At 41.6% G+C, this 144,179-nt stretch overlaps 6 protein-coding genes and 3 long non-coding RNA genes across 12 annotated transcripts in view; 4 read left to right on the top strand and 5 right to left on the bottom strand.

The window, feature by feature from the left end:
• Positions 1-4,137, bottom strand: part of LOC113017299 (alpha-2,8-sialyltransferase 8E-like) — a 15,257-nt gene extending 11,120 nt beyond the window's left edge. The window contains exons 1-4 of the mRNA XM_026160468.1: positions 4,110-4,137; positions 3,556-4,024; positions 2,629-2,700; positions 2,172-2,246 (exon numbers count right to left, since the gene is read on the bottom strand). Coding sequence (XP_026016253.1) covers positions 2,172-2,246; positions 2,629-2,700; positions 3,556-4,024; positions 4,110-4,137 — 644 coding nt within the window. The remainder of the gene's footprint in view (positions 1-2,171; positions 2,247-2,628; positions 2,701-3,555; positions 4,025-4,109) is intronic.
• A 22,047-nt stretch (positions 4,138-26,184) lies between these two features.
• Positions 26,185-46,634, top strand: LOC113017298 (uncharacterized). Its single transcript, XM_026160467.1, has 2 exons — positions 26,185-26,390; positions 44,929-46,634. Exon 2 carries the CDS (start codon positions 44,931-44,933, stop codon positions 46,632-46,634), a length of 1,704 nt encoding a protein of 567 aa, XP_026016252.1. The 5' UTR covers positions 26,185-26,390; positions 44,929-44,930.
• Positions 46,635-54,245: 7,611 nt separating this feature from the next.
• On the bottom strand, positions 54,246-60,375 carry LOC113017216 (hepatitis A virus cellular receptor 2 homolog). Of its 2 annotated transcripts, XM_026160372.1 has the most exons (6): positions 60,294-60,375; positions 59,335-59,627; positions 58,764-58,820; positions 57,905-57,985; positions 55,219-55,578; positions 54,246-55,000 (listed from the first exon to the last, which is right to left on the bottom strand). In XM_026160372.1, exons 4-6 carry the CDS (start codon positions 57,972-57,974, stop codon positions 54,813-54,815), a joined length of 618 nt encoding a protein of 205 aa, XP_026016157.1. In that variant the 5' UTR covers positions 57,975-57,985; positions 58,764-58,820; positions 59,335-59,627; positions 60,294-60,375; the 3' UTR covers positions 54,246-54,812. The 2 variants fall into 2 exon arrangements, with proteins under 2 accessions (XP_026016157.1, XP_026016156.1); XM_026160371.1 differs by lacking the exons at positions 58,764-58,820; positions 59,335-59,627; positions 60,294-60,375 and having other exon boundaries at positions 57,905-58,057.
• Positions 60,376-67,054: 6,679 nt separating this feature from the next.
• Positions 67,055-68,210, bottom strand: LOC113017206 (uncharacterized). Its single transcript, XR_003271419.1, has 3 exons — positions 68,151-68,210; positions 67,324-67,665; positions 67,055-67,085 (listed from the first exon to the last, which is right to left on the bottom strand). It is a non-coding gene; the product is annotated as an uncharacterized LOC113017206 (long non-coding RNA).
• On the top strand, positions 67,737-71,815 carry LOC113017205 (uncharacterized). Its single transcript, XR_003271418.1, has 3 exons — positions 67,737-68,344; positions 70,276-70,368; positions 70,782-71,815. It is a non-coding gene; the product is annotated as an uncharacterized LOC113017205 (long non-coding RNA).
• Positions 71,816-81,468: 9,653 nt separating this feature from the next.
• Positions 81,469-86,617, top strand: LOC113017204 (uncharacterized). The gene is made up of 3 exons (XR_003271417.1): positions 81,469-81,498; positions 85,743-85,818; positions 86,531-86,617. It is a non-coding gene; the product is annotated as an uncharacterized LOC113017204 (long non-coding RNA).
• Positions 86,618-94,810: 8,193 nt separating this feature from the next.
• On the bottom strand, positions 94,811-99,293 carry LOC113017296 (cell surface A33 antigen-like). Its single transcript, XM_026160466.1, has 2 exons — positions 98,112-99,293; positions 94,811-95,154 (listed from the first exon to the last, which is right to left on the bottom strand). Exons 1-2 carry the CDS (start codon positions 98,179-98,181, stop codon positions 94,811-94,813), a joined length of 414 nt encoding a protein of 137 aa, XP_026016251.1. The 5' UTR covers positions 98,182-99,293.
• Positions 99,294-103,849: 4,556 nt separating this feature from the next.
• LOC113017250 (uncharacterized) lies at positions 103,850-111,697 on the top strand. 3 transcript variants are annotated; one of them, XR_003271431.1, is made up of 3 exons: positions 103,850-103,973; positions 107,530-107,619; positions 111,434-111,697. XR_003271431.1 is itself a non-coding variant. In XM_026160406.1 (3 exons), the coding sequence occupies exons 1-2, from the start codon at positions 104,582-104,584 to the stop codon at positions 107,614-107,616; spliced, it is 630 nt and encodes a 209-aa protein (XP_026016191.1). In that variant the 5' UTR covers positions 104,467-104,581; the 3' UTR covers positions 107,617-107,619; positions 111,434-111,697. The 3 variants fall into 3 exon arrangements, 1 of the variants encoding a protein (XP_026016191.1); XM_026160406.1 differs by lacking the exon at positions 103,850-103,973 and adding an exon at positions 104,467-105,124; XR_003271430.1 differs by lacking the exon at positions 103,850-103,973 and adding an exon at positions 106,050-106,128.
• A 1,528-nt stretch (positions 111,698-113,225) lies between these two features.
• On the bottom strand, positions 113,226-132,424 carry LOC113017200 (junctional adhesion molecule-like). The gene is made up of 4 exons (XM_026160358.1): positions 132,319-132,424; positions 130,295-130,633; positions 113,940-114,269; positions 113,226-113,701 (listed from the first exon to the last, which is right to left on the bottom strand). The coding sequence occupies exons 1-4, from the start codon at positions 132,389-132,391 to the stop codon at positions 113,547-113,549; spliced, it is 897 nt and encodes a 298-aa protein (XP_026016143.1). The 5' UTR covers positions 132,392-132,424; the 3' UTR covers positions 113,226-113,546.
• Between the last annotated feature and the right edge of the window lie 11,755 nt (positions 132,425-144,179).

The following is a 144,179-nucleotide window of genomic DNA, read 5'->3' as shown; positions in this document are numbered from 1 at the left end:
TCTTAACTAAAACTAGTTTAAGCATATTGACGGGAAAATTTGTTTAGGCAAGGCAAGGCAAGGCAAGGCAAATTTATTTGTATAGCACAATTCAACAACAAGGTGATTCAAAGTGCTTTACAGAGACATTAGAAACAAAAACAAATAAAAAGCATGATTTAAAATTGATTAAAACAAGCAAACAAACTAACTAAACACACACATTTCACACCTGTTCGCGCGATCTGAACCCTTATCGTAAGGGGAGCTACCAGTCCTTCTGTGGACGAGCTACTTTCTATTTTAAATTCCCTGAATTTAAAATACTCTCTAGACCCAGTCTAGACCCAGCTGGGGAGCTACCCAGAGCTCTAAACCCACTTAACAAACAAACAAACAAACAAAAAAGTATATAAAATCAGAGCAGTAGATAAAATCAGTAGTTAATGTAAGTTTTGAAATTTAAGCTTAACAAACAAACAAAACAGTATATAAAATCAAAACAGATAAAATCAGAAATAGATAAGATCAGTAGTTAGTGTAAGTTTTGAAATTTAAGCTTAAAAGTGTGGATTTGGTGCTTTATTCAAATGCAGCTGAGAATAGGTGAGTCTTCAACCTGGATTTAAATAAACTGAGTGTTTCAGCTGATCTGAGGCTTTCTGGGAGTTTGTTCCAGATATAAGGAGCATAAAAGCTGAATGCAGCTTCTCCGTGTCTGGTTCTGACTCTGGGAACTGATAAAAGACCGGATCCAGATGACCTGAGGGATCTGGAAGGTTCATACTGGGTCAGGAGGTCATTGATGTATTTTGGTTCTAAACCATTCAGAGCTTTATAGGCCAGCATCAGAACTTTAAAGTCTATCCTCTGACGGACAGGCAGCCAGTGTAAAGACCTCAGAGCTGGACTGATGTGGTCCACTTTTTTGGTCTTAGTGAGGACTCGAGCAGCAGAGTTCTGAATGAGCTGTAGTTGTCTGACTGATTTTTTAGGTAGACCTGTAAAGATGCTGTTACAGTAATCAAGCCTACTAAAAATGAATGCATGGACTAGTTTTTCCAGGTCCTGTTGAGACATCAGATCTTTTATCCTTGAAATATTCTTGAGGTGATAGTAAGCTGACTTTGTTATTGTCTTAATGTGTTTTTCTAAGTTTAGGTCTGCATCCATCACTACACCCAAATTTCTCGCCTGGTTTGTGGTTTTTAGATGTATAGATTGAAGTTCTCTGGTGACCTGTAATCGTTTTTCTTTGGCGCCAAAGACTATTACTTCAGTTTTGTCTTTGTTTAGCTGGAGAAAATTGTGGCACAACCAGTCATTAATTTCCTCAATGCATTTACCAAGAGCCTGTACAGGGCCTCGGTCTCCTGGTGACATTGTGATATATATTTGTGTGTCATCTGCATAGCTATGATAGTTTATTTTGTTGTTCTTTATAATCTGTGCCAGTGGGAACATGTAAATGTTAAACAGAAGGGGTCCCAAGATGGAACCTTGGGGAACTCCACATGTGATACTTGTCTGCTCAGATGTGAAGTTACCTATTGATACAAAGTATTTCCTGTTTTCTAAGTATGTTTTGAACCAGTTTAGTACAGTTCCTGAAAGACCTGCCCAGTTCTCCAGTCGTTTGAGTAATATGTTGTGGTCAACTGTATCAAATGCTGCACTGAGATCCAGTAAAACTAGGACTGACATTTTTCCACTGTCTGTGTTCAGACATATGTCATTAAACACTTTTGTCAGAGCGGTTTCAGTGCTGTGGTTCTGTCTAAAACCTGACTGGAAGGCATCGTAGCAGTTATTCTGTTTTAAGAAGTAATTGAGCTGTTGAGAAACTGCTTTTTCAATGATCTTACTTAAAAATGGGAGATTTGAGATCGGCCTGTAGTTTTTCATTTGTGTCTTGTCAAGATTGTCCTTTTTCAGTATAGGTTTGATTAGCCGGTTCGTTTAGCAAATGGCTCTTAGCCTTGACTGAAGAGCTTGTTTAAAGACCTTTAGGAGTAATCCTGCCTCATCTGCATTTGAGGATAAATAGCAGCTGTTTCCTGTAGTCTGCCATCTTCCATGCTCGTACTCACATACTGGCTTCAGGCATTTTTTATTTATTTATTATTAACCAGAAATTCACATAAAAATAAAACTCAACCATCAATCAATAATATCAGGATGTTAGGTCTTACCTGAATCTGTGGTAATTCTCCTCATGCTTTTTCCACGTTGGATTGTAGAGCTTTTTCACTTCATCAATGACTTCCCTGTAATGCACAAGCATTCCAGTACATTTAGTAACCTTCCTGCACTGGGTGTCTGTGAAGGTTCTCAGTCATCCAGGTCATCATAGTCTAAGGAGCTTGAAAAGAAAAGCGTCTGGACTTTTAAAATTTTCTTTAAGACGTTTCACCTCTCACCCGAGAAGCTTCTTCAGTTCAAAGAGCAAATGGTGGATGTGGTGGCAGTGTCCCCCAAGGGGGGTCATGTTGACCATGTTGACGTCTTCAAGAAAAATAAAGAAGTTCTGACACTTTTCTTTCCAAGCTCCTTAGACCTACTCCTTCCTGCAGGGGGCTTACATGACTTAATCTTGACATAAAAATTGTAATTTCTTAATGAACAAGTCATGGCAATGTTTGCTCTTACTTGCAGCCTTTACAAAGTTCAGAGGGCTTTGGGGCACTTCTTTGAGGATTTGGTCGGTGAAGCTCGGCAAAACTGTGAGAGACAAATAAGAGATAAAATTATGACTCTTTCTTGAACCCTTCTTTGGTCTTGTTTTTTTTTTTCTGTTGTTCTTGTTTTGTTTACATCTCACGGGAGGTAATTTGTGATTTTAACTCATTTATTAAATTTGATCCCTGTTCTTAAGTATGTTAAATATTTAAGATATTATTAGAGGGGTCTATGAGTTGTTGGAAATTTAAAGATTACAAGTAATGCCGTAATTCACTTGAGAGATGTTTGTATCAGATATTGTATCTATACACAATGAGGTTTTTGTTTGTTTGTTTGTTTGTTTTGTTTTTTAATAGTCTTAAATGTCAACTCAAATATACCAACTGTGTTATTGGCAGCTGCTGTGCTATAAAGCACAGACAGTTTGGTGCAGGCTAAACAGAATAGAATAGAATAGAATAGAATAGAATAGAATAATCCTTTAATTGTCCCCACAAGGGGAAATTTGGTTAGTCTGCAGTATTGTATTGAAGTTTACAGCATTGCTGTTGTTGTTGAACAGTTGCAGAAGAGCTTTAGTGTTTACAGTCATAGTTCAGTCACATCAGTGGTGCCAGAGATCAGTTTCAATTTAAGATGATGAGGGTGTTTAAAAATCAGTGAGTCAGTGTAAAAGTCAGAGCTCAAATGTGACATGATATTTGGTTACAAGCTAGAGTGTGATATTAACCATCGCTAGATACCAATAGAATTCCCTAAATGCTGTCACTGCAAACAAAAGGAATTGAAGTTTTAAGTATATAGTTTTTAATGATCTTCCTAGCAGGTAGCCTTCAGGGTCTTCTGAAGTCTGGCTCCCGGGAATGACATTGTGAGCGCCCCCCTCATCCGCACGTTCCTGACGATGGAATCCTTGAGGACCAGCGTGGAGAGAGGAGGTGCCACCGGGGGCTGCTGGCCATCTGAGACGCCCGCGCCGCGGCACCGGGGGCGTTCAGATGGAGATGCGCCAGCCGGAACACGTGAGTGACCCCCAGGTAGCCGCGCTGTGGGTCCTCTTCTCCGAGGAGCCGGGGTAAAGCACAGCTCTCCGCGGTGAGTTTGCACCCGCCGCGGCTCAGGGGGCATAGTGATGGAGATGGCGCAGACCTCAGCAACACAGTGGGATGGCGAGGGCTAGTGGCCAGAGGAGGAAAGTCCATAGGATCCAGGACATTGAATTTATTCTCCAGTACTACCGCGCCGGAGGGGTGAGGGTGTGAGAGACGGATCCTCCTGGCCCCTGCAGCCACCGTGCGTCTCAACCACGGTCCATGGCGCTGGTTGGAGTGGAGCTGACCAGAGTCTTGGGTCTGGCCCCTAGCTGAAACCAGGAGTTCTGGTTTCAAACGTGGATATCCTTTGTTCCAGCTCGATTACTTTTTGGCTCAGGTTGATGCAGCTTTCACAACTGGATGTTGAGGTAAGTGGTGCCATTCCGAAATCTCGTACCGGCGACAGCGTCAAAAACAAAAACAAACAGCGTCAAAAACAAAAACAGAAACTGCTACTTTAGCTTACGTTAGCTAGTTGCGGCAGTTGCTAGCATGCAACTATCCTTCACAACACTTTGCAGGTCCTTTACTGTTGGTGGGATCCCTGATGGAAGAAACAACTTCTCCATTTGGTCATCAGTGATTACATGGAGCTCCATCTCGTTCAACCTAGAATAAAATGTAAATCGGCAGAGTTAAGTTAGATTAAGTAGGGCCAACTTAGTCATTTTCTGCTGCTTCAATTTCAAAACTAGTAGTTTAATTCAATACAATCATCCATCAAAACCTATTCAAAATGCATAGTCTACATACTGATCAGCTGAATTTAAGTTGAGGGATCTTCCAACAACTAAAAAGAACACAACATTAATAACAATCTCCAAAGTAAAAAATTTACACACACAAATTGTTAAAGACAAATTTGAATTAATACTAAAAATTTTAAAGGTGAGGTTCACATATAAAAGAATGAAACTCTTTATTAGAAAAAAAGGGGATAAACCCTATTTTCTGTGCTGATTTGGTGACAGATCATGACATGAAATAACACTATTTGTGTATTTATGTACTGTATATATCTTCCCATATTTGAAAAGATGTCCTTTTAATCTACACAAGGTCATCTCTGTATCCAAACACCATTGGGTGTTAAACATAGAAATTATGAAAGACTTATGTCAGATTAAACACGTATTACTATATTACTTCCTGAATGTACCTTTGTCTTGAAGATCGTTCTACAGAAACATTAACATCGTGACTGAGCATGGGGCTCATTGATACACCGAACAAGTTTAACTGGAAACTCGCATCATCCCTCTATGTGAGCTTTGCCTGCGCTAAATTCACAGGGCTTTGACAGCATATGTTTAAGAAGGAGTGTAAAGTCAAACCGTGAGTCTGACTTACAGCAAGACTGTCTGATCAATCAATCAATCAATCAATCTTTATTTATAAAGCACTTTTCATACAGAAAAAATGTAGCACAAAGTGCTTTACATAGTTAAAAGCAGCCCACCCCACCCTCCAACTCACTCCCCACACTCTCAATACACATATATCCCCCCACCCCCACACACACACACATACACACACGCGCACACTTAAAGAGTAAAAATTGGGCTGGGCTCGCATGAGCCAAGTGAGGAAACATTATAACAGAGAGCCGTCTGCACCGGGAGCCGGTCACAGACCGCAGCCTCCGGGCTGGGCACACAGCAAAGGAGCCCCCCAACCAGGCTGAGAGGACCCCAGAGACCCAGCAGCCACGGTCAATAACAGCCCCGGTGCAGAGAGCCCCCTCCGAGGAAACACTGGAGATATGACGCAATACGATGTATACAGGGTAAAATGATAAAATAAATAAGAACAGGATACAATATAAATATAAATATAAATAGAGTAAGAAGATTAAAAAATGAATAAGAATAAAATCAAGAAATATTAGGTAAATCCTAAATTAATAATAGAATAACAGGATAGAATAAATAAGCATAAAATAAATAAACGCTAAGTAAAAGCTAAATTAAAAAGGTGGGTCTTGAGCCTGTTCTTAAAAACATGTACGTTCTCTGCGGCCCTGAGCTCCTCCGGCAGGCTGTTCCACAGACGAGGACCATACCACTGAAAAGCTGCCTCTCCGTGAGTATGTGTCCTGACTTTAGGGACAATCAAAAGGCCAGTACCAGAGGACCTCAGGGTCCGCGAGGGTTCGTATGGTAAAAGCAGATCTGAGAGATAAGAAGGCCCAAGACCATTAAGACATTTAAAAACCAATAAAAGAACTTTAAAATCGATCCTGAAACACACAGGGAGCCAGTGCAGCGATTCTAAAACCGGTGTAATGTGGGCCCGCCCTCTGGTCTTCGTCAGCACACGAGCTGCCGAGTTTTGCAAGAGTTGTAAAGTTGAAATATTCTTCTTAGGAAGACCAGAGAGCTAGGAAGACCAGAGAGCAGGGCATTACAGTAATCAATGCGACTGGTAATAAAAGCATGCATCAGCATCTCCGTGTTGGCCCGAGAGAGAATAGGGCGGACTCTGGCTATATTTTTTAGATGATAAAATCCAATTTTGGTTACATGTTTAACATGTGGGATAAAACCAAGCTCAGAGTCAAAAATAACGCCCAGGTTTTTCACTTGTAGCGAAGGACATAGTGAAAATGCCTCTAATTTAGACAAGAGTTTCTCTCTCTGAGCCTCAGGACCGACAATTAAAACTTCAGTTTTGTCCTGGTTAAGCTGTAAAAAGTTTTCTGCCATCCAAGATCTTATATCCAAGATACAGTTAAAAAGGGCATCCATTGGTCTGGTGTCATCAGGAGACACGGAGATGTACAGCTGCGTGTCATCAGCGTAACTGTGGAAGTTCACTCCATGCCTCCTGATGACACCGCCGAGAGGCAACATATACAAATTAAAAAGTACAGGGCCTAGAACCGACCCTTGAGGCACACCACATGTCATTTCATGGATCTTAGAGGAGCATGTATCCAGAGGTGTGGACTCGAGTCACATGACTTGGACTCGAGTCAGACTCGAGTCATTAATTTTATGACTTTAGACTTGACTTGAAAAAATGTTCTAAGACTTGTGACTTGACTTGGACTTTTACACCAATGACTTGGGACTTGAATTGGACTTGAACCGGTTTACTTGAAAAGACTTGATATTTTACCCCAAATATAAAATTTAACATGCATATTATATAGAGATTGAAAATGTGACGTCATTCACGGGTAGAACCGCAAAGGATTCTGGGAACTCGTGGCAAGCGGTACTAGCGCACGCAGGCTTTCAATTGAAATCAGTCACACAGCGATAAAAAGAAACACAAAAATGTCAAGAAGCCGTTGTATTATTAACTGCAATAGCCGGTCGCATGACAGCCACGGGAAGCCGACGGGTAAAGAGATCGGTTGTTATCGGATTACGTCGTTGAAGAGAAATTGTTCGAGCCATGTTTCCGAAGTAACAAAGACCCGACGGGTGGCCTGGATTGCAGCCATTCAAAGACCAAATATAACGTCCCAGAACCCTCCAGCTCACAGGTTAGTCTGCTCCAAGCATTTACACGAAGGTCAGTGTTTTTTAGTAGTTAATACGTCATTTTTCATAACATAATTGGTGATATAGGTTACAAGCAAGTCTGGCGCTGAACAGAAATGGTCGCGCTATGCTCCTTTCTTTATTGTGCATAAATAGTGAATTGTCCTGACACAATATTGCGTTTCGCTTCTGTTATTATGGTACATTGACAAAAACATATACTTTTATTCACAGGATAAAACAGGTTTGTATCACTAATTGCCCAGTACGATTACAGCATACAGTCTTATTGTCACTGCTACATTTCTGTGATGCTACCAGAAATTATTTCCACTACTAATTAATTACCGTTGAGCTCAAAGGTCCTATTAATAAACGGTTAAGGAATGTGTATTTATGACGACGATTTGTGAGACTGGTAAACTTATGATACGTACGATGCTCTTTCGTTCTACACGGTGCATTTCAAGGTCCTGTACCCATCCGTCAGTAAACTGTACCTGGGCTTGTTGCAGTGACCTGAAGTTACTAAACTTCACGAGTGTATGCACTCACTCCAAGAGCCGTATGATTATAAATATGCATATAAATATGCTACGATGAGATAGCTGACTTCATCTAACTAGCAAATGTTGTCCAGGCTACGTTGGTGATGCAGTTTTTTTTAATATGTATGATATTTTTGTCATGCGATTTTAAAGCTGGTCCTACAACCGCATCCAAGAATAACATGCAGCTTATCTCAGAACTATCGGTGAAAACTATTCTTGGAGCTAGGTTTAATTGAGCTGCATTTTAAAGAGGTGCAATTTCACAATTTGTGTATATTTTCTACGTTCACTATTTTGTCATGTGTTGAGAAAAACACAGATTAAAAAATTACATGGTCTAATATTTACATTTAGCATAACTGCAACATTATTTTTTCGTTGTTTTTTTTTTTTTTTAAAGACTCGAAAGGACTTGAAATTCAAAGTTTCAGACTTGTGACTTGACTCGGACTTTTACACCAGTGACTTGAGACTCGACTCTGACTTGCCTGACATTACTTGAGAATTGACTTGAGACTTGAGGATAAAGACTTGAGACTTACTTGAGACTTGCAAAACAATGACTTGGTCCCACCTCTGCATGTATCCATACTCACCATAAAAGATCTGTCAGAGAGATAGGAAGTGAACCAGTTGTGTACAGCACCAGAGAGGCCCACCATGTGTTTTAGTCTGTTTAAAAGAATAGCGTGGTCTACTGTATCAAAGGCTGCGCTTAGATCCAGTAGCACCAGGACTGAGAGCTTTTGGGAGTCCCAGTTACATCTAAGATCATTTAAAACCTTTAGGAGAGCCGTCTCTGTGCTGTGGTTCACCCTAAATCCAGACTGGAATATCTCCAGGATCTGTCTATCATTGAGAAAATCAGTAATCTGAGTAAAAACAAGTTTTTCTAAGACTTTACTTAAAAATGGTAAGTTGGATACAGGTCTGTAGTTATTAAAATCATTACAATCCAAATTGCTCTTCTTCAGAAGGGGCCTCACCACCGCCGTTTTAAAGGCAGCAGGGAAGGCACCCAACTGAAGAGAGCAATTCATCATGTATAAAAGCTCAGCCTCAAAAAATCCATAAAGTGTTTTAAAGAGTGAAGAAGGGATTGGATCTAAAAGACATGTGGTGGGTCTCACTGTGGAGAAAACTTTCTGAAGGTTCTCAGCATTAACCAGGACAAAGCTGTCCAGTGTCTCCTCAGGTACAATCGAGCCCTCAGATGTATTTAAAATCATATCACGATTAGATAAAATATCAGATCTGATGGCGCTGATCTTTCCCCTGAAGTTTTCTGCAAACTGCTCACAGAGCGAGTCTGTGGGGGTTCTTTTGGAGCTTTTAAAATCAGGGTTAAATAAATGATCTATGGTGGAAAAGAGGACCTTGGGATTATTTTTGTTAATACTGATTATTTTGGCGAAGTATGAATTTTTTGACTTCCTTAATGTATTATTGTACATTTTAAGTTGCTCGGAAAATATTTGATGGTTGATATTATTTTTATTTTTCCTCCATCTCCTTTCTGCTGCCCTGCAATTTCTTTTGAGTTTTTTGACTTCTTCGTTTCTCCAGGGTGATGCATGTTTTACGTTAATCTTTTTGGTGGTGAGTGGAGCAACGGAGTCAAGGCTTTTCTTCAGTTTGCTGTTAAAATAACTAAAAATCAAATCGCAGGGTGCAGGTAAAATCACAGGGGGGCATTCGTCTAAAACCCTGGTAAAATTTGCAGCCACTTCAGAGGTTAGATAGCGCCTCCTCACAGTTCGCACCGAGGTCTTCCGCTGAATAAAACCGGTGATGTTAAAAAACACACAGTAGTGGTCAGAGACAGCCAAGTCAACAACAGAGGACACGCTGGTGGACAGCCCATGGGTGATGACCAGGTCCAGAGTGTGTCCTCTGTTGTGAGTCGGCTGCGTGACGTGCTGGGTAAAATCCAAACAGTGAAGAATGTTTAAGAATTCTTTTGCTGCAGGGTCAGAAGGATTATCTATGTGCAGGTTAAAATCACCGGTTAAAATTATCATATTATAGTTTGAATGTATGTTTGTTAAAATTCTGAGAATTCCTTGATAAAAGCAGCGCTGTCTTTAGGTGGTCTATAAATTGTGACAGATAAAACTGGAGGGCTGCTGAAAACAATAGCATGGAATTCAAAAGTGGTAAAATGATCAAATAAAATTTGTTTGGAGGTGAGTGTGTTGTTGGCTAAAGATGCAGTCCCACTACCTCTCTTACCACTTCTAATAGAAAAAGAGAAACTAAAATTTGGTGGGGAGGCCTCAGTGAGAACAACTGGTGCATCCGAACCCAGCCATGTTTCAGTTAAAAATAAACAGTCAAGTTTATTATCTAAAATTATATCATTAATAATAAAAGACTTGTTCGACAGAGAGCATACATTTAAAAGTGCCATACTGATTGAGACTGGTGGATTTTTGACAATAGAGTTGGATGGATGGATGTTGATATTTTTGAAGAGGCCGGAGGTTATTAATGTTTTTGGAGTTACTGGATTTATGATAATTCTGTTGCTCTCTGTTTGTGATTATGACGGGTATTGTGTTGACTGTGGGAGAGAGAGGTCCTAGTCCAGAGTTTTGTGTATTACTGTTAAAAGTGGAACAAATATAGGAGCTGGGACCAAGGGAACATCAGTCAGTGGCAGACAGTGGCGATGTGCGGGAGTGCTGTACGCCAAATGCCAAATTGGCGGACAGCAAACGGCGTCCCCAGGCGTTGAGGTGGAGCCCGTCTGCCCCAAAAAGATGCCTCCTCTCCCAGAAGGCATCAAAGTTGTTAATAAAACCCATGCCGTGGGAGATACAGGCAGAGGAAAGCCAGGTGTTAAGGCTGAGCAGCCGGCTGAAACGGCCTATCCCTCTGCCACAGGTGGGGGTGGGCCCAGAGATAAAAGCACTCACCTGCAACTGACCAAGGAGGCTGAAGAGTTCGAGGAAGTCCAACTTCAGCAGCTCAGATTGCTGTTTGGGGATGTCATTGGTGTCGATGTGGATGATGAGCCGGTTAACCTGTGGGTAGGATGCCAGAATGTTGGGAATTCTGTCCACTATGTCAACAACAGTGGCTCCCGGGAACGACAGCGTGAGCGCCCCCCTCATCCGCACGTTCCTGACGATGGAATCCCCGAGGACCAGCGTGGAGAGAGGAGGTGCCACCGAGGGCTGTTGGCCATCTGAGACGCCCGCGCCGCGACACCGGGGGTGTTCAGATGGAGATGCGCCAGCCGGACTGCGTGAGTGACTCCCAGGTAGCCGCGCCGTGGGTCCTCTTCTCCGAGGAGCCGGGGTAAAGCACAGCTCTCCGCGGTGAGTTTGCACCACAGCGTCGGGTTGCCCGCCGCGGCTCCGGGGGCGTAGTGGTGGAGATGGCGCAGACCTCAGCGACACAGTGGGATGGCGAGGGCTAGTGGTCAGAGGAGGAAAGTCCACAGGATCCAGGACATTGAATTTAATCTCCAATACTACCGCACCGGAGGGGTGAGGGTGCGAGAGACGGATCCTCCTGCCCCCTCTGCAGCCACCACGCGTCTCAACCATGGTCCATGGCGCTGGTTGGAGTGGAGTGGAGCTGACCAGAGCCTTGGGTCTGGCCCCTAGCTGAAACCAGGAGTTCTCGTCCTTGGCAGAAGCACCAGCGACGCAAGTTGAGAGCCTGTGTTGACTGTTGGCGGGATCTTGGGACACAGCAGCTGGATGGTGCACTGTGTCGGCTAGCTCAGCGCTAGTAGCGGTGGTTTGAGCTTTGCCAAGGAGGATCGTGTCAAGTTCGCATTCAGCCCCCTGGATTTGGTATAGCGTGGATATCCTTTGTTCCAGCTCGATCACTTTTTGGCTCAGGTTGATGCAGCTTTCACAGCTGGATGTTGAGGTAAGTGGTGCCATTCCGGAATCTCGTACCGGCGACAGCATCAAAAACAAAAACAGACACTGCCACTTTAGCTTACGTTAGCTAAAAAGTCAGTCGTGACACAGCAAGAAAAGAGTTTTCAGATCAATATCCAGCAAATGCAAAACCAAGCTTTCGTCAGCCTTGATAACTTTTAGCCGAGCAAAATATCACAGATCCGCACGGAGGTTACGGTGGAAGTCTACCTCCTCTTCATGTCACTTCATGTGACATGTGAAATGGCTTCCCAATTATCAGTGTGGGTCATCCTTCACCACTGCAGGTCAGCTTAAAAGACACAAACGAGTCCACACAGGAGAGAAACCATACAAGTGCAAGATGCATTGATAAAGACTATAAATAATTTTTGGTGCTTCCCGCTGCACCAAAAAGCAGTTCATTTGCATTTATTTATTCCATTAAACACTTCTGTGAAAATCAACTAGGTGTTTGTTAAAATAAAAATTAGAAAATTTTGAATCAGTTAGTTGTTTTCTCATAAATTTACTAAATAACCATACACAAAGAACTTTGATATTTTGGTAAGTGCAGTTCCAAAAGGTTCATTCTCCTCATCTGGACGTAGCGTTGTCAGTGGGAGAAACGTTTCGTCACTCATCCAACTGACGTCTTCAGTCTGCCATCTGCCATTTCCATTAACTTAACTATTGATTTTACAAAACTCAGTATTTTCTGTGTCAAAATCTCAAAGTATTGCATGAAATCATTAAAAAAGGGATTTTAAATAGAGAAATGTTGGACTTGTAAAAAGTATAATAATACTTATGTACTCAGTACTTGGTTTGGCCCCCTTTTGCATGAATTACTGCCTCAGTGCGCTGTGGCATGGATGCTATCAGCCTGTGGCACTGCTAAGGTGTTATGGAAAACCAGGATACTTCAATAGTGGCCTTCAGCTTTTGCGCATTGTTTGGTCTCATGTCTCTCATCTTTCTCTTGGCATAAATTCTCTATGGGCCTCAGGTCAAGCGACTTTGCTGGCCAATCAAGCACAATAATCCCATGGTCGTTGAACCAGGATTTTGGCACTTTTGTCAGTGTTGACAGGTGCCAAGTCGTGCTGGAAAATAAAGTCAGTATTTCTATAAAGCTTGTCTGCGGAAGGATGCACGAAGTGCTCTAAGTGTGTTGACTCTGGACTTAATAGAGCACAGTAGACCAACACCAGCAGATGACTCAACACAGACTGTGTAAACTTCACACTGGACTTCAAGCATATTGGATTGTGTGCCTCTCCATTCTTCCTGCAGACTCTGCACTTTGCACTTTGGTTTCCAAATGACATGCAAAATCTGCTCTTACTGGCTTACAGCTTTTCATAAGTTGTAAGCCATAGTCATCAAAATTATAACAAATAAAGGCTTTAAATATCTGGCTTTGCAAATAACGAGTCTATATCATATATTAGTTTCACCTTTTGATATTCTATTTTTTTGAGCATCACCTGTAAGGACAATTCTTCAAAATTGTTCAAAGCATCTTTTTTGTGTCGTGAAAAATGATCATGTGTGCCGTATCTGGTTCCACCTGATTAGTACTCTAAGGTTACATTCACACTGCAGGTGAAATCCGCATCAAATCCAACTCTTCTGGCCCAATGCGACCTATCATGTCATGACAGTGTGAACGGCACAAATCCGACATTTTCAAATCCGATCTGGGTTACTTTCGTATGTGGTCCTGAATATCCAATGTTTCAGAAAGCGACTGCTGTTTGAACGGTCATGTCGCATTAAATCTGTCTTTTACGTCACCGACACAAGACAGACGCCAATTATCAGCGCCGGAGAAGACATCGCAAACACTTCCTGTCCATCCAGTGTTAGTGAAACTGTTTGGAAGACAACATGAACATTTTAGTTTTTACAATGGCTGGCTGTTTATAAAGAGAAACACTTGGTTAGCATTTTTGCGCCAGTAATTCCCACTGCTGCTTTTACTGAAGTGAACTGGTTGCACTAAAGTGTATTAGGTTAGGAATAGGTACTTTTGTGGGGGTGCCTACTGTTAGCTGTTTGACAACTACTCTTTCAAGGATTTTTGATATGAAAGGAAGGTTGGAGATTGGCCTATAATTAGCTAAGACTGCTGGGTCTAGAGATGGCTTTTTGAGTAAAGGTTTAACTACAGCCAGCTTGAAGGCCTGTGGTACATAGCCGATCATTAGAGATAGGTTGATCATATTTAAGATCGAAGAATTAATTAATTCAAAGCCCTTTTCTCTGTTCACCATCTGGAGCAGCAGACCCGTTGGAGGAGTTGGCCGTCTGGTCAGGATCTGGGATTCTGGGCCTTCCTGCTACTGCAGGTCTGCTTGTCGTCACCCAAGAGCAAAGGGAAACATCTCCTGGGTCTGAGGGTTGATTGCCCTAAAATATGAAATATTTGTCTGTTTATATTTTTGGATTTTGTCAGTCTCCGTGAGTCCAGTTTATTACCTGCTGCTTTTTCCTAAATGTTTTTTAAAAACATTAAAAAGTTCAGCTGTCAAAACAAACTTTTCTTTTTAAATCTTTTTAATCTCACACACTATGAAGAGGCTTTTTTTTCTAATGAGAGCTACTACTGCAGCATTGTTTCAGTTTGACGTCATTGCAGCAGTGTTTGTTCAACACCATCAACTGTCAGCTTACAACAGAAATATCAAGAAGTACAAGCTTTTGTTCTTCCACCTGAGCCGCAGGCATAAAGCGAGTATGAACCTAACAGAATCCCTACAAAAACATGTATAGTTTGTGTTGAGAAACACACACATATAATGACAAAGGAACTAAAAAATCCATGTCCAAAAATGGGAAAATAGATCAAACCACTGATCAATAGCCACGAGTACCATTCACAGAGAGTTGGGGAATGGCTGCAATCACAGCATTGTAAGATGGCCAGGACTCTTATGTGGATGATCATATCTGCATTGGTGTTCATCCTGCTTTGCCACTTGAGGGCGTACATGTGATTTTGGGGAATGATTTGGCTGGAAATGGAGTCTGGGCTGATAGTTCTCTGCCTGTTAAATTAAGTTCTGAATGAGTCTCATGGGTTATATCAACAGGTCAACAGGTTTTTTTCTGAATTTGCAGCTTGTGCTGTTACAAGGGCTTCAGCTAAAAGGGATGCAGGGCCTGTAACTCAAGCAGAAGAGTGTCAGGTTGAACCAGATTTTCTTGTTCTTAACATTTATCAGATTCCCAGCAAGAGTTAATTCCAGCACAGCGTGCTGATGCTTCACTGACTGAGCTGTTTGTCAAAGTGCAAGAGAAAAATAATTGAGCAGTAAGTTCAGTACATGTTGGAAAACAACATTGCAGTGTCGTTGTTCTAAAACTTATTCTGCTCTTTAACTATTTAATAAACCCAAAGAGTTGACTGACAGCAGCAGTCGTGAGAATGGAAATTTTTACAGACACACAGAGGCATTCATTACCTCTGCGTGGGTGTGACAGGTGATGACAATTTAGTGGAATGCAGTTAGTACCAGGAGGTGCTTCAGGTGTTTTACATTTCAACATATCCTAAAGGTCACAAGTCTGATGCAGGACTAACACACATTCACACCTACAACCAGTTAATAATCACAGATTAACCTAACATGTCTGTTTTTGGACTTTGGTGCTACGGTCCACAGAGACACAGGGAGAACACACTGAAAGACCCACTAGATTCAAAGGTTGGCAGCAGTTCCACTTTATTTAAAACATCTTAAATTCTATTCATCTTTTATTAGTGACAATATTAGAAAACCCCACACTGTGTACAAGCATTGAACACTTATTATTATACATACGTATATATACGTTCAGGGAAACGGGGTGGTCATGGCGGCACGTGGAGTTTCAATCACTCGCCAAAAACAGTAATCTGCTGTCACTCAAAAACACAATGTTCAATCTCTCTCAAAGGTCGCAGGCGTTTCTTCTGTGTTGAGATTTCAAGAAAAGCAGTAATGACTAATTATTCAGACATTTTAAACAAGTAAGGAAAGAGTCACATTAAAAGTTCAGGCAGCATCAGTCATTCATTCATTCTTTTATTTCCATATTAATGTTTTCAAATCAAGCTGCATTGCTGACTGTCATCGTCAGATGCAGATTTTATTTGTTAGTATATTTGTAGATATTCACCTGACAGAGATACTGCTCTTTTCTATAAAACTAAACTTAGCTCTTGGAGTTGTTTTCAACAATAATATTAATAATTACTTATTAATAAATAAGCTGTCAGTGAAATCAACACACAGTCCTGAAGCAATAAGGAAATAGAAAGTTGGAGCTCAAGGAACATTTGAATGATTTAGAAAACTTCACTGCTCCACCGACACATTTCGGCTTGTGGCCTTCATCAGGATCATCATCACCATCATTAGATCTTATGCTTGGCTCCGTGGAAGGAGCTGCGATGTGGTGCCAGAAATTTCTGATCCGTTTCTGAAAGACACAAAACAGAGCCAACATGAGAGCAGAAACTTTGCTTCCACATTTCAAATTCAAAGCCCGAATTATTCAGGAGCTGAAGAGCAGGTTTCCTTCTGTCTAAAATGTTGTTGTTGTCATGTTATTTATCATAACGTACTTTGTTTTACAGCAGATAATTGACCGCTCTTAAAGAGGAAAACTCAAATAAAATATCACATGAGATGTCGACTTTTTTTTGCCTGTACCATTTGGTTCTTTAGCCGTCAGAATTGTTGTCTGAAGACCAACAAGGATACCCAATGGATTTACTTTTCCAAATGGATCATCGTGGCATTGCCGTATTGGTCCATTTGATTGACCTTTGTTTTTATTATATATTTTATTTTATTTTCAGATGTTACAGACGGGACAGACATGAGTGAGGGATAGGAAAGGGAGAAAGAAAGAGGAAGGAAAAGAAAAACAGAAGGGGAGAGGGACAGTGAGAAAGGGGGGGGGGGGGGGGGGGGGGAATCTCCTGGATCACCTGTTGAGAGAGAAAGTGTCACGGTCTGGCTGGCAGACCGTGGGGATGTGAGAAATGAGGACCCAAAATGCAGGACTTGGCGCTGAAGGCAGTGCGTTTATTTACAGTGGTGACAATCCAAACAACAATAAATTCCCCGTGCGATCCCAACTCCCGTTCCGTGTCTTCTCCTTTATCCCGTGCTCCGTGCTCTGTCTCTGTTCCCTGTGTACTGTCCGTGTGCTGCCTCCTGGTCGCCACAATTCCTCCTGAGGAAACACACATACCAAAAGGCAGCCGTGAGTACAAAACCTAACGGCAGACTTGCACTAACCTTGCACAATAAACTAAGACTGACGGGAAGTCACTCAACGATCCAGCGTCGAGGAGCTCTCAGCCACACTGTTTTGAAGCTCCTCTGACGAGGCTTGATCGGCGCCAGGTGTGTGTGGATTCCTGGGTGGGACCGGTCAGCTGGCAGGGCCACACCCACCAGGCCTAAAAGTGCCTGCCACGACCGCACCCTCACACACCCATAAACACCTGACAGTACACCAACACGGAAAACAGGACAGCAGACACAACCATAATAACAATAACCACAATAATAATGATAATAACTACAATAGTAGTCCAGACTGCTCACGGACCCCGAATCCCTGGAACTGGGTCCGTGACAGAAAGAATAGAAAACAAGCAAAAAAGACCAAAGCAACATACCATCGCATTAATCTAGCTAAGTGTAGACAGCAGTAAATACTAAATATTCAATGTTGTTGTGCAGGACAAACAGCGCACAATGTGCTTTGAAGTAGCAGCCAAGAAAGGTGTAATTTAAGTCTACGAGCAGTGAACACCCGTGTGCATACCTGTGTGGATCAGCGCGCTTGTATTCAAATGGTTTCCACATGTAATGGTCTGCAGCAGGATGTAGCGAGCCATAGCCCCGTCCCCCAGGGCATGAAGCAGGCATGGAGGAGATCAAGGCCCCAGACATCCAGAGGCCCCAGAGTGCGAGATCCCAAGGAGGACCACCGGAGGGGCATCCGTGCCACCCTCATGGGAAGGGCTGAGGATCCCCAGACGAGGGGTCACCCAGTAGCCACCGAGCAGTAGCTAGAGGGGGCTGCACCGGCGTGCCCGCCGGCTCTGCCGGCAGCCAGCTGTGCCAGAGTGAACCGAGCCGCAGGCCCAGAGGCCGGAGGCCTGAGGGCCCCCCGCACCCTGGAGGAGGCCTGACCGAGCAACAGGCGCCAGGCCCCGCCAAGTAGCCACCGGGAGTGAGCCGGTACATACCTGAGTGCCCAGCCCCGGACACCAAGAACCACCAATGCACCGACCCCTGAGGGCATCAGTCTGTGGAGCAGGGAAATTATTTTACTGCTATTGTTAAATAATCATCATCATTACCATTGCATTAATAATAGAATTTGCAGCATTGATATTGTATTCAGAGGTTTAAACAGTGTGTGTCTTTTAGAAAGACTAAGTGCAGCAGGCTGACAGGAAGTTGCAGAGAGTTTGCAGAGTTTGCAGAAGCGAAAGCAGAGTCTAAGTATTCTGAGAAGCAGGCTAGACGAGGTTATTTGAAAGTCTAGGTTATTTAAATTGTCTGTTATACTTTTATATTCTTTAACTAAGCTCTTAGTAGAGGCTCTTGATTAAAACATTTATTTAGTAGATGACATATACATAGTCTCAGTTAGGATGAGCCTCTGTTCTGGTGAAAGGTCAGAAGTGCAACAGGTGGATTGAGAAAGAGCATTTAAGGACAAGACAGTAAGTGAGAGGTGACATAGAGGCTGAGTGAGGTCGTGACATACACCCACACACACACACACATTAGTTAGACTCATTTATAGGTGAGAAGTTGGTCATGTTTGTCTCTGGAAAGAGGAACAGCGTCTGGCAGGATGTGGGGCTCGTGTTCCAGACGAGACGAAGACAACGTTCTTTTAAACTGTGTTAAAAGCCATTGTGGTTGATTTGACGTATGTATATATTCTGTCGGTGACGTACGAAGGGGCGTCAGTAAATCAAACCCTGATGCTATAAAAATCTGTGTATGCTTTGATTAAGTCGAAGATCGATTGCTGTCTGCGTACAGAGTCGTTCTTCCCACATGTGTGTATTCATTAAAATCATTGTTTGACCAAGATCTTCTGGACCATGGTGGTTTGTACTCTCCTTCCTCAATTTTTGAACCTTAACAAGTCACTGGCAGGGAGTGTGGTGAGGGGAGATAGGCCTTGGAGGGCCTGAGGTGGAGTCTAAGACCCGACCTGACATATAGACACAGACAAACAGGCACACACAGACACAAACATCCATTCCCACCCTCATGCACACATATACAAACACTCAGCACTCACCCAACGTAAGGATTGACATAAATGGACATGTGAACACAATCACACTCCCCAAACATACTATATACCCCGGGTCCAGGTACCCTCACCCCCAGAGGGGGAAACAGAACCCAGACCCAAGAGATGTTACCCTTCCCCCCGGGGTGGAGGCAAGCAGACCGTCCCAGGCTCCGCAGCAGCAGGGAAGCCAATCGGACAGCCAACATCTCCTCCCAGCCCCCCCGCCCCAATGGCTAGCAGAGAACGGGGGTGTGTGAAGACCCCATACCTCCCTCCTCCCGCTCATGTGTAGTGTTGCTGCGTGTTGTTCTAAAGTGCATTTAAAACAAGGGAGAGCATGGTGCTGCTGCCAGAGAGCAGCAGGTGTTAGCACGGCCCCTCCCGAGAACCCTCAATGTCTACATGGATTTAAAATTGAGAGGTGGGCACCGGCGCCAGAGGTAGGTTTGAGTACACAGACCGTCCACTGGACGCCATTAACGTGCCCACCCTCAAGGCCCTATATACAGGGAGTGCAGAATTATTAGGCAAATGAGTATTTTGTCCACATCATCCTCTTCATGCATGTTGTCTTACTCCAAGCTGTATAGGCTCGAAAGCCTACTACCAATTAAGCATATTAGGTGATGTGCATCTCTGTAATGAGAAGGGGTGTGGTCTAATGACATCAACACCCTATATCAGGTGTGCATAATTATTAGGCAACGTCCTTTCCTTTGGCAAAATGGGTCAAAAGGACTTGACAGGCTCAGAAAAGTCAAAAATAGTGAGATATCTTGCAGAGGGATGCAGCAGTCTCAAAATTGCAAAGCTGCTGAAGCATGATCATCGAACAATCAAGCGTTTCATTCAAAATAGTCAACAGGGTCGCAAGAAGCGTGTGGAAAAACCAAGGCGCAAAATAACTGCCCATGAACTGAGAAAAGTCAAGCGTGCAGCTGCCAAGATGCCACTTGCCACCAGTTTGGCCATATTTCAGAGCTGCAACATCACTGGAGTGCCCAAAAGCACAAGGTGTGCAATACTCAGAGACATGGCCAAGGTAAGAAAGGCTGAAAGACGACCACCACTTTTAACCACTTAGAATATCCAGTAATGTCCCTGCCTACAATTAAACACATTCACTTACCGAAAATTGGGAGCATCTGCTGTGGCAAATCGGTTCAAGCCTTTTACCACAAACTTAGTCACTGCTCGGTGACATTCGTCTATCCTGGCCTGAAAGGAGACGCTACCGGTAGACTGCAGCGAGAACTGCCAGCATCTGAGCCAGACTCTGTCTGTCTCTCTCATCATGGTCACCTAAATGCACAGTAATGGCAGGTTTTGTAATAAGGCAGATCGCGCTAACATAATATGCACTGTTAGTTGATTATTTACCTGCCGCATTAACGGGAGAGGACGTGCAAACGTTACCGCTGCTGCTGGGTTGAGATTCACGAGTCCGGAGCGGAATTAAAAACACGACATTCATTTAAGGTCATCGCGTGTTTTGTGAGCAAATGCTTTTGCAAATTCGTAGTCTTTCCTCCCATAAAGTTGCCCTGTTGTCATCCGTTCTCGTAAAGTATAACCAAACTTTTGAGCGTTTCAGCCACTTAGGCACCGTGTTTCCTGCCAGGTAAATGATGCTCCGCAACGTGGTGACGTCATTCAGGGCGACTGGAATCAATAAGGAAATTGTTTGCAAAAATGGCAAACAATTCCAAGGAATTGAAACAGTGGGAACCGGTTCTCAACAAGAACCGGTTTTTGATACCCATCCCTATGAGCTGCAGGATTCAAACACAACTTATAAATACAAGTTCATACTTTTATTCTACAATCAGAGAGAAAGAAACAGAGGAAGAGTGCAGGACAGACAGACAGGTGACAGTCTCAGGTGTATACACTGCTACAAAACAGCACAAGAGAAGAAGGATTTAGTGTTTGTGTTATTACGAGTGCTAAACAAGAAGAGTTCCCAGATGGTGCAGTGGACACATGTGTAACTCCTGTGATTGAAGCATCTTTCTTTCAGCTTAACGAGTGAACCATCAGCTCGTTCAAACACACGTTAAAGTCTGGAATATTAAGTCACTTTTGTATGTGCAAATGTTTTGTCACAGCGAGCGGGGCAGATCGTGTGGAGAGTGCATGGAGGACCCAGGTGCGGACACAGATGAGCAGACAAAAATTTACTTTAGACAAAAGGCGAGGCTTTATTTGAGGCTGGAGTAAATTAACTAAACTAAACGAGAGCTGAACAGGGACAACAACTAAACAGGAACCTAAACTCGGAAGAAACTAAGAACAGTGAGACTATAAACAAGACTGTGCCAGAACATGAAGGAACTATGAAATATAAGAATAAGCAACATGACTCATGACCCGCACAGAGACTTGGAACCTGACATGACATAGGGCGTGGAACACAGACGACGTGACACTGACAAAGAGAAACACAGGGCTTAAATACGCTGAGGGATAACGAGGGAAATGAGACACAGAAGAAGGGCACAGCTGGGAGTAATCTGCCATGGCAAGACCTAGGGGAAGCGAAACTCAATACGTTGACATTGGACACAGACTTTCAAAGTAAGACAGGAAACATAACAGACACGGACTGGACTAGGGAATACAGCAGACCAGAGAACACAGAGACTGAAAACCAAAAGACTAGAAAAGATAAACTATGACAAAATCAAAATTCAATAATGATGCAAAACTCAAAACACTGGGTCACCGACCCAGGACTGTGACATGTTCCTTTAATTCATTTCCTTCGAGATTTAATAAAGTATTCTGATTCTGATTGATTCTGATGTTTAATAATGAAGAACATAAAAACTGGCACATCTCTATCACCTTTCCCCTTACGTCTTCTTTCTCAGCCTCCTTGACTCCATCTGAGATTCCACCTCCTGGAATATCTTTCCAACTCAGATATTCTCTGTTGGCAGTTGTCCACCCGGCCTTCCTCTTTAGTTACTTTTTTTTCCCAAGTCGCAAACTTCCCCCTTCATGTCTTTCATTTCCGCGCACACAAAATCAATCGTTTTTTTTGAGACCCTCAATCTTGAGCGTATTCTCTCTCACCATGTTCGAGTTCTCTCTCACCATGCTCTCTATGTTATCAGACCTGGTGTTTATTAGTGCCGATAAACTGGAAATTACATCAACTGCGTCAGAGCTGCTATGTTCGTACATCATCTTCTTCGGAGCTGGTGATTTAAGAGGGGTAACAGGAAGACGTGGGAACTCAACCATTTCTTCTTCGGCTAACCCGAGTGCCACCGTAGTAGCTGCGTAGTTATGGACGCTATCCATTAGCACGTTGCTGGGTGTAGCACTCTCCTCGTTAGCATTCTCAGGCGCTATCTTAGACTTGGAACTTTCCAGTCCCCTTTTCGTGGTGGGTCTGGATCATTTTGCCAAAAAACGGCAGAGGGGCAGCCGAAGAGTAAACTTTCAAAAGTAAGTACTGAATACGATGTCACTTATTTATGTGCAAATGTTCAATAACGAAGAACATTACTGTTGGCCACATATCGGCAAAGTTATGTGACATTAGTGATGTTTGTACTTTTATCATTAGCTTGGTTTTAAAGCCTTTACTGTAAAATGTACGCCGTTCAATAGTCCACCTTAATCTTACAGAGAATGTGATGATTTTATGGATAATTAAAGTAATATTAACCTTGGTCTTTCATTCTTTTAGACAGCAGTGACGTCAGCTAGTGGTGGGCGGATCGATCCAAGTATCAATAGTATCGATACCAAGTCGACATCGGTATCAGATCAATACTAGCCTGGTGAGACAGATTCTTTACTTTGAGTTTTGCTTGTTTACAACGCTGTGCTTTCGGCAAAGACGAAACAGCCAGGTCTCTGGACTCGCCGCTCCTGTGTCCTCGCCGCTCCTGTGTCCTCGCCGCTCCTGTGTCCTCCTCTTTCTTCCTCTTATGTTTCGGTGTTGCGCTGTCACGTCACATGACTTAGACACTTTGGGGGTTGTTAAGTTCTTTACATATTAATTATATTTATATATTTTTACCAGTTGTTTTTGTTAGGGTTAGAATTTTAATTGTAATTTTTGTATTATAGTTTATCAACAGTGTTTGTTTTAATTTGTTTACTGGTTTGCGTGCACTTAGGACTTTTTTCAAAAAAAAAAAAAGATCGCCACCACGGCAGACCCGATGGCATTTTCGTGCTTTGCGGCTTAATTTATTCTTACAATAATCGCACGGTTGCTGTAACAGTACATTCAACAGCTGCAGCTCTCCCGCTGGCAGCCGCACACATCACCACCACCAAACCTGCAGCTCCATCGCAGAACACACCACACACCACATACCTCCATCGCGTATAGTGTGATGATGTCTGTGCTCCTTATGTGCTATGGAGTTTTTTGTCCTTTCTCCTCATGATGACTCACTTGTTGAGCCTGACTTGTCTCCCCAGTGTAAGTTTGCATATTGTATGTATGGTCATCTAGGTCTGTCATCTCGGGTGCAGGCAACTGCAATGGACAAAAAAAGCTTATCCTTATCCTTATGTAAAACAGTAAAACTCTCGCTGACACGCTTATGTCATACTCACAGGCTCACAGCAGTTGTTGTAGATCAGATATGATTGTCTGCTCAAACATGAAGACAAAGCTGCAGCTGTCGAGTGTAGATTTTATTAAAATACACCAGCAGGATGTTCTGTTATCACAACTGGCCTTTGTTCCATCTTCACTCAGCAGACGTGTCCTTTTGCTCTTTACTCAGTTTGACCTCCATGTTTAATTCAGCCAGTCACAAACTGATTCAGGACCATCAATAGGTCAAGGGTCATTTTGAGACAGGAATCGGCTCTGAAATCAGTGACACATCCAGCTGTGGGGGTGAAAAAGACTCTGATGTAGAAGTTAGGCACAGGTTGGTTTTTTCAGGACTGATCGCTCGGGGCGGGGAGGGTTTATCTCATAGATGGCACTTTAGGAAGAAACCATGTCATTCCAGGAGTATAGGATAATATCATTGAATGTTAACGGTCTTCAAAACCCCATTAAGAGGAAAAAGATAGCAACGAAAATGAGAAGGGAAAGGCATGATATAGTATTTTAGCAGGAGACCCATTTAAACAATACGGAATATGAGCAGTTAAAACGCTTGGGGTTCAAACACTTATACTATTCATCATGTAGACAGAAGTGTGCAAGGGGGGTTACAATACTGATTTCCAAGAAAATAAATGTATTTTAATTTTATCTATAGGGGATAGAAAAGGACGAATAATTTATGGTAGTGGGTCAAATTGATCATAAACCAGTGACTCTGTTAAATATTTACAGGCTGCCAGGCAATGATCAGGAATTTATTAAGAAATGATTTAATCTGATCGCGGAACACACCAAGGGAACCCTTATCTGTGGTGGGGATTGGAATATACAACTACAGCCCCACTTAGATTCCAACAACAAAACTAAAAGGACGACTCGAGAGACCAAAACAGTTAAAAAGCTTCTTGTAGAAGGAAATATTATAGATGTTTGGAGGGAGTTACATCCCAAGGAAAGGGGCTATACGTTTTTCTCATACCCCCATAAAGTACACTCCAGGTTAGATTACTTTTTTATCGAGGCTAAAATCAACATATCAGAGGACAGTTGGTTAAATATATGTGGGACACAGATGGAAACCACTAGTTTGGGTTATTGGAGGGAATTCACATGGAAAAATTTTATTAGGTTTTTTATAACCCCCAAAAAAAAATACAAACAAAAAGGTCAACTGACAGATTTATACTGCTGGAGAAACTGTGGGGAAAACATGGCAGATCATTTTCATATATTTTGGAAATGCCCAATAATCCAACCATATTGGAGTGAAATGGTTCGAATCAATTTACTTGGTGATTTACTTGGTGACTGGTCTCAAATTTAATTTGGATTTCTGACCTGTGTATCTGGGCGATATCCCATCAACAGTCTCCTTAAGGGACAAATATCTGATAAACATCCTGTTGAGAGCGGGCAAAAAAGCGCTTATCAGGAGGTGGCTGGAGAAAGAGACCCCAACAAAGAAAGATTGGATAGGAATAATGGAGGAAATTGATAGAATGGAAAAACTTACATCTTTTTTGAACCTCAAAATGGACCAATTTTATAAAAACTGGAAGAAGTGGGAGAGGTTTGTTGAAGGTGGTAATGTGGGATGAGGGGTGGTGGGTTATATAACCAGAGCTTAGCTAAGTATTTTCACGCAACCACTGGTAGAAGGAAAGCCGCTAAGGCCGTGACCACTGTTTTCAGAAGACAGCTCATAAAATAGACTGGAAATACCCTTCCGAAATATCACCAGGGGTGGACTGTAAGAGCTGCATGGACAGTAGCAAAAACCTGATGACATGGGACCTGAAAAGAGGTGGAGGGGAGCTCCCCCAGACTGGGCAGATCTGAGGGTTTCACTGTGCCAACATGTTATTGCCAGTGTGTATTATGTTTGTTTTTTTGTGTTGTTGTTGTTTTTTGTTTTATATGTGGATGATTGTCATAATTATAAAACTTTAAAATAAAACATTTTAAAAAAAGAGGGTGAAAAAGACTCAAAGTGCTGTGAGCACAGAGCTCTGTGCATATCGCAGTGTGTAACATATTCTTTTTACATTCCCGTCTTTATTGTAATCTGATTATTCTCACTGTATAAATACTCTACTCTGTAGTGTTACAAGTTGCAGTAGTATTACATTACAGGCCAGAATGATTATTTGTAGTCATTCTGCAGAACTTTAGTCCAATTTCTCCCAGGATTCAAATTTCTGAAAGTGACACCCCCAGAAGCTTCATTAGAGCCACAGCAGCCGTTAGTGTAGGAGACTCTGTCACATTTACCTACTTAAACATGCACACACACACACACACACACACACACACACACACACACACACACACACACACACACACACACACACACACACACACACACACAGAGATTATTCCCTCAGCTGAAAGCACACAGCATGGCTGATGGTTTGTGCATTCGGAGTTTTAGGAACCTTTTTTAGTCCACACTAAAACCAGTTCAGAGTCACCAATGCACCTGCACATCTTTAGAGTTGGAGGAGGACAAGAGAATCCACACAAAGACAACATGCAAAGGTATCAGCCCTCCCTCACCTGGACTCCAAAGGTGAAACTCTCTGATGTTCCTGCAAAGTAAATATGGATGAATATCGCAGCAGAGGTGTGGCTTTCCAGGGTCTTATAAAAATGTCTGCTTCTCTCTGACACACACGAGCATCCAGACCGCCGCCTCGGACTCCATCATCACGTCCAGAAAACAACGATCCAATCTGACAGCTCCTCTCTCTGAACCCAGCATCAGGATCTTCACCTGTCCAAACCTCATTCAGGTCTGCATTTTCTGTTCAAAACAATTTCCAAATTTACTTTACAAAATTGAAATGTGCCTTTTTGAGTAGAAAAGGTCAGCGTAAGCATAAAGGACTGAGAATAGTGGATGCTAAAGATTACTCTAATGAGGTCGCTGTAGCTCAGGAAATGTAGCAGTTCATCCACTAATCAGAAATGTTGCGTTTTCAGATGCTAGTTTTAAAAATTAAAACTTCTCAGTCTTTTCCTTTTTTTACATAACACTATTTTAAAAGTTTGTTGACTGCATCCTATCTCTTAAAAATAGACAATGAACAAATTATATTAGCTGACAATGACGATGAATAGCTTTATTCAACCAGCTGTGATAAATTAATACATATTTCTAAACATGGACAGACAGCAAAAACAGTTAATTTTATGTCTGATCCTTATTCATTTTATTTATTTCTAAGTTCATTTTATTTTATTTTTTGAGGGGAAATAGATGATTTTATGCCTAATTCAGAACGCTTATAATGGCATACCCAGATGTTTATTTGTTTATTTATAAGGAACCCCATTAGCTTCCACAAGAGTGGTTGCTAGTATTCCTGGGGCTGTGGCAGGCAGGCAGGAGGTGGATCCAAATGCAGAACTCGAACACAAAAGATTAACTTAAGGCAGCAGCTTTATTGCTGTGAAAATTTTTACAAAACATAAGCTCACAAAAACAAACCTAGAAAAATGGAAACTAGAAACAAAAACACTGAGAAATGAAAACTCAAACACCAGGAAACTAGAAATGAGGTGCTAACACTTGAAACTAAAAACGCAGCAAGACTTATACACATGAGAAGGTACGATGAGGAAAACACTGGGCTTAAATATACAAGGAGTAATGAGGGAATAGGAAACACGAGTGAAACACAGCTGGGATCAATTAGACCAGACCTTCCCAAAGTGTGGGGCCCGCCCCCGGGGGGAGGGGGTGCAGAGCCATTGCAGGGGGAGAGACAAAACGCTTTGACGTTGCTATCACGGGGCGCCCACAGAAACGCAAAGCAGGAGATGAAGCATCGCTGAATGTGTTTCCAAACCAACTTCATTCTAAGCCAAAAACTAGAAAATATGGTGAAGCAAATCTGCCCTTTGGCTTCACCTGCACAAGTGCTGAGGTAGGTCTCCCTGCAGAACTGGTTTTCCCTTCATCAGGAGCAGCGCTGGGCTCTTCAAATCACGGACAAATAATATCCCACATTGTTGATTTTTAGTTCACAAACACTTGTAATGACTAACTACTCCTGACATTTTGGAGATGTTTGCTCTTTATACAGTAAAGTTACAGGAGATACAAATAATATCAGGCTGATCCTGCCACGATTTGTTCCCTTTGTTCAAATCACCGACAAACAGCATCCCACAGCTGTTCATGTTTTTAAACCCATTTTGCACAGAGAGACATTTTTTTGAAAAATGTATTGAAAGCAATGTTGAATATTATTACTGTTGGGTCTGTGTTTCCACAAGCCCTGCTAATTCTAGAGACTTATTCATCATGAAGAAAACAAGACAGTCGATCGATCAAACACTTGCGCAAGGGAGGCCTCGTCTCTGTGTGTGTGTGTGTGTGTGTGTGTGTGTGTGTGTGTGTGTGTGTGTGTGTGTGTGTGTGTGTGTGTGTGTCAGACCACCTGCTGTCGTAACACAGGAAGCTTACATCAAAAGAAGCAGATCTTTCAGATAGAATAGAATAGAAAACTTTATTTGTCAATTTCTTCAAATGTACTTGCCATACAAAGGAATTGAAATTACGTTTCACACTGTCCCATGCGTAGACATTGACAAACAATAAAGTGCAGATGCACAACAAAAATAGACAAGACCTAAACATAAATAAATAAATAAAATAAAGTGTTCGCAGCAGTAATGGTAATATAATAATATAAATAGTGCTAAAAGAAATACTAAAAATATATAGCAGCAGGTGTGTGCAATTGCAATGCAGAGGTAGTTGTTTCCATTCAGGAATGTTTTCCAGTTCTTGGTTCAGAGAGTGTTTCTTGTTGGAGAGTGTGCGTGGATGGGGGGTGGGGGTGGGGGGTAGAGTCCAATCTGTCTTCCTATACTTCTGCCAATCTGGTGATTCTGCTGGCTGGGAGTCGGGAGGGAAGAGAGTTCAGCAGTCTGACAGCCTGGTGGATGAAGCTGTTGGTGAGCCTGGTAGTGCGGGAGCGGAGACTTCTGTATCTCTTTCCAGAGGGCAGGAGGCTGAACAGCCAGTGCGCGGGGTGGGTTGCATCGTTGACAATTGTGATGGCTTTGCGGGTGAGGCGAGTGGTGTAAATGTCTTGCAGGGAGGGGAGTGGTACACCAACTATCCTCTCAGCTGTTCTCACAATGCGTTGTAGAGCTTTCCTGTTATAGTCAGTGCAGCTACCGCCCCACACAGTGATGCAGCTGGAGAGGATACTTTCAATAGTTCCTCTGTAGAATGTAGTCAGGATGGGTGGTGGAGCACTTGCCCGCTTGAGTTTGCGCAGGAAGTAGAGGCGCTGTTGTGCTTTCTTGGCCAGTGATGCAGTGTTGGTGGTCCAGGAGAGGTCCTCACTGATGTGCACCCCCAGGAACTTGGTGCTGCTCACCCTCTCCACCGCAGCGCCGTCGATGGTCAGTGGGGGGTGACAGGTGTGGCCTCTCTGGAAGTTGACAATAATCTCCTTGGCCTTACTATTATTTAGCAGGAGGTTGTTGTCTCTGCACCACGTGGTCAGGAGCTCAACCTCTTTCCTGTAGTGGGTCTCATCGCTCTTGGTGATGAGCCCCACCAGTGTTGTGTCGTCCGCAAACTTCACAAAGTGGTTGGAGCTGTAGGTTGGTGTGCAGTCATGTGTCAGCAGGGTGAAGAGCAGAGGACTGAGCACACAGCCTTGTGGAGCCCCCGTGCTCAGGGTGATGCTGTTTGAGACCTTGTTGCCCACACGCACCGCTTGAGGCCTCTGGCTGAGGAAATCCAGCAGCCAGTTGCAGAGGCCCAGTCTGTCCAGTTTACAGATGAGTTGTTGTGGTATTATGGTGTTGAATGCTGAGCTAAAGTCTATGAACAGCATTCTCACATATGAGTCTTTCTTGTCCAGATGAGTTAGGGCTGGGTGGAGGGCAGAGCAGATTGCATCCTCTGTGGATCGTTTCGCTCTGTATGCGAACTGGTATGGGTCCAGGGTGGGAGGTAAGGTGGATTTGATGTGTGACATGACTAGTCGTTCAAAGCACTTCATTATAATGGGTGTCAGTGCCACGGGGCAGTAGTCATTGAAACAGGCTGGGGATGGTTTCTTTGGCACAGGTATGATGGTGGCAGTCTTGAAGCATGATGGGACAGTGGCTTGCCTCAGGGAGGTGTTAGAGATGTCTGTGAAGACATTCTTCAGCTCCTCTGCGCAGTCTTTCAGCACTCTACCAGGGATGTTATCTGGACCCGCTGCTTTCCGGGCGTTGATGGTGATGAGTGTCCTCTTCATGCTGGCAGCAGACAGGCACAGAGGCTGGTCGTGTGGAGGTGGTGGTGTTTTCTGTGGGCGTGTGTTGTTCTGTGCTTCAAATCGTGCAAAGAAGCTGTTCAGGTTGTTGAGCAGAGTGGTGTCGCTCTCACAGCTACGCGCTGCAGGCTTGTAGTCTGTAATAGCCATGATGCCTTGCCATAGGCTCTGTGCGTCCTTGCTGTCATTGAAGTGGGAGGTTATCTTGTGTGTGTAGTCCTGTTTCGCTTTCCTGATGCCACGGGACAGGTTGGCTCTCGCTGTTCTCAGGCCTATTTCATCCCCAGCTCTGAAGGCCTTGTCTCTGGCCTTCAGCAGCAGGTGGACATCTCCTGTTAGCCATGGCTTCCGGTTGGCTCGAGTTGTGATACTTTTCACTTGTGTTACATCATCAATGCATTTGGTGATGTATGAGCTCACTGTGTCTGTGTACTCCTCGATGTCTATGATGTTATTGTAGGTGGCTGCTTCCTTGAATATCTCCCAATCAGTTGACCCAAAGCAGTCTTGAAGAGCAGAGGTGGCCTCCTGTGGCCACACTCTTACCTCTTTCATAACAGGTTTGATGACCTTCACTCTCTGTCTGTATGCTGGCATTAGCATAACAGTGAGGTGATCAGAGGTGCCGATATGGGGGAGGGGGATGGCTTTGTATGCTCCATTTTCCTGTGTGTAGACCAAGTCCAATATGTTGTCTCCCCTTGTTGGAAAATGTACATGCTGATGAAACTTTGGGAGAACAGTTTTAAGATCAGCATGATTAAAGTCCCCTGCGAGGATGATGAAACCGTCTGGGTGTGCTGTTTGTTGCTCACTGATGGCCTGATACAGTTCGTTCAGCGCCGCATTTCTATCGCTGTTGTTGCTAGATGGAGGTATATAAGTAGCGACCAACAAGATCGAACTTACCTCCCTGGGCAAATAGAAGTGGTTGGAGAGGTGGTCAGGATCAAAGGAATGGCTTTGATCCTACTGCTTGAACTAAGACTGTATCAATAGAAAACCACCATGGTTTTCACGCCTCATGTGTCCAGGGTCAAAGCAGCTGTGGCATAGCTTGAACAGCCTACAATGCACATGGGTTGTGTGTTCATGTGAGCCACACACTCTGCACGAAACACGATGAGCACTGCGGTGCCCATGGGAATGACCTGTGGGTTGTGGGCACCTAGGACCAGTGTCTAGTGATGCAGTACACATGGACAGAACCTTGTCAAACAGTGCTACCATCTGTTGAACACCTGGCTCAGCTGGAGGAGGGCCGGAAACTGGCAAAGATGGGGGCATGACATGTAGAGTCAAAGGAGGACAAGCAGAGGGCTGCTGCACACTTACCATGCCATCAGAAGAGAGAGGCTGACATGTGGCTGCAGAGGGAACAGAGGGCATAGGGTACGAGGCTGGCTCATCTGTTACTGGGACTGCTTGATCACCGCTGGAGTGGGGCTGGCTGTTAACAGCAACAGGGCTCTGATGTGGGATGGACAGACTTGCTGTATTATGAGACAAAACACTAGACTGTCTCATTTTCCTCACACAGTTGTCCAGACGGCTCTGAACCTCAGCTGCAGTCCACTCCTCAGGAGCCTTCAGTTGAAAAGACAACGCAAGACTGTGGTCAGGACAGTGATTAATGAACATCGAAACAACCTCACTACTGAGGTCCTCTACCAGCTTGCCGCGCCTGCAGAGACACTCATCAGCAGCATCAATAGACTTGTTCAACCGGATCCAGTAATCCATGGCGTTCTCACCTGGACGTGGCACAGTACTGTAGAAGTCTTTCATGGGCAGGCTGGAATATGTCAAGTCGCTGAAGTTACACCTCAGTATGTCAAACACAGCAGTAATAGGATCATTCCGATTCAACTCAGGGCGGCAACGAAGTGACACCTTGACCACATCTCTGGCTTTGCCAGTCAGTCTAGACATTAATATGGCAAGCATTTCTTCATCTGTGTCACAGCTGATTCTGTGCAGATAACATCTCATCATGTCCTCCCATTCACCGATGGGAAATAGATCTGTGTTGTCACCCTTGAAGTATGGTGGAGCTTTGGTGTCTGACTGAACAACAACCTTCAGCTGGGACTGGTCATTGCAGCTCGAGGGCACATTCTGGGGAGACTGTGGCTGGGTGGGGGCTGGCTGGTGCATAGAGTTAAGAGAGGACGTGATATTTTCCCCAATTTGCTTTGCTAAGTCAGTAATCAAGCTGCTCAAGATGTCACTAGTGACAGCCTGGGTGTGTGTTTGGCGTTCGCAAGCAGCTGGTGTGGAGTTAGCTGCTGGCATTTATGGTGAGTGCATCACTGACTGGTCTCCAGTGTGGGCACCAATACCAGGGACTAATGGCCTACCCCTCCCAAAACACTTTGGAGCAATCTGATGACCTCCTCCCCAAACCAAAGGTCATATTACTCCCCGCAGAGAACAGATCAGGCATAGCGCTTTCTGCAGTTTTCTCACCTAACATGTTGGCCCAAGTGAGATATCACTGTTTAACCCTTTAAGACCTACCATAGAACCAAGTCCGCCAGAGCTTATATTATATTTTTACATGGTGTGGTGCCATTTTTGGGAGCATTTCAAGTTGCTATACATCAATGCAACAATTATAGCCCAGATTTAAATAATATGTCTGCATTAAGTGCATAGTAATTACATAAATTGCAAAAAAGTGCAATAAACTGCAAGAAACTTTAAGATTTAATTTAAGAGGCTTATCCCTCAAAACTGTAAATACAAAAAAGTTGCACAAAATAGTTTCCTACCACAGGAAATTTATTTTGAGTGTCTTCATGGTTTTATTTTTGAAATACACCAATTTTTATACAATGCAGGAAAAACGAAAATAAATATTATACTGCAAATTTGCAAAAAAGCAGCATCTGCATCAAAATAAACTATTTCCAGCAGTGCAATATGAGTCCTAAGCATCCCAGAAACTACACAGAAAGTCATAAAGTCAAACATAACTCTTAAAAACACCAGTATAAGCCCTGAGGCCCTGATGGTAAAAAAGACTACATTTCCGCGAAAATGACGTCACTTCCGGTTTCCGTCAGGTAATGGCGGACATGCAAAAGTTCGCGCTGATGTCTATTCCAAAGTAGGAAGTGTTATGAACAGCTGATCGGATCGGCAAAACGTGTTTCTGGAATATTGTTTTTGTTCCTGCAAGTGCTTTTTATGCAGTTTTTGCAAAGCTTTATGTGGAAGGAAACCATGACCTAGGACAAGCTGATGGCATAAGATGTAAGTACAACTCCTCCGGTTTCATATGCATAAAAAAATTATTGCGCTAGCTTATGTGGTTGCAGAGCTACCGGGATTTAAAAATAGTTACGTAAAACAGAGCGTGCCCGCTCCGACCGGCTCTAAAGGGTTAACAGCAAAAAAACGAGCCTAACCCCCACACACAATTATGCAAAACTTCACAAAACAATGAAATGTGGGGGGGAAAAACATCAAAGAATCAAAAAACCATAGAAAATAAAACAAAAAGTTTGTTTTCTCCTCTCAATTAAAACAGGCTGTAAAAGCCAATATCAATAGAAAAAAAATAAATTACAATCCGTGCCTGTATAATTTGAGGCAACAATATGAAACAGTGACAGAAATGATCACCTACGTATTTGCCCTTTAAGTTCACACGTGACAGAGATGCCTGCAAGCCAAATTGCGGGGCATCGACCACAAAAGCGATATAAAAACCTGTGAGTCAAAGCGCAGGGCACAGGACTCTGGCACACAGCTGCAGAGAGGAGGCGGGAAAACAGCGGTAGCAGAAGGAGGAGTAGATCGCGGATTGGCGATGTGACGGGTCACGGCACCAAGTGTGACCGGTGTGATTCTGCGTTGTGTCTGATAAAAAAAGTAAAAGAAAGAAAGACCTCCAAGTAAATAATTTGCCCACTCCAGCTCCTCCCCCCTGTTTTAAGGTGTTGGAAAGAAATGACACCCACCTCTTCCACAGGGGAATTGTAGAAAAGGGAAGAGGCAAAAGGGGTACACTGTATTTATAGGATTGCACCAAAGAAGAAGAAGAAGAAAAGAATGAGGAGGGGCTCTAACTGATAATGAACATAACTACAGGCTTGGAGGTCCTAAAAGTCAGGTATAAAAGGAGCAGTTTGGGGATTTAGAACATATTTTGTGTAATTATAACAATGAGATTTATGACCCTGTTACACACACACCATTGACGTTGCGTGACAAACTCTGTATTCCTCGTTCACACGTAAACGCAAAAAAAGGGTTTTAAAAAATCGTGTGGACGAAACAGCTGCATTTTCAAAAATACCCGTAGAGTTAGTAGTTTATTTTATTACTACCTGTCATTTATTGCAGATTACTTGTATTTGCTTAATCCATCCATCCATTCGCTTCCGCTTCTCCTTTTCAGGGTCGCAGGGGGTGCTGGAGCCTATCCCAGCTGTCATAGGGCGAGAGGCAGGGTACACCCTGGACAGGTCGCCAGTCTGTCGCAGGGCTAACACACAGGGACAGACAACCACTCACACTCACATATTCACACCTAGTGGCAATTTGGATTATCCAATTAACCTATCCCCACAAGTTGCATGTCTTTGGACGGTGGGAGGAAGCCAGAGTACCCGGAGAGAACCCACGCAAACACGGGGAGGACATGCAAACTCCACACAGAAAGACCCCAGCCTGATGGTGGAATTGAACTCAGGACCTTCTTGCTGTGCGGCAGCAGTGCTAACCACCATGCCACCGTGCTGCCCTTGTAATTGCTTAATTATTTACTAAATGTTTGAGGTGTGAAATAACCGCAATGGAGCAAAATATGGGTTTGTGTGGTTGGAGGATGTGTTAGTGCGTGCACGCGCGGGGGTGGGGGGCGCGAACATTTGTCATGTAAAACAAAAGGGGGCCCAGTGTCATGGTCCCTGTGCCTCACCTGCTGACCCTGTATTAGGCTACATATTTTTTCTCTTTCTCTCTCTCTCTCTCACCTGCCGGGGCGGTGCTCATTATGGGCTCCCGCCCCTGGCCCACGCACCTGCTGCCTATCGGGATGATCACAAGGCCGATTTAAGACAGCAGCACTGTGTCACTCGTCGCTGGATCGTTGAGCTATCAGCGTCAGTCGCTCAGTAGTTTCTGAATCAGAATCCGTGAGTTCTTTCCGTCTGTTTGCCTCTAGCTAAAGTTTCTGTGTACAGATCTGTCCCGGACCTTTCCCTGCCTGCCCATCATCCCGTGGGCGAGTGAGTGGCTTTGTGTTCCCCCAGTGTGGGGAGTGAAGAGAGAGAGCCTTTGGAGGGCGTCTGATTCCCGTCTTTCCCCTCACATACCCCGGAGCCCTGGACCCCCCTCCCCTCCCTCCAGCACATTGTAAATAGCATCACCTGGTGTCGTTGTGTAAATAAATTGTAAACCCTGCAAAGAGTCCCGGTCTGTGCCTGAGTCCGTTAACTAAAACCTGACACCCAGCAAAAGTTTGGGAACCACTGAATTAGACATAACGAGACAAGGGGGACGCAAAACTAGACACACTGACAGAGGACACAGGACTGTCAAAGTAAAACAGGAAATAACATGAACATCGAACCAGGGACACAAGACACAACACGAGGAACACAAGGGAGGCACAAAACCTAAATGCTGAAAAATCACAGAGGTGCTAAAGAATAAATAATGATTATGAAATACAAAAGACAAAACCATGAAAAGCCCAGAAAATCCCAGAACACTGAATAAACAAAACTTAAACACCAAGTCACTCGACTCCAGACCCGTTTGCTTTTTATTAAAGGTTACCTGTTACTGCAGCACCTCACAATACAAACAGTTGTCTGTGGTCAGCACTTTAAACCTATTGAACTGTTGTCTGGAGGCTCTGAAAATCTATAAACTATTTTTTTTGCTCTCATGTTCATGGCTACAGCCGATTTGAAGGCACCAGTTAGCATAACAAGCTTGTCTTTTACAACCGTAGAACACAAACTCAGAAAGGCTCCAGCTGACAAAGACGTCTGATCTCAGCCCAAATACTGCTTTTCTTGTTTCTTTCTACAGTAACACATTCCTGTCAAACACTGCCACCTAATGGTGAAAATTTAAATACAAATTTAGCTAATTCTGAATATAGAAAGCTCCCTTAAAAAGCAGTACATAACAAGTTTAACAGCAATGTAGACAAAGTAGATTCCAGACTATAGCAGACTTTGATCAGACTTTAATGTTAGTACTTTAATCTTGAGTGCATGGAGGGTCATTTCAATTAAGAGCATGACTGTTTTATGTTAAGATAACAAAAGCTCTAATAAATGACTACATTGGGGGCGCTAGCGAGCGCGATGGAGTGAATACGCTTACTTCAGAGCCTCTGCACATTTCAGCTTAATTTGCATCAAAAATAGGCACTTAAGTTACCAATCTGCTTTCAAAGACAATCTTAAATTTTTAAACAAAGTTCCTACGGATTTAAATCCAAGAAAGTCGCTTTTATGGCGGCAAATCTGCGAAAATACAAATACGAGGCTTCGTCGACAGCTAAGACCAGTGCAGCCGTGGGCAAAAGTTGTGACAACACCGCTAGCCAAACACCGAATTCGGCACCCATAGCTAAAATGGATGTGGCAGACCTCAAGACGGATATTCTTACCTCCTTGCGACAAGATATCGCCGCCGTCATCCAGCAGGAAGTCAGGTCTGCTCTGGCTGTCAGCTTTGATTAGTTGAAAAGGGATATCCAAGACGTGAAGGCAGAAATCAATAGCAACACTACCGCTATTCGAGCCGAGCTGGACCAGGTGAGAGCTAACGTAAAATCTGTAGAAGCGGGTCTGTCGAATTGGTCTGACGAAATGGTGGCCGTACAAGACACGATGGATTCCCTCACAAAAGAAGTGGAAGCCCTTAAACACAAATGTGAAGACTAGGGATGGGTACCGGTCATGGCACCGGTTCTGACATAAACGGTAGTAACCAGACCGAAAAGCAGCGCACATTTCGGTGCTTTATTTCGGTGCTTTTTTTTCCTGAGCTGTGATACACTTTAGATTCTAGCCAATCATTTTACGTTTCCGAGGATAGTAGGCGGGGCCAGGTACGTACGTTCTGTTAGAGCAGAGCTACAGATTAAAAATGTCCAAGGCGAAGCGGTCAAAAGTCTGGCTGTACTTCATAGCAAAAGATGCAAACTCAGCAGCCTGCAACAAGTGCTTTAAGCTGATACTGTGATACTGTCAAAGGAAGTAACACCTCAAATCCGATGAAACACCTGGCGACGCATAGCGTTTTTTTTAAAAGCCCAGAAATGCGCCGTATTTGATAGCTTGCTGCGAGACCTCACACCGAGCACATCTACTGCCGGTGGGTTGCCTGTTATGCAACATCCCCCAAAAACACGAAGAGGAGAGTCCTGGCCCCTAGCCCTGCCAGTGTAGCAGAAATGATGACGGATGATGGTGGCAGCAGCCGTTCTTCTCTGCGTGAGTAGCTAATTTACGTTGAGTAGGCTAACCACGTTATTACATTAATGCATGTAAGGTGAGCTAGCAAACATCATCATAGCTACATGCGGCTGTCTTCTTGTTTGATGGCATATACTCCCTTCACCCTGGCTAAAAAGGCTAAAATGACCAAAGAAAAAGTGGAAAACAGTTAAACATGAGAGGTTTTTGGACAAAGTTGTGTTTTTTCCATTGTTTAAGCACTGCTTCCAGCCAAGAGTGATACCATATATGCCCCATAGCTGCAGAAAAGGCTAACATTGTTATCTTTTTACAAAAAACAGCTGAACATGAGAGGTTTTTGGACCAATTTTGTGTTCTCCATTCTTTAAGCACCGGTTTGAGCACCGTTTGAGCACCGGCACCGTTTCAAAAGTACCGATTTGGCACCGGTATCGGATAAAACCTAAACGATACCCATCCCTAGTGAAGACCTCGAGGGACGTATGAGAAGGGGAAACATCCGGATTATCGGTGTGACTGAAACTCAGGGCTCCAGCTCACCGGCGGCGGTCTCTGCGCTCCTCAAAGAGGTGTTTCAGCTTGACAGAGAAGTCCGCGTGGAAAGATCTCATCGTAGCCTGACTCAACGGAGACCCAGGGACATTCCACGCCCTATCATTGCTAAATTAAACAGCGAAGGAGATGCGGCGGACATCCTCAGGAGAGCGCGCAGAGGAAAACTACACTTCAAAGGAAACCCAATTGCCATATTCCCCGACTACACGGCCAGCGTGGCGAAAGCCAGGGCGGCTTTCACTGACATGAGGAAGATACTCCACGATAGACCGGGAGTCCACTTTGGCATCCTCTACCCTGCCAGATTCCGTGTCTCTTACAACAACGTTGAAAAGGAGTTTGTGGATGCTGCCAAAGCCATGGATTATGTCAAGGAAAATATACTCTCTCCAGCAGATGGTGATCTATAACTGTCTTATCTTCTGTCCCAAGGTGGAAGGTAACTCAGAGTTCTCTATGTCAGTAAGCTACATCACTGTGCCTGGTCGTAACTACGTTGTGCAGGGCCTGAGTTCCAATAGTGTTTTAGCAGACAGCACTGAGATTTATTAGTGGTTCTGAGACTGCTCGCCCAGCAATTTTCCCCGAACTTCAGTTCATCATTCCATATGAAGACATCTAAACTTGAGTTAGCTGCACTCGGGGTCCCTTTGACTTTCTGTCCTGCTGTTGTTACCCCTGTTCAGGTCCCTTGTTCTCCCGGGGATCTTTTGTGGGTAAAAAACTTGTACAATGTAGTTTATATATTAGTTTCTGGTTTGTTGGTTTGATGGTTCTTTCTGTATTGTCCTATGCTAAGCAAAACTTTGGGTCATCATGGAGTGCAAAATTATTTGTGCCTCTCAGATATCTTTCAAACGTAACCCTAAACAGTCAAGATAGATTTACTTAAAGTCATAAGCTATAATGTCAATGGCCTCCACAGCCCTATCAAAAGGAAAAAAATTCTAGGCCAGTTAAAAAGTTTCAATTGTCATATAGCTTTTTTGCAGGAGACGCATTTATCTGACATTGAGCATGACAAGCTAAAAAGGTCGTGGGCACAACAAGTGTTTTATTCATCTCACAAGTCTGGCAGGAAAAGAGGTGTGGCTATCCTAGTACATAGACAGATAAACTTCACCCCACTCACTACATATAGAGACCCACATGGAAGGTACATTGTGGTCAACGGCTCTATTGATGGAGTACTGGTTTCCCTCATCAATATCTATGCCCCTAATGAGGATGAGCCAAATTTCATACATACAATTTCTAATCTAGTACTTCAAAAGTGTTCTGGTGTGTTATTGCTAGGAGGGGATTTTAATTGTGTCTTGTCACCTTATTTGGATAAACAACCAAGTTCTAAAAGCCATGCATCGCAAATGAGCAAAGCTCTAAAACATGTAACAACTGAACTGGGACTAATTGATGTCTGGAGAAATAGGTTTCCTAGAGTCAGAGATTATACTTTTTACTCGCATAGACATGCATCCTACTCCAGGATAGATTTCTTTTTTACTTCTAAAACAGAAGAGTATAGAATTGACAATATTGAAATCTTACCAATTACAATATCTGACCATGCACCGTTATCACTTTCATGGGACCTAGGATTGACACCAAGACTAAAACTTTGGCGATTAAATGCCTCACTCCTAAATGATAGCCAGTTTTGTGAGTTCATACATACTGAACTAAATACTTACTTGGAGTTGAACACAACTCCGGAGATATCGCCTTTAACTCTCTGGGATTGCGCCAAGGCATACATTAGAGGTCGCATAATATCATTTGCAAGTGCCAGGAAAAAAAGAAAAGAGGCTAGGCGGCGTGAATTGGAGGCCAAAATAAAATACCTAGAGCAACAACACAAAAAAGCACAGACAGACAATTTGCTTTCCAATCTTAAAATGTTACGTAGTGAGCTTGATAGTTTATTAAACGAGAAAATTGAGGGCAATTTAAGATTCATTAAACAAAAGTACTATGAACAGGGTAGCAGGGCTAGTAGATTGCTGGCAATAAGACTCAGGAAACAGCAAACTTGTAACATGGTCCAAAAGTTGAAGTCAGATCAAACCCTAATTACCAAACCAAATCAAATTGCAAGTTGCTTTTCGAGTCATTATATAAAAATTCAGATACATGTAAAGATGACAATACACTATCTGATTTCTTAGAAAAGATCAATTTAAAAACACTGCCAGAATCTGTAGCAAAGGAGTTAGACGAACCAATTCAGGAACAAGAAATTTTACAGGTGATTTCAAACCTTAAAACTAAAAAAGGTCCTGGCCGTGATGGTTTTATTAACGAATTCTATAAAAAACTTAAGGACAAAGTCGCACCCTTATTACTGAAGGCTTACCACCGCGCTCTGGAGTCTGGGACTATGGCGCCATCCTGGAATGATGCTACAATTGTCGTAATCCATAAAGAGGGCAAGGACCCCACAAATTGTCAATCATACAGGCCAATCTCATTACTTAATACTGATTTGCGCATTCTCACCACAATTTTAGCCAAAAGAGTTAGTAAAATTATTACACAGGTTATAAATCCAGATCAAACGGGGTTCATTGCAGGAAGGCACTATGGGATTGTTGAACTTAATGTCCTTGTACAAGACCAAACAAGAAGAAACAATGATTCTGTCGCTTGATGCTCAAAAAGCATTCGACAGGGTTTCCTGGCAGTACTTGGGCCATACACTTGAAAGATTCAAATTTGGGCCAAACTTAATTAAGTGGATACAGATTCTTTATTCCAACCCAATGGCGGCTGTACAGGTAAATGGATCTATATCAGCCAGATTTCCACTGGAACGTGGGTGTAGACAAGGATGCCCACTGTCGCCCCTGCTGTTCGATATAAGTATTGAGCCTCTGGCACAGTTGATTAGAGATGAACATGAAATTCAGGGCCTTTCAATTAATGGAGAACAGCATAAATTGTCCATCTATGCAGACGATGTACTTTTATACATTTCAAATCCTGCAGTCAGTGTACCTCATTTAAAAGAAATTATTAGTACATACGGTCACCTCTCTGGTTACAAAGTTAATATTGACAAAACATTGGCAATGGATATAGGAGGAAACATTTCACAAACATTCAAGGAGCGATGTGGCTTTAAATGGCCAAACGAAGGGATCAAGTATTTAAGAATTCAGATTCCTCACTCATTATCAGACTTGTTTAAAGTAAATTATGAAGTTATAGTTGCAAAAATAAAAAAAGATTTAGAGAGATGGACAGTCCTGCCTCTGTCTTTCTTAGGTCGGATCGAGAGTATACGTATGAATGTATTGCCAAGACTTCTATACCTTTTCCAAATGCTGCCTATTGACATTCCCAACTCTACATTTGATCATTTAGATAAACTTTTTTCCAAATTTATATGGCAAGGTAAACGCCCAAGGATCAAGTTCCAAACATTAAAACTGTCAAAATTGCAGGGGGGATTGGCTGTTCCAAATCTGAAATATTATTTCTGGGCAGCTCAGATGAGACCCCTGACTGTATGGGTGCGGGATTTATCTGAAACTCAGTGGCTAAACATTGAGAAGACAATGTGCGAAAGATCATTGGAATCCCTGCTTTTTTCTAACATTTCAATTAAAAATTTGCGTATGGGGGGATGGACAAGGGTCACACTGAAGATTTGGCGTAGAATCAAGCAATCATTTGGTCTTCCAAAAGAAATTTCAATTTTATCAATCAGAATCAGAATCAGAAAGGGTTTTATTGCCAAATGTTGAGCGGGTTTACAACATTAGGAAATTGCTGCGGTGCTTCAGTGCAAACATACTGTTATAAATACTGTTATAAATTAAGCTTAAATGGACATGAAAATAAAAATAAAAATAAGAGTTAAAAGTGCTAAGTAGAAAGATATATACATGAGTGCAGGTGGTGATCAGTGCCAAACATGGAATGATGCAGTGACACAGCGTAGGGTCATGTGTTAGTGGTGGGAACAGTCATACGGTTATTGTTCATGTGTCCAACAGCAGAGGGGAAGAAAATGTTCTTATGGCGAGAGGTTCTGGTGCGAATGGACCGGAGCCTCCTGCCTGAGGGGAGCAGGTCAAACAGACTGTGTCCAGGGTGAAAAGGGTCAGCTGAGATCCGAGCTGCACGCCGCAATGTCCTGGAGGTGTACAGGTCCTGCAAAGATGGGAGTCTGCAGCCAATCACCTTCTCAGCAGAGCGCACAACACGCTGCAGTCTCTGTTTGTCCCTGATAGTGGCTCCAGCGTACCACACGGTGATGGAGGAGGTGAGGATGGACTCGATGATTGCAGTGTAGAACTGCATCATCGTCCGTGTTGGCAGGTTGAATTTCTTCAGCTGCCTCAGGAAGTACATCCTCTGCTGGGCTTTCTTGATGACGGAGGTGATGGTGGGCTCCCACTTCAGGTCCTGGGTGATGGTGGTACCCAGGAAGCGGAATGAGTCCACAGAGGTGATGGGGGTGTCAGTCAGGATGATGGGGGGGAGTGGAGCTGTGTGCTTCCTGAAGTCCACAATAATCTCCACTGTCTTCTGGGCATTTAGCACCAGGTTGTTGTGGCTGCACCAGGACACCAGACGTTCAACCTCCCTCCTGTAGGCAGACTCATCCCCGTCCGAGATGAGTCCAATAACGGTGGTGTCATCTGCAAACTTGATTAGCTTGACAGACTGGTGGATGGAGGTGCAGCAGTTGGTGTACAGGGAGAAGAGCAGAGGAGAAAGAACACAGCCCTGAGGGGAGCCGGTGCTGATGGTCCGGGAGTCCGAGACATTCTTTCCCAGCCTCACATGCTGTTTCCTGTCCGTCAGGAAGTCAGTGATCCACCGGCAGATGGGATCAGGCACATTCATCTAGGAAAGCTTGCCTTGGAGATGGTCTGGAAGGATGGTGTTGAAGGCAGAGCTGAAGTCCACAAACAGGATCCTGGCGTAGGTTCCTGGGGAGTCCAGATGCTGCAGGATGAAGTGTAGGGCCATGTTGATGCCGTCATCTACAGACCTGTTGGCTCTGTATGCAAACTGCAGGGGGTCCAGGAGGGGGGCCGTGAGGGTCTTGAGATGGGAGAGAACTAGGCGCTCAAATGACTTCATGACCACAGATGTCAGAGCCACGGGTCTGTAGTCATTTAGTCCAGTGATCCTAGGTTTCTTGGGGACAGGGATTATGGTGGAGGACTTGAAGCAGGCAGGCACATGACATGCCTGCAGTGAGGAGTTGAAAATGCCAGAAAACACTGGGGCCAGCTCGTTTGCACAGTGTCTGAGGGTGGCAGGAGACACACCGTCTGGGCCGGGAGCTTTTTGAGCATTCAGACTCTTAAACTGCTTCCTCACACCTGCTTCATGAATATGAAGAGTTGTGGTGGGAGGAGGTGGTGTGAAATCCTCTTTTGTGTGGGGTGAGGAGGGGGGTGTTGTAGGTGAAGTGTTTGAAGGTGGTGATGGCTCTGTGGAGGGGGGAGAGGTGGGGGAATGAGTGTCCAGAGTGTCTCTATTGTTGGGGCCGTTGGAGGTGTGAAGGCTGCCTGATGGCTCGTCAAAACGGCAGTAAAAGTCGTTAAGGGTGTTGGCTAAGAGCAAGTCATCAGTGGAGTGGGGGGTTTTAGGCTTGTAGTTGGTGATATTCCTAAAACCTTTCCACACAGAGGCCGAGTCATTCTCTGAGATCTGCTGCTGCATCTTCTCAGAGTGCTGATGTTTAGCAACGTCCACTTCTTTAGTGAACCTGTACTTGGCCTCTCTGTAGCAGTCCGTCTCCGCTTCCGAACGCCTTTCTCTTCAAGCTTCTCCTCCTTGCAGGGTTTTTCTCCTATTGTGGAAGACCCTGGCTTCAGAGCATGGTCAAATAGCGGGCTTTAGAAACTGTGTCATGTTGTGAGGAATGGGCACCTGAGCTCATTTGAACAGTTGAGAGGTCAGTTTTGGCTTCCTTCTTCTGACTTTTTTAGATTTCTGCAGCTAAGAAGCTTTTTGACAAAACATAAAGAATGGAGGCAAGTTTTGGAGCCCTCACCCATTGAGGGAATATTTCTAAAAATATTTCAAAGTAATTCCTCCCCAAAATTAATCAGTAATTTTTATAACGCATTTATGAGTTTCAATACAAATGCAACTTTGGATATTAAGGCAAGGCGGGAAGCTGAGACTGGCACTCAAATCTCAGACGACACCTGGGAAGAGGTGTTCGGCGAAGCCCATCTTGTGACTAATTCTGGGCTGTGGAGAGAATTTAAATGGAAGGTGGTCATGCGATATTTTAGAACCCCAGAGATAATGGCCAAAATGAAGCCTACAAATCCTGACACCTGCTGGAGAAATTGTGGTACTTATTTAGGAACCCATTCACATATATTCTGGTCATGCCCAAAACTCTGCTCATTCTGGAATGACATATTTAAAGTTCTCAGTACAGTTTTCCAACAACCATTAACAAAAGACCAACAGCTAGCCATTTTAGGAGTATTACCTAATGGTTTTGCGGGAAATGATAAAAAGTATCTCTTAAAAATCTTGCTTACAGCAGCACTAAAGTGTATTACTATTAAATGGCTGAATCTTGACCCACCTTCATATAATATGTGGCTTGATAAAGTAAGAGAAATTTACCAGATGGAGGAAATAACATACGCTCTGCGGATCCAAAGAGAGTTGTTTACTGAGCGTTGGCGACCCGTACATGCTTTACTGTTTCAATAATTTAGCATAGGTCTGTTTAGTTTTGTTCATTTATGGCTAGATTTGTCACATGTTATTTAATATTACATAAAGTTTTTGTTTTTCTTTTCTTTTTGTTTTTGCTGTTGTCTGTCTGTTTGTTTGCTTGGGTTTTGTTTTGCTTTCCAGTTTTGTTTTGTGCTTCTTAATTGCAGTTCTTATTTTACATTTCTGCATTGCGGTTCCTGTAACTGTCCTACTTGTGAACATTGACAAGTACAAGTTGCAATGTTGTAAATTATAATAAAAATTGAGTTTAAAAAAAAAAAGACTACATTTAAAAAGTATGATGTTTTGGTCTTGTGTATTTTCAGACATGGCATCTGTTGGTCCGCTGCTCCTGCTGATGATGTCAGCCTTTTTCATCATCTCCAGTGTGACCACGTCTCGGTCTGCTGACCAAAGCAAACACAAGAAACCCCTTCTGGAGAAACTAAAACAAGGCAATGAAAAACTTAAAAGTGCACTAAAAAATAAGGAGAACCTCAAAAATATTGGTGAACTTTGTCTAACATTAACCACAGGCATTGGGGATGCGTTAAAAGACACTAGTCATGATATTCTTAAATCTGCTGCGTCTGTGGCTAGTGTTGTGCCAGTGGTAGGTGCTGTATTTTCCTTACTAATGACAATAGCGATACTGATAGATGAACATGTTAATGACAAATCATTACTGAAAGATATCAAGGAAGAATTTGAAAAAATCGATCTTAAGCTTGAGAAGCATCATCGGGAACTAAAGTGGAACATCTGGGCAGCTGCAACTTATTCTAAGCCAGAGATGAAAATTAGGACTGCCTGGACTGAATACAAAACACTGCTGGGCAGTCTCGCTGGGGCTAAAGATCAGGATGAAAGGAAAAGACATGAAAAAAGCTTTATAGAAGCCTACTCAAAATATGAGAAAGCTCCTCGGGAAATGGGAGAGTTGCTGAAAAAAACAGGAAAGAGCTTCGTTAATAACCTCGGGGATGAACTGGCTGAATATGTTAAATGTCACGAGAAGGAAATCATAGAATATACTTATCTCATTCTTACACTTATCTTCAAGGGCAACATGATGAATCAATTCTACTACAGACTGAAGAACATACAGTCTGAAGCGAGAAATGATGAGATGAAGAAGAATGTATATGAAGCATTGGCAGCAATGTTTGAAATCCAAAAACAATGCATTGATAGCAGTATGACTTATGTTAAACAGGACGTGAAACCACTTATTGATAAATCTAAAAAGCGTGATGATTTGGCACAGGAAGTCTGGGATTTTCTGCAGAAGACATATGACAGGTATGATTGGATGGTTGTTGGATTTATAACCAAAAAATCCAGACATAAAACAATTAAAACCCTGAACAAACACGTGCTGACAGGATTCCAGAATGTGTCAACAGAGCGCATTACTGTGGCCGTATCCAGACAGGTGAAAGGGACTCAAAGCAAAGTACAGGAGGTCAGCACAGCCATTGAGAAGTGTATTAAAAAGAAAGTTTTGTGTTACAAGGTGGAAGAGACACTCCGCAGATGTGGGGAAAAGGTGGCAGGAATTCCAATGTCTCAGACTTACACAGCAGTCCACGCCTATACTAGAAAAGCTCACCAAAGCATCAAGGCAAAGGAAGCTAACCCTAAAGCTAAAATTGAAGACCCAGCTGATGATGAAGATGAAGTCAATGCTGCTCCTGAAAACCCTTCAGATCAGACTCCTTACATTTACACAGGGGAGTGTGAGAAATCTCCAGGGGTCAAGCATGGAAAGTTTGTTGTTCTGATCAAAAGTGACGAAGAAATGATGGGAAAAGATCCGTGTGCCAAGCAGGACTGTGGGCAAAGAAAAGGCAGAGGAAAATGTGTGAAAATGAAAGACATGTTCCTTGGAATTTGCCAGTGTAATTATCCATACTATGGGCTTCACTGTGAGAATGACATAAATGATTATGCCATAGAATTAGAGAAAGAAGCAGGGACACAGAAAAATAAACCAACAGTGACAGGCAAGAGGAGGCGAAACAAGAACTGAAACAGCAGAACAGACTTCATGAAGTGACATGAGCTTCTTCTCTAAAATGACATTGAAACATTCGGTAAATCATCTTTTTCCTCAGACTCAAAGTATCTAAGAAACCAAAACCACATTTCTGAATGCGACTAACACTTTAATCCACTGCTCCATTCTCAGTTACTCAATCTGTTTGGATCACATGTTTGTGGCTGATGTGCTCACCGTCACTAAGACTAAAGCTGATTTCATGTAAACACAGGCGGTTAGAAAAACACCAGAGTGGGCTCTGATTGGTTTGAACCTCCTCTGAACATTGTTCCCTTCAAACAACCAAAGTCAGTGTCCGAGATCATGTTCACTTCATGAGATTTTCTGCTGTTCATGTTTCTTTGAGCAGCAGCTGATGATGTGTGAACCTCTGAACAACAGTGAAGCATTTCTCAGAGTCCAAATCTGTGTGTTAAACTCACATGAATGAAATTAAGATAAAGTTTGTGTTTATCTGCCAAACTGAAAGACATCATACAGCAATCTGAGAACCAATGAAATGTGTCTGCCCTGAATAAAGCTTCTGTTTCACTGTCATACTTGTGTCTGTGATTTGAATACTCACCTTATATCCTGTCAGTGTGTCGTATCACTCATTCTAATGCACACTTTTAATGTAGTCCCTCCTGACTGGGGGAGTGGAAATTTCTAAGGAAATCCAGATTTTTATTTTGAGTGAAGTGACCCTTAAAAGTTCAGTTCACCTAATTCAGCTGTAGGTTACAGCTTAAAACACTTCAAAAACACCAACCTTCTGTTGACGCAGTGCTTTGTGAGCAAAGTTGCAGCCAACTCATTTTAATACAATACAATACAATACAATTTTATTTATATAGCACATTTAAAAACCCGAAGGCACACCAAAGTGCTTCACAGTAATATGGAGAGTCAACATAAGTCAAAAACAGGGTACAAATCGGGCACAAGCACAGACAGGATAGAGGCACTAAAAGACCAGGAGAGTTAGATAAATACAAAATATGCTACGAGGACAAAAACAGCAGTAAAATTGATAAAAATAATACATTTAATAAAATCTAATAAAAGATTTAAAAGTTTAGAAATTAAAAGATTTAAAAGGGTATTAACTGGTTGGGAAAGCCAAGTCAAATAGATATGCTTTTAATCTTGATTTAAAGGACTGGATAGAGTCCGAGGCTCGAATAGAAGCAGGGAGGCTATTCCAAAGGTGGGGTGCAGCTGAAGCAAAGGCACGATCGCCTCTGGTCTTCAGTCTAAACTTAGGTTGGGCCAGGAGTAACTGACCTGATGATCTTAATGCACGACAAGGAGTGTACAAATTGAGGAGGTCAGTGAGGTAGCTGGGCGCAATGTTATTCAGGATTTTAAAAGTGAGTAGCAAGATTTTAAACTCAATGCGATATTTGATTGGTAACCAGTGTAGATCAACAAGAGCCGGAGTAATAGGGTCAAATTTTCTAGTGCCAGTAAGAAGGCGAGCCGCAGCATTCTGAACGAGTTGCAGCCTTCGAAGAGAGAAGGCTTGGAGATCACAGTAGAGAGAATTACAATAATCTAACCTGGAGGTCACAAAAGCATGGATACGTTTTTCCAGGTCCCTGTGTGGTATATAATGCTTAGCTTTAGAAATCTGGCGCAGTTGAAAAAAACTAGATTTAACTACAGATGATACTTGTTTATCGAGCTTAAAGGAGCTATCCAAATAGACACCCAGGTTACGCATAGAATCGGAGAGAGAGTTAGCTAGGGGCCCCAGCAGGGCAACAAGCTGGTCTCGAGGAATATGGCTGTCGAACACCATAACTTCAGTTTCGTTTAAATTTAAAACGAGAAAATTTTCTGACAGCCAATCTTTAACCTCTCTCAGACAATCGTACAGGGAGTTCAGTGATGCTGCCAAGTCATCAGTCAGTTGACAATAGATTTGAATGTCATCAGCGTAAAAGTGATAAGAAATATTGTATTTTTCAAATATGGAGCCCAAGGGTAGCATATACAAAGAGAATAATAGAGGGCCCAATACAGACCCCTGGGGCACACCACAACAGAGAGGGGCAACAGAGGAAGAGTATCCTCCTATCACAACAGAGAAGGATCTATCTGTGAGGTAAGAGTTAAACCAGTTAAGGGCAGAACCCTTGATGCCTACAACATGCTCTAGTCTCCTCAAGAGTATATTATGATCAACCATGTCAAAGGCTGAAGACAGATCTAATAAAACTAAAACGGCAGGGCGACCAGAGTCAGCAAATACAAGAAGATCATTATAGACTCTTAGCAGGGCCGTTTCAGTGCTATGGTGTGGCTTAAAGCCAGACTGGTATTTGTCAGTGATATTATTTGCAATTAAGCAAGCCTGTATTTGGAGAAAGACGGCTTTCTCAAAAAAATTTGATAAAAACGGAAGCTTCGAGATTGGCCATTTTAACAATGGAGGCGGAGTAACACAGCAACAGTGCAGGTCTAACTGTCCAGCTAGACGCTGACGGAGGCTGGGTGGGCTCTTTCCGTGACTCCACATTCACAACATTAGGTGTTCGTGTGCCCTGACCGCCCAGGAGGGTAGTGACAATACACTATCAGACTTTTAGATGGACGTGTTTTCTGTCCACTACACTGTAAGTCAGTGCTTTCAAAAAGTTCCCTTTTCATTGGAATATACGTACAGATTTTCAACATCCTAATATCCTAACTATTAAAAAGAGTAAAACACTGACACCATTAAAAACTAAACTAAAACAAGAAAATCCAGTCTGGAAAGTGATGAAAAATACAGTAAAAGGTCAAATCTAAACAAAATAATTCAAAAATATTAAACTAAAATAACAGTTTAACTGGTTTTATGTCTACAGCAGATTTACTGATCTTTGAATATAATTCAACACTTGACCCCTGTTTCAATCCAGGCGCTCAATGTTGACATTGTGGAGGACTATAAATACCTCGAGTATACATTGACAATAAACTGGACTGGGCTAAAAACACCACAGCACTTTACAGGAAGGGCCAGAGTCGCCTCTATCTTTTGAGGCTACTCTGCCGGACAATGCTCAGGATTTTCTACAAGTCTGTTGTGGCCAGTGCGATCCTCTACGCTGTTGCATCCTGGGGGAGAAGATTGAGGGTTGCTGATGCCAAAAGACTCAATAAACTGATCCGCAAGGACAATAATGTTGTGGGGATGGAGATGGACTCTCTTAAGGTGGTGTCAGAGAGGAGGATGTTGTCCAAGATAAAGAGGTTTAGTGTCTAGACCGGCTGGGGCGAGTGGAGGAACGGTGGTGTGAGAGAGCAGCTTCTGTTTTCCATCCTGGATCTCAGGATTAGTTTTTATTGTCCTTGTGCAGCTGCAGTGCAGTGCAGTGGTTTTGTTTCTGTATTCTGAGGACTGATTCCATCTAGTGGACATCTGAAGACACTACACAGGTTAGTTTGTATGAAGTTCATGGGTCATGTGACTCTTCTCCCACAGAACATGATGCTATGAGTGCCACCAACCTCAGAGAGGTAATCAGACAGTGACTAAAAATCTATGAAAGCATCAAAATCTGACAGTAATTATGGGCTCAAATTGTGGTCATAAATAATTTGTACTTGTAAATCAGTTTTGTATGTGTAAAAAGAATTTGTGTGTGCGTAAAAAAAGATTCATGTAAAACTGCACTCAAGTTTCAGGTAGTGTACAAGTACGAATTTTGACCCTATTTTTCTTCCTTTCATCTGATTGGTCAATGTCATGTCAATCACAAATTTAACAATCCAGTCAGAGAACAGATGGGTTTGGCTATTGGAGGGGTGTAAAAACGTTTTTAGTCTAACAACACCAGGCTCCTTCTTCCTGCAAGGACTATGTTCAGGTGTGAGCACTACAGAAGTAATCAGTGACTAATTACTGATTACTTCCCCCAAAAAATAATCCAGTTACTTTATTGATTACTGATTTTCAAAAGTAATTAATTACAGAAACATGTACAAATATGTACAGTACAGCTTTAAATAGAAATAAGTTTCTCATCCAGCAGTCATAAAATCATTGAACAATCCACACTGTGTCTATATCACAGCCAAACGTGGGCCAAGAAAAATGTATGTATGGACTGGATGGGTTGTTACTGACATCTGATGAAAAGTCAGAAGAACTTTTATAAATATATTTACTTAGAAAATTTGTAACACGTTTAATGCTTATTTTACCGGCTGTACATAACCAACACATTTTACCTCACAGCAGTGACTGTGCTATCAGAACACTTCCTCGCAATGGTTATGATTAGTATTAAAATTATTAATAAAATATATTCTTTACACTGAGGAGATGATTGTTATTCTCTCACTGATAAATTCAAAAACTGGCAAAAAAGAAGCAAGAAATATGTAGGAGTCAACAGTGCTGATCAGGCTGAATGTAAAACATTTGCTCTGCATGACTGAGGTGCTGGTTTCCAGGTTTTGTTATCACCACTGGTTGGTGGCACTGGTGCCTCACAGCAACAAGGTCCTGGGTTTGAATTCACCATAAATTTTTACACAAAACAACATGTTTGTCATGTATATTCGTTACAGGGCAAGTTTAAAAATTGTGTTTTGTGACTTTTTTGCAATGCACTTGGTGTGTAAATGCCTCAAGTCTTAGTATATCACTTAAAACTTTATTTACATAGTACTTCTCATACAGTAAAGAAGACACTCAAAATGATGTACACATTAGAAGCAAAAAACAATACACATACATCACCTTCACTACGCCCTCTCATCACCCCTCCATCCCCACTCCCACACCCAGAGATCAGCACTCACTTAGCATACAGAAACACAGGAGATGAAAAAGAAATGATAAATAACATAACAAGGCTACTAAGGACAGATTAAATATAATAAAAATGGAATAAATAAATGGTGCAAAAAAAGAAATAAATGAATAGTAAATTACAATAAATAGACACACAAAACCATAAAATGGAAAAAGAAACGTAAAAGATTTTTTAACATTCTAACATTTTAAACTTTATCCTGGCTTCTATGGTCAACCAGCTGTTGAAGAATTGGGATGATATGCAGACCAGGACCACCCGAAACAGGAACAGTTTCTTTCCCCTCGCCATCTCCCTTCTTAACAGTTGACCTGTCACACTGCTCCCACTGCCAGACTGCAACTGCACCTTATGTACATTTTGTAGTATTCATTCCACCTCATTCATTTCTGTATTTTATGTATATAAGTTTAGATTCGTTATTTATAGTTGGTTTACATAGCTTTGTGTATGTGTGTGTAATGTGTATATATAGACACTTGTGTGTGTGAGATTTACATTGCTGTGCTTGAGAGCCACCATCTACCGGAACCAAATTCCCTGTATGTGTCTGCACATATACTTGGCCAATAAACACGATTCTGATTCTGATTCTGATTCTGATATGGTCTCTAGTACGAGCAGTGTTGGGACTAACGAGTTATTAAGTAACGCGTTACAGTAACTACGTTATTATTGTGGTAACGAGCACAGTAACTAGTTATTATGCCAAAATCAGGAACGCGTTAGTCGTTACTGGGATTTAGATAGGGTCGTTACTCGTTACTTCGTGTGGTGGCATCGCGGAGCTTCCACAGATTCAGTAACATTAGCAAGTGGTGGAGGCCAGCAGGTGGATGAAGGAAAAGGGACGCAGAAGGAAAAGAGACCCGAGGCAGCCACCGGTCCACGTGTGAACTGAACTTCAGGTAAGAAGTTATGACCTGCAGTCTATCTGGGTCAGATATGAACCAAGTTTAGGTGGAGTTTATTTTCGTTATTCTGACTTTTTCCGTACTGCGTGCTAGCTAGCATGACGGAGTTTCTATACAGCTGGGTGGGTGCTATGAAGTTAATGATGTTGAACTTTATTTTGTTCATAAGTTATTAGAGTTGCCAACCGTCCCGTCTGGTATTCAGAGAAAATATTACGCGTTTCTTATTGAGGTGAAAAGGAACAGTGTGTCCCGTAATTCAGCTACAATGAAAAAGACACAAAGCTGGAGTTATTCTGTGTCTTTGCTGCACAGCTGCCTCTTCTTCTCTCATTCTCCCCCCTCCCTCTCCTGTTTCTACTTCAATCATGAAAACTGATCGATGATCAGCTGATCGGCTTTTCTCTCTTGTTTGTTTATCGCCCACTTTGCGCCAGAAAGAGGAAACCAGCGGATGTCGCGCTAAACAACAGCAGCACGTTTAAGCTTGATCAGCTGTTGTTAGAATTTATTTAATATTAATTTCTAGTATCAGCTGATGTTTGCTGGAGCCACAGCTGTAAAAAAAGCTGCTGGTCATGATGTCGGTTTGGTTATCAGGTGAGAGGGAAACATGAAGATGAAACCAGGAGATGTCCTTACTGAATGTTAGAGGAAAAATGATTCTATGTAACTTTACCTTCTTTTAAATGTACAAGCTGTGTTTAAGATAAGTAGTTTAGAAGTGTCTTTCAGATTTTCCCAGCAAGGACATATTGTTTCAGATTGTTTTATCTTTCTCCCAGCTCTCTGCTGACTAGACTAGAACCATATATGGAGTTGTTTTACTTTATCTGTTTATTATTTTCTTATCCTGTTCTCACTGTCTCTGTGCTCTGTGCCTATAAAAAATGCCAAGCCACTGTGCAGGGTGTGAGTTGTTCTCAGCAGCTCACCCGTGCGCACGTTAAAGCATAAAAAGAAACCTTGTCTCATTGTGTCTTTATTTCTCCTGGGTTTTTTACAGAGTTTTCCCCCAACACTGAATCATCAGAGCTGTGATGGAGAAACAGGTTTACCTTTTAGGTGACATGAATGAGTTGAAGTTATGAACTGTTTCTGAGAGACAAATAACACCAGGATCCTTTTTTAGGTAGCTGACAGCTGGTAACTGTGCAGGGGCGGATCTAGCAAAGTGTTGCCAGGGGGGCAGGTAGGGCATTAACAGGGAAAGGGGGGCACAAAGAAATACTTTTCTTTCTTATTCTCATTTAAAATATCTAGCTTTTAAAAAATAATTATCTGAATCTTACAACAAACGATTGATAGATTGATACATATATACCATCAAAACAGTGTACATCACTGTCACAACAGCGTTTGTTTTCATTCAAAGGCTTTATGATTTTTCCTATAATGGCGGGCCAGTCTCTAGTCAAAATGTCCGGGCCAATTTTCTGTCCCAGTCCAGCCCTGTATGCAGCTCATCTGCAGTCTGGTGTTACCTACATCTTCCTATTCAGAAGGCAGAATTTCCGAGTTCTGAGTACAATCGAAAGCACCACGACTGCAGTTTTTGTGTTGGATGTAAAAGGCGCACATGACGCTGTGACGTAGGCTAGAATCATGGCAGCAGTCAATGACGGTCCAGGCGTGGGATTTCTCTCGTGGAAATATGCACATTATCTTTTCCTTTCTATTGGTAGGTGGCACAGTGCACTTGTGGCAAGTAAACAAGCTAGAAGACTGGCAAAGTTATGGAAGCAACACATTAACAAGAGAATTCTGAGTAAAACCAAAGTTACTTTCCCTAGTAACTAGTTACTTTGAAAGTAACGAGTAACTTGAAGTAACTGAGTTACTTTTGAGAGAAGTAACTAGTAATGTAACTAAGTTACTATTTTAAAGTAACTTACCCAACACTGAGTACGAGTACCCTAAACTTATCAGACGGTGTGGAGCTGTTACCATGCTGATATAATGAAATGTAACTCAAACATGTTCTGATATTAAACTAAACAAATGAATTCACTTTCAGTCAAACAAGTCAGTCAGAGTCCTGCTTGCTGCTCTTCCTCAGCCCCGTCCCTGAATCAAAATACAAACTAAAGTCTGTCCACTTGTTGTTTAACTTTCCTATTTTTCAGATTTCAGATTGAAAATAAGAAAAAAAAGTGAAAGAAATGGGAAGGACAGCTGCTGTGTTTGTGTGTGCAGAGTTTCTACCAGAGCCAAATGTCATCTACTCCTCACTGAAGTCGTCCACCAGTCCAACCACTGGGATCCAGCTGCTGCTCTCTAACTGGTCCACACAGCAGCTCAGACCTGACACATTCACTGTAAACACACTGGTTTATATTCTGTTTGTTCTCCTCATGAAGGAACCTCATCTATCTATCTATCTATCTTTTTTATATTGTTTTTAATGTGTTCGCTCTCTCTCCTCTCATGGTGCTTTCAGATCATCTCCTTCTTTGCTTTACTTCTTCATCATGAAGAGGAAGAGCATTCTTCGACTGTTTAAAGATCACAACAGCAACCACAACAATGATCACAGCAAGTAGCAAACCAAAAACTACCGCTCCACCATGATGATTCCTACCAACTCCATCCTCCTTCCCTCCATCCTCTGTGTCTCCTCCTGTCTGACCTGCAGGTGAGAAACAGGTGTGAGGTGTCAGCTGTCAGGTAGGTGATGAGTGAAGAACAGAACAGAATCCATTTGCTCTTCAAACTGCTGTCAGACATTATCTACTGCACTCTGATCACATCACTCAGACCAGCTGCTTTCTACAAAGTCTCATCAACAACATCTTTAGAAACAAACATCAACAACCAGGAAGCAGCTTCACCTCTTTCACCACTCACCTGGAGAAACATTTAAGCTGATGGTGGTGATGGGCTCAGTCTTCAGATGAGCTCTCTTCCTGCGGTTTGCTCCTCTCATGAAGACACGACACTCATATGTTCCACTATCAGCAGTCGTCACATTGTTCAGAATCAGAGACACGTCTCCATCCTTCATCTGTCTGTCCTGCAGATCCACCCGGTTCTTAAAAGATGGATGCTGCTCTTCATGAACAAACTGATCATCTCGGTACAAAAGGACATGTTGTTCTTCCTTCAGGTCAGCTCTGCTCCACTCTACAACAACAATGATGTTGTTGTTTGGAGCTCGACATGTCAGAGTGACATTCTGTCGAGACTCAGCTGTGATTGTTTTCTGGTCTGAAAGAGGAAACAACACAGCAGAGAGGTTAAAGGTCAAAGTTTAAACTGTTGACTGGTACAGCAGCCAATCAAAAAGATGATCAGAGACCACTGTGCTCTGGTTGATGATGGTTGAACCTCAAACCTGAGCCACAGTTCCCTCACTGCTCTTTTCAAGCAGCAGACTCACTCTGTGTTTACTAATTAGAGCCAAAAATAAATCACTTTAATCACATTTATAAGAGTGTAGGCAGAGAGTTGCTTACCATAACTACAGGGAGTGCAGAATTATTAGGCAAATGAGTATTTTGTCCACATCATCCTCTTCATGCATGTTGTCTTACTCCAAGCTGTATAGGCTCAAAAGCCTACTACCAATTAAGCATATTAGGTGATGTGCATCTCTGTAATGAGAAGGGGTGTGGTCTAATGACATCAACACCCTATATCAGGTGTGCATAATTATTAGGCAACGTCCTTTCCTTTGGCAAAATGGGTCAAAAGAAGGACTTGACAGGCTCAGAAAAGTCAAAAATAGTGAGATATCTTGCAGAGGGATGCAGCAGTCTCAAAATTGCAAAGCTTCTGAAGCGTGATCATCGAACAATCAAGCGTTTCATTCAAAATAGTCAACAGGGTCACAAGAAGCGTGTGGAAAAACCAAGGCGCAAAATAACTGCCCATGAACTGAGAAAAGTCAAGCGTGCAGCTGCCAAGATGCCACTTGCCACCAGTTTGGCCATATTTCAGAGCTGCAACATCACTGGAGTGCCCAAAAGCACAAGGTGTGCAATACTCAGAGACATGGCCAAGGTAAGAAAGGCTGAAAGACGACCACCACTGAACAAGACACACAAGCTGAAACGTCAAGACTGGGCCAAGAAATATCTCAAGACTGGTTTTTCTAAGGTTTTATGGACTGATGACATGAGAGTGAGTCTTGATGGGCCAGATGGATGGGCCCGTGGCTGGATTGGTAAAGGCAGAGAGCTCCAGTGCGACTCAGACGCCAGCAAGGTGGAGGTGGAGTACTGGTTTGGGCTGGTATCATCAAAGATGAGCTTGTGGGGCCTTTTCGGGTTGAGGATGGAGTCAAGCTCAACTCCCAGTCCTACTGCCAGTTTCTGGAAGACACCTTCTTCAAGCAGTGGTACAGGAAGAAGTCTGCATCCTTCAAGAAAACATGATTTTCATGCAGGACAATGCTCCATCACACGCGTCCAAGTACTCCACAGCGTGGCTGGCAAGAAAGGGTATAAAAGAAGAAAAACTAATGACATGGCCTCCTTGTTCACCTGATCTGAACCCCATTGAGAACCTGTGGTCCATCATCAAATGTGAGATTTACAAGGAGGGAAAACAGTACACCTCTCTGAACAGTGTCTGGGAGGCTGTGGTTGCTGCTGCACGCAATGTTGATGGTGAACAGATCAAAACACTGACAGAATCCATGGATGGCAGGCTTTTGAGTGTATACAACTTGCCTAATAATTCTGCACTCCCTGTATACAAACTGATTAATTACATGTAAGACACGCCCTTAATGCTAATATGTGTCCACTATTTTCACCTGAGAGGAATTTTATCCACATTAGAGCTGCAAACTTCTGGGAATAACAAATTTATATCTATATATCTATATCAACAACTAGTGTTCACAGTCTGCTGGAGTCTGCTGGAGCTGGGAGTGTGTGGAAAATGATAAATGCACTTACAGTCATTATAAAATGCTGTCATAAACAATACCAACTTAAACAGCACACATTAATGCTGTGTTGGCAGCACTTGTCCCTCGTTCAGGTTACACACAGAAGAAATCAGGATCAGCGAAGATCAAAGATCAGAGCTCTGATGAAAGCTTTCACCACACTGAGCATCATCTTCGTCATCTTTACCAGGAGATGAGCTCACAGCTACAGGACGGCAAACACTGATCACTTTAAATGGTTAAACTCGTTATCTGATTACTATGAAGGTGGACAGCCTCTGAATTATTATACAAACCTGTCTCTTATTTCTATCATCATCAAGATTATTGGCACTATTTTTGTTACCTTTTGGTCAGTCTTTACAATTTTCACATAATATGTGTGTGAGTAACTATGGGAAAAGTCTGCTGTGTCATCATCCCATGAAACATCACTGCTCAGCAACAACTATTCAGTACTTCCCTCTGTCCCTCCTATCAGCAGACCAAATGTGCTGCTGATACATGTGAACGTGGTGTGAATGAGCTTTATAATTATTTTGAATGTAATAATTTAAATTGTATATATATATATAAAGTGACAATGAAAGCAATTCAGTTCCCAGCAGTAGACACAGTGATACCTGCTGGTCTCACCTGTATATGCAGCCGGTGAAAAGCAGACGAGCAGAATCCAGCAGAATATCACAGATTTGCAAGTATCCATCTCAGGTTGTCCTGCAGATCCCAAATTCATGAGTGTTACATAGTTTAAAAGAGAAGCTGAGTCAACTGAAAATACACAAGATGTTTGTTTTACCAAAGCTTCTGATATGATCCACAAACATAAACTAAGATTTACAAATGTGTACGTCCAACAGTGAATAGTGATTATTTACCCTCCAAAATGTTTATGTTCAGCAAATGTGTGAAGGAATTACCTGATATGACAGGATATCACATGTTAGATGAGAGCACAAAGTGCTAACAGTAGCAGAAATGTGGGCATCTCTGTGTCTCAGGTGATTTCATCACACATTTAAGGTTCTGCACATCAGTTAAAAATAGAGTCACATATTTTTAGACATCTGTTCTCACAGGAAGCAAGAAAATTATCAGACTTGTGAAACTGAAAGTAAATTGTGTGTAAATTACGTAGACATTAGTAAAATGGTTTTTGCTTGTGGTCAAATTGATTTGAATTTTGAAACACTGCATAGATTGAAACATATATTTATGAGTCAGAAGTTACACATCTGAGGTAAAGTCTGTAGTGAGTTCAGCACACCCAGAGTATCTTACCCCAACACTGTTGTTCAGAATAAGCAGTCACACAAAGCTCAGTTTGTTAAGTTTAACCAGGGTTTACTGAGTAAGTAAAGTTAAAATATATGTTGTGTATTTTATACAAAATCAGCAGCGTGAGAGAAAAAGCTAAACTACAGTATTGTTGATCTCCAATCTGATTAAGTTACCGTGGTGATTTACCCCAGCAGTACAGACACCCTGAAGTTACCTGGATCAGATGAAATCCTGGTTGGTAGCACAGCCTCAGGACTCACTGCTCCTCCTGCTGGATGGTGATCAGGTGGAGATTGTAAAAAGACGTATTATAACATGTCAATTAGTGCTGTAATCAGACTGCCTTTGCAAAGTGAGAACTATGGATCAGATTCTTACAATGGAATAATTTAATGCATGTTGTTCTTTTGTTTGTTTCTTTAAATGGGAAATAATCTGGTTAGCACATAGTTGTTAGCACACAGACACAAATGGCTTCTTAACACACACACACACACACACTACTATCACCATTTATGTCGTCATTCAGATTGAAAGTGTGCACACGTGTAATGAAAACAAAATCCATTAAATCATTATTGTCATCTCCAGTCTTTTCCTTGTGCAGTAATACAAGGAACGATTTGCTGTCAGCTCATTTTAATCTGATGTGTTTGAAAGTTTAGTGATGACATCCTGTCTGATGGCACTTTGTTTACAGGCAGCGTTTTAATCACTATTTTAAAGACACTGTGTATGAATGTAACAGCTCAGTGCTGTCTGACAGCATTCGCATTGTTAGTTACCTTAAACAGGCTGAATCCACCGCTGCACTGTGAGGATAAAGACTCTGTGTCGCTCTACTGTCACTTCTTATTCTTCATATGTCACAGCTGGAGATTTTACAAGTGTGAATAACACGCCACGTGCAGGAACAACAGCCTGTACTCTGCAGCGCAACAAGACACTAGAGCGTAAGTAACTCTGGTGACGCGCTCTCTCTCTAACCAATCAGAGAGCTGCATAGCTCACATTCCTCCGTCCGTTGTTTCTACTGGAACGTCCAATGACTCAGCAGAACCAATAAAAGGAAAGTAAACTGCAAAGACAAAAGAAGTAAGTAAATTTTAATTGCAAACATAAAATATGATCCCTAATTTGATTTTGAATCACTTTACTTATTTTTAAAACTACATAAAACATTTCGAAAATCCTGAAAAAAATCTGAATTTTACTTTTTTGAATGGAGTTTTTATTGAGTTATTGTTTTCACCCCCCCCCCCCCCCCCCTCCCACGCCACAGGAAACAGCAGGCCACCGGACATGTACAGACATGCCTGAGCCTCCGTTGTATTGGTAATAATCAGGTACCAATATAAGTTGGTATTGATGTTTATAACGTCTGAGGTTTAGGTGAGGATACATTCAATTCAATCATATGTTTTATATATCGACAATTTCTAGTACCAGCTGACCCCAGATCAAACACATAAGAATAATGCAAAACATGTAAAAATATGAGGCTTTTCATTTGAAAGCAGTGCTCCACATTTAAACTTTTTTCGATGTGAGTTGTTTCAAACTGTAGACACAGATCTGTCTGTTTAAATGCTGAATAAGAAGAAACTGTGTGGCAAACCTGGCTAAAGAAGGATCCACTATCAAATATGCAATCATTTTTCACATAGTTTTCAGCTGCCAATCAGAGGCAACAAATCACTCAAACATGTTTAAATATCAAACTAAACAGAGAAAATTCACTCACTCAAACAATCATCAGGGTGGAGTCCACAGTTGTGCTGCAGCTGCAGTGCTCACACCTCAACATAGTCCTTGTTCTCAGCCAGGCTCCTTCTTCCTGCCTTCCTCAGCTCCTCTTCCTGGCTCTGCTCTGCTCTTCCTGAATGAAAGTGAGAGGACAGACTGCAGGTTTCTCATCTTTGCTCAGAAATCCAGGAAACACAGCAAACGGGCTTTAACTGTGAGATTTACACAATCCATACAGTTCTTTAAACTCTGGCGACCTTTACAGTGAACGATGGTTTGTTTTTGTTTGTTTGTTTTTTCACCACAGTCCTCTCAAATTTAAACTTTAAGCTTAATTCCTTGAGTCAGTAAAGTCGGTCAGTAAAAGTCAGTAAAAATCCATAAATAAAAAAGGGTTAAACAAAATTCAGCGACTAAATAAAGTTGAAGAAAATCTTATTACAAATCTGTAATAAATTAAATTAAATTAAAATTAAATTAAATCTGTGAGTACTGTAAAAATAAACTTCTATAATTAATGTGATTTATTTTTGTGTTGTTGATACTTGTGAGGTTATGTCAGTGACAGGACTGCACTGTCTGCACCGATGTCCTCTGTGTGTGTTTCAGACAGGGGAGACGTCACTTATGGATGACATCATCATCTAACACAAGATAACAGTCAAAGACCACAGAGGTACAGCTGTTGATCTTTTAGTACAAAGATGAAAAATCTGTTAATCAGAATTGAACTTTTCCTTTACTATGAACAGGAAGTGAGAAAGGAAAAGAAGTTAAAACAAACAAACTCAAGTTCAAAGTGAGAGAGTAGGAAAAAAAAGTGCGCACACATCCTCATTCTAGTAAAATGTGAGCTTATCCACAGCCGGGTCAGTGGGGCAGCAGCCTAAAAACAGACCAGACCTCCCTCTCCCAGGCCGCCTCCTCCAGCCTTTCCAAGGGAACAGGAGTTTCCAGCCAGCTGAGACATATAATCTCTTCAGTGTTTCCTGGTTCTGCTCCAGGGACTCCTCTTCTTTCTTCATCAGGGTTCAGAGTGAGTGCAGCAGTATTTAGATTTCACTCCGAGCCAAGTTGTGGTTAAAACGTATCAGAAACAACGCTGCTCGTCTCTGCAGATGCTGTGTGATCTGATACTTGTCATGTACTGCTCATGCAGCAGCAGAAAATGTGTCCAAAGTTCAACATTTATGTGACCCAAAACAGAAAGTTGTGTTATAACTGTGATGCGTTCACTGACATGTCCTTATTCTTTCACTTTGCTGTATATAAAGAGAACAGAGAGGCTCTGCTCAGCCCAGCAGTCGTCCACCAGTCCAACAACTGGAATCCAGCTGCTGCTCTCTAACTGGTTCTCACATTTATATTTAAATTCTATATATTTATATTATGTTTGTTCTCCTCACAAAGGAGATGAACATGAAATGAAATCTCATACAACCACTGAGGGCCAGAAAGTTCAAATGGAGAGATATTCTTCTTTCTTTAATAAAGAAGCAGAAGAAGAAGATGGTGCCATAAAAAATTAATTTATCTTTCATACTTAATAGAAAATTCTTCACCAGGCCTTTCAGAATAAAAACGTGAACAATGGTAAATGATGGTGTGTTTTTGTTTTTCACAACAATCCTCTCAAATTCAAAGTCTAAGCTTAATTCCTTGAGTCAGGCAGAAGCCATGTTTGTACAGTCTTTGGCTTTTCTGCTAGTGTAGAGAAATTAAACTAGTGTTTGACAGAAAGATTCAGGAAATCATTGTTGAAAATCCATGAATAAAAAAGGGTTAAACAAAATTCAGCTACTAGATAAAGTTGAAGAAAATCTTATTACAAATCTGTAATAAATTATTTGTAGACATTTTGGTGTTTGCAGCAACATGTTTGCTCTGTGACTGTTCTCTTGAGTACTATAAAAATAAACTTCTATAATTAAGTTGATTCTGTTCATCTGGACAATACATCCTGGACGTGGTGTTTTCAGTGGGAGAAACGTTTTGTCACTCATCCAAGTGACTTCTTCAGTCTCAGCTGACTGCAGGTTTCCCCAAATCTTATAAACAGTACATTTGCATAATGACTGAAACTAGAATCACTGAAGGAACAATGGGCAGGGAGGTCTTTTTCTTCATCATAATTGTGCAAATTCTCATGACCATTGATTAGTCATTGTGCGTGTGTGTCAAATCACTACCGATTGGCATGCAGACATGAGGAAGTGGATCCAGTGAAGTTGAGAACCTTTTTATATCCCTGACATTCTGCTCTGAAAAGGAAGAAGATGACTCACATAAACCAGAATCTGTTGAAAATTTAACTTTTTAGAGAATTCAATCAGAAACAGGATCATATGGATAAGTTCAGCGTTACAACACAGATCACAGAGGAGTTTTGCAGAAGCATGATCCTGTTGCTTCTGCAGAAGGGAGAACCGGGTGCTGGTGGTGTAGTGGGGGATATTTTAATGGCACACTTTGGACCCCATACTGAGGATTGTTTAAACACCACAGCCTGCTTGAAGTATTCTAACTGACTGTGTGCATCACTTTATAACCACAGTGTCGTCTGGAGGCTGATTCCTGCAGGATAAAGCGCCATGTAACTAATGTAACTTCTTGAACGTGACAACAAGTTCACTGAAATACTCCAATGACCTCCACAGTCACCAGATCTCAGTCCAACAGGTGGTTTTAACAAGAGATTCACATCATTGAAAATTCTGCAGCAGCTGTGTGATGCAGTCATTTTAATATGGACCAGAATCTGTGAGGAATGTTTCCAGTAGCTTGTTGAATCAGTGCCATGAAGAATGAAAACGGCTCAGAAGCCAAAAAGGGGCCCAACATGGGACTAGCCAGGTATACCTAATAAAGTGGCCGCCGAATATATGCACTGTGTGAAAATGGGAAGATCAGTCACTTCATGATAGCAACCAGCAGATGGCAGCAGTGGAGCATTAGTTTTCCCAATGCATGACAGTTTTCATGTGACCTTTGACCTTTAATGTTACAGTAGAACAAACAGACTGTAAGTTTCCTTCTGAGACCCGAGCTTCTGGTAAGGATGTACTTTACATATCTGGAAGCTGGAAGTATGTCTCAGGTCCTAAAATGCATCTGGAGGACAGCTGATAGAGGATGCAGAGGTTAAACAGCTGTGGCCACAGCTGGAATATAGAAACCGCAGAGGACTCCTTTAACAGCTCGCCCTCTTTATTCAGTTTATTTCAGTTCTTTAAGATGATCAAACCTTCTGCCCTTCATTGTTTCTGTGTGTGATATCTTAAGAAGATGTGATGTCTGTCACATTATCACCATTTTGAAAAGCAGTGCCAACACCTGGAAAGCAGACAGATGTGTAACTACAGATCTTCCTTATTGAACTTTTGCATAAGGTTGATTTGATTTTCAATCTGCAGGAGAATTTGAAACCTTATTTTTTGCATAAAGTCAGCAAACTTTTTAAATGTTTTTATTATAAGATGATGCACAATGATTTTATGTTCCATGACCTTTGACATAAAAGTTATCTAGATGGTTTCTGAGTGCTTCTATGTGTTTGTCGTGCACATTTACTGTAAACATTCATGCTTTGTAGGAGGGTTTATATAAAATTGAAAGCATGTGACAGCGTGCTTTATGAGCATAGTTTGGACACAGGAGGACATTTTTGACCTCAAGAGTTGCAGACTTGGTTTAGTCTGATGTTTTATTATAAGAGGACATCATGGAGCATGTGAGGAATGATTAGAGAAGTGAAATCATGGACTGGTGTGACACTAAAACAAGCATCTCACAAATTTGAACCAGGACACCCTGATGAGAAGTGGCTACTGGACAAGAAGACATTGGTGTGCAAGAGATGAAAACAGGGTGTTGTTAGAACGCTACTACACAAGTAACCCCAGCAGAAGGAGGTACATGGACAGGATGAGGGACCTATGGAGTCTTCGATACCCAACATCCACATGGATGGTGAAACAACCAGTAGCTCAGTGTTCCAACATTCGAAAGAAGGAACTGCTCGCACAGCTAGAGATTGATGAGGTACAACACAAATGCTATGGCAAGGGGGAGCCAGGACGCCAGGTCAGGGGGGACATATCATCACCCCCACCCGAGATTGGGTACAAAGCCCCAAGTGCAGTAGAAGAAGGATCGTTGAGTGCAAGAGGAACTGAGCTTGAAACCTGGATCCAGTGTAGCTGGTTACCAAATCTACATGAAGTACCCTCAGAAGATCTACTAGATGATGTGAATGCAGCACGGACGTTACCTACCACCACCAATAAACACAGCTGAGGTTTTTACAGTAAAAAATAACTTTTCCCCAGTAGGTTTTTATGTTTTGTTTTGTTTTTTTAGATCAGTTGTGTTAATAAAGAATGTTAATAAAAAATAGTTTGCTAAAAAAATAATGATAACAAAGAAGGTAAAGCACAGTTTGAAAGCTGTAAAAGTAAAGTTAAAGAGAAATGTCAGACCAGTGGGAACCATGTACAGTCTATAACAACAGAAGCAGATCAGGTTAGTATTGTGTAACAGAGTGTGAAACTTAAGTTAGACTAGTGTTTGTAAATGAACCGCCTAATGTTGTGTAGCTTTCTGCATTGTATGTTTATTTATCATATAAGCTAAACAGTTCACCTTTTTTATTTAAGTGAAATGTTTAATTATGAGTGTTAAAGAAAACAATAAAGTTTTTTTTTATATAAAGTAGGCAGCAAGTATATTTCATGTATTTTAACCATGTATATGATACATATGCAGATGTTACATTCTGTAATATGTGTAAAGAAATGACTTTGATTTTGCTACCCTGAGAAGATTTCTCTAGATCAGCTGTTGCCTCGACTCCTCCCTCTGCTGGTGACAGCTGAGTTATGAACAGAAAAATCTTGTCTTCACAACTTAATTGCACCAAACTGTTTGTGTGTGAGTACATCTAAAAACTAACATCTGCTTTGCCACATGACAGCAGAGGTTTGGTGACAGGAGACCTGCGTCCTCTCTGTGAGCAGCCAACAGCACTCAGCTGTCATATGAAATTAATAAGATTTTGATATCAAACTCACCTGCACAGGTAAACCCCACGGAGGACAAAGACTCAAAAGTCCAAGGTTCCCTAGAGTGAAAAAGAAAGCAGCACAGGTCATACAGATGTCAGAGTGCGCTTTGAGAGATGTTGCTTTGGCACAGATCCAGTTTCTGCCATAGGTGGTGCAGGTTGTTGCTGTCCTGTCAGAGCAAGAAGGTTCTAGGTTCAAATCCTGCTGGGCTTCTTTTTTTCTGTGTGGAGTTTGCACTCAGCTACTCTGGAGTGGAAGATTCTAGGTTGGTCGTGTATGTGAGGGAGATGAAGTGCCCAGAATAAGCTGCTTTATGAATGTGTGGTTAATTAAAAGCACTTTGAGGGGTTTGTAGCACAGCATGAATGTAAGTACATGACCTGCCTATTGATGTGTGTAGTTTGTGCTCACAGGTACAATGTAACAAAATCTACATCCCACCTTATACTAATAGCACCACACTGATACATTGTAGACACAGTATAAAACATGGATGCCTGCATTCTCTCTGAAGGCCACCAGATGGCGATAGTTGGGGGAAAAAAACTCACTTTAAAAGCAGAAGCAAAGATGATTTCACACAAACTCACTTTTGACTGATTCCAGCTCAGATTATTCAGTTTCATTTCAGATTTACTCATGAAGCAACAGGAAGCAACATTCAGGTTAAGAAAATTTATTTACAGAACAAAAACAGACTGTACAGGTGAGAAAGGGCCTTGATGCATGTTCAATCACCCAGGTAAGTAAATCTCCAAAAGTTGACTCTGTTCACCTGGACGTAGTGTTTTCAGTGGGAGAAACGTTTCGTCACTCATCCAAGTGACTGCAGGTTTCCCCAACCTTATAAACAGGACATTTACAAGCTACGTCCAGATGAACAGAACCAACGTTTTGGAATACAGGTTAGAAAATATTTTTTATAAAAGAGAATTCATGTATACAAAAACCAACTCATTTTTTCATCAATAATAACGTAAAACAATAAAATCTGTACCAGCAATAATTTTAAAAGTGTATAAATAAACAGAAATAAATAAAAGCTCCGTGTAATTTAATATATACAAATATATATTATAGATGTCTCGTCTATTTAAACTACAGAAACAGTCTGAGGCTTCAGCTCAGCAGGAGCAGAGGTCACGAGCTAACAGCTACACATACAGTAGAAACAGGACACGTCTGAAATTCAAGAAAACTAAAGAAAAAGAAGGAAAAGTACGACATTAGTTCAATCTTCTTTTGGAATGAATCCATCTTTAAAACTGTTCAACACAACGTGATGAAATCGTTCACAAAGATGCTGAACAACAAATCCAGGATGTCCTCGTCTGTCTCTGCTCTGAGAAGCTGGAACAGCAGCAGGAGACTCAGGTCAGCTGGAAGCCCTCTGAGAGAGTTCAAGGAGGCGAATCCTGAATCCTGACTCTGTTTCTCTGTTGGACTGTTTGTCGATGTTTGCACCAAACAAAAATAACATTTAAAAACTTGTGAAAATCTTATTTTCACATTTCAAACAGGCTGCTGTTCAGCTGGAGGCTGGTATGAACCCTGACTCTGTGGTTTAAGTTTCCTGTAGATTAAAACACCACCAACAACAACAACAGCAGCAACAATAACGCCAACAGGAAGACCAACTTTCAGTCCAAAAGATTCATCCTCCTTCCCTCCTGCTTCCTTCTCTTCTGCCTCCTTCCCTCCATCCTCTGTGTCTCCTCCTGTCTGACCTGCAGGTGAGAAACAGGTGTGAGGTGTCAGCTGTCAGGTAGGTGATGAGTGAAGAACAGAACAGAATCCATTTCCTCTTCAAACTGCTGTCAGACATTATCTACTGCACTCTGATCACATCACTCAGACCAGCTGCTTTCTACAAAGTCTCATCAACAACATCTTTAGAAACAAACATCAACAACCAGGAAGCAGCTTCACCTCTGATCACACACACACTCAGCTCTACTCACTCACCTGGAGGATCAACAACACTCAGGTTTATGGTGGTGATGAGGCTCATAGGTTCCCCTGATTTCTGGGCAACATGACACTTGTATGTTCCAGCATCTGCAGTTGTGACATCCTTCAGAATCAGAGACACGTCTCCATCCTTCTTATGTCTTCCCTGCAGATCCACCCGGTTCTTAAAAGATGAATCCTGATAATCTGGAATAATGTGCCCATCCTGGTACAAAAAGACATATCCCTCCTTCTGGTCAACTCTGCTCCACTTTACAGCTAAGATGTTGTTGTCGTTTGAAGCTCGACATGTCAGAATGGTCTTCTGTTTGGACACAGCTATGATGTTTTCCTGGACTGAAAGAGGAAACGACACAGATTAGAGAGGTTAAAGGTTTTAAATGATGAATCAAAATTGTACATTTTTGAAGCCATCAGTGAAACACGATGGAGGCTCTGTTAGTTTTTGGAGTTGCGTGTCAGTCAGTGTTGTTGATCTTGTCTGAATGGATGAAATTATGAACACAGAGAAGATCAGATTTTGATCCACCATGAAAGAATCTGATCGGTAACATCATCATTTTTCAGGCAATGATCCTGATCTTAATAGAAAAACACACGAGGGGAGGCCGGTCCGTGACTGATACCCACACGGCTTCAGCATTAATGATCATTTCCATGTAAATGTGAAGCGATTCAGACAGTTTCCTCCTGCTCACTGGGACAGGAAGTACAACCCTTTTTTAAGACTAGCAGCAAAACCTCGGGCTCGTTTGTGACAGCGTTGCGTTTACTCGCTCCTTCTTCTGACGGATTTTCTAGTTTATAAAGTTTCGTTTTACCTCAGCCCTTAAAGAGATGGTAGAAACAACTTCCGAGCGAAAACTCTGCATTGTTAGAAGGTTTAACGAGGATATCCAGACGACTTAGAAGAAGTAGGACCGGGAGAGGACCAGGCCTCTGCTCTGCTTTAGAAGCTTCCGGAAACCCCCGCCCCCTTCTCTGACGTCAACCCCCCCGTGCGGGACTCTTCAGAGTAAGTACAACACTGAGCGAACATCAGCACAGATGTGGAGTTTGTTTCACACATTTGTGTCCTGCTCACAGTGACAGCGGGCTGCTGTTAGTCCAGTAGGAAATGAGTCCGCTGCATTTAACACATTCAGTCAGTGAAGCAGCGAGCAGCCACCAGTCCAGCGCCCCGGGAGCAGTGTGTACGGACGGTACCTTACTCAGGGATACCTCACGGTCGGTGAAGCCCCGACCTTCCGATCATAACACAAGCACCGCACTGATCCATCTCTGCCACCACAGTGTGTTGTCAGTGTTACAGTTACAGTGGATCGCAGTGTGTTATGAGTGTGTAGTTACAGTGTAAAAAACAAAAAAATCAGTTGAACTCACTTGAAGAGACAGCCGAGAGAAGGCAGGTGAAAATCACAGAGCAGCAGGCTGATGTCAGGTCCATTACTTGTACTTCTGTGGGTGCGCAGATCAGAGTGTTTTTAAAGTTCGCGGGAAAAGTTTCTGAAAATTTGACTGGAAAATTGTTGCCAAAGCCGGAACTGATCTACAGTCAGCGACCTGCTGTTAAAATCCTTAAAACCCTTCATATAAATGAACTTTGGCGGGGACCGCCCAGCCCTTCAGCCTATCAGTTGCTAATACGTAATTTTCGGAATGTGCCAGATATCATCGCGGGAATTTAAAAGAGATTTGTTTAAATAGGTCTATATCTCTCATGAACGATATCCACTTATTTTGAGCAAGAAAGAATATTTCTGTCACTAGAATAGAACTGCAATCAGTTATATTTGATATATATATATATATATATATATATATATATATATATATATATATATATATATATATATATATATATATATATATATATATATATATATATATATATATATATATATATATATATATATATATATATATATATATATATATATATATATATATGGGTAAAAGTGTCATTAATATTAAAATGTCCTTTTAAAATGAGATGTGGCCAAGAAGTTTGAAGAAATAGAACATCATAGTTGTATGAGGATATTTAAGTCACCACAAAGGACTGAATTAATTACATTGTGGTACAATTACACAGTGTCATCAAGATACTTCAACAGCAGCTCATTTCTTTATTTTATTTATAACTCATTCATAAGTCCTGTTCACTACAGTCTGTTTAACAATATAACTATTAGAGAAAAACACAGAAACATCAGAAATTAATTTTTGGTCCAACACACACATTTCTGGATTTCTGATGAACCCTTTCAGTCTAAATGTTCATTCTAATATAGATTCTCAGTTTGAATCAGTGAAGTAGAACATGAGCAGAGGAAAACAAAGATGTTTTATATGTACAGTCAGGGTTAAAGTGGATTCAGCAGGTGAGGAACATTCAAAGTGTTTGTAGTGGCTCAGCACAGGAAAATAATCAGAGTCGTTTCTAACGTGAGCTTCAGGTTTTCAGTGTCCAGGCTGTGATCAGCTGACCTGCTGCTCTTTGTGGATGTACACAACTGAATTCAACCAGATGTGAGCAGATGTTTCACGAGCTATCCTGCCATAGTGTCTTCACAACATGTTGCTTATAGTGTGTTTATACCAGACAGCAAACAGGTGGAGTAAAAGTAGAATTCAGTGAATGAATCCAAGCATCATGTAAATGAATCTCAGCTACAACATTGACCCTGAGCTCCACAGGACTGATGTGTGAAGCTCATTTCTCACCACAGTGCTGATTGTAGTGTGTGTGTAACGTTAGAAAGAGTCTTGGTTTTGGACCTTGTAGTAAAATGTGAGCTGCTGAAAACTGCTGCCAGTTTCTAAGAAAGATGTTTGTGATGCTACGACTCTTCTTTATATCACACGTGTGGCAGCACTGCTAACAGCTGTTCTACCTGCAAAAACCTGCACTGGTTTATTTATCTTTGTGTGTCTCATGTGCAGAGAGCGATCAGCTGCAGTCTGCTCAGCAGTGAGAAAAGAAGACGTCAGTGATGGACGAATCATCGTCAAAGAGAAGAAAAACAAAGACGAGAGGTTCAGCTGCTCTTCTTTTACTACAAACATCATAAATCCCTGAACATAACCCCCCCTGTGCATAGGTGGGTTTAGACAGGGGCCAGTAGAGAACGATGTAGAGAGAGAGGATGGAGATGATGAGGAGCTGAGGAGCAGGATGACAGAGAGACAGAGGAGTTAGTTGGAGAGGATGTAGAGAGGGACAGTCCTGAGAGTGAGGAGGAAGACGAGCTGTGAGGGAGAGGGACAACCAGCGGTTTGTGATGTTGAACAGACCTGTGTGTCTGAGAGTGTCGTGTCATTACAATTCATACAGTCATTGTAACTGACAGTAATGAACAATAATGACAGAATAAAGTAATAAGTTAACACTGATCAGTTATTGTCCTCAGTTACAGCCTCATGTTTGCTCTGCATTCATCTCTTATCAGACGTACAAAGATGATCCACCAGTGCTGCCCAGTTTGAGGACATTTCCAGTCACATTAATGGGGGACAGGAGACGCAGCTTCCATCAAAGCTGGTATGAAAGTCATCGTTGGATTCTCTGTAATTATGGACTCTGCCTGTTTCAGGCCACCAAATATGTCAGACGTGGATTTTAAACATTGTGCACATGCACAGTATGTGAAACCTTTACTTTGAAATTCATTTGGATATTTATTTTTGATTTTATGTTAGTGCCTAAAATATTTTCAATTAATATATAAAACAATGAAATATTGCTCTCCTTGTTTTGTTCGGTAACCCTGGGTGTGGGAGGTGGAATACTATACAGCAATACTGAGACTGAAGTAAAGGTATGAGGAAGAGCAGTATGTGAAACCTTTACTTTGAAATTCTTTTGGATCTTTATATAAATGAGTGAAAATAAATTCACTTAATATATTAAACATTTAAATATTAGCCTGCGGTTAGTTTGGTCTGGATCTGCCACTGCCCCGTGATAATCGTGGAATACTGAGACTGAAGTAAAAGTATAAGGAAGAAGGGAAAAACATTAACATTTCTCTTTTTATATAAACTGTGTGAGGATGGAGGGATTTTCCTCATCCTCACTCTCCAGGAAGTGTCAGCAGACAGTCAGATTCATGATTTCATGTGTTTAATCTTGTGGTTAAAACGTGTCAAACACAAAGCTTCACGTCTCTGTGGATGTTGTGATCTGAAACTTTGTCATTTACTACAAATGCATCAGCAGAAAATTGCAGTTACTTCATCCACAATAAAGACATCACACAGGTTAACTTCAGCCACAAACTAAAAGCAGGAGGAACAATTTCACTTTCACAACTGTCTTTATGTAAAATGTGTTTCAGATCTCCTAAACAGACTGTGAACATTACAAAACTGACAGTAAATGCATCACAGAGGCATCTGTTTACATTAAAGTGCCCCCTGGTTGTGGTCATTTGAATAAAGTCTGAATTTTAATGAGAAGCTGATTAAAAAACAGAGAAACTGAGTCTGAGTCGGAGCACCATGTTTTCACTGACACTGAATACAACAAAATATATGACCACAGATTTGTGTTTACAGTTTTTAAAATGTAATTATAGTAATATACACTGACTGGCCAGTTTATTAAGTACAGCTTCCTCGTACTGATTTTCGGCCTCCAGAACTGTTTTAATGCTTCACAGCAGAGATTCAACAAGGTGCTGCAAACATTCCTCTGAGACTTTGGTTCATCTTGATGTGAGAGCATCACACAGCTGCTGCAGATTTATCAGCTGCACAGACATGATGTGAATCTCTCGTTCCAACACATTTGTTTGAGATGTGGAGACTGGAGGCGACCTGAGTACAGTGAACTCATCGTCATGGTCAAGAAACCAGCTGGAGATGATTTGAGTTTTGTGACATGGAGTGCAATCAGAGGATGGTTACAGATGAACGCAGTCAGCAGCAACACGCTGTGGTGTTTAATCGATGCTCTGATACGAGGCAGGATGGATCCATGTGACCGTCACAGCACAAATCAGAACTCATCAGACCTGGAAATGTTTCTCCAGTCTGCTGTTGTCAGACTTTGGTGAGCCTGTGTGAATCACAGCCTCAGTTTCCTGTTCTCAGCAGAACCAGACTTGTCCTGATGGGAACACAGAACCAGTTCTAGTTTGGTCACCAGCACTGCATCCATGGAAAAAGGGAACTGGTCCCAAATCTACATGATGTTAACTCAGGAGAATTAACATCCTGTAGATCTGGGAGCCGTTTAGAGCAAAACATGCATTAAAGTATGTTTTTGTCACATTAGTTGAAAGAAAACATCCAAATCAGTTTTATGTGATGTGTGAAACATCTGGATGAGGTTTCAGTGTTTACGTGTTTGCACATCAGTGCACTTGGTAAATCCTTTGTTCTTTCTCTCTGTAGTCATAAAGGACCAGGTTAACAAATTAAAACATAAACGTGTTTTACAGCATTTATAAAAGCTGTTGTGTTTATAAACTCTGTCACAATTTATGGGATTCATTATGTATTCTTAATATTTATTGGTAAAAAAAAAATATTCGTAGTAACATTGTGAAAAACTGCAACAAAAAAACAAGACATGGATTATTTTGATCCCGAGCTCAGATTTATTAAGGAAGCACCAGGAAACAACAACAATCATATCAACAGACACTTTATTTACAGTAAAAACATTAGAACCACAATCTCCTAAAAACTGCATGAACTGTATGTAAGAAGCTCCTGAGTTCAATTCCACCATTCAATTCAATTCAATTTTATTTATATAGCGCCAAATCACAACATAAGTCGCCTCAAGGCGCTTCATAGATACAGAGAAAAACCCAACAATCATATGACCCCTTATGAGCAAGCACTTTGGCAACAGTTGGAAGGAATACCAGAGGGTCATAGAGGGTTTGGAGGCCAAGAAGGTGTTGTCCATGATGGATGTTAGCTTAGACAACATCCTCTCCTCCCCAACCTGCTTGATGGACTTCAGTGGAAGCTACTCCACCCGGGCCCATGGCTTTCCTGGTTTTCATCTTCATCAGCTGACTTCGCCCCTGGTAAGTTGTGATGGAGAGGCTGCAGTGTAGGCTGTGGGTAGGTGTCTCCTGATGAATGGCACAGGGGGAGGAGGCAGTAGAGTCGTTGAAAGAAAAAGGATCAGTTGAGGTGCTGGAGGCTGGTATGAACCCTGCTTCTGTTGTTTATGTTTCTGTAGATTCAAACACCATCTCCACAAACAACAACAATACCTCCTTCAACACCACTGCTGACACCATCAACACCACCAAATCGAAAAAATCCTCCAACGGCATCATCACCAACTTCACCAACACGCACGGGACAAACGCCATCGCCAAAAACTGCCACAACAACTCCAGATCCACCTGGTTCTCAAAAGATGGATGCTGCTCTTGTGGAAAAAAGTGTCCATTCCAGTACTTAGGGGCACATTTATGTAGGTCAGCTCTGGGCCACTCTTCAATTATTATGATGTTGTTGTTTGGAGCTCGAAATGGCTGGGTGACGTTCTTCTGTCCTGACTGAGCCGTGATGGTTTCCTGGTCTAAAAGATGAAACAACAGAGAAGAGAGGAAGCGGTCACTTCTACAGCAGCCAATCAGGGTGAGGAACAGAGACAACTGCTCTCTCCTTTATGCTGGTTGAATCACATAAACATGACCATAGACCTGTTAAAATCTGCTAAGGAACCACAGAATTCAGACGAACAACAAAGCAATAAAGCAACAAAACAACTTGTGTTTAGCTCCCAGTGTCAGAAATAGAACAAAAACACAATCTGAAAAGATTTAATTAAAAAAGGGAAAATAATTTTTTGCAAACGGCTTTGAACAGCTGCTTATTTGTTGTTTTGGTTCTTATGCTCAGAAACATGTGATGTTTGTCAGGTTATTAAGTTGTGACCACATGATTAAATAATGATAATAAGTTTATGTCTGTGTAGGTTTTCAGACATCCTACCTTAGAATATAAAGCGCCTCGTGGCGACTGTTGTTGTGATTTGGCGCTATATAAATAAAACTGAATTGAATTGAAAATGTGTTGACCAGGCCAACATTCGTTAGTTTTTGCTCCTGATTTCACCATCAGCTCTTCATCTACTACACTGCTCCCTCTGAGAAATCAGAGTCAGATAGATGCAGGTGACGGGGCTGACTAAATGATGCAATGATCCCAGTTCATACATCAGGCCCACGACCCCGTGCCAACACCGCGGTAAAGTGAGCCGTCATTTGTGAGCCGCGGTCAAGCCAGCCGCCTCTTATCCGCCGCATAAATTTCCTTGCGCTTTTACACCAGTCTTTACGGTAGCGCCTTTTCGGAATGTGTTGAAAGTTGGGCCTCAACTACTCAGGATGACTTTTAATGAATTTTTGAAAATTGACATAATTGTAGTGTATTGGCTGTATTGAATTGCATATAAATGTCCTTTAATTTCTGAGGAATTTTACAGTAAATCTGGCTGAAACTTGGCACACAGGTACAGTAGGTGTCCCAGAGGAGGGATGTGTTGAAAGTTGGACCTCAACTACTCCGGATGATTTTTAATGAATTTTTGAAATTTCCATAATTGTATTGACTGTATTGGGCTGTAATTTGTGCGCGCGCGCGTGTGACTATTCGCCCGCGTGCGTCTAGGCTTTCAATCGGCATATAAAGCGAAAAGGCGCTACCGTGCAGCCTGGTGTAAAAGCGCAAGGAAATTTATGCGGCGGATAAGAAGTGGCTGGGTTGACCGCGGCTCACAAATGACGGCTCACTTTACCGCGGTCGTGCCAACCGGGGAGCGCTGTAGTACGTACCATACTGTACACTGCTCCCTATCGATCGTCGGCTCGCTCTGCAGGCACACAGGGAACGCGCTTCCGCTGCAATCTTTGTGACCTCGCTACACGGTTGCTCTCCGTGAGAAGAGAAGCTGTTTGTGTTATCAACGTTTGTGTTATCGTTCGTGGACGGTGGGAAACAGCTTTGCTAGGAGCTTTAAACAAGGATGCCCTTTACTCGAAAACGACGTGGGCTTAACTTTGGGTATTGGAGCCTATTTTTAATCGTGACGTCGAAAAAACGAAGCTTATCAGCAGCTTTCACCGTCTTCATGTTTGCTGACGTGTGGGATCAGGCACAAAGGAGCTGCTAGTATGTTTTTAGAGCCTCTGCATGTCGGGGTAAGTAGAACGCAGACACGCAGAGTCACAAGAAGGTCGTGTTTCACGTCTGGTTGTAGCGCTGAAACATGGCTGCTGCTCTGGTTGAGCGTTGTGCCATTTATCACCGACGGAGCGTTCCCCAGCGTCGGGAGCGCGCACTGGTCAGGATCCAGGTTACTCCGCTTTCTTTACAACCAGCTAGTCAAGTAGTGATGTTTTAATTTGGTGACAAAGTTACAGTTGGATGTCGTTACATTACCATAAAGTGGAACCTCCTAGAAAAAGAAGTTATAGTTTTAGGAAGTCTTACATCCTTGTTGTTGGTTCAGAGGTTGTTTCAGCAAATTGCTGCGGAAATGTTAAAGTTTGAGTGCATTCTCAAGTGAGGGATTACTTCTTATTGGAACAGGAGGAACGAAGCCCAAATATCAACAGGACCTATTTTCTTTTATCCCTGACCAGGGGCGGATCTAGAGAAATTTTCTTAGGGTGGCAAAGAAATCAAATGTGCGGCAAAATCAAAGCCTTTTTTTTTCGAACACAAAGGGGTGGGTTACATATGGTTAAAATGATTCAATATACATGCTATTCATATAAATATAGTCTACAACTTAATTATTTTCTGCAGTCCATGTATACAGTTTAGATATACACGTGAAATTTTGGGTTTATGTACCGTGTAGTCCGTATAATGAATAAATCTGTAGCCCAATAAATATAAAATCCAGAAAGCTTAACAACATGGGGCGATTTTTCCTTCCTGACTGCTTTGGAGAACAAGCTCGATGACCTAAGAGCAAGAGTCACCTTCCAACGTGACATGAGGGACAGCGACATTGTGCGCTTCACGGAGACATGGCTGACCCCATCGTGCCGGACCAGGCCGTAACTCCGTCGGATTCATTCTTTGTGCTCCGCGCGGACAGAACGGCAGAGTCAAACAAAACCAAAGGTGGAGGAGTGTGGTAAACAGAAAGTGGTGTGATGCCAGGTGCATTTCTACTCTTTGCAGCGGCTGCTCGCCACATCTGGAATTCCTGAGCATTAAGTGCTGCTCTTTCTATCTGCCCCGTGAGTTCACCTCGGTCATCGCCACGGTGGTCTACATCCCACCCCAAGCGGACACAGGTATGGCTTTGTCCGAACTACATGATGTGCTGAGTTCGCTTCAAAACAAGGACCCGGGCGCAGCCCTCATTGTAGCAGGAGACTTTAATAAAGAGAACCTCGGACAAGTCATGCTGAATTTCTACCAGCATGTCTGGTGTCCGACGAGGGGGGATCGGATTTTGGATCACTGCTACACGCAGTACAAGCAGGGCTACAAAGCTGTCTCACACCCGGCTTTCGGGAAGACTGACCACAACGCCATCTTCCTCATTCCCCAGTATAAACAAAACATACGGAGGGAAGAAGTAACCACGAGGGAGGTGAAACGTTGGTCTGCCCAATCAGAAGCTACGCTACAGGACGCACTCAACGATGTAGACTGAGCATGCGCAGTCGACATCAACGAGTTTACGGAAGAAGCAGTATGTTTTGTCAATATGCTAGCGGAGGAGATCATCCCCACTGCGAGAAGCTTGCTGCATACATGCTACTGCACATTCACCAAATGTGTATATATATATTTATTTATAATGTTCTCCCTCTCTCCCCCTCTCCCCCCTTTTGCACAAGTCAAGGAGCGTGTCAGGTTTACATTTCACTGTGTTATACTTGTATAATTATGCATCTGACGAATGTTGAACCTTGAATTTACACAAAATGTCAGAAATCTGCATTGTCATGAACAAAGATTTAAACCTAATTTTTCATGATTTCTTGTGTTCACCCTCTGAGGTCCAACATATAACTGGCCATTTTAACTGCTTTTGATTTAACATGTGTATTTCACCTTTAAATTGTTTCTTTTTCCCCGTGTCTTGCTTGGTGTCATTCTTCTCAGCTCAACCTCATGTGTCTGAATTTAGCTTTTTTTTTTTTTTTTTTAAATTGGCATACTGTATTAACACAACTCATCTGAAATCACGCAAAAAACATAAAATTCGAGTACTATCTTTTTAAATGCAAATATATATTGTACATTTTGTAAACATTTTCAAATATTTATCTAAAAATGCAGCCAATACACCTGCTGTTTTTTATTTTTTTATTTTCTACAACCATTTAAAAATACTACTATAACTAAAATGAGAGAACAATCAGGTGTTGCAATAAGTTTTAACACTGTCTGAAATAGAGACTGAGCGTGGCTGCAGCTTGTTGTTATGTCAGCTTAAATCAGTCATGTGATTTGGAGGTGCAGCGTGTCCGTGGACCCCAGAGGGTTAATAACGATAAATGTCTTATATCAGGATATGAAATTGTGATCATATCGTACAGCCCTAGTGTAGTCAATAGTTTTGTTGTGTGTGTCAGAACAATGAGGCGACTGCTGAGTGTTACAGGTGTTACAGGAGTGATACATCCCCTGTTGTCAAGCCTGCAGGTATCAGGTTTGTGATGTTCTCCTTTATTTCCTAGTGGACAGAAATAATTTTTTGGAGTGACACAAATAATTTGTGTGGCATCAAATTTGATGTAGAACAGCTGATTGTTCTGTAAATAGTTTGAAGTGTTTATTTAAAACGCATTGGCTGCATTTTTAGGTAAACAGCTGCAAAAAACTTCGTTGCTTGCAAAACTCAGTAACTTTTTTGAAGAAGTAACTATATTATTAATTGCCCAACAATTTCCTAATGTTGTAAACCTGCTCAACATTTGGCAATAAACACCTTTCTGATTCTGATTCTCCAACATCGGTCATTATTTACTGTATTTTGCAGACAGAGTTACAGGACTCTCCCCCAGACCACAGACTCATACTACAAGTCAGAGCTTTATAAAAAAAATAAATAAATAAAGTTGTGTTTTCAAAATTGGAGTTCAAGTTATTTTTACTTTCAATAGTGTTAACATACTACACAGCTCATGAACGAGATTTTTTTTTAAAATTAATTCTAAAGCAGTTAATTAAAAGTAGTCTAACATAAATGTAAATGTTGTAATGTGATTATTTTAATAAACCATGTAACTTGGATGGATTCGATGCCGGCGTGACCACAGTGCACACGTCTGCTGTTGCTCACAGCGGTCCAAGGGATCGCTCAGGGAGTTTGTGTGTTCGCTCAGACACATGAAACATTAGAGGGAACATTGGGTAACACTAAGCTATAGATTCAGTTTTAGAACTTATATTCACTGATAACTGTAGCTAGGCTCAAAGTGCTATCTTACTTTAGTAAACAACATTGTCATGTGCAAAACTAGGGTGGCACTCGGGGTGGCAGGAGATTACTTTAGGGTGGCACATGCCACCTTCTAGATCTGCCCCCGACCTTGCCAGGGATTCTGGATGGGGACGACTCAGATAAACTTCACTACAGTGATGTTCTCAGCAGGTACTTGATGCAAGAGAAAAAATGGCTGTTACCTTACCAGGCTCTGACGTTTAAATCAACCACACACAATATGAGCAAACAGTGCTCCAGTTGTGCGTCTCCTCGAGTTTTAGTACTTCTTTAGTGGCTTTGTTGTTCTCCTGACATAACGCGGTCAAGTGAACCGTGATTTGTGCAGCCAGGGGTGAAGCCAGCCGACCCGCCGCGAACATTAAGCCTCGCGGCAGTAGCGCTTCTCCTCCTTTGCTGCTGATGGCTAGCATAGCGCGACACGGTGTCGAAAAGTATCTTTCGAGTTATTTTTTATCCGTAAATTTCTCCCGTTGTAGGGCACTGCCCGTGTTAATAGTATTATATTAGTACCGACTTCAGGTTTCCCGGACTAAAATCCCCTGTTATAAATGTGAAAGTAATCCGGGACCAGTCCGCTTTTGCCGGCTACTCTGGTTTGCACCGCCATGTTAACGTTATGTGTCGCTTCGCTATCGCTAGCCGTACTTTGAGCGAAGTGGATGTTTTCTGTTATGTGAGGTTTCAGCTGAAAAACGATGTCCGGCGAGTCTCGGTGGCTCTAACGGCAAATTAATTCAGCAGCAATCTAAGAGTAACATCTCACCTGTTGATGCAAACGCGCTATAACGGAGGAAAAGAATCCCCAAGAGCGACGTAAGAACTCCGGTACCCATCTTGTCCGGTGTCCCCGCTGTGACGACGTTCGCTCGGAACGGCGCCAAATACGGTTGTGCCCCGAACTGGTTTCCGGTATTTGCATAAAAATGATTGGCCAACACTGCTGTAAATGACTTGTTGGTGATAATATGTGAAATGTGTCAAATAACGTAGTATTTAAGATACTTTGCTAAACAGCTTATTTCTATATTTTATATATAACTCGTCATAAATCACGTTCATTAAACTCTACTTACCAATATAAGTAAAGACATTACACATAGAAATAAATAGAAACATTAGAAATTACTTCTTTAGAAGTTTAGAAAAAACTGATCATTCATAAATTCATAAATGCATTGATCGGCTCTACTTTGTATAAAAATGTATGTTTGGTATTATTATTATTATTATTACTTATAACTGTTCATTTGTTTGTTTGTTTTAGTTTTTTAAGTTTTTTTTTTAACATTGCATGCTAGTCAACAGTCAGATCCTTAAATGTGTTTATATATGTTGATAAAACAGAATTCATATTCCAGTCAGTTATTTTATACCTAATATTTTGTCTTCATTGTGTTTCCAGTCACATCATAATTGAGTTGTTGAAGACTTTCAGAAAGGACAGAATGAGACTGACAGGTGAAAATCGATGATGACAGCTTAAGGATTCACTGTCGTTAACATAAGTGCACTGACACTTAATAATAAAAACAAAACTGTAAAATTAGAGTCCAGATGAGAGTTACAGCTGACATAAGTAGCATTATAACTTTTATTTATTATTTTTTATACTTTACATGTTGTGTATATTTAAAGTACCTAAATATATTTTTAAGAGGGCCACATGGTGACACCCAGGCTTTGCATCCACCACCTGGTCTCTGTGGGGGGTTTGCATGTTCTCCTTGTGTTTGTGTGGGTTCTCTTCAGGTACTCCAGCTTCCTCCCACAGTCCACAGACATGCAGTCAGTGGGGTTAAGTTCACTGGTGATTCTCAATCGCCCAGAGGTGTGAATGTGAGTGTGAATGGTCATCAGTACCTGGTACCAGGTATTTTTTTAGTACCTGCTAGGCCGGGTTTCCAAGCGATCTGAGCAGGTAGTAAACTGTGATGTCACCGATTGGCTGGTCGGTGGCATCGCTCGATGAGTCGTAACAGCGTCATGTGTCCCTGAGACACACTGAAGTGGATGAGAGTGGATGGGTTCATTTTAGTTTAAACATCTAATGTGAATGTGAAGAGAAAGCAGCACTTCTTCTTCATGTATGCAAAGCAGAAACCGCAGCCTGTTATTTAAAGAAGTAAACAACATGTTTAAGCTTTTCATATATATGTTCATCTGTATATGTTGGCTTTGTACAAATATCACTTCTCTGTTCCTGACATCAGCATTATACATCCAGGGATGGAACTTTTTTCACTAGTAGGATAAGAAATTGTTGGAGGACTGCTTCATTTTCTTCTTTTTTCTCCAACTCTTAATATTTACAATGTTTTATTCTTTGAGAAAATGATTCATAAACACAAAGTTTTTCTTGTTAGAAAGTCTAACAGGGGTACGCAGGTGATGCTGAAGAGGTTCATCAAATGGACACTGGTGTAACATTTATGATGTCGATCAGACGTCCATCTTGGAAATATTCTTTAAAAAAACTATCTGTGTGTTTTGTAGCAACTTTAAGTAACAGGGTGTTCATACCACGTGTTAGAAGAGAGTAACTGTTACAGTGTGTTAATAGTTGTATATATTTCTAATGTATCTGACCTCGACTCTCTTTGTACCAACAGGAAGGAGGAAGAGGGCGACTTTACTTGGTGTCAGAGACAGAAATGAGAAAAAGCTGAAATGAGTGAGAAGGACGATGAAGGAAACATCTGTGCTGTGTCTGCTCTGTAAGTAGAATCTCTGTGTTTGTTTGAATTCTTGTACTTTGACTGATCTGGTCCTGCACTACAGAGAAAGTTTATTATACCCAGGGTATATTTCTGTTATTCAGATTAGTTGACGCTAACATTGGTAATCAGGATATTCTGTCATATGAAGCTGATATGAGTTGATAAAACTCACTCAGTTAACCCGGGGTTTCCCTCCCTGCACCTCCACATGTGCTGTTTTCACACAGTTATGGATAAATGTATCAACATCAAAGAGACTGTCTGCTGCTGATGAAGTGTGTGTGTGTGTGTGTGTGTGTGTGTGTGTGTGTGTGTGTGTGTGTGTGTGTAATATACAGTAATGTAGTACTAGCAAACCTAGTACTGTACCAGTACTCTGTTGCTTTAGTCGAGTTTTATTGTCAACCAAACAATACACACTCAGGTAACAGTGGGACAAAACATCGTCCTTCAAAGGTGAAAAACACTGTAAAATGACATGAAAATATAACAAATTCAAATATACATGTTTACAACTATACAGAAGATAAACTGAGAATAAGTTCAACAGTATTGTGCTTGAATAGAGAGAGTAAGGATGAGGGCTGTTCGATATAACCAGATATATCGTTTCAGTTTACGCTATCGTTTGTTTCGTGGTGTCGCAAAATAAACTGTTTACGTCAATATTTTTTCATGGTTTTGACGGTCGCTGTAGTGGCTATGTTAATTAAAGTTCTCTCTTTCTCTTATATTCAATATAACCACACTACGGACGCACAAGCGCCTGTTTTTATGCGTTGTCATGAACAACAACGACGGTAAAACCATCGTGTGTCCGCTTGTTTATGTTCCACATAAACCTTTCACAATAAAGCTCAAGATCCTGTTGAGACTTCTCAAAATAAACTGAATCATATGAAAGAGTATGCAGTGTTTATGGATGAGAAGCAAAACAGCTACAACTTATGTCTAAAAATGTATCGTTTCATCGGTTAAAACACTCGACTCCAGCTACACGACATGCAGCTGGAAACACTTCAAGCAAGTCGAGCTGCCCGAGATTCACAGAATTTACAGAAAATGTTACATTTTTGTGATTTATATCGTTATCGGACGATAGATGTTTTATATCGGGATATGATTTTGGTCATATCGCACAGCCCTAGTAAGGATAGAAAAGGATGATAATACATAAATACAATAGTACACAGAATAAATGCACTGCTCCAAAAACAAAGGGAAAACTTACACAACACAATGTAACTCCAAGTCAATCACACTTCTGTGAAATCAAACTGTCCACTTAGGAAGCAACACTGATTGACAATCAATGCCACACACTGTTGGATTAGACAACAGGTGGGAATTATTAGCAAGACATCCCAATAAAGGAGTGTTTCTGCAGGTGGTGACCACAGACCTTCTCTGTGCTGATGCTTTCTGGCTCATGTTTTGGTCACTTTTCAATGCTGGCTGTGATTTCACTCTAGTGATAGATTGAGACGAAGTCTACAATCCACACAAGTGGCTCAGGTAGTGCAGCTCATCCAGGATCACATCAATGTGAGCTGTGGCAGGAAGGTTTGCTGTGTGTCAGTGTAGTGTCCAGAGCATGGAGGCGCTACCAGGAGACAGGCCGGAACATCAGAAGGCCGTAGGAGGGCAACAACCCAGCAGCAGGACTGTTACCTCCACCTTTGTGGAAGGAGGAACAGGAAGAGCACTGCTAGAGCAAAATGACCTCCAGCAGGCCACAAATGTACACGTGTCTGCTCAAATGGTCAGAAACAGACTCCATGAGGGTGGCATGAGGGCCCGACGTCCACAGGTGGAGGTTGTGTTTACAGCCCAGCACCGTGCAGGACGTTTGGCATTTGCCAGAGAACACCGAGATGGCAACTTTGCCACTGGCAATGAAAGCAGAATCACACTGAGCACATGTGACAGACGTGACAGAGTCTGGACACAGTGTGGAGAACCTTCTGCTGCCTCCAACATCCTCCAGCATGATGGTTTGGCAGTGGGTCAGTTATGGTATGGGGTGGCATTTCTTTTGGGGGGGCTGCACAGCTCTCCATGTGTTCATCAGAGGTAGCCTGACTGCCATTAGGTACTGAGATGAAATCCTCAGACCCCCCTGTGAGATCATATGTTGGTGCGGGCAGCTCTGGTTTCCTCCTAATGCAAGACAATGCTGAACCTCATGTGGCTGCAGTGTGTCAGCATTTCCTGCAGGACGAAGGCATTGATGCTGTGGACTGGTCCAGCTGTTCCCCAGACCTGATTCAACCCAGCACATCTGGGACGTCATGTCTCGCTCCGTCCACCAACTGCACCACAGACTGTCCAGGAGTTGGCAGATGCTTCAGTCCAGGTCTGAGAGGAGGTCCCTCAGGAGACCATCCACCACCTCATCAGGAGCATGTCCAGGTGTTGTAGGTCATACAGACACGTGGAGGCCACACACACTGCCGAGCTTCACTTTGACTTGTTGTAAGGACATTACTGTAGAGTGTTTTTCCTCGTTGAGTGTGACTCCAAATCCAGACCTCCATGGGTTGCTACATTGGATTTCCACTCATCATTTTGTGTGATTTTGTTGTCACTACATTCAACTATCTAAAGTATTTAATGAGAATATTTCATTCATTCAGATCTGGGATTCTTATTTTTGTGTTCCCTTTATTTTGAGCAGTGTGCAACACAGAGTCAACAGTGCAAGTGTTGGAAATGTCAGTCGTCTCAGGAAGGAGTGTGTACTATATTACTCTTTAGGACATTAGTCCTTCGCTACACCAACGAGTCCTCAGCAGCTGTTTATTTATTGATGGTACGACTTATTTTATTACAACACTGGTAGAATAAACAGTTTTTACTGTATAAAGTTACAAGTTTAAGAGTCAGTAACTCACTTTAAATATTGTTTGTATTTGATTGAGCCTCGTCTTCATATTTGCTGCAGCCATGATTGTGACCCTTCTGTTATAATCCTGACTTCAATAATATGAAAATTATTTAAACATTATATTTAGAACAATGTAAATGTGTGAAATGAAGAATACATTGAAATGATATAAATAATGTAACGTCAAAGATGAATTATTGCTATAGAAGATTTAATACTTAACTGGTTGCTTCATGAAGGCTGAATATGAAATATTTGCTCTGTAGGACATAACATAGCATCTATAACAGTTTCTAACAAACAAACATATTCTAATAATAAACTAAACAAAGGAATTCACTTTCACTCGTTCATCAGTAAAGTCAGAGGTTGAGCTGGAGCTCGTGTCCCGTCACACCAGATGTGAGAGTAGTGCGTTTGTTCGGTGCAGCATAACAAACTGGCTAATTAAAGTCTATATTTACACTTTTTATTGGAAGACTTTATTTAATTCTATATGAGTAACAATAACAAAGTGAGCTGCACTGAAAACAGGTGAGCGTGTCAGTGTTCACAGTAATATTCACAGGAAATCTTAACACTTGTTAGACTTTTTAAGCCATGAGGAGGTTTTGCTAAACTCAGAATCTCCTCTAAGCTGCACTCTGACAACAGTCCAGCTCCATCAATGATCCCATTGTAGTTCTTATTTCTTACATGATGTTTATAGTGAGTGGGCTTCTTTGCATGCTGCTCAGTGTCTTTGTCCCTTTGATGGGGTGTTGTTGTCACCCTGCTGGGTCCATAGGAGCCTCTACCAGGAGGCTGAGGGGCAGCGTTGGAGGTCATCAGTGTTTTTAGCCTGAAGTTAGCAGAAAGGCTAAACTTGACTCTGTTGCATTATAGAGACAGAAGTTTAAATAGTGTTTAACAGGACAATCGAGGCTAAAATGGTTTAAAAGATGAACTCATTAAAAAACACTAACAAATCTTCATGATTCAAATACTGAGAAGCTTCAACAACAAATATGTGTTCAAGTCAGCATGATGTTTGCTCCTGTAACTGATTGTTTTTCCATCTTGTTCTCTGAATATTTACCAAAGGCTCCATAACTAATGTCATTCATTTTGTTTCTTATCATTGAAACTGTTGTAGAAAATCCACTTTGTTAAGAAAACAGAGAAGCGACGTCTTTATATGAGACTTCAGAAAAATGTTGTACAAGACAAACTGAACAACATCAGAGCGACATCACGACTTCCTGTAACTTTTCTCTGTCCAGCTAAACATGAGTACCTTCCATTTTCTCCTGCAGAGGATTCTGGGTAAAGTCAATCGTGCACTGACGTCCTGTGTGTGTGTTTTATTGTGCAGATGCAGCTGCAGTCGGCTCAGCAGTGAGAACTGAAGACGTCAGTCAAAGAGAAGGAAAAACAGTCAGAGCTGAGAGGTACAGCTGCTCTTCTTTTAGTACAAACACCATAAATCTGTTGCTCACAATCAAACTTTATTGTATGTTTAAGTTTGTGTCACTTTTCAAACCATCGTTACGAGTGCTTCCCAGAGACGATGAGTGAAAGAGCAAAGAGTAAATTATGAATCAAACTACGGCCACACAGACTCAAGCGTCATGTGGTGAATAACTTCCAACAGCTGGATGAATAAGATGAGTTAAAGTTTATATATTAGTCTTTAACAAGGATTTAAAAGACGACACTGATGAGGCGAGCCAGATTTCTTCAGGCAGGTCGTCCCAGGATCGAGGAGTCCTCACAGCAAACATTCAGTCGTCTTTAAGTGTGAGCTGGGAACAGTGAACAGGTTTGTGGCTGCAGCATCTCAGGATGTACACACTGACTGGGACACAAGCACCAGTTCCACTAAATATTCTGGTGCCAGTAACCTGTTAAGATGGAGCAATTTGATGTTATTTAATCAGTTTATTTTTCATCCTGCAGTTAAAATGTATCAAAACAAGATTGTGTGTCTGCAGATGCTGTGTGATCTGACACACCTGCACAAAATGTGTCAAAGTTCAATAAGTTACATTATTGTAACTGTGATGCGTTCACTGACGTGTCCTGATGCTTTGCTGTATATAAAGAGAACAGAGAGGCTCTGCTTTGTGCTTATATTCTCCTCCTGTGTGTTTGTGTGTGCAGAGTTTCTACCAGAGCCAAATGTCATCTACTCCTCACTGAAGTCGTCCACCAGTCCAACCACTGGGATCCAGCTGCTGCTCTCTAACTGGTCCATACAGCAGCTCCCTGAGACATCCTGGAGACTCGGACAATCGTTGTCAGAAAGGAAATCACTCAAATAAGTCAATAACTAATCAGAGACGTCTGATTATCAGACAGTTACAAGGTTGATGGTAACACATTTTATATCCTTGGACTAAACTCAGTCTGCATCTACAGGATGGCTCTTATTTCATTATTACTGACTTTTTATCACCATTTTAACCTCTGCTTTATAACTAAAGTGCTCAGCAGCAAGTTTTCATAAAGTCAGACTAAAGTGAAAGGAGTCAAATACAATCTCTTTGTGTTTATTTAAAGTTCACAGAGGAATGAATCACTGTTTATGTGATGTTTGATGTCACAGCTGTCTGTGTCACTGTGAGAGACAATGAACATAAAAATAAACATTATTTAAAATCTGAATATTAACACACATTTATGGATGGTTTGTCACACAGATTAATATCTTATAAATTTATATTTTTCACTATTTTTCACAGGTACAAGTGTGTTTTGTAATATGATGGAGATCCTTTACTCCATTAATAAACAGCCTTCATCTGCAATGTGTCGGATTTTACTTTCTGAGTGAAATTGTTTTCAACACACAGTCACACGTTTATGTTAGAGCACCCTCCACTGCGCATGTCCATTAGTGATTCTCTTCACTGACCCACAGATTTGAAATCAGGATGTCGCTCACATATAAAACAACATGTGTCTCTGAGCAGCTTTTACCAACCACCAAATTCATGAGACTGTAATACATTTACTGATGCTTGTTGCAGCTCTGTCAGCAGTCAGGGCTGCAGGTGGGTTGTTTTCACCAGAAGTGACCACTGCTACCAGAAATATCACGGTGTGATGGGTAACAGGTGTGACGTCAACTCAAAGCAGATGATAGTTTAGGTGATATTCATTTTAAAGGCATTATTTTTTTCAGGTTTTACTCTGAGGAAGTGAGTTTGTCATTTGATGCAACCAAGATGAAGTGGTCTGTGCTGCCATCTACTGACATTAAAGTGCAACAACAGGCTGCCCACCTCTGAGTCTGCAGCTCTCAAGGTTTAATGTTTCCACTTCACACAGGATCAGGAGTGCTCAGCTCTTTACAAGAAAATCTCTGTCACACACTGAACACCACAAAAATATACAAACAAGTTCACAAGTTTTATTTCATTACAATCATATACACTCACTGGCCACATTATTAGGTACACCTTCCTAGTACTGAATTTGGTCTTTTTTTTTTTTTTTTACTTTCAGAGTTGCTTTAATTCTTCACAGCAGATTCAACAAAGTGCTGCAAACATTCCTCTGATGTTTTGGTTCATGTTGACGTGACATTATCACACAGCTGCTGCAGATTTGTGAGCTCCATGATGCAACTTCATCTCAAAGGTGGTTAGTTTGTACTGAACTTCAGCACCAATGAACCCACAGAAAAAGTAATTGTACAGTCATCATCCTCTCAGAGTGCAGACAGCCGTGACTCTCAGTTACTGACTCACACCTCAGTGCTCTGTGGATGAGGTCAGCGCTCAGCCTACAAATATGCACAGTACACACTTTAAATACAGAAGTCCTGTTTCTCATCCATCAGTCATAACATCATCGTACACACTGATGTCTATATCACAGCCAATGTGGGCCACAAAAACAAAAGAAGATGAAATTCTGAGGCCACATCTGGAGCACTTGCAAAGAGATACAGAAAGACGTGGAGCCGGTACAATTATTTCCAAGAAAACAGCGAGAAATGCAGTCAAAGAGCCAAGAATGGACCAAAGTCACACCTGAGACAAGTTTCTCCGTGCAGGAGGAACGTTAAAACAATCATCACCAACAAAGGCTCAAAGGATGTTCAAAGGATTAAAAACATTTTCAGTAAACATGCTCAATACTTTTGACATTTCTTATCATTACAGATAATTTATGGACATCTATGGTTTGATTGCTTTGCATGTGTGGATTGGATGTTGTTACCAACACCTGGTGAAAATTTCAATCACAGTAATCAGCAGAGATTTCCCACTGAAGCATAAACTGCACTGACATCAGTGACAAAGATTTCTTTAAAAAACTAGAAAAACAAGCATTTCAGTAATCAGTCCTTCAGGAGATGAAAACTGGAGTCGAGGTCTCTGTATTGGCTTGAGAGAGAAACTGTTGCACTGTTGCAAATGTGCAAATGTTGCAAATTAAATGTGAAAATTTAGTTTTAGAATATTTTTGACAAAAGTTTTAAATGTGAATTTCAAATGTGAGTTCTGGATCAAATAAGACCTGAAGGTTTTTAACCTGCTCACACAGGTTTAGTGGAAGAGTCTGAAGTTTGTTATGAAGTTTCTCTCTGAGCTTCAGAGCTGCTGATTAAACCTCAGTTTTGTCCTGAGTGAGTTGGAGGAAGTTTGCTGCCATCCAGGAATTAATATGTAAGATGCCGAGAGATCTGACTGGCTCTGTGTCATCAGGAGACACAACAACATAAAGTTGTGTATCATCAGTGTACTAATGTGTACTGATTCTGTGCCTCCTGATGACATCACAAAGTTACAGCCTGTAAATGTTAAAAGCGCTGGTCCCAGATTTAACCTCTGTGGAACGCCACAGTTCAGTTTGTAGCTCCTGGATGAAGATTCATCAACACGTACAAAGAATCCTCCATCTGTGCAATTTAATCCAGTTAGAAACTCTCAGAGTCTCTATCAATGTCTCTAAGCGTCTGCAGTGATCCACAGGATCAAAGTCAGCACTGACATCAAGAGGAACCAACATAGATTCAAGAGTTTCTCTGACAGTTTGCGTTACATAAATCTCCAACCAAAACAGGTTCTGATATAAAGCTATAATGGTCCACACAGCAGCTCCGACCTGAACACATTCAGTGTGAAACACACTGGTTTATATTCTGTTTGTTCTCCTTGTGATGTTACCCTCATACAACTATCTATACGTATAAATATGTCATTTTTATAGTTAAACGTTTTTAACTAGTTTAATGTATTATCTCTCTCTCTCCTGTCATCCTATTTTCTTTCAGATCATCTCCTTCATTGCTTCTTCATCAGGAAGGATCATTCTTCCTTTTTTTAGAGATCACAACAGGGAAAACAACAAGGATCACAACAAGTAACAAACCAAAATCTACCAGTCCAGCATGATATCTTCTACCAATTTCATCCTCCTTCCCTCCATCCTCTGTGTGTCCTCCTGGCTGATCTGCAGGTGAGAAACAGGTGTGAGGTGTCAGCTGTCAGGTAGGTGATGAGTGAAGAACAGAACAGAATCCATTTCCTCTTCAAACTGCTGTCAGACATTATCTACTGCACTCTGATCACATCACTCAGACCAGCTGCTTTCTACAAAGTCTCATCAACAACATCTTTAGAAACAAACAACAACAACCAGGAAGCAGCTTCACCTCTGATCACACACACACTCAACTCTACTCACTCACCTGGAGGATCAACAACACTCAGTGTGATGATGCTGATGGGGTCAGTCTTCAGATGAGCTCTCTTCCTGCGGTTTGTTCTTCTCTGGACGACACGACACTCGTATGTTCAAGCGTCTACAGCTGTGACATTTGTCACAATCAAAGACACGTCTCTATCCTTCATCCATCTGTCCTGCAGATCCACCCGGTTCTTAAAAGATGGATGCTGCTCATCAGGATCAAACTGCCCATCCCGGTAAGTAAGGACATATTCATCTTCCAGGTCAGCTCTGCTCCACTCTACAACTAGGATGGGGATGTCCTTGTCTGGAGCTTGACATGGCAGAGTGACATTGTGTCCCGAGTCAGCTGAGATGACTTTCTGGTCTGAAAGAGGAAACACCACACAGCAGAGAGGTTAAATGGGTCAAAGTTCAAGTGTTCACTTTTACAGCAGATAATCAGAGTATCAGAGAGAGACCACTGGTGTCTGGTTTATAGTCGTTAAATCCTTTAAAACTGACCATCAGACCTGCTGCTGAGCACAATCTCTTATACTAAGTGCAGAAAATACAGATGAATGACACTGAGCTCCAAAATAGATCCCTAAACTCTGCAGTAACACTAAAGTGAAAAATACATATTTCAGGACAAAAGAAGTATTTGTGTGTGTGTGTGTGTGTGTGTGTGTGTGTGTGTGTGTGTGTGTGTGTGTGTGTGTGTGTGTGTGTGTGTGTGTGTGTGTGTGTATTTTTTAGTATGCACTCTGGGTATGAGAATGTTTGAAAACAACACAGAGAGGAAAGTGTTTCAAACAGTTTCCTGTCTGTAAAGACTTTCGTGAAAGTGTGTCTTAGAAATATGAAAAACAACCAATTACCTTTGTTTTCCGCGGTTGCGTGTGAGAAGAGATAAGCGCACAGCAGGAAAATCCACACTGGAACCACTGTTTTAGTCATTGTGTGAAGGGATTAAAATCCTCCCGAGGAGTCTTTGTAATGCTGATGCAACGCGGTAGGCGTGAGAGCGACTCTGTGCTCTGGTGTTATTAAAGTTCATACACAAAACTGATCGTCAGATGACGTATGTTGATCTGATTGGTTAAGACCCGTCCGTGAGGTGTAGTGTGTTTGTGTCTGATGACCCTGGGTTGTAGGCGATTTAATTCAGTTCACGTAATTTTCGGCTGGACGTCGAGAAGCATCGGTAAACACCGGCAGTGCACGCGCGGAAACAGCGGAAGTGGGGGGGGGGGGGGGGGACCGATGAGTTGTTGGCTAGGCTAAAGAAAACAACCACTCCACCCACACACACACACACCATATTCCTGACCAACATTAGATCGCAAGTAAACTGAAAGGACTGGAGCTGCTGATCGCTGATTTGACAACTTTATCCAGCTGCAGTGTGAGGTTTATTAGAAACCTGCTAATCCTAGAAACCACCGTGCAGCTAGCAGACAAAGCTAGCTACCGAAAGGACAGCAGAGTGTGAGGACGTTGTTCGTGTTTCTGTCTAACATCGACACAGTGAGTGTACCAGCTGCCGGTGTTGTGCCAAAAAGTGATTGCCGTCCAGCTGCTTAAAGCTGCAGCGTTGCCAGCTACTTCCGTGCAACTGATATAACGTGGGAAAAAACCAAACAAACACATTTATGCCTTTGTTACTAGGCAAAGGTATGCATTTATGGAGCTTTAACGTTTCTTGTAACCGAACTATGACGCTTATCAGAAGGTTGCTTTCAGTGTGTAGCGCAGTCACGAATGACTACACGCATCACGATGGAATAATTAATGCCCACAGGTTTAGTATGTCTACTCGCGTTGTTCATATTTGTTATAAGACTGTCGAGTAGTAGTTAAAACAATAAAGACCTATTGTGCCAGTATCACCATGACTCTTTCTTGTTTGTTCAGAATAACGGCTGAGAACATGGCATTTTAGCGCTACCAAATAGTGATTGTGGCCTATAACTTGTCACTGAAACAATATTTCGGCTTCAAACTTGTTGGATATCATCCAGAAGGGTTACATGTGACACATAGGAGCCCAAACAGTCCTTTATAACTGCTGAATAACTTTTGAAAGAACATTAATACCGATAATATGTAATTTTCAAGCTGCCAAAAAGTGATTGTGGCCTCTAACTTGTGACTGAAAAAATATTTCTGCTTCAGAGTTGTTGGATATCATCCACAGGTGTTACATGTGACATATTATATCCCAAACACTCACCAAGAACTGCTGAATAACTTTTAAAGGATCATTCTTTCACTTTGCTGTATCTAAAGAGAACAGAGAGGCTCTGCTTTGTGCTTATATTCTCCTCCTGTGTGTTTGTGTGTGCAGAGTTTCTACCAGAGCCAAATGTCATCGACTCCTCACTGAAGTCGTCCACCAGTCCAACCACTGGGATCCAGCTGCTGCTCTCTAACTGGTCCACACAGCAGCTCAGACCTGACACATTTACTGTAAACACACTGGTTTATATTCTGTTTGTTCTCCTCATGAAGGAAACCTCACACAATCTCTGAGGGCAGAAAGTTCAAATGGAGAGTTATTATTGTTTTCTTTTATAAAGAAGCTGAAAAATTTTTACTTTCTTAATTTAGTTTTTAATTTTTTTTATATTAAAAAAAGAATTTTTCTTCACCCGGCCTTTCAGAATAAAAGCATGACCAAGACAAATTATACATAAACAATAATAAATGTTATGTAACTAAAATGTAGATGTAATCCAAGTTTCATGTCTTCAGTAACTTTGCTCTTATTTATGTTATTTCTAAGTGTGCTGTCGTCTCCACAGCAGTGATCTGGTTTCTCTGCAGGTTCAATAAACTTTGGTCTCACTTGATCTTCTCGTGTGCTTCTGTGGGTTTCACAAAGATGTCTGATGGAAAACGTGAGTTGTTGTGGTGAACCCAAACCCACTTCAGTCCTCTTCAGAGCAGATAACAAAGTTCATGTGAGCCACAGACTTAAAGCAGCAGGAACACTTTCACACATGAGTCTTAGTTACTGTGCAGTTTGGTGTCTGATGATCTGTCAGGAGCAATAAAGAGAACATCTGTGACATCTGTCTTCATCCAGTCTGAGAGAATCTGCAGACAGACGACTGTTTTCAGAAAGTTCATCAGTGAAGTAAATGACTTCAGGCTGGTAGAGCTGAGAGTCAAAACTAAAGTGCTCACAGCACGTTTTCATGCAGTAAGAGTGATGAGAGTGAAATGAAAGCATGATGCAGATTTATAAAGTGATTCAGAGCAGACGACCACATGAAGAAAAATGTATTTTATTGTGTTCATTTACAGTTTAGAAAGGAATGAATCACTGATGATGAATGTGATGTTTGCCTGTAAGCTTTTACTTTGGGAGATACAATGAACATGATTTAATATCTGAACATTAACACATAAAGTCATATCTACAGATGAATTTTTAAATATATTTTTAAATAGAAAATTTTTCCATGTAAAAGTAAATAACAGCACCAATAAACTCTTACTGTACAATGTGTTCGAGTGTCTAAGCATACGGGTGAAGTAATTTCCATAAGAAAACTGACAGTAAATGGGTTACAGACAGGTCTGTGTATGTTAAAGTGCTCCCTGGTGGAAGGTTATGGTTATTTGATTGAAGCTGATTTAAAAGAAAATTTGAGTCTATTCACAAAGCACCAGGAAACAACAACAACAACAACCACCTGAAGGCACTTTTACAGTAAAACATTTTGATCATAAAGTCCCTGAAATCTGCACGAACTGATTGGACAAGTCAGAAAGTTTTTATTAAGGCAGAAAGAAAAATAAACAACTAGTGTGCAATAACAAAGTTAAGAAGTGTGTGCAGTGCTTAAAGCTGAATATAGTAAATATTAAAAGCTTCTGTGATATAAACATGAGTGTTTTATCTGTTCAAAGTGAAGCAGCAGGTAGTTTGATATTAAAAGTAAAGTTAAAGAGACGTTAGCTCAGCAGGAGGTCGAGAGCAGGAAGTAGCAGCTACAGCTCACAGTACAAACAGAACATGTTTGATGTTAGTAACCTTACATTTGTTTTGTAAGCAGTTTAGACTTTTATAATACTAAACTTACTGAACTATTTTTCTATTACCCATAAAAACCAACTCTATAATGGACGTTTAAACATAAAACCTGAAAAGGTTTCCTGGACTAAAATTAAAAGAACATTTAAAACCCATAAAAATCTTTTTTGCCACTTCTTGATGGCATGTGTGACATTTCAGTTTGCTCCTGTTTCACTTACATGATTGAAAAACCACAACTGGCTTTACCCTGAGTGCTCAGTGTCACCTCTGTAACAGCAGGAGTCTCAGATCAGCTGGAAAACACTGAGACATTTCCAACAGGCTGACATTCAACTGGAGGCTCGTATGTACCCTGGTTACGTTGTTTAAGTTTTCTGTAGATCAAAAAACAAACACCAACAACAGCAGCGACAACAATAGCCCCAACAGGAAGACCAACTTTCATTCCAGCAGATCCATCCTCTGTGTCTCCTCCTGTGTGACCTGCAGGTGAGAAACAGGTGTGAGGTGTCAGCTGTCAGGTAGGTGATGAGTGAAGAACAGAACAGAATCCATTTCCTCTTCAAACTGCTGTCAGACATTATCTACTGCACTCTGATCACATCACTCAGACCAGCTGCTTTCTACAAAGTCTCATCAACAACATCTTTAGAAACAAACATCAACAACCAGGAAGCAGCTTCACCTCTGATCACACACACACTCAACTCTACTCACTCACCTGGAGGAACAACACTCAGGGTGATGCTGCTGATGAGGGCATATGAGGCTGTTCCTGCCTCAATGATGCGACACTCATATGTTCCATTATCAGCAGCCGTCACATTGTACAGAATCACAGACACATTTCCATCCTTCATATCTTTGTCCTGCAGAGCCACACGGTTCTTAAAGGATGGGTCCTGAACATCTCCGTTGGGCTTCTTGTTTTTCAACACAAAGACAAACGTATCTCTCGGGCCTGTTCTGCTCCACTCTACAATGTCACCGTTGTTGTTTGGAGCTCGACATGGCAGAGTGACATCCTGTCCAGATTTAGCTGTGATGGTTTCCTGGTCTGAAGAGGAAACAACACAGAGCAGAGAGGTTAAAGGTCAAACTGTTTACTTCTACAGCAGCCAATCAGAGAGAGACCATGAGTCCGTGGTTTATGCTGGTTGAATCAAGTGACCCTGACCATTAGACCTGTTAGAACAAGTGTACAGATGAATAAAAATAATCTATAAACTGGATTTGCACCCTGAGCATGCCGTCCTTGGCAGCGGCATGTGGCACTGCAAGATTTGTTATCAATCCTATACCAAGTAAATAAAGGGTCTGTATCACCAATACTTTTTAACAATTAAGGAGGATGCATCATCAAATTGCTAAATCTGAATTAATCAGTTAAAACCCAGGACAGAAATAATACAACGATTTAGTCTGTAGCACATCTACTTGTAGTTTAAACACAGTAATCACACAGTAACCACACAGTCAGCATAAAAGGATAATTATAATCAATCAAATCTGAATCATATTATATTCAGAATATTTGTTTTAATTCTATTAAAGGTTTTCATTTAAATGACATGTTTCAGGGAGCTAAAATAATTACATCAAGGTCTTTGCATAATTTTACTCTTTCAGTTGTCTAAAGTAAGAATTTATTTGAAAATTTAAGTAATGTAACTAAAATATTACTATTACCACAGTTATAGACATTGTCAGATATTCTCCGCACACTGGTGAGCGGCCTTTATTCAGCATACTGGCTCGTTTGTGTAGCGACGCTGAAGAAAAGGAGGAGGAGCTGTGTACTCTTGTGAAACGCCTACTGCTTCGTGACGTTCCCTCCGTTTAGTCCGCTCTAGGGGACGAAGAACGTTTGGTTTCATCTCGGTCGTTAACGGATAATGTAGAAAAAAAGATTTGGGACTTGTACAGCCTCGGCGTGTTGGGGTAAGTAAAACACAGACATATAAATTGAGGAGATTGTTTCAGGCCTGGTTACAGAGCAGATGAAGTCCCATATATATGGCCGTGTTAGGCTCTCGCTGTGGTATTTCCCGTCGTTACTGCTCGCCCTTGTGCGAACAAAATGGTGTCACGTCATGTAAGGCTGTTCTACAGTGATAATCTTCGGTCAGGAGAGAGGAGCGGCCTGCAGAGAGCTTATGCTGCAAGAAATGCAGTTCGTTCGTTTTATATTCAGTGTGATCATTTGGGTTGTTATGATTGGAGTCTTATGGACATAAAATTGGGATTTCCAGAGAGATCTGGCTAAGAAATATAACATCACAGTTCTGTAAGAGTATTTTAAGTGGCCAAAAGAACTGCAGTCATTGTAATATGGGTACAATTACGCGGTTATAAACACTTCAAAAACAGGCCATTTTTATATATAACCCTTCCATGAATCCTGATCGTTACAGTCTATTTACCAAAACATACCAATAAAAGCAATGATATTACACACAAGAGAAACATCGGAAAGGTGACACAACACCTGAAACAACACCATAAACCTTCGACATTACCCGACTTGGACTTCGTGAATAATGTAAACTACTAACGGAGGGTTACAACGTGAGTTAGGAGGTAATTTCCTTAAGGGTGGGTTTTGATAATCAATTTTCCGATTAAAGTCGATTCTAGCTTGAATACGGCGATATCGATTCATTAAAACCATGAATCCATTTTTAAATATAAACGTATTTGGCTCGAAAGGTCAGAATCTCAGGTTACTCTTTGTTGCTTACTGCAGCAGCAACCAATCAACCCTGCCACATCATATTTTGTACAGGCACAAACATTTATTAAATCCGGCTTCAAAGTGTTAAATCAATCACATTTTGTAGTGTAGGGCTCAATGGTGTAAACGTAAGCCTTAGCCATCAGTAGTCATTCATGTCCACTTTGTGTGACAGAACTGTAAAGGTGCAGGTTCTCGGTTAAAAGGGACAATGGCGCCACCTACTGTCTCAAATGTCACCCTGCACTGAATGGCAAAGGATTGTAGACGATAATAATAACAAGCGTAGTGGAGGTACGTCGAGGTAAATCGTCGTGGACTAAAATATGTTGATAAACTTTAATATCAATAAGTGGTGTTATGAGCACAGCACTTGATGTAGGACAAAAATGACTGCGTATTCAGCCAGGCTCTAAAGCAGTCCTGTAGTTGTGGGTGTGCTTCCACAGGACAAGTTTTAATAGTTCTAATAGTTTCAAGTGTGGTTTCGCCCATAGTCCGAGACTACACGTGTTGACATAATTTTAAAAGTACAGACTTCAGGTTTTCCTGATTAAAATCTCATTTTTATGATATGAAACCAGGGTGAGACCGCAGTTAACTGATGATAGTCTGATTGTACAGATTTCTCCTCTTTGTTATTTAGTCTTGATGTCTACTATTTATATTCCGGCACAGTTGGTGTGCAGCACCCACAATTTCGTTGTATATGTACAGTGACAAAAAGTTATTCTTTTAAGAGCTATGCTAACGTTATCATCCAGACAGCAGTAACAATCACCACTGTTAGCTAGTGGTGCTAGCTAACGCCGGCTAGCTAGCTGTTAGTTAGCTTGGCATTTGGCCGGCCACTGCTCTTCGTTTTGGAGAGCAGATGCCGCCCACTCTATGCTATTATTTGACCGGTCATTCTGCACATAGATACAAATACCCATTCCTCTACTTTGACGTATCGCTTGATTGTCAAATGGGCTAACCGGTGTCGATTCAGCGTCCATCTTTGACATGAGGAGCTAGTAGGCCTTCTCAGGAACTTTAGTAGATCGGGTGGTCAGTATATGTCTACTACAGACACAATGACGGGTGTGGAAAGCGATGTTGTAGCCAAACATTGTCTTGATCTCAACTCCCCACCCCCAGTCTTGTGCAAACGCTTCTTCGATCTCGTCGCCAAGCTAAGTTAAACTAACTCCCAGGCGTTAATGCTAATAATGCTAGTGTCTTGTATTTACACCGCTGCTGCAGTTTTCAAAATACATTTGATGAAAGTCAAATCCCACCTGCAGATACCAACACGATCAAGCCGGTAAAGAGCACCGCATCGATCCTGCAGGAGTTCCCAGGACCCATCTCGTATCTTGTTCTGCTGATCCTGAGATTAGAGTATTTTGAACGGTCTTTTTAATGCGATGGGACTGTGTGCGATTATGGGAGGTGCTTAAAAAGGGACTTGAATGTGGCAATGGACTTGACAAAACTGCCCTTTTTGATAATTTGGTAATAGTAATAATAAAAATTGTTCTGCAGTAGTTTGTGTATTACACTGTAGTGAAATCGTTGTATATTTATTTCTAAGTCAGATATTCAAAGACTAGTTTTGAGTGCAAGCCTCACCTGCCTTACTTGTATTTGTTTTTAACACTGCATGCTAATCAGTCATATCCTAATATGTATGACTATATATTTATCTAAAAGAATGGATATTTCAAAAGTTAAGTGTTTTTTACCTATCTGATTTTTTTACACTGTGGTAATTTCATGTAATTTCATGATAAGGCTGGCTATGTTATATGATTGAAGTCTGATGGACATAAAAAAATATGGCTTTCCAGAGAGATCTAGCTAAGAAATATAACATCACAGTTCTGTAAGCATATTTTAAGTGATCAAAAGGACTGTAACAATTGTGCTGTTATAAAGACACTTCAAAAACAAGTCATGTCTTTATATATAACCCCTTCACAAATCCTGTTCATTACAGTTTATTTACCAAAACATACCACTATAAGCCAATATATTAGACATAAGAAAAACAGAGAAACATTGGAAATCACTTTGTGGCACAACACCTGAAACAACACTATAAACCTTTGACATAACCTGACTTGCACTTCCTGGATAATGTGAACTACTAATGGTTACAACGTGAGTTAGGAAATAATTTCCCACAGAAGTCTAAATCAAGCTAGCTTAAATGCTACATTTTTGCTGAATATGCTGCACACTTAATAATAGTTAAACAAACAAACAAAAACAACAGCTCTGCTGTCCACTCTGTGACAGAGGCAAAAATTTCTCTGCCTTGTGCATGAATACATCTTCTGCTACATTAGAAGACATCAACATAAGTTGTCTAGGCAGGTTACTGTGTATGATGTGCCAGGCGTGTACCTTATTATAGTAAACTCTTAAGTTATAATTGATATTTATATTTTATTTACATTCATGTTTTAACACATTTCTGTTTATTCACATATAAAAACATGTGTTTTGTGAGTTTTTTGTCTTTTATCTAGTAGCTTGTTAATTCACTCATTGTCCTTTCCCCACTGTTTTCCTTTGCCCCTTTAGCGCCTACTCGGGTCAGCTTGCCATGGTTTTCAGGGGTTTCCATTAGGTCATAGTACTTGGTACCCAGTTTTTTTTAGTACCTATTCTTAGGGATGGGTATTGATAAGATTTTAACGATTCCGATTCCATTTTCGATTCTGTTTAACGATTCGATTCTTTATCGATTCTCTTTTTTTTTTTAAAAAAGGAGAACACTAAGGTCGATTAGCTCAGAGCTTTGTTTTATATCTTCTCTTTGAACAAGATAGAAATTTAGGAGTAACATGGCCTTACAAACCCAACAGTGAGATCTTGAGAGATCCAGCCTACGGCTCTTCAATGGGGTGTCACAGGGTCCCCAGGAAAAAAAAATTGTAAATGTAAAATAATAAAATAAATATTCTTGTGAGACATATCACATATTGACGGGGTCGGGTTATGTTAAAAAGTATAAATTGTTATACTTTGTTCATTGGTTCAAAGGTACCCCACACTTCTTTTTTTGTTTGCTTGTTTGTTCTGGTGTATTTTTCATTTGAACTGTTACTCTGCCAGAGTAATCATATTTACAAGATGGCATTGAACGCCCCATTGGTGTATCAGGAAAACTATTTTGTACTATGTTCCTTGAAGGGGATTGAAGTCGTTCTTTTTTCCACCACAGCGAAGGGCTAGGAGTAGGAGAGGAGCTGCTGTATGTTTTTGTTATCGAATCGATCTGATTGTGAAATAAAGCATATGCAGTGAGAAAGCAACTCCAGGAGTCATCCCTGCCTTAAAGCTGCAACATTCTTCTGTAGCAATAACAAAGTATAACATAAATTGTTCTGTGGCAATTACACAAGAATATCCAGTAATGTCCCTGCCTACAATTAAACACATTCACTTACCAAAAATCGGGGGCATCTGCTGTGGCAAATGGGTTCAAGCCTTTTACCACAAACTTAGTCACTGCTCGGTAACATTAGTCTATCCTGGCCTGAAAGGAGACGCTACCTGTAGACTGCAGCGAGAACTGCCAGCGAGCGCCAGCCAGACTCTGTCTCTCTCATCATGGTCACCTAAACGCACAGTAATGGCAGATAAGGCAGATCGCGCTAACATAATATGCACTGTTAGTTGATTATTTACCTGCCGCATTAACGGGAGAGGACGTGCAAACGTTAGCGCTGCTGCTGGGTTGAGAGTCACGAGTCCGGAGCGGAATTAAAAACGCGTGTCATCGCGTGTTTTGTGAGCAAATGCTTTTGCATATTCGTAGTGTTTCCTCCCTTAAATGAAATATCTACTTTGCAAGTTGCCCTGTTGTCATCGGTTCTCATAAAGTATAATCAAACTTTTGAGCGTTTGAGCCGCTTAGGCGCCGTGTTTCCTGCCAGGTAAATGACGCTCCGCAACGTGGTGACGTCATTCGGGGCGACTGGAATCGATAAGGAGGAATTGAAACAGTGGGAACCGGTTCTCAACAAGAACCGGTTTTCGATACCCATCCCTACCTATTCTGCCAGGGTTCTGTTCTGTGACATCAACAGATTGCATGGCACCTACAACTAGTCAGCGGCAGCACTTGACGAGTCACGTTTGTCTTGTCACGCAAAATCAAAGCTGAGACCCTGAAACGAGCACTGTGGTCCCCAAGTCTTCCTTAAAGCCACAGACTGAGCAGCAGTTATATCGTCGCCTCAGCGTCCATGGTTGTTGTGGTGTTTGTCACGGGAAGCATGGCCACTTTGCCACAACGAACCCATGCACACTAGGTGGAACTCGATTGTAATGGAAAATCAGAATCAGAATATTTTATTAATCTCTAAGGAAATTATTACAGCTGCTCAAAAACAGTAACAATAACAGACTGAACTAAATTCAATAATACAATATATTACAAAGTTACAAAATAAAAAAAGCTCTAATATATACAAATAGCTAAATAATAAATATTCAGAATATTACAGAGGTTAAATATATATGATTGACTGTAAACTGTAAAACTTTGTTATTTTCTCTGTAGAGCGTGTGCTGTGTATTAGATGGAGGAGTTGTACAGAGATAGAGCCTCAGGGAGAAACGATTTCTGTGTTATTCAGTGGTGCATTATGGGTAATCTCAGTCTCGCACTGAAGGTGCTTCTGTGACTGGCCAGCACGTCATGGAGTGGGTGGGAAGTATTGTCCAGCATTGCCTATATATATATATATATATATATATATATATATATATATATATATATATATAGGCAATATATATATATAGGCAATATATATATATATATATATATATATATATATATATATACTTTATTGTGAAAGGTTTATGTGGAAAATAAACAAGCGGAGAGTGGAGCCACAAGCTGGGCTTACCGTCGTTGTTGCTACTGACAACGTGTAATAACAGTGGCTTGTCCGTAGTGTGGTTATTTTAAATATAAGAGAAAGAGAGAAATGTAAGAAATTAATATAGCCACTACAGTGACCATCAAAACCATGAAAAAATATTGCAGCAAACAGTTTATTTTGCTGCACCACAAAACAAACGATAGCGTGTAATATGAAACAATAGATGTTTCTATATCGTCATCTGATATATATCATTATATCGATCAGCCCTAGCAGAAGGCTGTGGAGCATCATAAGGTATGACCGTGGTATGTGATCTCTCTGAGCAGGCAAAATTTGAGCCGCCACGTCTTGTGCAACTGGGAGGACTCAAGACAAGATGATTGGTCTGTAATCACACAGGTACAGAGTTCTGTCAGTATGAGCTTTTTTCTTTCTTGAAGATACAGAGTCCCAAAATGCATCTGAATTACTTTAATAATTCCTTTTTTACAACAGCAATCAAGCTTTTAAATAACAGTTTTTAGAGTTATTTGCAATATGAGTATATACTAACAAGTATCTTTGTAATTATAGATAATAAAAATTTTTTTTAAAAAAAAGCATCTATTTCTTTCTTATTTCTTTAATGTTTATTGACTCTGTGAAGGCAGCATTTGTGGCAGTACTTGAGTCCACAACAAATTTCCCTAAGGGGGACAAATAATACATCATATAATATTGTAACTGTGCTTATTTACAAGATGTTTATTTACTTTATAACATTCATAAGTTAAACAGTTTGAATTTGGATAGAGAACATTATTAAATGTTCACATGTCAAAGGAAACCTTACTCCGAATCTCCTCTAAGCTGCACTCTGACAACAGTCCAGCTCCATCAATGATCCCATTGTAGTTCTTATTTCTTACATGATGTTTATAGTGAGTGGGCTTCTTTGCACGCTGCTCAGTGTCTTTGTCCCTTTGATGGGGTGTTGTTGTCACCCTGCTGGGTCCATAGGAGCCTCTACCATCATCCATCCACTATAGTGCTGCAGAAACTGTGCAGCCCCCACCCCGCCTCTACATGTTTGCACTGAGTAGGAGATGCTCTGTATCTCATTGTACTTCTGTATAGTGGCAATAAAGGCATTCTATTCCTTTTATATTTAAACTTTATGAAGTTAATGATTTCATAGTTTGTGTGACATTCTGCTGTGTTAACCATCCAGCAGCTCTGTGCTCCGTCAGTCCAACAGCCTCCTCCATCAGCACGCTCATCTTTCACTACATTATTGTTCAAAAGAGGAAAAGCTCATGAAATAATCTGTACTTCAGTTGTGTAGTGAGACCAGGAGTTAGCCAGGATCAGTCCTTCATACTTCAATGTTTCTTTTCCACCTTTTTGTTTCTGTGTTCTGATGTTGGACTGTGTTTCTGTTGATCGGTGGGCCTAAACTTGATCTTGGAGCCTGGACCTACTTGTTTATATATGAATCAATAAATTGTCTCCATCTAAGTGCTTTCCTTCTAGAGTTCACACGCTGATGAAACTTACATTCACTATCTTGTCCAAGGCTGGACTGGGACAAAAAATCGGCCCGGGCATTTTGACTAGAGACCGGCCCACCAGGATAAAGATTGAAAATGTGACGTCATTCAGGGGTAAAACCGCAAAGGATTCTGGGAACTTGTGGCAAGAGGTACTAGCTCACGCAGGCTTTCAATTGAACTCAGTTACACAGCGATAAAAAGAAACCCAAAAAATGGCAAGAAGCTGCTGTATTATTAACATGATGTCAGCCACGGGAAGCCGACGGGTAAAGAGATCGTTTTTTTTTTCGAATTACGTCGTTGAAGAGAAATTTTTTAAGCCATGTTTCCGAAGTAAGAGCCGACGGATGGTCTGGATATACCAAATATAACGTCTCAGAACACTCCAGCTCACATGTTAGTCTGCTCCAAGCATTCCCACAAAGGTCAGAGTTTTGTAGTAGTTAATACGTCATTTTTCATAACATAATTGGTGATATAGGTTACAAGCAAGTCTGGCGCTGAACAGAAATTGTCGCGCTATGCTCCTTTGTTTATTGTGCATAAATAGTGAATTGTCCTGACACAATATTACGTTTCGCTTCTGTTATTATGGTACTGTTACGGCTGTGGCCATAAGAACACTGTGTGGGCTGTTTGTTCTGTGTCTTTACTGTGTTTAAGACTCTTTACAGGTCCCTCCCCTAATGAAGAGTAGTGAGCAGCTGATTGGACCATGGAACAGGTGACCACATTCAAAAAGCCGCTCTGACAGCTCCAGAGAGAGAGAGAGAGAGTGTGGAGCCGTCGCAGTCCTGACCCTGGTTTTCCCAGCCTGTGTTTATCTTGTGTATTTGTGTGAGGGTGAATTGTAAAAGCCGCTCCTAGTGCATTAGCTGAGAGCTTAGGCACTCGTGGGCTGAAGCGGAAGGGGTGAGCTGCCTTTTCTTTTGGAATCGTTTTCTCCTGTTTTCTTGGTCAGGGAGCGAGGGATAGCTCTGGCATTTGTTTGTTCTTTTTTCTTTCTTAGGGTTTAGTTAGTCTTTTCTGGTCGGACTTAGTTGGTTTTGTTTATTATTTTGGCCTGGGCTCACCCTGGAGCTATGCTTCTTGTCCTTAAATAAAATCACCTTTTTTTTACTCACAACTGGTTTGGATGTTTGGCTTGGGAACCAGGGCGGGGATTTGTATCTCTCTCCTCCAACCTTATGTGCGTCCCTACACGCCTAGATTAGGGGCGTAACATAAATGGGGGCTCGTCCCTTTTCGTTCGTGTGATTGGTTCGTTTCCTTTTTGCGTTTGTGGTGGGGGGGAGACGTCGTGCGCGAGTTTTGCGGCTCTGGAGTGCGCGAATGCGGTTGGGTGTCTGCAGAGTTGTGTTTTCCTTTTTCGCTTTGCTCGTGATGTCGTTTGACATGGATGATTTTGCGCAACGTCCCTCCATTGAAAAGTTGGAGCGGTGCACAAAAGCAGATTTGTTGGTAGTGGCTAACTTATTCAGGGTGGATGTTCCGTTGAATGCTAAGAAGGCGGAAATTAAACACTGTTTGGTGGAGAGACTGGTGGACAGGGGAGTGTTTGGGGGGCAGAAAACCTCGCCGAGTGGGTCTGGGAGTTTGGAGACGGCAGTGGGGGCGGAAGCTGCTGGGGCCGTCCCGAAGCCTTCCAAGGGGCGGATGCCGTCGGGGGCGGAAGCTCCTGTCGCCATTCAGTCTCCTGTATTTGACCCGGCTGGCCAGGTTGGGGCGGGTTTGGTGACGGAGGATCTCAGGCTTGCCCTTCGCTTGAAGGAGGTGGAGTTGGCGGCTAAGGCTAAGGAAGTCGAGCTCATGCATCTCCGCATTCGAGCTATGGAGCTTGATCGTTCTCGAGCGAGTGACGCTGCTCCCGTTCCTGTAAGTACACTCCCCGACACTCCCACCATAGACCAGTTTAACGCTAGCAAACAGATTGTTTTGGTACCTCCTTTTAGGGAAGGAGAGGTTGACTCATATTTCACTGCTTTTGAGCGCATCGCAACCACTTTAAAATGGCCAAAGGACGTCTGGAGTCTGTTGCTGCAATGCAAATTAATAGGAAGAGCGCAGGAGGTCTGTGCGAGTCTTTCTGTTGCGGACAGCTTGGATTATGAGGTTGTCAAATCCACTATTTTGCGGGCTTATGAACTTGTCCCAGGGGCGTATCGACAGAAGTTTCGTGCCTGTCGCAAGCTTGATAGTCAAACGTTTGTGGAATTTGCACGTGAGAAAACTGTCTTATTTGACAAGTGGGTGGCTGCCAGTCACGCGGAGGACTTAACTCAGCTAAAGGAGTTGATCCTGCTGGAAGAGTTCAAGACATGTCTCCCTGAAAACATTGTCGTGTATCTTAATGAGCAGAAGGTTGGGTTACTGTCTAAAGCCGCGGTCCTTGCCGACGAGTTTGTGTTAACTTAAAGAGAGAGAGAGAGAGTGTGGAGCCATCGCAGTCCTGACCCTGGTTTTCCCAGCCTGTGTTTATCTTGTGTATTTGTGGGAGTGTGAATTGTAAAAGCCGCTCCTAGTGCATTAGCTGAGAGCTTAGGCACTCGTGGGCTGAAGCGGAAGGGGTGAGCTGCCTTTTCTTTTGGAATCGTTTTCTCCTGTTTTCTTGGTCAGGGAGCGAGGGATAGCTCTGGCATTTGTTTGTTCTTTTTTCTTTCTTAGGGTTTAGTTAGTCTTTTCTGGTCGGACTTAGTTGGTTTTGTTTATTATTTTGGCCTGGGCTCACCCTGGAGCTATGCTTCTTGTCCTTAAATAAAATCACTTTTTTTTACTCACAACTGGTTTGGATGTTTGGCTTGGGAACCAGGGCGGGGATTTGTCTCTCTCTCCTCCAACCTTATGTGCGTCCCTACCCACCTAGACTAGGGGCGTAACAGGTACATTGACAAAAACATATACTTTTATTCACAGAATAAAACAGTTGTTTTGTATCACTAATTGCCCAGTACGATTACAACATACAATATTATTGTCACTGCTACATTTCTGTGATGCTACCAGAGATTATTTCCACTACTAATTAATTACCGTTGAGCTCAAAGGTTATATTAATAAACGGTTAACGAATGTGTATTTATGACGACGATTTGTGAGACTGGTAAACTTACCTTTGTTCGTACGATGGTCTTTCGTTCTACACGGTGCATTTCAAGGTCCTGCACCCATCCGTCGGTAAACTGTACCTGGGCTTGTTGCAGTGACCTGAAGTTACTAAACTTCATGAGTGTATGCACTCACTCCAAGAACCGTATAATTATAAATCTGAGCGTGGTGAAAGTTGGGCAACACGCTAACGTCTTTTGTCCACTCTGTGTGCTCCTAAGGGTCTGACCCTTTCACTCCTTTGATTTTTCCTCGCATCTTTTCTTTGTCTTTTCGTCGAGTCTGTCTTTGTACGGACCGGCATTGTTCTCCTTTTGTTTTGTACATACCTTTTTTGTGCGCCAAAGAAAAAGCAAGAAGGTATTGGAACCGGAGAATGAACGTTTTGCGGTGCTGCAAATGCTTGCATTTGATGCGGTACTTGGATTGTTTTGCCACTAGTTCCCGGCATGCAATGCGCGAAAACGTGATTGCTAAACAAGGGGGAGGGTCCATCCGGCCTCCTCGGCTGTAATTGGTCCAGCCCAGAGTCGATCATGACCAATTGGCCAATCCAACACCTTTCATTATATATACCCTTCCTAAAAAAAAAAAAAAAAAAAAAAAAATCCATCGGCCCATAAAAACATCGGCCCACTGGGCAAGGATACTTTCTGTAATCAAATCACCAAGCTTCCAGTCGATGATGATGCATGAGTCTTTATGTGTTTCCGTGTGTTTGAATGTGTCTAATTATGCTGTGTTGAACTTAATGAATCAGAGGTGGATGTCATTTGATCTTTGGAGGACACTATTGCTTACTCATGCATATCACACATGTATAGTCATAACTGACCCCTGATCTCCTGACTGTTCTTCAGACCTGATTCTGGGATCTTACTTGATGGTGTGCAAATAGCATGAGACAATATATACAGCAAATATATAGCTCTGTTTTGTAGTTTTTGGCAAAGTGTGTGTTTCCTAATTCTTGTGGCGCTAACAACAAATATGGTCGTGAGTTTGTCCACAATATCCACAGTGGCCCACAGCGCTGCTGAGACCTTCTGCCAGTTAGTTTCCAAGAAATATCTTTGCAATTCTACACAGGAAATAAAGACCTCATTATTAATGAAACTCTTCTTTTTGGTTGTTTTTTCCAACCTGATTGATTTTTTGTGGCTTTTCTTGTGCAGAGAGTGATGAGCTGCAGTCTGCTCAGCAGTGAGAACAGAAGATGTCAGCTGATACGGATGAATATCACCAAAGAGAAGAGAGGCTGAAAGGTACAACTGATCTTCTTTTAGTACAAAGAAATGAATCTATTTCCTAAGAATTGAGGGGTTTTTTGTTATGTGGTAATCTAACAAACCAGTTATTTTCACTGCGCACTAGGGCTGCCACAAACGATTATTTTGATAGTCGACTAGTCACCGATTATTTATGCGATTAGTCGACTAATCAGATCATCATCCACTGGACGTAAAACTACAGCTTATTGCACCAGCAGCATCTGCTCTTACATAACTATCATTAGCTTACAGCTTTAAGCTTTTAAGGTGCTAACTAAAAATAAAGACAAGATGATAGTTTATTCAATTTTAATGAAATTTGCAGATTGTTTCGGTGAAGTTTAATAAACTCCTTGCTATCTAAAATATAACAGGACACTGGAGTATATTCTGGAGCATCTCACACTTCTGATAATCAGCTGTCTGCTTGACGTTTATTCAGCTGTGTAAAAACTATAACTTTAATCTCAGACAAACTGATTTACTCAAGAACAAATAAAATACTAAAAAAAAAAAAAGCCAAACAACAACATTTTTAATTTATCTAAGTGACTCATATATATTTAACCTGAGTAGCGAAAGACGGCGGTGGGTTTGAAAACAATTTGCCTGGAGTCCGGTGTTCTCACAGCGCTAGTGACCTAGCCCCCGGCTAGCTATCGAGCTAGTGGGTAACAGACGTCTCCGAAAACGTCGGAGCGCTTTTGAAAATATGTGGTGTCCTGATAAACTGAGCCGATATTTGAGGTTTACACAGCTACATTCTCGCCTGAAAATATGTTAAACGTTTATTTTGTGACCCAGAAAGAATAATAAGAGTAATATTAAAACTAACTAGCTACCGCCATTGTTGGAAACTAAGCTGGGCCGCGCTATGAATTCTGGGACACAGCTGCTTCTTCTTCTTCGGGGTTTAACGGCAGCTGGCATCCTTGTACATGCAGTGCTGCCATCTTCTGTTTCAGTCCGTTATTACACTCTTAAATCCTGCTATTATTCCTGCGTCTTTTGCGATCTTACAAAGCTTCAAACGACGCGTCGACTATTAAATCAGTCGTCGACGATTTTGATAGTCGACGTAATCGTGACTAGTCGACAAATCGTGGCAGCCCTACTGCGCACCAGCCGTGCAAGCAATGGCAGCAGCCCATTTGTTGATTTTCATTTCTGACACTGTATTGCATAATCAACTGTCTTAATGTGACCGGCCCCATCTCTACCTTTGCTGTGCGCTCACCCAGAAAAGTGGAGCTGAAAGGCTGAGAGAAAACAATGAGAAAGTATGGAGAGAATTTACCTCAGAAGAATTGCAAACGAGTATGATATTATTCATGAGCGTAAACAAAGATTTAGAAATGTGTGCAATGATTTGTGTGTAACTTTTGAGGACTCTCAGGTGCCACAAACAAATATGAAGCAATCTGATGTAAAACTATTTTACAATTAAGTACATCTGAACCTGAATACTGATCATTTATGCACGATTTAAATGTCAGATATCTAAAACTACACGTAACATCTGTCTCTCTGTGGACTGATCGCCTGATAGGTGCACATGACATCGTGTGTCCATGTGGGCTTTTAGGCACTAAAGTGCAGCTTTTAATTACTGTCACATGCTGCAGTGCAACAAAGAACTAAACCAACAACAGTAACAGAATACATGTACCGGCGTTCCACATTTAAAATACAAATATGAGTAACTGTATTCTATTACAGTTACATTTAAATAGATAGTAATCAGAATACAGTTACTGTGTTGAAATAAATAGAATACACAGCGGACATTTCTGGTTTCATATGTTAGGCTATGCCTTCTCCAATTTTGGTGCTTTAGCGCAGACAGGCACAGGTTTAGCTCAGTTGGATGAGCATGTAGTCATATTGCACGGCTGGGAGCGACCGGCCCAGGTTCAAGTATGACTCGCGGCCCCTTTAACTATTAATTTTTTTTAACTCAATATTCATCTGGGGCTAATACAGTTTCTCTTATTCTGATTGCTGCAAATCCAAATAAAACACACAGTAAGAGGCTCTAATGTAAGTGTTCTGTTAATGTTGGTGGCGTCAGTTACACATTGGATCCAGAGCCAGCACAATGTGCAGGGTCATACAGGGCAGTACACGGGCAGGAATACATAAAACACAATTACTTAAAAGAAATCAATAAATACACAAACACTTCAACCAGTGCTTTCTCAGACTGGATGAGTAACGGGGGAACCACTCACTGTCGGATCTGTAAGTGCTAAAATTATACTGTTACTCGAACCATCCAGTCGTTCTCTAAAATTGAACATTAACTTTCTTAAAAGTGTAACCTGCAAAGGATTCTCATCACATCATTATATGCAACATGCAGCTTCTGCATGCTACTTTGTTTGTAGGATGACCACAAGGGGGCAGTATCTATCCAAATACTATCTAAATTTGAAAACATAAAATACAATCCGGTTGTTCAGTCTGACGTCACTAGCCGTGTCTGGGCTTAAACTCCGCTGCAGGTCCATATATCAAACGATCACTATGGCATTACTGAGAGTTGAAAAACTGTCTAAAGTCTTTCATCTTTAATAAAATGATCAGCGTTCTGCTCTACCAGGTGTAACAATTGAGTTTAACATCCAGGCATCCATGAAAACGGAATTTATGACATTTAACGGAGTTAGAAGTTAGCAGGGAGTTAGTTCGCTAGCTTCTATCTAAATACAATATAGCATGTCCTGACTGCGGGGTTTTGGAAACAAATTAAAACGTACAGCTCTGCTATCACTTCCAGCATAAATGAAGACAGAAAACTAAACAGCAGTGACGTTTGTAGGGTTACTGAAGTTGGGCTAGCTGGTATATAATGATGTGCTACGTGACCGCTAGCGACACAGCTATGCTAGCATAATATAAACAAGCTAACTTTTTTTCCACTCGATAAAAGTTACCGTGAGTGTTGTCGGTGGTCAGGAACAAATGTAATCGCATGGCAGGATGCTGTAAAAGGACCAAACTTCAGCCAGGAGAACAACTGAGATAATCCATTCACAATACGAGGTTAGTCATTCATATACTGCTGCATGGGCTGGGCTGTAGTTACATCCTAAGGTTTTAAAAACTGAGCTTAAATAAATGATTAGCGGTAATAAAAGCCGAGGGAGGTCAACAGTGATCACTGACTGTTTTAGGAGCTTTTTGAGATCAAATAGAAGAAAATACATAACATTAAACATGTTAACAACACAAAAGCCATATTAAACGCAGACTACTTTAGACCCAGAAGTAGGATTCGTCGCGTCATCACTGAACAACCGGATTAAAAAAAAAAGCCTTATGATATGAACAAGACTTTAACAAGGATTTAAAAGACGACACTGATGAGGCGAGCCAGATTTCTTCAGGCAGGTCGTCCCAGGATCGAGGAGTCCTCACAGCAAACATTCAGTCGTCTTTAAGTGTGAGCTGGGAACAGTGAACAGGTTTGTGGCTGCAGCATCTCAGGATGTACACACTGACTGGGACACAAGCACCAGTTCCACTAAATATTCTGGTGCCAGTAACCTGTTAAGATGGAGCAATTTGATGTTATTTAATCAGTTTATTTTTCATCCTGCAGTTAAAATGTATCAAAACAAGATTGTGTGTCTGCAGATGCTGTGTGATCTGACACACCTGCACAAAATGTGTCCAAGTTCAATAAGTTACATTATTGTAACTGTGATGCGTTCACTGACATGTCCTGATGCTTTGCTGTATATAAAGAGAACAGAGAGGCTCTGCTTTGTGCTTATATTCTCCTCCTGTGTGTTTGTGTGTGCAGAGTTTCTACCAGAGCCAAATGTCATCGACTCCTCACTGAAGTCGTCCACCAGTCCAACCACTGGGATCCAGCTGCTGCTCTCTAACTGGTCCACACAGCAGCTCAGACCTGACACATTTACTGTAAACACACTGGTTTATATTCTGTTTGTTCTCCTCATGAAAGAAACCTCACACAACCTCTGAGGGCAGAAAGTTCAAATGGAGAGTTTTTGTTATTTTCTTTTATAAAGAAGCTGGAAAAATTTAACTTTCTTAATTTAGTTTTTAAATTTTTTATATAAAAAAGAAAAATTTTCTTCATCAGGCCTTTCAGAATAAAAGCATGACCAAGACGTAATTTATACATAAACAATAATAAATGTTATGTAACTAAATTGTAGATGTAATCCATGTTTTCATGTCTTCAGTAACTTTGCTGTTATTTATGTTATTTCTAAGTGTGCTGTTGTCTCCACAGCAGTGATCTGGTTTCTCTGCAGGTTCAATAAACTTTGGTCTCACTTGATCTTCTCGTGTGCTTCTGTGGGTTTCACAAAGATGTCTGATGGAAAACGTGAGTCGTTTTCTTTTCCTGGTGGGAACATAGAACCAGTCCTAGATTGGTCACTGACTCTGTAAATACTGAGGTACGACCATGAACACAGCTGTCTGAGCCCTCGTGCAAAGTCCTGGTTGAGCCAGTTACACCGACACCTTTTTATGACCAAGTTATTTATTTTTTGTTTTCTGTTCGTAGCATCGAGACTACAGCTGTATAAACTTGTTATATAATGACAGTTAATGTCTAAATGTTGTCTCTCGTTACAGTTTCAGAGTCAAAGTGAGAGAAAGTCAGTGAGCAGGTTTTCTGTCAGGTTTTTAATGCAGTTTGATTCTTGCTTAGATCCAGTTTACACATCAGCTCAGTGAGGTTTGTTTGGGTCCAGCTCAGATTCAGTTTCACTGCAGAATTATTCATGAAGCAGCAGGAAACAACAACCATCTGAAGGCACTTTTACAGTAAAAACACGAGAAACAGAAAGTCCCTGAAAACAGCTGAACTGAGTCAACAGGTCACAAAGTTACATTAAAAAAATAAACATGAAACCTCATCATCCACTATTGTAACGTGCATTAAAAGCATATATATTAAAGAACAATAACAAAGTTAAGAAGTGCGTTCAGTGCTTAAAGCTGTAATAATCAGAAGCTCCTCTGATACAAACATGAGAGAAGCAGCAGGTAGTTTGATATTAACCTCCTAGGACCTGGCGTCTGTGATCCACACAAATCTGTGGTCACAACTGTGAGTTAAGTGGTGTGATATATGGAGGCGATTGTGCATGTTTCACTTTGCTGGTATAATGAGGTTTGGTATTACAGGGGAGGTCATTTCACTCTGGACAGTAGAGTAGAGTGCTGTGAGACTGAGTTGTGAGCTCGTGGTTCTGGTAAGACTGAGCAGGCGAACATCAGCGTGGTTCCTGTGTTCACTCTCTCACCTGTTTTACAGGATCGTAATCTGGCTGCGCCCTCTACAGCTGGGCCTGTAACACATCCACACATGTGGACATCACATTTTGGGTCGTCTAGACCAAAATACAGAATTTTACTCTACAGGGACCTGATATCCACGTACGAGGACGTTATACTGACACTGTTCTATGAAATTTAAAAGGAATGTCCTCATATGTGGATCCCATTTTTCTCAGAAACAAAAATTAGATTAAAAAAAAATCTGGTAATTCTTTGTTTTCACATTCATCAGGTCCCAATCAGCCCAAATATCAAAGAGAAATTAAAAATGCCATGAAAGAGTTTGAGTGTTAGCAGGTTAAAGTAAAAGTTAAAGAGACGTTAGCTCAGCAGGAGGTCGAGACGCTATGATGTACGTTTAAATGTTTCCTGGATTGTTTGTCGACATCTGACACCAAAGAAAAAGAAAATATAAAAATAATTATGAATCTTTTTTTGGCAATTCTTAATGACATGTGTGACATTTGACTCTGCACATGTTTCATGATTAGAAAACCACAACTGTCTTTATCCTGAGTGCTCAGTGTCACCTCTGAGAAGCTGAAACAGCTGGAAAAAACTGAAACCTTTCAAACAGACTGAAGTTCAACTGAAGGCTAGTATGAACCCTGCTTCTGTCGTTTACGTGTTTTGTAGATCAAAACACAAACAACAGCAGCAACAAGAAGCACAGCAGAAACTACCAAACCAACAATCAGTCCAACAGATCCATCCTCCTTCCCTCCATCCTGTCCATCTCCTCCCAGCTGACCTGCAGGAGAGAAACAGGTGTGAGGTGTCAGCTGTCAGGTAGGTGATGAGTGAAGAACAGAACAGAATCCATTTCCTCTTCAAACTGCTGTCAGACATTATCTACTGCACTCTGATCACATCACTCAGACCAGCTGCTTTCTACAAAGTCTCATCAACAACATCTTTAGAAACAAACATCAACAACCAGGAAGCAGCTTCACCTCTGATCACACACACACTCAACTCTACTCACTCACCTGGAGGATCAACATGAAGGTGGATGATGCTGATGGGTTTATTGTTCCTCCCTTTTGAGAAGACACGACACTCGTATGATCCACTATCATTAACCGTTACATTCTTCAGAATCAGAGACACGTCTCCATCCTTCATCTGTCTGTCCTGCAGATCCACCCGGTTCTTAAAAGATGGATGCTGGTCGTCTGGAACAGACAGATCGTCCCGGTACAAAAGGACATATTCTGACTCCAGATCAGCTCTGCTCCATTTTACTACTATGTTGTTGTTTGGAGCTCGACATGTCAGAATGACGTCGTGTCCAGACTCAGCTGTGACGTTTTTGTGGTCTGAAAAGGAAACACAGAGCAGAGAGGTTACAGATGAAAGTTTGATCTGTTCACTTCTACACCAGCCAATCAGCAAAGAGTTGTACACACTGGGTTCAACACATTAGGCTAAATGTTCATCACACACACACACACACACACACACACACACACACACACACACACACACACACACACACACACACACACACACACACACACACACACACACACACACACAATATGAACCTGCATCTGTGAAACAAACTGTGTCCTGATTGTTCTCACATTAAGAAATGAATCAAACAAACATGTTGAGGTAGTCCGACTCGAATGTCAAGGAGTTGTAGGGAAGGTTGTAGCGAAGCAGACTACACAGAAATTTCAGGTTTGCAGACGTGAGCAATTTATTTACAATGAACTCCGTTTAATGTGTAACTTAACAAAACTTTCCCCAAAAGTAACTCGATTAACAAAACCCATCAGTTCATGGACCTGGTAACACAGCTCTCCTCTCCTCTAAAACTCTACACAGATGATTAAAAAGACACAAAACCTCCTCACACTTCTAATTGACACATTTACGTAAATAAATGTCTCTATTTACAAAAACAAGATTCAACAAACCCCTTCAGAACTTGAAACAAACAAAATGAAGCATTTCTATGGAAAAAGAAACCCCTCCGCTTGATGTCACATCAGCAGGACTTAAAACAACAAAATGCTAGGCAGGCGTTTTCCACCTGCACACCAGTTGGTGGCAATAATGCACCATTTGCACCAACCGGCAATAAACCCTATACAGAAGAAGGCGGCGTTTCCCACACGAAGACTGGAAAGAAGCAACAAAGTATGAACAAATGACTTAATCTGTGATGAAATAAAATATAAAGAAACATGTAACTGGGTATTTGTCTCAATTTGCAGAATGTTTGTTTTGCCGGCAACAGACAAACCCGGGATAGTGAGTGCAGCAATCAAATCAAATCAAATCAAATCACTTTTATTGTCACATCGCATGTGCAGGCACACTGGCACAGCACATGCGAGTGGAATTCTTGTGTGCGAGCCCCACAAGCAACAGAGATGTGCAAAACACAACAACACAAACCAGCAAATACAAGAATGGCCAACCTGAAACTAATAAATATATGTACAATATATAATAGTGTATGCATTTCTGGATGTGTATACTAAATATTATCCTACGTGTGTGTGTGTGTGTGTGTGTGTGTGTGTGTGTGTGTGTGTGTGTGTGTGTGTGTGTGTGTGTATATACACACTTTACAAATTAAATAGTAAAAAAATAATAAATAAAATATATAAAAATATACAGAGTTGAATATGTGCAAAACAAGTGGCATTTATATACAGTGTGGAGTGCATAGTGTTGCAGTTCCCATAGTGAAGCTGAGGTGTCTATGAAGTGTTCAGCAGTCTGATGGCCTGATGGAAGAAGCTGTCTCTCAGTCTGCTGGTACGGGACCGGATGCTGCAGAACCTCCTTCCTGATGGAAGCAGTCTGAACAGTTTATGGCTGGGGTGACTGGAGTCCTTGATGATCCTCCCCGCTTTCCTCAGGCAGCGCTTCCTGTAGATGTCTTGGAGGGAGGGAAGCTCACCTCCAATTATCCGTTCAGAGCACCGCACTACTCGCTGGAGAGCTTTGCAGTTGTAGGCGGTGCTGTTGCCATACCAGGTGGTGATGCATCCAGTGAGGATGCTCTCAATGGCACAGTGATAGAAGGTCCTGAGGATGCGGGGGCTCATGCCGAATCTTTTCAGTCTCCTGAGAAAGAAGAGGCGCTGCTGCGCCTTCTTCACTGTTTTGTTTGTGTGTACTGACCACGTAAGATCCTCAGCCAGGTGTACACCAAGGAACCGGAAGCTGCTCACTCTCTCCACAGCAGCGCCGTTGATGGTGATGGGGGTGTGTACTTCTCTGCACCTCCGGAAGTCCACTATCAACTCCTTTGTCTTTGCGACGTTGAGGGTGAGATGGTTGTCTTGACACCAGTGGGTCAGGGCGCTGACCTCCTCCCTGTAAGCCGTCTCATCACCGTTGGTGATAAGACCCACCACTGTAGTGTCATCCGCAAACTTCACAATGATGTTGGAGTTGTTAGTGGCTGTGCAGTCGTAGGTGTAGAGTGAGTACAGGAGAGGGCTCAGTACACACCCCTGTGGAGCACCAGTGTTCAGTGTGATGGGGGATGAGGTGATGCTGCCCTGTCTGAGCAATGTTACTCAACAAATGGCAAATCGAAGCAAATAAATAGAAACAGAGAAACGTGCAAAAAAAAAAGGTCAACTCACATGGGACAAAGGGAGAGCATTGCAACTGCTCATTAGTACCTAATAAAATATGACATATTTGTGAAATTTCATGTGTTATTAGCCTTTATCTGTGTGCACAAACTTACTAAAATGCTCTCAAGGAGCTGTCATGTCAGGCATTTGAAACAAACATACACATACCTGCATATACTGTGCCTTGAAAAGGTTTTCATACCCCTTGAACTTTTACACATTTTGTCGCCTTACAACCACAAACTCAAATGTTTTCACTGAGTTTTTCTGTGACAGACCAACACAAAGTAGCACAAACTTGTAAAGTGGTACAAAAATGATACATGGTCTTTAAAAAATAAACAAATAAAAACTCTGAGAAGAACTTTTAATCAATGAATCAATAATAAACCTTTACAGCAGTTTGTCCATGTTTATCTGACACCACTTTAAAGTTAATACAGTAATATCTCTTCTCTTCACAGCTTCATTATACAAACTGTTATGTAAACGTGTTTGAGTCTAAAAACTAACATCCACTTTCTAACATGACAGAAAAGTTTGGTGACAGCTGAGACCTGCGTCCTCTCTGTGAGCAGCTGAAACTAAAGCAGCTCGAACATCTATCAGCGGGTAAGAAATAAATCGATAGGATTTAAAATCAAACTCACCTGCCCAGGTAAAGCCCACGAGGGAGACAGACAGTAAAGTCCAGCAGAGCGACGGAGATGTTACAGCAAACATGTTTCATTAGGCACATTCAAAGTGCACGAGTGAAGTAATGTGGGAGTGTGGAGCCGGCTGTTTTTGTTTTTTTCCTTTTGTCATACTTCACGTCCGCGCTTGTTATTGGATAAAGTAACACTGGCTGCCTCCCCGGTGAGTCCTCCCAAAGGCGGAGTCACTCCCAGAGGCTCCGGTTTCAAAATCACTCACAAGTTAACTTAGCGGTTGCAGCCGGAAACGCCGCTAAGCTGCGGTAAGGAAACCACACGGTATCCTTAGCTGTAGTCTGGTTTCCTTAAATTGCCCGCTACATCATTGTTTGATAGACATGAAGAAAATCTTTCTTTTATGTGAATTTAAGATTAGCAAGTAAACAACAGTTAGCTAATAAACTTCATGACATCACACTTTAATAACATAATGAAAATCTAATATGTCAACAGTGAAATTTATCTCACTGCTATTTATTTATTTAAATCAAATTTTACAGCAGTGAAATTTAACTCTGTTTGAAATGCTGATCTTCAGGAAACATTAAAGGTGCTTTTATTTCTGTTTTCTATATTCAAATGTTGTTCTTTTAATATACTGGCACCACTACATTTATCTGAAAGCTGACTTATAAGAGTAAACTTTCAAGCTGTGATTAATTGAATGAAGACTGGACCGATATATGAAATATTCCCTTATTGTGAATCATTCCATATCATAACTGTTTGAACTCAGATTGAAAATAGACTTAAAAAGGCTGATTGTTGTAAATGAGTCTGACGGGTCACATTTACACAGCACGACTGTTGAAACTGAAAATCCTCATTCTCTCACCAGCAATCATTTTGGCACTCAGCAGCTTCTTGTTTGAAAATTATTTTAAAAGTTAGATTTGCAGAGATTCTTCTTGAACGTCACCTATAAAACACTCAGGATCCCTGTAGTTATATTTTTGTTTAATTTGACATTTATACTTGTATTTCTTTTTGTATTTAATTTCATAAATGAAGCTGCATGTGAGGCATGACCCCTAGTGCCAACAGTGAACGCATCACTCTTTCACTCTCTCTCTAACAGCAGCTCTAGTTCACTCTGAATAGGGTGATGACATCATTGCTGTAACGAGTTTGTCGATCTGAAGCTTTTGTATTTGCTTCAGTGAAGTTCATCACTGTGGTCAGCATGTGTTACATGAACGGAGTGCTCAGTCACAGCTTGTATGAGTCGTACATGCTGTCTGACATTTGAAGACTTTTCCTAAAGTGACCAAAATGACAGATTTACACATTTATATCGTTCTACAGATGTTCCAGATGTTTACACATTGAAGCTGTTCCTGGTCACTTTTACCTGAATCTGTTCAGATGTTACATCTCAAATCAATGAGACAATGTTAGTTTTAGGGAAAACTGAGGTGACAGAGGTCAATGACAGAGGACAACCTGAGGTTGTCATGGGAACGGTCTTTGAAAATCATGGGAAAGTCTCTAAACAGTGAAACAGCAGAGGTCACACAGAGGTCACACAGAGGTCAGAGCATGTTTGGAGAGGTGGTGCTTTAGCACAGACCCAGTTTCTGTCCCCTCAGAGCAAAAAGGTTGCTGATTCAAATCCTGCTGGGCTCTTTGTGTGGAGTTTACACTCAGCTCCTCCAGAGTGGATTTCCTCCATCTCTGCTGTGTACATCCCACCCTGTACTAATGCCAGTACTAATCAGCTGCTGTATTCTCTCTAAAGGCCACCAGATGGCGATAGATGTGGTTGTAAGAAGACACTTTACTGCTGAGTTCATGGACTCAGTCACTTGTTTTCAGTCATATTGAATAAAAGATTATTTTGAAAATACTTGTATGTTTAAAAATGGAGGAATACCTGAGTGTTATTGTTGAAGTCAGAGTCTCCTTCACCAAAGAAGTGCGACCATGACGAGGTTTGGAAAGGCAGATTGAGTCAGATGGTTCATGGAGGGTAAAGTACCTCCTCTCACTTCTGCAGACACAGTCAAGTCCAGATTTGTTGCCTTTTTCTGTGCTTCACGATTTTTGTGATTCTTAGTTTAAAAGTGACTTTCGTATTTTTGAGACAGGAGGACAAAGACAGTCCTGCAGTCTGCCAAAGGACTGCAGCTCATAACTTTCCTGGAGGCTGAATATCTGTATCCTCTTGGGGTGCTGCAAATGAAAACAAACAGCATCTATTTGACAGCATTTATGGAAGCTATTGTGTTAATATATTGGACGACTGTAATGGAAGTTTAAATACTTTTTCTGACACTAAAGTTAAAGAGGAAAAACTCTTCTCTGTTGAAACCACTTCCTGGCTGACACTGAAACACTGACGTGTCTCCATCTTGTGTTGACTCCACCATAATAACTTTTCTTGTAGTTCTTTAGGTTTTCTGTTAGCAGCATAAAGAGATCACATTCTCTCAGTGTTCAGCAGAACCAATAAAATGAAAATAAAGTGCAAAGACAGAAGGTGTAAAGAAATTTTCTTTACAAAAATACAAAGTAAATATGATCCCAAATTTGACTTTGAATCATTTCACTTATTTCCTTTTTAAAACGACATTAAAAAGATTTAGTAAATCACAAAGAAATCTGAATTAATTTTTTATGCCTTTTTTTGTGAGTTATTGTTTCCATCCTCCACACAAAAGTGCTTAGCAGGTTTTTTGAATATGTGGCCAGACAGAGACAGATCTCATTTTTTTAGTGATTAGTAGTTAAATATATGTGGCTTTAACTGTGAGATTTACAGAATTCCTTTAAACTCTGAAAACTGTGACAAATGATCACAAGTCATTATCTTGTTATTATGTTATGTTGGATGACCTTTACAGTATATGATGGTTGGTTTTTGTTTGTTTTCTTTCACCACAATCCTCTCAAATTCAAACTCTAAGCTTAATTCCTTGAGTCAGACCAAGCAGAAGCCATGTTTGTACAGTCTTTGGCTTTTCTGCTACTGTAGAGAAATTAAACTAGTGTTTGACAGACAGGTTCAGGAAATCATTGCAATGCTGTGTGCTCCTGTGTTCTGTGTCTTGTTCTAGATCCCTATTTTTGTACCCCTGGCTCCAGCACTGCCTTGTTTTGCTTCTTTATATTTCAAACGACTCCAACATTGTTTTGAGTTCATTTTTGTCTTGTGAGTCCAGCATCTTCATCCCTGTCCTGCCTGCCACACAAATGTTTAAATGAAATATAGACGTGCTGCTCAACAATATATAGTAAAAAAAACCCCAACAACAACTTGAAAATAAATAGTGTGGAGAATGTTTGAATCCAGAATGTGGCAGAGCCAAAGCAGAAAGCTGTAAAACAAAGAAATACTTGAATATAGTATAAAATATGACAAATTTCAGATGACTTGAGTAAATGTACTACTTTACATTGTTTCACTAGTGATATTAGCAGATTGCCAAAACTCTAATCCAACACACTCTGTGTAGGACACGAAAGCGAAAACTGTTTCATCTTTTCTCCACTCATCAGTGCACAACTCAGAAAAAACCCATGATATCCACAGTCTGGTGGATTTATTTTTACTGCTGTCACATTTAAATCAACCTGAGTGTCATTTCTCTTTAGTTCTGATCTCACTGCTGAGCTGCACAACAAACCAAGGTCAGTAACCTTCTTCTGTCACAGTTTAAACCTGACATGAACTAAACCTCACTAAGTGTCCTTTTTTAAGCTTTGTTGTAGCATGACATGATAATCATACATCAATTGATCACTGCATCCTGCTGAATATTTAACCCTCATAAGTATAAATGAAGTATAGTCAAATAATTTATTTTATGCACATAATATTCCATAAGTCTTCTTCACAGCTCGTCTGACTGTGAGTCCCAGCAGCTCTCAGTTCTTTAACTTTAAAAAGAGACATGCTAGCTGCTCACCCTGTTTACAGCCCTCGTGCTAAGCTAAGCTAATCAAACCACATTATCACTCAAGCTCAGGGCCCAGTCCCAGTTAACACTTTCCCAGTCTGAACTGGGACTGTGTGTGATGCAGAGAGGTGGAGATTGGAGGTCTTAATTGAACTACGAAGCTTGTAATCATGTTTCCTGTTGTTTGAACTGTGTGTTTGTGTTCAGACTTTAAATCAGAGCCAGACGTTGCCTACTCTTCACTGAAGTAGTCCACCAGTCCAACCACTGTCCAGTTGCTGTTCGCTAACTGGTCCAGACCAGAGTGTGTTTACTTGTTTAAAAAAATGTGTTTTATGTCTTCTATCACTGAGCTAGACTTCTATGACTCAAAGGTAACATTCTGTTTTCAGCTGGACTCTTTAAAGTGTTCATATTGCAGGAAAAATCGGTGACAGATATTTAAATAAGTTCATATGATTTATTTGTTTAGTAATTTTGGAGCAATTTTTATTTTGTTTATATTTTCTTGATTTCTGCAGTCTTAATAAACGTTTGTCTCACTTGGGTTTCTCATTTGGTTCTGTGGTTTTCAAAAAGTCTCAAATGAAAAACTTGATATGTTACAGTTTGTGTGTGGCTAACCTTCAGTGACACTCTTCTGTGCAAAAAACGATGAACATTGAACCACAGGTGCAGACTAAAAACAGCAGGGGCATCATTCAGTGGCTGTACGATGCGCAGGAAAGCTTCAGTACAGGATATGTGTGTGTTTGAAACTGAAGAGTCTGATCTATTTATCTCTCATAGTCACCTAAAAACCTGTGAGCAGAAGCTGATATTATTAAATACATTCACATTTTTATTGTACAAATGAAAAAAAAATCTTTGGTAACATTTATTGTTTCTCCTGCATATTAAATATCTCAGTGAAGCTTGAAATTGCCTTGAATGAACCTGTCTGTTACCATCTTCTAATAATCCTGAGTCTTACATCAGTGAAGCTGCTTTATAAATGTAAATATAAAAATTTAACATCTACTAGTTAGCCATTGAAATGATTTGTATTAAGGTTAGTTTTCATGTAACTCATAAACCAAACAAGAATTTTAGAAACTAGAAGATGTTACAAATCAGTTTTTTTATGGGATTTTCATTAGAGTATGTCAAACACATGAAAATCTTATAACGGGATAGATGGGAGCCTAACCACATATCAGGTTTTCCAACTGGTCACACCTACAGATCATCTGCAAGCGTCAGTCCATGGAAATTCCTGCCTGACCTCATCTGTCCATCACCATTGCAAACAAGAAGGGGCTCAGAACAGATCCTTGATGTAATCCCATTCCCACCATAGATTTGTCACTCCAATCACTGACCTCTCCACTGCTATGCTGTGTTCATGCATGCCCTGCACCACCCTCACATACTTCTCTGGCACTCCTGATTTCCTCATGCAGTATCACAGTTTTCTCTCTTGGAATCATCTTGGTGTCATCCTAGACAGTTCGCTTTCCTTTAAATCTCACATCCATTCTATCTACACAACATTAACAGATTACGTTCTTCTCTTTCCACCCAGTCTACGTCCATTCTTGTCCATAGTCTCGTTACCTCCTGTATTGACTATTGTAATTCTCTCTTGCATGGTCTCCCCCAAAAATCCCTCCATAAACTTCAACTGGTTCAAAACTGCTGCTCGCATTATTACCAGAACTCCGTCCCACCAGCACATCATCCCTGTTCTTCAGGAAATTCACTGGCTCCTTCTGAAATTCCGGATAGTGTACAAACTTCTTCTGCTCACCTCCAAGGCCATTCATAACCTCGCTCCTACTTATCTCCTCTGCCCACTCACTTCGATCTTCTATCCAGCTTGCTGTGCCTTCCTTCCACCTCACCACCATGGGAAGCAGAGCTTTTAGCTGCTCTGCTCCCAGGCTGTGGAACTCTCTACTCCCAAATATAAGAAACATTGATTCCCTCCCCCGTTTAAATCCCTATTCAAAACCCATCTATTCAAATCTGCATATTCACTGTGAACCTATTGTTTGTTTATTTTATCTTGTGCTTTTGTTTTCTTATTTTTCTTCATTGTCATTTTTCTTTTGTGTTTTATTCTATTGTTAAGTGCCCTTGGGTGTTTTGAAAGGAGCTTTCAAATAAAATGTATTATTATACTTTTTCTTGATCCACTATAAGGAATTTTATCCTAGCGTTCCAGTGAGTGGGGTAAAGGAAGGAAGCTGGCAGGTGAGTCAAAGAAGATTGGATGACATGGAAAGTGTTGTTCCTCATTTTTTTCAGAGCTTGAGAGAGACATCATTGCATTGAATCTTTATTTTGACTATATTAAAATAGTACAACAACATGGAAAAATGAGACATAAACAAACAAACAAAAGGAAAACAAAGCAATAATAATTATAAATAACTTGCATGTTCAAAAAGGAGTAGGAAGAAGCATGAACTTATTTAATCCCACTCTCTTTCCCCTATTTAGTAACTAATAGTCTACACTTTTTTGCTGTTTATTCCCTGTCCATCAGAAATTCTTCATTACATCACATGCTACATATATATATATATATATATATATATATATATATATATATATATATATATATATATATATATATATATATCCATAGGTCCCTCATCCTATTCATGTAGCCCCTTCCGCCGGGGTTACTTGTGTAGTAGCATTCCAACAACGCCCTGTTTTCGTCTCTTGCCCACCGATGCCTTCCAGTTCCAGTAGCCCACTTTTCGTCAGGGTGCCAGAAGGCAACATTGCAGACATAGAGGACAGTTACAAGTACATGGGGATCCCGCAGGCGAATGGGAACCATGAAGAGGCCGCTAGAAAAGCTGCAACCACCAAGTACCTGCAGAGGGTCAGGCAAGTCCTGAGGAGTCAGCTGAATGGTAAGAACAAGATCCGGGCCATCAACACGTACGCCCTACCCGTGATCAGGTACCCTGCTGGGGTAATAGGCTGGCCAAAGGAGGAGATAGAAGCCACTGACATAAAGACAAGAAAGCTCCTTACCATGCATGGAGGGTTTCACCCCAAGTCCAGCACCCTGAGGCTGTACGCTAAGCGGAAGGAAGGGGGCCGGGGACTGGTGAGTGTCAGCACCACAGTCCAGGATGAGACAACGAACATCCAAGAATACATTGGGAAGATGGCCCCAACTGACCGAGTGCTCAGTGAATACCTCAGGCAGCAGAAACCCAAGAAAGAGGAGGGAGACGAGGAACCATCATGGAAGGACAGGCCCCTGCACGGTATGTACCACCGGCAGATAGAGGAGGTGGCTGATATCCAGAAATCCTACCAGTGGCTGGACAAAGCTGGACTGAAAGACAGCACAGAGGCACTAATCATGGCAGCACAAGAACAAGCTCTGAGCACAAGATCCATAGAGGCTGGGGTCTATCACACCAGGCAAGACCCCAGGTGCAGGCTGTGTAAAGATGCCCCAGAGACAATCCAGCACATAACAGCAGGGTGCAAGATGCTAGCAGGCAAGGCATACATGGAACGCCATAACCAAGTGGCCGGCATAGTGTACAGGAACATCTGTGCCGAGTATAACCTGGAAGTCCCGAGGTCAAAATGGGAGATGCCCCCAAGGGTGGTGGAGAATGACCGAGCTAAGATCCTGTGGGACTTCCAGATACAGACGGACAAAATGGTGGTGGCTAACCAACCGGACATAGTGGTGGTAGACAAACAGAAGAAGACGGCCGTAGTGATCGATGTAGCGGTTCCGAATGACAGCAATATCAGGAAGAAGGAACACGAGAAGCTGGAGAAATACCAAGGGCTCAGAGAAGAGCTCGAGAGGATGTGGAGGGTGAAGGTAACGGTGGTCCCCGTGGTAATCGGAGCACTAGGTGCGGTGACTCCCAAGCTAGGCGAGTGGCTCCAGCAGATCCCGGGAATAACATCGGAGATCTCTGTCCAGAAGAGCGCAGTCCTGGGAACAGCTAAGATACTGCGCAGGACCCTCAAGCTCCCAGGCCTCTGGTAGAGGACCCGAGCTTGAAGGATAAACCGCCCGCAGGGGCGTGCTGGGTGTGTATATATATATATATATATATATATATATATATATATATATACATACATACATATACATATATAAAGGCTTGCTTCATTTATGGGAGGAGCTGAAAATGATGACGTCCGAAGCCTCGCTGCCCGGCTGTACCACGTGACTGGTTCATGAAGTGGTTCGAACTTTGCCGCGAGATATGACAGCGATATAAACCCCTCAGACTTCATTCAAAATGTGGGTGTTTGATGGAGAGTTGCGGTTAGTGAGAGTTTGGAGACAGTTTGGAGGTTTATGAGAGTGAGGAGAGAAAGTCAGGAGAGAATGGAGCCAGCTAAGAAGAGGAGGATGTCCTCCGCTGTGTGGGAACATTTTGATCTTATTCCTCCCAACAAGGTATGTAAATTTCTACATTTTCATAATACTGATGGTGCAATACAATTTATGTTAAGCTGTCTTGACTTTTGTACAAGGTGAAGTGTTTGCTATGCGCCAGGGAGCTGGGATATAACAACAACACCTCATCCATGCTTAGGCACTACAGAGCTTTGCATGAGAATAAGGGGAACACCGATTGTGGAGCAAGACCAGCTGAGCCATCAAATGCCATGATAATATAGCATGCCGTAATGTTACTAAATGATATAACAATATTATACAGCTGTTATAAGTTACGTGTGTGATATTTATATTTGTGCTTTGTCTTTATTGTCTTTCCTCAGGAGAACAATCTCAAATAGATGAAGACCTGGTTAGCATGGTGATTGAGGACTCCCAGCCATTTAGCATTGTGGAGGACAAAGGATTCAAAAGATTTGTTAAATCATTAAATCCTAGCTATGTTCTCCCCACTAAAAAGGTCATAAAAGCAGTGAAAATTTAGTTTTTACAGAATAAAATGTGAACAGGCAGGACTGAGGCTCAAAGCCTCAGTGTGTAGCTGTCCATACCTCAACGTTACTAAAGCACAACCACTGTCCACACCCCAACCACACCTCACCTCACAGTAAATGATCGTTTCCATTTTAAGCATTTCCAAATGATCATTTTCCATACTGCCACTATAAATATACACAGTATACTGCATCACTACAATATACATGTTTTACACACTCCTTTTGTTGTTGACATTTACAGGCTGTGTGCAAAAGGCCACACTCTTCAAATTCATGCCAACTAATATTTTTACGTCCAGTAGGTGTCCTACTAGAGCAAATGAAGCTTCTTGAAGCTTTGCGCTGGGGTGAACCAATTGGATGAAAAGCTTCAGTGCTTCATGAAGCTTCATCTGCCCATCACTACCCCACGGGGTGAGATCTTGCGTGGAGCAGCAGATTGAGGGAGATCAGTGGTTTTGTATGTCTTCCAATTTCTAATAATAGTCTTCCCAGATTCAGTCTTCCCAGCATGGTGCAGGGCTACAGTTTTGTTTCTGGTGTCCTTTGACAACTCATTGGTCTTGTCCATAGTGGGGTTTGGAGTGTGACTGTCTGAGGTTGTGGGCAGGTGTCTTTTATTCTGATAATGAGTTCAAACAGGTGCTATTAACACAGGTAACGAGTGGAGGACAGAGGAGCCTCTAGCAGAAGAAGTTACAGGTCTGTGAGAGCCAGAAATCTTGCTTGTAGGTGACCAAATACTTGTTTTCTGCCATAATTAGCAAATACATTCTTTAAAAATCAGACAATGTGATTATCTGGATTTTTTTGTTTCTCATTTTGTCTCTCGTAGTTGAGGTGAAACCAATGATGAAAATTACAGGCCTCTCTCATCTTTTTAACTGGGAGAACTTGCACAGTTGGTGACTAAATACTTTTTGCCCCACTGTACTTGCTAGTCCTGTGAGAAGCTTGCATCTCTGAAGTAAATACACATTATGAGCACAGACAGGCCGAAATCTTGATTTTAAAAAAGTTAGAAACATAACTAAAACTATGAGATTTCCGCTGTCAAACAAACAGTTTACTTGAGAGCAGTCCTGAAAGTCCTGGATGAAGACGTAGCATCACTGAGGGGTTCAAAAGCAGCTGAGTGTTTTTAATTTTTGAAAACATAATTTGTTTTGTTATTTTATACTCTGTGCAGACAGCTAAAAAGCGTATTTACCAAAATATTTTCTGTATATTGAGAGTAAAAATACATTTGGTGGCAAAATGACTCATCTGAGCCACGTTCCCACCACAAACTCGAGTTTGATTTAACAAAAGGGTCCTTTGTTTAGCACGTGTCATTCAAAGGGAGCACAGTGGTACAGTTCAGGGATTAGGGTCAGTTTAAAGGTTTGGAGGAGAAGAGTGAGGAAAGGGTCAAGGTTAAAAGTGGCATGGAGACTAGCTCAGCTACACAAAGCAGGAACATGTATAAACCTGCAAATGAATTTAGCTTGAATGCTGATTTTATTGTCACTTAATGATGTTTTATAAGTGATTACTTTCCTTCGAGTACCTGAATAGAAACTGAGAGGCAAGTTGTCTGTAAAACATGAGAACAAGATGCATCATACTGTCCTTTTTTTAAATCTTTGAGCATTCTTTGAAATATCTCATGATTTCTACTTTTTAATACTTCTCGTGTTTCCATGTAAACAAATTACTGTTTCCAATGGATTCATGATGCAAAAGCAAGACAGTTATATAACATTGAGTAAACATTCAGGTCTGCAAAAAACAGAAAAGAAAAGTTGGAACTTAGTTTTCTTGTTTATTTAAGTTTTAATAGGTTTTATATAACAACAATAACAGTCATCTCAAAGCATTTGTTTTTTATGGTATAAACACACTTTCGGAGTGAAAAGATGGACGTGGATGGGGAGAGCTCGAGTAAAAACAGCATCAACAGATCAGAAACTTTCTTATAAAAGAACCAGGAGGCTCATGGGTATAGAAAAAACATGAATCCCATAATCTTCATCATTGCTAACATTACATTCAAAGTGGACATGTGCAGAGGAGGGAATGGGAATATACTGGGCCAAAGATGTTGAATATGGAGCTGCCAGACAGCAGGAAAAGAGGGGGCATGCAGAGGGGTGGTGTTCCAGAGGAGGATGCTGGAGACAGAGCGAGATGGAGGTAGGTGATCCGCTGTGGTGAACGGGAGCAGCTTAAAGAAGGAGATGCTGATGTGCTCTTTTACAGTGCAATTAGTGCTTAAAAAACATAAATAAATAATAGCTTCATACAATAAACTTTGAATACTCTGAATTTGAACTATTTAAACTGTAAGTACAGCTCCACCTCGCAGCATTCTTTTTAAAAATATGAGGATTTCCAGCTGGTGTTCATGAAGCTCATCGAGCAGACAGGTTTTTGTTTTTTTTGGACTGTTTTTCAGACATTTTACAAATAATGCTGTTATTGAATGTTCAAAACTTTAAATCTGAAAATGTTTGCTGGACAGATCGTTGATGTTTTGCACCAAAGAAAAAAGAAAAGTTAAGCAATTATTTAAAATTTCTTTTTGGATGAATAAATCCTTAGTTTAAGTTCTTTAGCGTGCCTTAAAGAACAGGTTGAAGTCTTTCCCAAAGATCCAAATACACAATGTGATCATTTCAGTCAACACTGAGTAGGGATGGGTACCGGTATCCGGTGCCATTATGGCATCGGTTCTGACATAAACGGTAGACATAAACCAGACTGAAAAGCAGCGCACATTTCGGTGCTTTATTTTTCCTGAGATGTCATACACTTTGGATTCTAGCCAATCATTTTACGTTTCCGAGGATAGTAGGCGGGCCCAGGTACGTACGTTCTTTTAGAGCAGAGCTACAGATTAAAAATGTCCAAGGCGAAGCGGTCAAAAGTCTGTCTGTACTTCACAGCAAAATATGCAAACTCAGCAGCCTGCAACAAGTGCTTTAAGCCGATACTGTGATACTGTCAAAGGAGGTAACACCTCAAATCTGATGAAACACCTGGCGACGCAAAGCGTTTTTTTTAAAAGCCGAGAAATGCGCCGTATTTGATAGCTTGCTGCGAGACCTCACACCGAGCACATCTACTGCGGGTGGGTTGCCTGTTATTGGACCCGCAGTTAGCAACATCCCCCAAGAACACGAAGAGGAGAGTCCTGGCCCCTAGCCCTGCCAGTGTAGCAGAAATGATGACGGATGATGATGGCAGCAGCAGCAGCCGTTCTTCTCTGCGTGAGTAGCTAATTTACGTTGAGTAGGCTAACCACGTTATTACATTAATGCATGTAAGGTGAACTAGCAAACATCATCATAGCTACATGCGGCTGTCCTCTTGTTTGATGGCAGATACTCCCTTCACCCTGGCCAAAAAGACTAAAATGACCAAAGAAAAAGTGGAAAACAGCTAAACATGAGAGGTTTTTGGACAAAGTTTGTGTTTTTTCCATTGTTTAAGCACTGCTTCCAGCCAAGAGTGATACCATATATGCCCCATAGCTGCAGAAAAGGCTAACATTGTTATCTTTTTACAAAAAACAGCTGAACATGAGAGGTTTTTGGACAAAGTTTGTGTTTTCCAGTCTTTAAGCACCGGTTCGAGCACCGTTTAAGCACCGGCACCGTTTCAAAAATACTGGTTTGGCACCGGTATCGGATAAAACCTAAACGATACCCATCCCTAACACTGAGAAGCTGTTTTTACTCCATTCAGGAGTAAAAACCTCAGAGGCATTTCAAACATGCTTCAATTCATTACAATCAATTCTGTGGTGATGTTTTTTGCTGCCATATTTTCTATACATCAAAAAACTAACAATGGCAGCAAAAAGAAGCACAGCAGAAACAGACAGACCAACTTTCAGAACAGGTACATCCTCCTTCCCTCCATCCTCCTTCCCTCCAGCCTCCTTCCCTCCAGCCTCCTTCCCTCCATCCTCTGTGTCTCCTCCTGTCTGACCTGCAGGAGAGAAACAGGTGTGAGGTGTCAGCTGTCAGGTAGGTGATGAGTGAAGAACAGAACAGAATCAAACTGCTGTCAGACATTATCTACTGCACTCTGATCACATCACTCAGACCAGCTGCTTTCTACAAAGTCTCATCAACAACATCTTTAGAAACAAACATCAACAAGCAGGAAGCAGCTTCACCTCTGATCACACACACACTCAACTCTACTCACTCACCTGGAGGATCAACAACATGAAGGTTGATGGTGCTGCTGATGGATGTCCATGAGAGTGTTTTTCTCACAAAGACATGACACTCGTATGTTCCAGTGTCATTGACCGTCACATTCTTCAGAATCACAGACACGTCTCCATCCTTCATCTGTTTGTCCTGCAGATCCACCCGGTTCTTAAAAGATGGATGCTGGTACTCTGGAATAGACAGATTGTCCTGGTACAAAAGGACATATTCTGACTCCAGATCAGCTCTGCTCCATTTTACTACTATGTTGTTGTTTGGAGCTCGACATGTCAGAATGACGTTGTGTCCAGACTCAGCTGTGACGTTTTTGTGGTCTGAAAAGGAAACACAGAGCAGAGAGGTTACAGATGAAAGTTTGATCTGTTCACTTCTACACCAGCCAATCAGCAAAGAGTTGTACACACTGGGTTCAGCACATTAGGCTAAATGTTCATCACACACACACAATATGAACCTGCATCTGTGAAACAAACTGTGTCCTGATTGTTCTCACATTAAGAAATGAATCAAACAAACATGTTGAGGTAGTCCGACTCGAATGTCAAGGAAGGTTGTAGCGAAGCAGACTACACAGAAATTTCAGGTTTGCAGACGTGAGCAATTTATTTACAATGAACTCCGTTTAATGTGTAACTTAACAAAACTTTCCCCAAAAGTAACTCGATTAACAAAACCCATCAGTTCATGGACCTGGTAACACAGCTCACCTCTCCTCTGAATCTGGCTTTAAATAGGGCCATCAATTTCCCTCCAATTAGCCCAGCCTGTACCTCTCACTTAAACTGAGGGATCTAAAACTCTACACAGATGATTAAAAAGACACAAAACCTCCTCACACTTCTAATTGACACATTTACGTAAATAAATGTCTCTATTTACAAAAACAAGATTCAACAAACCCCTTCAGAACTTGAAACAAACAAAATGAAGCATTTCTATGGAAAAAGAAACCCCTCCGCTTGATGTCACATCAGCAGGACTTAAAACAACAAAATGCTAGGCAGGCGTTTTCCACCTGCACACCAGTTGGTGGCAATAATGCACCATTTGCACCAACCGGCAATAAACCCTATACAGAAGAAGGCGGCGTTTCCCACACGAAGACTGGAAAGAAGCAACAAAGTATGAACAAATGACTTAATCTGTGATGAAATAAAATATAAAGAAACATGTAACTGGGTATTTGTCTCAATTTGCAGAATGTTTGTTTTGCCGGCAACAGACAAACCCGGGATAGTGAGTGCAGCAATGTTACTCAACAAATGGCAAATCAAAGCAAATAAATAGAAACAGAGAAACGTGCAAAAAAAAAAAAAAAGGTCAACTCACATGGGACAAAGGGAGAGCATTGCAACTGCTCATCCACTTTGTCACAGCACCTAATAAAATATATGACATATTTGTGAAATTTCATGTGTTATTAGCCTTTATCTGTGTGCACAAACTTACTAAAATGCTCTCAAGGTGATGATGAGCTGTCATGTCAGGCATTTGAAACAAACATACACATACCTGCATATACTGTGCCTTGAAAAGGTTTTCATACCCCTTGAACTTTTACACATTTTGTCGCCTTACAACCACAAACTCAAATGTTTTCACTGAGTTTTTCTGTGACAGACCAACACAAAGTAGCACAAACTTGTAAAGTGGTACAAAAATGATACATGGTCTTTAAAAAATAAACAAATAAAAACTCTGAGAAGAACTTTTAATCAATGAATCAATAATAAACCTTTACAGCAGTTTGTCCATGTTTATCTGACACCACTTTAAAGTTAATACAGTAATAAAATCTCTTCTCTTCACAGCTTCATTATACAAACTGTTATGTAAACGTGTGTGAGTCTAAACACTAACATCCACTTTCTAACATGACAGAAGAGGTTTGGTGACAGCTGAGACCTGCGTCCTCTCTGTGAGCAGCTGAAACTAAAGCAGCTCGAACATCTATCAGCGGGTAAGAAATAGATCGATAGGATTTTAAAATCAAACTCACCTGCCCAGGTAAAGCCCACGAGGGAGACAGACAGTAAAGTCCAGCAGAGCGACGGAGATGTTACAGCAAACATGTTTCATTAGGCACATTCAAAGTGCACGAGTGAAGTAATGTGGGAGTGTGGAGCCGGCTGTTTTTGTTTTTTTTCCTTTTTTCATGCTTCACGTCCGCGCTTGTTATTGGATAAGCCTGCTGTCAATTATTCACTGTTTCGCTAACACTGGCTGCCTCCCCGGTAGACGAGTGAGTCCTCCCAAAGGCGGAGTCACTCCCAGAGGCTCCGGTGTCAAACTAACTTTAGTGAAGTGAGCCGGAAACGCAGCTAGAGGTTCCACACATATCCACTGTACAGTTGTGACTCACGGCTTCAGGTTTCCTTAAAGTGCCCGCTACAGCATTGTTTGATAGACATGAAGAAAATCTTTCTTTTATGTGAATTTAAGATTAGCAAGTAAACAACAGTTAGCTAATAAACTTCATGACATCACACTTTAATAACATAATGAAAATCTAATATGTCAACAGTGAAATGGGGTCAGCGGGGGAGCTGGCCCGGGCCAGCTCCCTCCTCCTCCCTTCCTTCCCTCCCCATCTCCAGCTGCCTCCCTCTTCCCGCTCCACCACAACCACCCACACATGCAGGACCTTTGAGTAGGGGTATGTCACCAGGGTGCAGAGGAGGCTACCCCCCCCCCCCCCCCCCCCCCGGTCCCCTTCTGGCTGCCTCTGCCTCAATTTTATCCCACAACTTAGACATTCACATTATTCACACTCTCATTACACATACATATAGGATCTTGGGGGTGGGCACGATACACGGAGTCCAAAGTACCATCAGGGTGTACACCCCACCCCTGGCATCGTTGCCCACCTCTCAATTTTAAATACACGTAGACATTGAGGGCTAGCAGGAGGGAACCATGCGCTTACCTGCTGCTCTCTGGCAGGTAGCTCCATGCCCTCCTGGGTTTTAAATGCACCTTAGAACACACATGCATCAACACTACAATGAGCGGGTGGAGGGAGGTTTGGAGTCTTCTCTCACCCCCATTCTCTGCGACCTGCTGGAGCGGGGGGGCTAGGAGGAGGAGTTGGCCGTCCGACTGCGGTCTGGAGTGTGGGGCCTCCCTGCTGCTGCGGAGTCGGGGCGGTCTGCCTCCCCCCACCGCAGGGAAAAGGGTAACACCACCTGGGTCTGGGTGCAGTTCCCCCCTCCAGGGGTAAGGGTACCTAGACCCGGTTCGTAGAGTACGCTTGGGGAGTGTGATCGTGTGTACAGCGTCTCTTTATGTCTGTCTCCACGTTGGTTGAGTGTGGAGTAAGTGCATATGAGAGCATGGGGGGGGGGGGATGGATGTTTGTGTCTGTGTGTGCCTGTATGTCTGTGTCTATATGTCAGGTTGGGTGTCAGGCGCCACCTCTCTGGGGACATCTCAGGCCCTCCAAGGTTTGGAGGCCTAACTCACCCACCACCACTTCCCCTGCCAGTGGCGGACCCCCTCAGACATCGGTGCGTTGGTGGTTCTTTGTGTCCGGGGATGGGCGTCCAGGTACACACCGGCTCACTCCTTGGCGGCCGCTTATCGGGGCCTGGAGCCTGGGGCTCGCTCGGGCCACTTCGGAGGTGGGGTGCCCCCGGCCTCTCGGCCTGGGGCTCGGTCATTCAGGCGCAGCTGGCTGCCGGCGGAGCTCACGGGCGCGTCCACTGCAACTCCCCCTGGCTTCTGCTCCGCGGCTGCTGAGTGAGCCCTCATCTGGGACTCTCCTCAGCTCTTTCTGGGACAGTGGCGCGGCTGCCCCTCTGTTGGTCTTCCTTGGTCTCTTGTGTTCTGGGGGCCTCTGGATGTCTGGAGTTTTGATCTCCTCCACACCTGCTTCACGCCCTGGAGGACGGGGCTGTGGCCCCCCCACACCCTCTAGCAGATTATTACATGAAGGAACCTTTTAAAAAACAAAAAACAAGCGCGTCCATGCTCACAGGTGTACACACGGGTGATCACACCCACAAACTACACCCTTTTTGGCTCCTACCTCAAAAGCACACTGTGTTCTGTTGATCTTATGTGCTGCACAATAATGTTTAACATTTAGTATTTACTGTCATAATTCCCATATATCATTGTGATGTTGTTTTTTCTATTACTCTTGTTTTCTTCTGCCTTGCTTTCTTTTTTCTTTCTCAGCAGGTGACCCAGGTGATTGATATATGCATTTTTTTCTCTGCCCGTTCTGTTGGTTTTTGTTTTTTGCCCTTCTCCCCCGTCCCTCTTCTCAGCTGTTTCTCTTCCCTCTTTCTTTCTCCCCTTCTTTCCCCCCAGTCAAGTCTGTCCCGTATTCAGTAAGTGAAAATAAAATAAACAATAAAAGGTGAATCAAATGGACCATTATGGCAAGGCTGGGATGGTCAATTTGCTAAAGTAAATCCGTTGGGCATCTTTCTTTGCCTTTAGACAACAATTCTGATGGCAAAAGAGCCAAACGGGACAGGCAAAAAAAAAAAAAAAAAAAAAAAAAAACAGTGAAATTTAATCTCACTGCTATTTATTTATTTAAATCAAATTTTACAGGCAGTGAAATTTAACTCTGTTTGAAATGCTGATCTTCAGGAAACATTAAAGGTGCTTTTTATTTCTGTTTTCTATATTCAAATGTTGTTCTTTTAATATACTGGCACCACTACATTTATCTGAAAGCTGACTTATAAGAGTAAACTTTCAAGCTGTGATTAATTGAATTGAAGGACTGGACCGATATATGAAATATTCCCTTATTGTGAATCATTCCATATCATAAACTGTTTGAAACTCAGATTGAAAATAGACTTAAAAAGGCTGATTGTTGTAAATGAGTCTGACGGGTCACATTTACACAGCACGACTGTTGAAACTGGAAAACCTCATTCTCTCACCAGCAATCATTTCAGCACTCAGCAGCTTCTTGTTTGAAAATTATTTTAAAAGTTAGATTTGCAGAGATTCTTCTTGAACGTCACCTATAAAACACTCAGGATCCCTTTAGTTATATTTTTGTTTAATTGACATTTATACTTGTATTTCTTTTTGTTTTTAATTTCATAAATGAAGCTGCATGTGAGGCATGACCCCTAGTGCCAACAGTGAACGCATCCACTCTTTCACTCTCTCTCTAACAGCAGCTCTAGTTCACTCTGAATAGGGTGATGACATCATTGCTGTAACGAGTTTGTCGATCTGAAGCTTTTGTATTTGCTTCAGTGAAGTTCATCACTGTGGTCAGCATGTGTTACATGAACGGAGTGCTCAGTCACAGCTTGTATGAGTCGTACATGCTGTCTGACATTTGAAGACTTTTCCTAAAGTGACCAAAATGACAGATTTACACATTTATATCGTTCTACAGATGTTCCAGATGTTTACACATTGAAGCTGTTCCTGGTCACTTTTACCTGAATCTGTTCAGATGTTACATCTCAAATCAATGAGACAATGTTAGTTTTAGGGAAAACTGAGGTGACAGAGGTCATGACAGAGGACAACCTGAGGTTGTCATGGGAACGGTCTTTGAAATCATGGGAAAGTCTCTAAACAGTGAAACAGCAGAGGTCACACAGAGGTCACACAGAGGTCAGAGCATGTTTGGAGAGGTGGTGCTTTAGCACAGACCCAGTTTCTGTCCCCTCAGAGCAAAAAGGTTGCTGATTCAAATCCTGCTGGGCTCTTTGTGTGGAGTTTACACTCAGCTCCTCCAGAGTGGATTTCCTCCATCTCTGCTGTGTACATCCCACCCTGTTACTAATGCCAGTACTAATCAGCTGCTGTATTCTCTCTAAAGGCCACCAGATGGCGATAGATGTGGTTGTAAGAAGACACTTTACCTGCTGAGTTCATGGACTCAGTCACTTGTTTTCAGTCATATTGAATAAAAGATTATTTTGAAAATACTTGTATGTTTAAAATGGAGGAATACCTGAGTGTTATTGTTGAAGTCAGAGTCTCCTTCACCAAAGAAGTGCGACCATGACGAGGTTTGGAAAGGCAGATTGAGTCAGATGGTTCATGGAGGGTAAAGTACCTCCTCTCACTTCTGCAGACACAGTCAAGTCCAGATTTGTTGCCTTTTTCTGTGCTTCACGATTTTTGTGATTCTTAGTTTAAAAGTGACTTTCGTATTTTTGAGACAGGAGGACAAAGACAGTCCTGCAGTCTGCCAAAGGACTGCAGCTCATAACTTTCCTGGAGGCTGAATATCTGTATCCTCTTGGGGTGCTGCAAATGAAAACAAACAGCATCTATTTGACAGCATTTATGGAAGCTATTGTGTTAATATATTGGACGACTGTAATGGAAGTTTAAATACTTTTTCTGACACTAAAGTTAAAGAGGAAAAACTCTTCTCTGTTGAAACCACTTCCTGGCTGACACTGAAACACTGACGTGTCTCCATCTTGTGTTGACTCCACCATAATAACTTTTCTTGTAGTTCTTTAGGTTTTCTGTTAGCAGCATAAAGAGATCACATTCTCTCAGTGTTCAGCAGAACCAATAAAATGAAAATAAAGTGCAAAGACAGAAGGTGTAAAGAAATTTTCTTTACAAAAATACCAAAGTAAAATGATCCCAAATTTGACTTTGAATCATTTCACTTATTTCCTTTTTAAAACGACATTAAAAAGATTTAGTAAATCACAAAGAAATCTGAATTAATTTTTTATGCCTTTTTTTGTGAGTTATTGTTTCCATCCTCCACACAAAAGTGCTTAGCAGGTTTTTTGAATATGTGGCCAGACAGAGACAGATCTCATTTTTTTAGTGATTAGTAGTTAAATATATGTGGCTTTAACTGTGAGATTTACAGAATTCCTTTAAACTCTGAAAACTGTGACAAATGATCACAAGTCATTATCTTGTTATTATGTTATGTTGGATGACCTTTACAGTATATGATGGTTGGTTTTTGTTTGTTTTCTTTCACCACAATCCTCTCAAATTCAAACTCTAAGCTTAATTCCTTGAGTCAGACCAAGCAGAAGCCATGTTTGTACAGTCTTTGGCTTTTCTGCTACTGTAGAGAAATTAAACTAGTGTTTGACAGACAGGTTCAGGAAATCATTGCAATGCTGTGTGCTCCTGTGTTCTGTGTCTTGTTCTAGATCCCTATTTTTGTACCCCTGGCTCCAGCACTGCCTTGTTTTGCTTCTTTATATTTCAAACGACTCCAACATTGTTTTGAGTTCATTTTTGTCTTGTGAGTCCAGCATCTTCATCCCTGTCCTGCCTGCCACACAAATGTTTAAATGAAATATAGACGTGCTGCTCAACAATATATAGTAAAAAAAACCCCAACAACAACTTGAAAATAAATAGTGTGGAGAATGTTTGAATCCAGAATGTGGCAGAGCCAAAGCAGAAAGCTGTAAAACAAAGAAATACTTGAATATAGTATAAAATATGACAAATTTCAGATGACTTGAGTAAATGTACTACTTTACATTGTTTCACTAGTGATATTAGCAGATTGCCAAAACTCTAATCCAACACACTCTGTGTAGGACACGAAAGCGAAAACTGTTTCATCTTTTCTCCACTCATCAGTGCACAACTCAGAAAAAACCCATGATATCCACAGTCTGGTGGATTTATTTTTACTGCTGTCACATTTAAATCAACCTGAGTGTCATTTCTCTTTAGTTCTGATCTCACTGCTGAGCTGCACAACAAACCAAGGTCAGTAACCTTCTTCTGTCACAGTTTAAACCTGACATGAACTAAACCTCACTAAGTGTCCTTTTTTAAGCTTTGTTGTAGCATGACATGATAATCATACATCAATTGATCACTGCATCCTGCTGAATATTTAACCCTCATAAGTATAAATGAAGTATAGTCAAATAATTTATTTTATGCACATAATATTCCATAAGTCTTCTTCACAGCTCGTCTGACTGTGAGTCCCAGCAGCTCTCAGTTCTTTAACTTTAAAAAGAGACATGCTAGCTGCTCACCCTGTTTACAGCCCTCGTGCTAAGCTAAGCTAATCAAACCACATTATCACTCAAGCTCAGGGCCCAGTCCCAGTTAACACTTTCCCAGTCTGAACTGGGACTGTGTGTGATGCAGAGAGGTGGAGATTGGAGGTCTTAATTGAACTACGAAGCTTGTAATCATGTTTCCTGTTGTTTGAACTGTGTGTTTGTGTTCAGACTTTAAATCAGAGCCAGACGTTGCCTACTCTTCACTGAAGTAGTCCACCAGTCCAACCACTGTCCAGTTGCTGTTCGCTAACTGGTCCAGACCAGAGTGTGTTTACTTGTTTAAAAAAATGTGTTTTATGTCTTCTATCACTGAGCTAGACTTCTATGACTCAAAGGTAACATTCTGTTTTCAGCTGGACTCTTTAAAGTGTTCATATTGCAGGAAAAATCGGTGACAGATATTTAAATAAGTTCATATGATTTATTTGTTTAGTAATTTTGGAGCAATTTTTATTTTGTTTATATTTTCTTGATTTCTGCAGTCTTAATAAACGTTTGTCTCACTTGGGTTTCTCATTTGGTTCTGTGGTTTTCAAAAAGTCTCAAATGAAAAACTTGATATGTTACAGTTTGTGTGTGGCTAACCTTCAGTGACACTCTTCTGTGCAAAAAACGATGAACATTGAACCACAGGTGCAGACTAAAAACAGCAGGGGCATCATTCAGTGGCTGTACGATGCGCAGGAAAGCTTCAGTACAGGATATGTGTGTGTTTGAAACTGAAGAGTCTGATCTATTTATCTCTCATAGTCACCTAAAAACCTGTGAGCAGAAGCTGATATTATTAAATACATTCACATTTTTATTGTACAAATGAAAAAAAAATCTTTGGTAACATTTATTGTTTCTCCTGCATATTAAATATCTCAGTGAAGCTTGAAATTGCCTTGAATGAACCTGTCTGTTACCATCTTCTAATAATCCTGAGTCTTACATCAGTGAAGCTGCTTTATAAATGTAAATATAAAAATTTAACATCTACTAGTTAGCCATTGAAATGATTTGTATTAAGGTTAGTTTTCATGTAACTCATAAACCAAACAAGAATTTTAGAAACTAGAAGATGTTACAAATCAGTTTTTTTATGGGATTTTCATTAGAGTATGTCAAACACATGAAAATCTTATAACGGGATAGATGGGAGCCTAACCACATATCAGGTTTTCCAACTGGTCACACCTACAGATCATCTGCAAGCGTCAGTCCATGGAAATTCCTGCCTGACCTCATCTGTCCATCACCATTGCAAACAAGAAGGGGCTCAGAACAGATCCTTGATGTAATCCCATTCCCACCATAGATTTGTCACTCCAATCACTGACCTCTCCACTGCTATGCTGTGTTCATGCATGCCCTGCACCACCCTCACATACTTCTCTGGCACTCCTGATTTCCTCATGCAGTATCACAGTTTTCTCTCTTGGAATCATCTTGGTGTCATCCTAGACAGTTCGCTTTCCTTTAAATCTCACATCCATTCTATCTACACAACATTAACAGATTACGTTCTTCTCTTTCCACCCAGTCTACGTCCATTCTTGTCCATAGTCTCGTTACCTCCTGTATTGACTATTGTAATTCTCTCTTGCATGGTCTCCCCCAAAAATCCCTCCATAAACTTCAACTGGTTCAAAACTGCTGCTCGCATTATTACCAGAACTCCGTCCCACCAGCACATCATCCCTGTTCTTCAGGAAATTCACTGGCTCCTTCTGAAATTCCGGATAGTGTACAAACTTCTTCTGCTCACCTCCAAGGCCATTCATAACCTCGCTCCTACTTATCTCCTCTGCCCACTCACTTCGATCTTCTATCCAGCTTGCCTGTGCCTTCCTTCCACCTCACCACCATGGGAAGCAGAGCTTTTTAGCTGCTCTGCTCCCAGGCTGTGGAACTCTCTACTCCCAAATATAAGAAACATTGATTCCCTCCCCCGTTTTAAATCCCTATTCAAAACCCATCTATTCAAATCTGCATATTCACTGTGAACCTATTGTTTTGTTTAATTTTTATCTTGTGCTTTTGTTTTCTTATTTTCTTCATTGTCATTTTCTTTTGTGTTTATTCTATTGTAAGTGCCCTTGGGTGTTTTGAAAGGAGCTTTCAAATAAAAATGTATTATTATACTTTTTCTTGATCCACTATAAGGAATTTTATCCTAGCGTTCCAGTGAGTGGGGTTAAAGGAAGGAAGCTGGCAGGTGAGTCAAAGAAGATTGGATGACATGGAAAGTGTTGTTCCTCATTTTTCAGAGCTTGAGAGAGACATCATTGCATTGAATCTTTATTTGACTATATTAAAATAGTACAACAACATGGGAAAAATGAGACATAAACAAACAAACAAAGGAAAAACAAAGCAATAATAATTATAAAATAACTTGCATGTCAAAAGGAGTAGGAAGAAGCATGAACTTATTTAATCCCACTCTCTTTCCCCTATTTAGTAACTAATAGTCTACACTTTTTTGCTGTTTATTCCCTGTCCATCAGAAATTCTTCATTACATCACATGCTACATATATATATATATATATATATATAATATATATATATATATATATATATATATATATTATATAATCCATAGGTCCCTCATCCTATTCATGTAGCCCCTTCCGCCGGGGTACTTGTGTAGTAGCATTCCAACAACGCCCTGTTTTCGTTCTCTTGCCCACCGATGCCTTTCCAGTTCCAGTAGCCCACTTTTCGTCAGGGTGCCAGAAGGCAACATTGCAGACATAGAGGACAGTTACAAGTACATGGGGATCCCGCAGGCGAATGGGAACCATGAAGAGGCCGCTAGAAAAGCTGCAACCACCAAGTACCTGCAGAGGGTCAGGCAAGTCCTGAGGAGTCAGCTGAATGGTAAGAACAAGATCCGGGCCATCAACACGTACGCCCTACCCGTGATCAGGTACCCTGCTGGGGTAATAGGCTGGCCAAAGGAGGAGATAGAAGCCACTGACATAAAGACAAGAAAGCTCCTTACCATGCATGGAGGGTTTCACCCCAAGTCCAGCACCCTGAGGCTGTACGCTAAGCGGAAGGAAGGGGCCGGGGACTGGTGAGTGTCAGCACCACAGTCCAGGATGAGACAACGAACATCCAAGAATACATTGGGAAGATGGCCCCAACTGACCGAGTGCTCAGTGAATACCTCAGGCAGCAGAAACCCAAGAAAGAGGAGGGAGACGAGGAACCATCATGGAAGGACAGGCCCCTGCACGGTATGTACCACCGGCAGATAGAGGAGGTGGCTGATATCCAGAAATCCTACCAGTGGCTGGACAAAGCTGGACTGAAAGACAGCACAGAGGCACTAATCATGGCAGCACAAGAACAAGCTCTGAGCACAAGATCCATAGAGGCTGGGGTCTATCACACCAGGCAAGACCCCAGGTGCAGGCTGTGTAAAGATGCCCCAGAGACAATCCAGCACATAACAGCAGGGTGCAAGATGCTAGCAGGCAAGGCATACATGGAACGCCATAACCAAGTGGCCGGCATAGTGTACAGGAACATCTGTGCCGAGTATAACCTGGAAGTCCGAGGTCAAAATGGGAGATGCCCCCAAGGGTGGTGGAGAATGACCGAGCTAAGATCCTGTGGGACTTCCAGATACAGACGGACAAAATGGTGGTGGCTAACCAACCGGACATAGTGGTGGTAGACAAACAGAAGAAGACGGCCGTAGTGATCGATGTAGCGGTTCCGAATGACAGCAATATCAGGAAGAAGGAACACGAGAAGCTGGAGAAATACCAAGGGCTCAGAGAAGAGCTCGAGAGGATGTGGAGGGTGAAGGTAACGGTGGTCCCCGTGGTAATCGGAGCACTAGGTGCGGTGACTCCCAAGCTAGGCGAGTGGCTCCAGCAGATCCCGGGAATAACATCGGAGATCTCTGTTCCAGAAGAGCGCAGTCCTGGGAACAGCTAAGATACTGCGCAGGACCCTCAAGCTCCCAGGCCTCTGGTAGAGGACCCGAGCTTTGAAGGATAAACCGCCCGCAGGGGCGTGCTGGGTGTGTATATATATATATATATATATATATATATATATATATATATACATACATACATATACATATATAAAGGCTTGCTTCATTTATGGGAGGAGCTGAAATGATGACGTCCGAAGCCTCGCTGCCCGGCTGTACCACGTGACTGGTTCATGAAGTGGTTCGAACTTTGCCGCGAGATATGACAGCGGATATAAACCCCTCAGACTTCATTCAAAATGTGGGTGTTTGATGGAGAGTTGCGGTTAGTGAGAGTTTGGAGACAGTTTGGAGGTTTATGAGAGTGAGGAGAGAAAGTCAGGAGAGAATGGAGCCAGCTAAGAAGAGGAGGATGTCCTCCGCTGTGTGGGAACATTTTGATCTTATTCCTCCCAACAAGGTATGTAAATTTCTACATTTTCATAATACTGATGGTGCAATACAATTTATGTTAAGCTGTCTTGACTTTTGTACAAGGTGAAGTGTTTGCTATGTGCCAGGGAGCTGGGATATAAACAACAACACCTCATCCATGCTTAGGCACTACAGAGCTTTGCATGAGAATAAGGGGAACACCGATTGTGGAGCAAGACCAGGTGAGCCATCAAATGCCATGATAATATAGCATGCAGTAATGTTACTAAATATATAACAATATTATACAGCTGTTATAAGTTACGTGTGTGATATTTATATCTGTGCTTTGTCTTTATTGTCTTTCCTCAGGAGAACAATCTCAAATAGATGAAGACCTGGTTAGCATGGTGATTGAGGACTCCCAGCCATTTAGCATTGTGGAGGACAAAGGATTCAAAAGATTTGTTAAATCATTAAATCCTAGCTATGTTCTCCCCACTAAAAAGGTCATAAAAGCAGTGAAAATTTAGTTTTTACAGAATAAAATGTGAACAGGCAGGACTGAGGCTCAAAGCCTCAGTGTGTAGCTGTCCATACCTCAACGTTACAAAAGCACAACCACTGTCCACACCCCAACCACACCTCACCTCACAGTAAATGATCGTTTCCATTTTAAGCATTTCCAAATGATCATTTTCCATACTGCCACTATAAATATACACAGTATACTGCATCACTACAATATACATGTTTTACACACTCCTTTTGTTGTTGACATTTACAGGCTGTGTGCAAAAGGCCACACTCTTCAAATTCATGCCAACTAAATTTTTACGTCCAGTAGGTGTCCTACTAGAGCAAATGAAGCTTCATGAAGCTTTGCGCTGGGGTGAACCAATTGGGATGAAAAGCTTCAGTGCTTCATGAAGCTTCATCTGCCCATCACTACCCCACGGGGTGAGATCTTGCGTGGAGCAGCAGATTGAGGGAGATCAGTGGTTTTGTATGTCTTCCAATTTCTAATAATAGTCTTCCCAGATTCAGTCTTCCCAGCATGGTGCAGGGCTACAGTTTTGTTTCTGGTGTCCTTTGACAACTCATTGGTCTTGTCCATAGTGGGGTTTGGAGTGTGACTGTCTGAGGTTGTGGGCAGGTGTCTTTTATTCTGATAATGAGTTCAAAACAGGTGCTATTAACACAGGTAACGAGTGGAGGACAGAGGAAGCCTCTAGCAGAAGAAGTTACAGGTCTGTGAGAGCCAGAAATCTTGCTTTAGGTGACCAAATACTTGTTTTCTGCCATAATTAGCAAATACATTCTTTAAAAATCAGACAATGTGATTATCTGGATTTTTTTGTTTCTCATTTTGTCTCTCGTAGGTTGAGGTGAAACCAATGATGAAAATTACAGGGCCTCTCTCATCTTTTTAACTGGGGAGAACTTGCACAGTTGGTGACTAAATACTTTTTGCCCCACTGTACTTGCTAGTCCTGTG

The sequence above is a fragment of the Astatotilapia calliptera genome, unplaced genomic scaffold, assembly GCF_900246225.1.
Source record: "Astatotilapia calliptera unplaced genomic scaffold, fAstCal1.2 U_scaffold_1, whole genome shotgun sequence".
Taxonomy (NCBI): Eukaryota; Metazoa; Chordata; class Actinopteri; order Cichliformes; family Cichlidae; genus Astatotilapia; species Astatotilapia calliptera.
This window is presented reverse-complemented; position numbering and strand designations above follow the sequence as displayed.

Coding starts and splice junctions, on each gene's coding strand:
- LOC113017296 (XM_026160466.1), bottom strand. CDS start 98,181: ATGGGTCCTGGGAACTCCTGCAGGATCGATGCGGTGCTCTTTACCGGC. Junction 95,155..98,111: donor GATCGTGTTGGTATCTGCAG/GTGGGATTTGAC, acceptor TTTCCTCTTCAG/ACCAGGAAACCATCACAGCT.
- LOC113017200 (XM_026160358.1), bottom strand. CDS start 132,391: ATGTTTGCTGTAACATCTCCGTCGCTCTGCTGGACTTTACTGTCTGTC. Junction 130,634..132,318: donor CGTGGGCTTTACCTGGGCAG/GTGAGTTTGATT, acceptor TTTCCTTTTCAG/ACCACAAAAACGTCACAGCT. Junction 113,702..113,939: donor CCTTCATGTTGATCCTCCAG/GTGAGTGAGTAG, acceptor TCTCTCCTGCAG/GTCAGCTGGGAGGAGATGGA.
- LOC113017298 (XM_026160467.1), top strand. CDS start 44,931: ATGGCATCTGTTGGTCCGCTGCTCCTGCTGATGATGTCAGCCTTTTTC.
- LOC113017216 (XM_026160371.1), bottom strand. CDS start 58,004: ATGAATTTGGGATCTGCAGGACAACCTGAGATGGATACTTGCAAATCT. Junction 55,579..57,904: donor TTCACCGGCTGCATATACAG/GTGAGACCAGCA, acceptor TTCCTCTTTCAG/ACCAGAAAACAATCACAGCT. Junction 55,001..55,218: donor CAGCTTAAATGTTTCTCCAG/GTGAGTGGTGAA, acceptor TCTCACCTGCAG/GTCAGACAGGAGGAGACACA.
- LOC113017250 (XM_026160406.1), top strand. CDS start 104,582: ATGCGGTTGGGTGTCTGCAGAGTTGTGTTTTCCTTTTTCGCTTTGCTC. Junction 105,125..107,529: donor GTGACGCTGCTCCCGTTCCT/GTAAGTACACTC, acceptor TTTCTTGTGCAG/AGAGTGATGAGCTGCAGTCT.